The following is a 115,433-nucleotide window of genomic DNA, read 5'->3' as shown; positions in this document are numbered from 1 at the left end:
TTTGGTTCTAATGAACTTCAAATGGCAAATTGTTACGCAGAATCTGAATGAAGAAGTAGTATTTAGAGGAAACGAGGGAATCCTTTCACTTGGGAAGTCAAAGTCTTCCCTCCGTGGAAAATGTACACTACTCATTTTCATTACTCTTTCAAATATCTTCGTGAACACGGGGTGTTTGTGGGGCTGGAAGATATGGTGGTGCTTCATTCTTACTAATCTTGGTCCGAGGTAGGGTCGGATTCCATTTAAATCCTATCACATCAGAACTAATGAGACACAGAAGATTAATTACAAGCAATTCCGTCAACATCCAACGTTGGAAAAAATGCTGTTCGTTAGCAAGGATGGCTTTTCCATATGATGATCCGGGGGCACACATCATATGTTTCTTCACACGTGCAATCATTGAAACGCCCTTTCCCTACAATTGGAACATGATAAGAGGCCTTAATATTCTCAGCTATACTTGGTTAGAGAAATGGGAATCCGTAGGCATAATAAAGCAGCTAGCAAGCTTTACAGTCATAACATTTCTCCAGCAAGCCTTAACAACTCCTATTCCAAACTGGAATGTGTGTGATATTATACATTGTTTTTAGATCTGCCAAGCGAATACAATTTAGATCAAAGTAACAGCATTTTAACAAATCAATCTGCATCTTCGGCAGTAAAATCAGGCTCCGGAGGCTTTTGTAGTTTCACCAACTCCTTTGCACTCTTAGCATTCCGATTCCGATGGATACCACGAAGTGCATTTGCTGCAAACTTGGAAGCTAAGAAAGTGGCACCGAGGCTGTATGAACCTCCACCACTGTTATTGCGGGTTCCATCCATCCCTTCTGCTTCTTCTTCTTCCTTCCTACGAAGCTCCACATTCTTCCTCTTGGAATAACGCCGCCAAGCGGCTTGGATAAAGCAAGCTGCCCAGGTCCTCCACTGCTGTGAGTGAAAACGGAAGGTATGTTGCACCTGTCTACTGTGGAGACGCCTGAATTGACTGGCAACAAACTTCAACTCCTCAGCTATTAGGGCAAAAGCCTCAACCTCAGTCAAAGCCTTCACTGTTCTAGTAGATGATGGAAGGTTAGCACCAGATTTGGGATCCAATGCCCAAGTTAAAAGTTCCTCTCCACAGAAATCTCCTTCTTTCAGCAAACTGCGGTTGAAAAACCCACTCCTCCCACCATCTGTTGTTACACTCTCAAGCCGGCCACGAATGATGAAAAGCATCTCATCGACTGGATCCCCCTCTCGAACTATGTAAGTGCTCTCAGTAAACAAGCATGGTTTAAGCCGTTCACAAATGGCATCAAGCAACCTCTCATCCATACTCTCGAATAGAGGAACCTACAAGACGAAGCAAAGCAGTTATCAAGCAGCATGGTACCATAACTATACAATATTAAGGCCAGTTGGAAAGGACCAATCCTGCTGGAAGCAAGGGTCATCCCAAAAAAATAACGGGAGGAAAGGAAAAGGCAATTGAAGATAAAGAACAGCTTTATACGCAAATAAAGAACCGAATCGAGATCATCATATAAGAGCAGAAAAACTTCTGAGACAACCAATCAGAAAATTCACCAAACAAAAATTACTACAGACTACTAATCATTTATATATAATGCAAAATTTAGAATTATGTTTTGAGGAAAAGATATACTCTACATGCTTTCAAACAAGAATAGAAAAAACCAAGGGAAAGATGATTGTCAAGGTAACCCATTATACGAACAATCCAGAACTTGTATTTCTCAGGACTGCCAATAAGGAAGACACCAAAAACCAAAGACAAAAGAAGAAAATGAATACGGGAAAGATATGAATAGGAGAAGAGGACAAGAACTTACCCTTCTAACCAAAGCCAGACAGAGGTGTCTCTTAATATCTCTCCTCAGATCCTTTGGAAGGCTCTGAACCAAGTTTTCTTCATCAACACCACGTGTTTCCAACCACTTATATTGGTCGTAACGTCTTACCCGTTCCCTAAGGTCCTGGGGAAGCATACGGTGATGCATCCACTGTTCTGAGTCACGCCTTTTGATCCTCATTTCTTCTAGCCGAATAGTGAGAGACTGAAGATAGGTCTGTTTACAAGATTGAAAACAACCACAATGTCAGAACACCATTGGATCAGTCAACAGAGTGCTTCGACAGTATCAACTTAGTAATTAAATGACAATGCATGGGATGAAGTCCAAAATTCACCTGCATGTTTCCAATCAGAAGCGCAAAGAGGATGAGTCCAAAAATTGCAAGTGCTATGGAGAATATAACCTCTCCAGGATAGGTGCTGGTTTGAAGCCCCTGGCCAAGGGTACTGCAGAGAGATTAAAGAAAATACAGAAGAATATTAGTAATCAGCAATGTTAAAACGGATAGTTTAATTTTACACAAAAAAACATCAAACAAATATATGCATTAATTACATATTTAATTCATGTTGGCAAGATATATAAGATACAATTTTAAAGGACAGTTAATACAAATGCCTTAATGTCAAACAGCACATTTTCTGCTTTCTTGAATTAATATGTCCTTTAGAAAATTGCATAAGCATGCAAGATTAGCACAAGAAAATAATTTATATGTGTAGATATCTGAGAATGTCTAACCATCAAGACTACAGACAAGATGCATTAAGTTTTTAAACAAGGAGTTTAACATCCAAGTCCCTGTTAATAAATAATAGATAAACTGAAAACATAACCTAGAGTGCATCTATTTCATATCCATTCCCCAAGAAGGTATGAAAACTTTCCACAGTAGTGCCTTCCAATTCTCTTTCAGGAAAATAGTTTTGTAAAGATTATTCAATGCAGTACTACCAATAAACTTTGTCACCTGCAATCATGGTAAATATATAATTATCAATGTCTCATATGAATGCAACTATCTGTTTCAGCATAACCCGACACACACTACAAATTATCATATCACTGAATCCACCACTATTTTTCTTTTCTTATTTTATATATCTCAATCAGCACTTAAAAGGAATGTGTTTTCCCACCTCAAGTTCTGTAGACCCCACCATAAACAGTAGCAGTACTTTGAAAAAAAATTTGTTGATGAGACAATGCCAGATGACAAAGCGTTAGTGAAGATTCCAAAATCAAAAGGAGGATTATCATTATTGTCATCTGCAGGGCACTTATCACTAAGAACAGAGCTTCTGATGCCAGCCCATGTGCTATAACCTTCCATCTGCTGATTCCCACAGTACAAGAAATCTTTATTGCATTTATCACTACCACTATCCCTACAAGCCCGCCGCCAGCATGTGTCATTTCGTTCTACAGCTAACAAGTACCAGAATGCCCCTACTATCTGAAACATTCATCCAACAGAAACACAGATCAAAAAGTAATTACTTGAGTAACCATATTTGCATAACAGGGCTAGAACAGGTTATTAGGTGAAAATTGAGCCCCAGAGATCAAAATTAGCAAGAAAGACCTGCTCAGCTAGCATCAAAACAAACAGGGTGGAGAACAATTAACAGCAGGTTTCATTAGTGAAATAAAGACAATTTAATTAGGCACTTACATGACTACAAAGCATATATAATAGCAAATAATATGCAGCTCCAGCCCAAGCGGTTTCAGCAAAGACACCAGTTGTCCTTTTCATTTCTGATGTTAAGGGTACAACTCTAAGAAATCTAGGGATGTACTGAAGCAAGACAACAAAAAACAAGGCCTGTTTTGTTGCAAGTACATCTGAACCATTTGAACTATGAAGAAATCTCCAAACAATAATCTGCATATATGAACAAAAATAATGAGAAAGCTATAGATGCTTTTGACCAGCCAAGTTGCAACTAGGACGCCATGCCACAATGACAGCTCATTGACATTATTCCTTAAGTATAGGAAACCATCCCTCCCTAATATAATAATGGACATATAATCTAGCCTGAACATTCATAATCAACATATTAAGCAGTTAGAGGACAACACTTTTCTGCCAGTTTTTCACAGAAAAATCCTATGCAGGTTATACCCATTCTGTATTAGGAACTTAAGAATATTTAAATTGGCCTTGTACTAAAGTGCGCAAGGGCTTACTTCAAAAGATGTGAATTAACACCATCACTTATTTCCTTCAGCAAGCCAGAAATTCAAAAGACAGACAAGATGGCAGGCCATAGATCCACCAGTATTGAACATTGCCACTAACTCCTATTGTACTTGATGATATCATTACTAACTCTATGAATCTTAAAGACTTTATAACAATACTTTTACTAGTTGATATAGTTGAATACATAAACACTCATCACGCATACATAAATATTTATGGAAGAAATACTAGATGTTCTCCAAAATGCAAAATTGATAGGCAGAAGGAAAAAAATGTAATGAAAAAAATATTATCCCAGAGCACATATCTGCCATGCAAAATAAAACATCAACCTGCTCATGTGTTTCCCACTTTAAGTGATAGAATACATGCAGTAAAGAGTGTGTCAATATAACAGAAAGCAGCATGTATAGAAAAAAAGTTAATTCTCATAAAGAACAAATAACAGGCAAAACAAGAATAAAGAATGAACAACACTACGACATCAGATGGATTTAACTCCCACAGAAATCATAATAAAATATGCTTGTCGCTCACAAAGAAGAAAATAAAGAAAGAAGGATATAATGCAAGAAACACAGAGCTACATGCATTAGAACAGGGAAAATATGCAGCCTTCAGGTTTTAAATACTAAGGGAAACAACTTTTAAGACCTGTGGTAACGGAAGCACAGCTAGAAAATCAATGATGAAATATCGCTGCAAGTATCGCTTGGCTATTTGTGCAGGATCTATCACAAGTTCACCTCGTCCAAAAACCCGAGATGATGGAGCAATATAAGCAGTACGGAACTGGAGAGCCATGCGCATAAGATAGAAAGCATCAATAATTGTCCGCAGAGTTGTTGCCGTGACTGCTAATTTTTTATCCATCATGAGACAATTTTCTGAATTATTAATAACTGGAAGATAAAAAAATAGAGGGTCCACCGATACAGCCAGAATACATGATACGAAAAATAATTTATTGCAAAGCAAGAGGAATTTATCCTGAGGATCAAAAATCCTCTTCTCTGATGCTTTAAGATCCTCTGGAAATACTGCTCGAGAAACCCCAAATCCAAGAGAGCGACCAATTGACTTAAGTCCTTCAGATCCCTTTCTGATCCCTCTCTTGAAAGACCTAGATGTTGTACTGTTTGCATGGCCAGAACGATTGAATCCCTCAATGTTAAATCCACATTTTTTCAATCCTGCATCAGAGGGTGATGACAATCTAGAGTCCAAGTCATCCAACCTAGAGAAAATAGAAAGTAAAACATAAAGATTATAAGCCTTCACCTTTAAAAACGTATCCCTGTGACCACATGAGAGAGAGAGAGAGAGAGAGAGAAGTGCATAAAAGAATATTTAGAATAGTGCTTTCAATACCTGACAAACTTCTCCCTCTGACCACTCATGTACTGAGCTTTATAACCACAATCAAACATTTTTTTGCAATTAAGCACATAAATACATCCTGCAATCCAAACAAAGAGAAATCAATCAAGAGCTAACCAATTAGCACCAGTTGCTCGGATACCAGTCTAAGATCAGCAGTTAAGCAGCTAAAATGCCAGAAAATGCAAGGCCATTAGTCACAATTTCAATGCATGAATAGAATAGGGAGTCAATTAATGAACTAGTTGATGTTTCTCAACAGCACAAATTATCATCTTTTTCTTTGAATTTCAACAAACCAAATGCCTCTAATCTCACTCTTTAGAAGACAAACCTAACTTTAACTAACACACGTCTCTTCTCCAGTTACCAAAAAGCCACTAATATTATCTTTTCATCTATTAATCAAGCAACAACCTTAGTTTCAATAAAAATTTCCCACTTTCCTAATTCTTCTATCTTTAGTAACTTAAATTGCTAGAAATTGATTAAAGTCTCCATCTATATAACCCGATCCCTAAAAACTGGCTCTAAAACTTGACTCATTGATTCACTTTTCTTTTCTAGTATTCTCAACATTTCCAGTCTTTTAAAGAATCAAATTATCTCCCCGTAGTTGACCACTTAATCGAATGTAACATGCACTAAAACGCAGTAAAACAACTAATTAGAGAAGCAAAGTGAACTCCTAGATTGGAAGTTCTCAGTTCAAGCTTCAATTCATCAGAATCAAACTATAAAAAAAAAATGCATAATTTTTACATTAAACCTAAGAAAAAAATCCAGAAAACATTCAAGCTAGAAAACAAAATTAAGAATGCACAAAAAAGAAAAAGAAATAATATTAAATAAAAATAAATTGAGAAGAGAGAAAGCAAATACTTACAGAAATCCTTGAAGCTTTTACTTCAAAAATTGAATTTAAAAACTTACAGATAAAATTAAAAACAAGAAATAAAGATAGATTTACAATTAGGCGCCACTGAAGAAGAGGAGAGAAGAAGCAGACGAAGAAGAAGAAGAAAGTGGGAAAAAGAAAGATGAAGATGAAAATATCATTTACCAAGAAAGGCCAAGAAGAAGAAAGCGAGTCAAATTTACGAAATGACTTATTTGACCCTCTGCTGTCAGTTTTATTGGCTGTCGCTTTTGACGTCCCCAAATCGAAACCCGTTACCCGTGCCTTTACCTCTTTTTTTTGTTTTTTAATTTTATTTTTCTTTATCTGCGTTAGTTTTACATATATATATATATATATATATATATATATATATATTTACATATATCTTATTTATTAAGTAAAGAAAAATCGATATTTCTTACTTGCTGCACTGACTCTTATCTATAAAAGAAAAATACCCATTTTAATTTAAATCTATTTTGAGCATAGTATTTCTCATGAAAGTCTCACATTAATAAAAAATTTGATAAATTTTAATATATATCAATTGACATTTTAGAAATTAATGATAGTACATACATATTTCACGTTATATAAACCTATTTTACTATTGAATTTATATATTTCGAGCGGCTAAAAATTATGAAAATTAAAAAAGATTTTAATATATATATATATATATATATATGAATATAAGGTTTGATAAAATTTTTGATTGGCAGAAATCTTCTGCATTTGATTAATCAGATTGAGACTATTACAGATTCTTGCTTTCTTTATTTCCTTTGACGGAATTTATTTGCTTTCTTTATTTCTTTTGATGGAATTTTCTTAAAATGATATAAACAAAGGATTAGATGAATCAAAATCTGGTGTAGAGATCAACGTGGTCAAAGGTATTAAGCCAACTCAGGTAGAGTTGGCACAGCCTTGCAGGACTCCCACTTCGGCCTCCAACCCCCTTGACCTTGTCTCCGTGTACAGCTTCAGCTATAAGTTTCAGGTCCAGAGTTTGTACAAAGCCAGCCGCCATTGCATTTATATAAACAAGAAGGAATGAAAGAAAAGTGACATGAGAATGACCTCTTCAGAATAGTTTTATCTTTTAATTTTGCAGCACCCAGATGCAGGTAGTTTTTGACAAAATAATACACAACCAAGTTCTATCCCGGTACAGCAAAATTCCTTTTCAGACTCTTATTCCAGAATGGCCACAAACCGCAGGACGTCAACATAGAAGAAAATTTTGATGCCAACTTAAGCCGGTAGATTGGCCGTCTTGTTAGTTGTTACTGCCAGTCGGAAACATAGGATGTAATGGTCCCAGATACAATCTCGAAGAGCCTAAACTGTTAGGTGCAAAGTGAAAGTGATTAAAAGCCAGCGGCTGATCATGTATAACTAAATGGTGCTATTTTCAGAATTGTAAACCCTGCAGAAAAAGGGTTCAGCATGAGCAAGTTTTGTTCAGAGCATAGAACAGAGCATAATTGAAGAAAAAACACAACATCCTGATGTCAATAATATTTTATCAATCCCATCCCTAAGAGCTTTATAATGGAGTGCTTATTAGCGTCCAGCTTCATAAAGAGAAGTCCAAAATCGGAGAGATGGGTCAAAAGATGGCACAAATCACATTTTATTTGCCAAAAAAAAATAAAACACACAGTTCCAATAAAGTTAAGGGCAAATTTTGTACCTTTCAATCATGTTCCTTAAATCAGCACCAAAGGAGTAAGTTTGAGCCATAAAATCAGAGGTCATAGCAGCTAGTTTCTCAGCATTGATGCTTAAGCGTATCTGCTATTGTGTTTCTAGCTTCATTGCATAATATTTCTGGATCACTTCCTTTGATCGGCTTGTGAATAACAACTTTTACGGATCCTGAATTTATGACACCCTCCAGTCCTAAAGGCATGATTTTGCCTGTGCCAATTAGGGTCATAGGAACGACAGGCACTCCAGTTTTTGCTGCAACACTAAATGCACCTTTCTGCACATTAAAATCAAGACAAACATGAGCTTTCGAATAAGCAGTGGCATTCTAAAATCTTCCAAATTTTCTATAATCCAAACCTATCATCAATATGGGAGAGAGTACTTTTTATTAGATAGGGGCTCGGAAGTATTCCAGTGTGCATTCATTTAATGGCTTGAGTACAAGACAATTGCATTCGTTATAAATCTAAAATAATGCATGTGATCCCACTGGGTGTAAAGAAGATGGCCAAGGCAAGTATCAACCTTTTCATCAATGGTACTTGAGCACAAACCAAAGACATATAAGTTTCAATTGATAGTTTACTTAGCAACTCAATAAGAATGCCAGCATGATCTTACCTTGAAAGCACCTAGCTTCCCATCCTTACTCCGTGTGCCTTCTGGGAAGAAAAAGACAGAGGCACCGTTCCTGATGAGATCCATACATCTCTTAAGACAGTCCTACATGCACAACAGTAACAGAAAATCAAATTTATAATTCAGAAAAAGTAAAAGAAAACCTGCCTATCTAAAAGATATTACTACAACAGATTCCTATATTGCCATCCAACATAGGCATGCTAAGCAGAAACAACTGCAACAACGAAAACAAAAAAAGAAGAAGAGGGAATACCAACTGGCTTCTGCTGTCCATGCGCTTTAATGGAATTAGACCCATCATAGACATGGCCCACCCAATAATGGGATAAAGAAATATCCCCGTCTTGCTGATGAACTTGAAGCTTCTTCCAAGAGTTAGAAGTGTATAGATGTCTAAAAAACTCTGGTGGTTGGAAACATATACGGCAGGAACATCCTGTGGAGGCAGATTCTCCAATCCTTCAAACTCAATTTTAAAAAAAGGAGCAACTGTTGCCATAGCCCAAAGTTTGGCAATAAAATGCTGAGCTTTTCTTCTGTAGCGATCAAACAAGAGCACAAAGGGATGCAAAACCAGCATAAACCAAATAAGTAAAATGGCTGCTATTGCTGTAACAGCATAAAAGCATACTCCTCTAACTTTTGAACCCGGTTTAATTTCTGCATGTTGAAATTTGACGAATCGATAAAATTGTTAGGGTGCAAGATTTTAATTTCATATATATATAAAACAAAATAGGTCAGTGACTGAACAGATTTTCAGGAAAACCTGATAAAGAATAGGCAGCATCAGGGGTCCCAGTCCCAGCAAATTCAGATCTCGCAACTATGTATCTGGACAATTTGTTCTCGTTATGTAATTTACTATTGTAATACGATCTATTTAAACCTTCCTTTTGATTAAAATAACACCAAGATACACCATCATGCGTCCTTGAAATACGCAAAAAGTTATTTTGAGCAGCTGCAAAGAAAGGAGAAAAGCTAATTTGTAAACCTCTTTGAAGTAAAGGTACTTATCTATACATATATGAAGTAACAAACCCTCACTTGGTATCCACCACCAAATAACCCATGTATACTAAATTACAAGAACAATTTAAACCCAATAATATATACCAAAAAGATATCCTAAATGGAAAAAAAAATCATTTTGCAGCAATTTTACAGTGCATCCGCACTTTACAGCATTAAATCAAACATAAAGAACATAGGTTTAGTAAAAATTCACTTACAGTTACATGAATTTCTCAAAGTTGCCCGTTTACACAGAGAATAGCCAAAGTAAGCTCCTTTACGATTCGAAAACTGCATAAACAATACATTAAGAACACTCCCATAAAGCAAATTACAGAGAATATAAAAAAAAAAAAAAACAAATGTTCTTCTCGAATTCCTAACACGTCCTCCAATCATAGAATCCACTTGAAACACTGTCTAAACTCTATAGACCAAACAGGCATATGTTCTGTAAAGATGGAAAGATATCAAAGCATTTCAAATTGAAAAACATCAAGCAAATTAATAATAGGTTAAAACTTTGCTTAAGTTTTTTTCCTCTATTGAAAAACCGTGAAGTTCACTCAACTTCAATGGTTCCAGCTAACCTTTCCCTCTACTTTCTATGCAACCAAACAGATAGCCACTAAAAAAAATTAAAATTACAGGCAAGAAAGGCAACGTAGCAGAACTCCTGGGCTTTGGGTGACCTGAAAAAAGGGAAAAGCAGAACCAATAAATGCAAAAAGATGAACACGAATACAATTATGGGAAGTATAGATATACGTATCTTACATAGCGAGAAAGAAGAAACGGAAGGGAGGGAAGAGAGCTCCATATATTGGACTGGGTTAATGCGAAGGCGTGTCTAAAACTGTAAAGTATATATGTTGAGTTCGTTAGATTTCCATTTCATACATTTTGTGATGGGAAGGAAAGTTGGAGGAGCAAGTGGCGATAGATTTGCCAATTTCAAGGCCAATACCCAGTTTTTATATTATTCTTCTTGCCTTACTGATTCTTTGTGGCGGAATTGTATGGAAAATGTGGTAAAAACTTTGCGGGAAATGGATTTGGGATGATGTTGCGGGAAAAAAAAATGCAGGAGCTGCTTTGTTTTCTCCGGTGGATGTTAATTGGAAAAACTGATACCTTTCTGCCTCTCCAGGGTCCCTTGGGTCCCATCACGTGGAATCGTTTGAGGCCCAATTCTAACCCAACCCACCCTTGAATCTTCAAACTAATGTTGGAGCCCGAGTTAGGTTCCTACTGGGCTCCATTGTCTGCAAAGTTCAGTTTCATAGTCCAGTGTTCTTGTTCATGGTGCTTTGTTACGACGTGAAGAGATGATCTGGTCCCGTGGCTTGACCAAATGTATGCAGATTTTCCTTTCTTTTCTTTTTTTCAGATTTTCTTCCATTGATTTATTGTCGAATAATAAGAATAGAACGATTTAAGTAAGAAGGTGGTAATCCTTGTAGTTGAACGAAAGATAAATGTAATCAAACTTAGTTGGATGATTTGCTATGTAAAAAGTTAATAATAATGAATAGAAACGAAGAGAAAGGAACATCCTATGCCATCTGTCTGGAACAGCATAATTCGTTTACAAATGCTAGTTTGTTCTCAATCATAATGGGATTACAACAAACCATTTGAACGATGAGAACAAGTAAAGAAATTTGAAAGTATCAAAGAAGAATCTGATGCATTGAAGAAGATGATGAACTTGGTATGTCAACTAGCGTGGATGGGTGTTCTCAGGCTTGGCAACACCGGTAGTGACTTTTGCCACGTCGAGGGCAGAGGCTTCAGGTTTCTTTTTGGACCACAAGACGAAGTAACCGATGGTGGCAGCCATGGCAAAACCACCGACGGCCATTTTCACAGGACATGGTCCTTTTCTAGTCTGGTGAAGTACTTCTGTTGAATGTTGCGCTGCTTGATGGGGTCCTGCCATATTGCATCATACAACTTTTCTCTCTATCTGCGTTTTGTCTTGTTTTTATGATGCTTCTCTTTCTCTGCTTCTGCTATTGGGGGAGGTTTAAAGGGGAAACATGAGGGTGGCAAGAAAACTAGGAGGTAGTTAATGGATGATTGACACGAGGAGAATCCACATTGAGAAGTTATGGTTTAATGACACGTGGAAGTTGACTGGCTGAAGTAGTTCCAGAAGTTATGGAGGCACAAGACTCCTTTGGATTATCAGAAATTCTTGCAAAGATGCATGTGTGGATTACCCTGTATTCTGTTCTAGCCCTAAAATCTCTGTATGAAGATTTCTTAAATTGATTGAATTGATCATTCAAGGAATTATAAAACAAACACATCAAATATTTCTTTCAAGTTCTTTTTCCTAAGTTTTTTTTTTTTAATTACTAAGCACAAACAGAGGAGGAGAAACCAAGCATGCCACCAAGTCAGGTTGTGCAGCTATCAACTTATCAAGAGAAAAAAATCATAAAAAGCATTCCATCTTATAGAAAGAACCTTGCATTTCACTTCATTTTTGATGCTAATATTCAATTATAATTTACATTTTTATATGGAAATTAAGAATACAGAATAAAGGATGAAGATCCTCAAAGGTTCAAACTACCATTTCAGCTTCTCTAAGGCTGGTGGGGATCCCAATATCCAACCTCATGGTTGGTTTATATTGATCAGGCACAGCAGCACCAGCCTGCACGCAAATTTCCACCACAGCAGGGGCTTGGCCATAGAAAGACCTGAGCTCCCGCTGCAATGGCAGTCCTTTCACATCAGGGACATGCCAGACATACCTTGGAGGTATCAAGTCATCTAGCACTGCCGCTTGCCAACCATGTTGCCCATTTCGTTGCTGGTGCTTGTGGGCCCCACAGTTCTGTGCTTTGTGTCCAGAAGGACCTACATGCACCTCCGGGCAATATCCGCAAACCCTCACAGGATACATCCTCATTAGCTTCTTGGCTCCTCTCCTCATCTGTTCCCATGCTTGGAGTGTTTCCTCAGCAAGCAAGATTGTTTCCTCTTCATCACAAGGAGCTACTACTTCTGGATCCGGTATTTCAGTCAATATTGCTTTCAAGGGAACTTCTGGGACAGGATCTGGTAGTTCACTTTCATCAGCATCAATGAATTCCCTTTTCCCAATGCGAATGATTGTCTTTCTTCTCCTCTTTGTCGGAAATTCAGGAAGATTGACACCAGCTTGGATGCAGAGCTCAACTACTGCTGGAATCCGAGGAATCGAGAACCTCTCATCGTGACGAATGCGCTTTCCAAGGCGATCATATAGATGGTAGGCATCAACTGGCAACAATACATCTTCAACAGTTGCGTATGTCCATTCATGGAGGCCCTTACGGAAGGAAGCATGTTGACCCCTACATGACTTGAATGGATGCCCAACAGGACCAACATGAATTTCATTACAATAACTGCAAATGTGGAGATTAAACAATCAATACAAATTCTTCCTATACGCACTCAAGGCTAAAAATTAATTTTGATAAACTAATGAACTCTGATTATGACCAGAAAGAAATTAAGTCTAATTACATAACAAACATAGTGTGGAATCATTCAAGAATAGCCAAGCAGTTGGATCATTCACATTTCACGCATCTAATGACACTGGACGCTGATAAATTTTAAGCCCCTTGTCTTTATGATTAAATTTTTGCCACTCCAAGTTTTCAATCAATTTGAATGATGAGAGTTTTCTTTCTCTCAGTGCTTTACAAGCATGTAGATGTGCAGACGAGAACTTGGCTAAAATAACTACTAAAGCGTCAAGAATTGGCCAATCACTTACCAAGTTACTAGACTTGGCTAAAATAACTTGTGCAGTGTTAAATGCATCCCATACAAAAGGGCACACTACATAAATCATAAGCCACTTATCTAAAATTAACAAGGAAAAGCAGGTGGTAACAGTAATCAGCCATGGTATATTACAAGGATACTAATGAATCTCAGTGAGAACATTAAATTTTAGTGCTAGCACCTATATGACAACCAAGTGACATATATGGTACTTGTCAACCTTATTCTAAAAATTGGTGCTAGATGGATCAAAAATAAAATGAAAAATTGGTAGTAAGAAATTTCATGATGCTAAATGTAAACATTATTTCATAGGCTCATACTGTTACATTATAGTAAAAGAGGTTGGTTTTTCCCTAAAAACATCATGCTTTTGTGAATAATAACTGGGTGCAAGGCTGTCTCTGTCCTACATCAGGGATGTTCCTGGGGAAATAAGCACAAAAGAAGAAGAAAATTACCCGCAAGCATGAACTTTCACCACCTTCAAAAGTTTCTTGAGATTGTTAATTAATGTAACCCTTGCATTCAGCACATCATAGGCAAGGGGTACCAGGCTTTTAACAATTAAGCCATTCTTTGGAGGTGGAACTGGTTTTTTAGGTTGGCCTTTGCTCTTCTTGGCCCTCTCCCTAGCAGCTCGCCTCAGCTCCAGTACAGGTACAGGGAAGGGCTTTTTCTCTTTCCTTGAATAGTAACGAGGAAAGTCTGCATTTTGAGGGTGATCACATCTAACAACCAATGCACATGGTCGATGAAACTTTCTTGATGGTGCTCTAGGCTCTGACTGAAGTTTTAGTTTACTACTACGGTGCTGCAGAAACCACCAATCCCAAAAATATCAATCTGTTAGAATTTTTGTGAAACTAATAATTACCTCGTAAACTGCTCGCTTCTAATAAACATGCTAAGCATCGGAGCCTGTCAGTTCTGCCACATTTACAATTAGATTATTTTGAATGATTTATTAACTAATTTGATTGGTCAGTTGGTCTTGTCATTTGGAAAAATGATGTATGATTAACCAAATCAAGTTGAAACAAAAATGAAAACTCTGTAAGAAAAAGTCCTAAGATTCGCCCTGATTTTAAGCCAAAAGTTAAATCTATAGTCTATTGCTATGTGTTACATAAGGATAAACATTTACCAACTGGTATAAGTTTTTAATAGACTATTCTACTGTTAGTTTCTTAATCAACTATTCTATTGTTCACGAATGAGGCTTCATCCACATTCTCTCAATAAGTACCTACATTATTTAACAACTGCAACTTCAACAGTAAGTCAATTAGCCAAATATGGAGTACAGGGAAGTAAAGTCAATTAGCCAAATATGGAGTACAGGGAAGTAAAGTCAATTAGCCAAATATGGAGTATAGGGAAGTAAAGTCAATTAGCCAAATATGGAGTACAGGGAAGTAAAACATAAAGCCAAATGCAGCACACCTCCAAAGAAGAAAGCAAACTAAGGCCTGGATAGAGGTTAAGCTTCAGAAAATCCGCTCTCGAGTGGTATGAAAGCATCGATGGCCCAATTCTGGGAGGCAAAGGCACCAATTTAACATGAGACAGATGATTCGTGGAACCACAATCCACCCCTGAAACCAGAATTACATATACTTAAAAAACTCTGAAGAACCAAACTGTAAAAATCGTATTCTGACAGACAAACGACTAGAGACAAAAAAAAAGAGCAAAGCTTTCATTAATCTCCAAAAACCCTTTTCCCGCTTAATGACAATAAACGTAAATTTTCCAAAAACCCAGAAAAAAAATCATAAATTGATAAGCCAAAGATAGTGAAGAAGCAAATGAGGAGTTTATGTTTTTGAGAGAGGACAGAAAGCTTACAGCAGCGAAATGAAGCGAAAGCTGACATTTGTTAGATTGACAACAACAGTACCATCAGCTTCATTAACAAAGAGGGAAGATAACAGGCTTTGTTTTGTAACTTTTGTGTTATCTGAATTCTCACCCTCTCAACTGAGAATCAGAGATTCTGCTTGGTCCAGTGAAGAACAGAAGCAGCCATTGCAGGATATTTTTTAGTGTATTTTAATTTTAACATTAAATTTAGGCGGATCCCAATCCGGCCCATAAAAAGTTCTACGGCTCCCGTGGCCTGACCCAACATCTTCTTTTTTGGTTTAAATAATAAAAAACCCATATGTAATACCCAATTTATCAATTGAGTCCTTCACCTTTTATTGTAACTAAACGACCTGTCAAATTTTGATTTTTACTCAAACAAATTCTCAATCCTACCAAAACTAACCATAGTCAAATTTAAAATTAACTAATATTACGTAACATATGACTTGATAAATTGATGTGGCACATGACAATTGACATAATTGATTAATCATGTTAATTATCACATTTGTTACGTGAATAAAAAATATCAATAAACATTAAATCTGACGATAATTTATTTTTCCTACTTATATTTATGTTTTTCATAAGAAACAAAAGGTTCTCAAAAAAAGTACTAATTAGATTTTTTTTATTAAGTATTGAAATCATAAAATCAAATTAAATTTTTGTGATAACTTAGTAAATGGAATTTTTTTTTAAATTAGAAAAAAAAGAATTCGAATTTTGTTTTTTAAGCAAGAGATCAATCAATGAAAATCTTTTTTAATTTCTTAATTTTTTTTTTCACATATCAAAATCAAATCGTTAATCATGCACAGTTAATTTCAATCAGATAAGGAAAATTAAATTGTTTTGTTAATCAAATTAATATCAAAATTTATTGCCTCCCCCATGATAATAGCTCTCTCACAAGTAAACTAAAACCATGCAAAAGTAGATAAAAGGAGAATCAAAGATCATGAAATTCAAATTAAATCATAATCAATCACAGAATCAATTTGTAATCAAACAAGGATCGGAGATAAAGAGACATAAATTAACCATGCTTTTTGTTACTTCGAATCACAAACCAAATCAAACATGAATTCTCAGCCTGCAAATCCTACTAGACAGATCATATCTCTCTCTCTCTCTCTCTCTCTCTCAAAAGAAAGCAAAAGCAACCCCAAAAGAGGCCAGACCCAAGAACAGGAAGCCATCCCTGAGTGGCTTGATGAGGCTGGCGCTGTTTTTAGCGGGTGCCGGAGCAGGTGCAGTTGGAGTAGGGGAATCAGGATGGTCCCAATTGTTTTCAGACATGACAACGATTACAAGCTTCTGTCCTTTCTGACAGTGACCATCGGCTCCACTGATGAAGTAGAACGGGCCTGATTTGTCCAGCTCCACCTTGGTGTCACCGTCTTTGTATTCCTTGATCGGCTTGGATGTGTTACAGCTTTCATAGTCCTCCTTGGTCACTTGAAGCACTGAATCAACCTTGCCGTCGTACTTCCAAACTACATACAAGAAAAATGATCAGAGAAGATCAGGGTTTTCAACAATTTAATCAAGTTTATGCTTGGTTAGTGAAAACCCAGACGGATTTTCATGGAAAATTTGATCTAAAATAATAATAAAAAAAAAGAACAATGAACAAAAATTGAGGATATCAGATGAAGAATGTGAGATGAGATAATTACTGAGAAAATCGCCAACTTTGAAACGGGTTTTCCCAGCCCACTGATTCAGAGAATCCGATGAGTTAACTGGGATCTTCCATGCATCTTCACTCCCCCCAACAAGACGTTCCTTGGCTTCACAGAAGCTAAACAACACCAAACCTATGGCCAAAAGTCGGACCAAAGTTCTCAAAGAAGCCATTGCTTAGAGCAGAAAACTACAATATGGAAATCACTTTACAGATGTTTCCCAGTAGGGCTTGGCGACTTAAATAGTCGTCAGGTTCAAGGTTTGGGAGATACCCGAAGCTCCTCATGGATGACACGTGTTAAACCCACTGTAGTTGCAGAGTCTTTTCATTGGAAAAATAATCTGGTTTAATTCTCAGGGGGTGTCAAAATGTTCCAAGGAAAGGAACCCTCCTTTGAGGATATCGTGATCTTTGAGATACGCTTGATTCTTAGAAGTTTCTACAAACAAGGGAAGTTTTGGAAAGCAGTTTTGAGGAATCAAAGCTTGTACAAGGAGGATAGCATTGATTTCCTATGCAAAAGATGGCAAGTTTGAAGCAACAGTAGCAGGTCCTTTATTTAGGACTTCGATTTTATTTCCTTGCTGTCAATACCAAGCTGCACATGCATATGTTTTCCTCTTGTATGAACTTTAATTCAAAACGGGATTAGGTATGTGATTTCATTGATGAAATATGCTGATGCCAACGCTGTCATCCATTAAAACTATTTTGAGTGAAAGGGTTTATAATTGGGAGAATGTGAAAACCCACACGATTTAATCTCGTCGATAAGGAAAGGAATCTTTTTTTCTTGTTAATTAAGGTTTGATCTTTGTAAAGAACACTTTGAAAGTAAAATTGTTAATGCATCAAGTTAATAAAAGAGTATCATATGTCACGAATCTCACATTAATAAAAAAGTGAGTTGGGTTTTTGGTATATATAAATATGAACCTTCTACCACCTCTCACATATATCTTTTGAGTTGTGAACATGGATCCATGACAAGCGTTACAATTAGATAGAGTAACCAAATATCTATTGATCTTAAGCCAAATATCTATTGATCTAAAAACAAAAAAATATATATGATATAAAATCTTACTACAATCCAAGGAAGGGAAAGCAAGCAAAAAGAGAAAACTCTTCTAGTAAGCCAAGCAAATATCTATTGATCTAAAAGCAAAAAAATATATATTTGAGAAAACTCCTCTAGTAAGCCCCAAATATGCGTGAGGTGACATATAAAATCCTAGTGAGCAAATATGGAATACGAAAGGGAGAACAAGCAAAATGAAGGAGTTTTAGAATAAACTTATTTGCATAAAACATGCCACTTTCCAAATCAATTCCAGGATTTGATAAGTGCATTTTAAAGAGGCAATTATACATCTTTAGAAATGCCAAAATTATACTCAAAGTGCCTTAAAAACTTGGTTCAAAGTTGCCCAAACAAACTCCTCAAAACAGGATAAAAGTACCCTAAGTGGTGCAATTTTCATTACAAGAATCGATCTATCCTTGATGGGTGGTCGATCTTTTAAAACACAAAACACTTTTTATGTGTTTTGCTCTGCCAAGATCGACCTCTCCTTGCTAAGGGGTCGATCCTTTAAAACATAGAACATTTTATGTGTGATCTGCTGGTCGAGGATCGATCTTTTGGTTTTTAGGGATCGATCCCAACACTTCCAGATTCAAAATTTGGCCCTTAAACCTTTTAATTTCACTTCATTTACCTTGCCATCAATTCCCCTTTCTAATTTATCAAATCTAAGGTTCCAAAACATCAATAGTTTTATATTTGATGAACTAAACAAATTCCTACCAAGAAATTTAATCCAATCAATTACACAATCAAATCCTCCAACATACATTATAACCATGTAACTCAAACATGATAATGGGTGCATTTCAAAATAGGCATATAAGCAAGCATAATATATAAGTAAAATGATTCACATTTTTTTTTTTTGAAAAGTGATTTTATTAACCTCATCACCAACATGCCATTTCAAGTCTTGAGCTTAGCTTGCAAAAGGCTCTCATGGCATAAACAATTAATGAGCTTAGCTTGCAAAATGATTCACATATAATTATGCATCAATCTAACATCCAAATGTAATAAGGCACATGTTACTTCATGTTAAGGCTCATGGCCAAAATCCTAAGGTGTTATGACACCTAACAAAATCCAAAGGTGCTAAGGCACTTAACAAATTCAAAAGTGCTAAGACACCTAGCAATCCAAAGGTGCTAAAGTATCTAACAAAGTCCAATTATCAATTCTCAATCTTTGTGAAAAGCTAAACTATTTTCATTTCATTTTCCAAGTCATTTTGAAACGAAATTTTTCAATCATTTGAAAAGCTTATTCCCCATGAAAACATATATACATATATTCATATTTACATACATATTTACATTTAAAACATTTTCCTTCAAAACCTTTATCATCAAAGATATCCAATCAATCATCCAAAATTCTCATGCTTTCATAAACCTCTAAAACATGGTTAGCTATATATCCAAAATAACTTTAAAAGGCATATTTACTTACAATACTTTCAAGCGTTTCCATTTAATTGAACCTCACTTAACACGAAAAGTTGGAACCTTCAACGTCACCTAATTTAACAAGTAATCATTAATATCACCATAAATACTTCTTGAAATTAATAATAACTAAATACTCATTTTCCAACTTAACTCATCTTCACTTATTTCCAATAATTTTCATCAATCCTTCTTCCAAACCTCATACACATTAAATAAAGTACTTAACTTATACCTTGCTTTACCTTGGTGAGCTTTCTAAACAAAAGATCTAGCAAACTTGGAAAACGTAAAAAAAGTTTTCGATTTTTAAAGAGAAGAGATTAAAATCAGCAAAACCATTATTTTGGGAATGGAAATCCTTACCTTTAGCACTTTGAATCCAAAGTTTGATAATGGAACCTTGAGGGTCTTGACAGGAGGAGATTTTGAGAGAAAATGAGAAAAAAAACGAAGAAAAGAGAATAAATGAAAGGTGGCTCGAGTTTGAGGGTTTTAGGTTTTATTTTTTTAGTTGGATGCCCTAGTATCGACTTTTTAAAGGGTGGGGTTCAATCCTGGTCTAAAACATAATGCATTATTTGTCCTGGGGGCTTAAGGATCGACCCCTGGAAGCGTGGGGTTGATCTTAGCACTTCCAGAATGCATTTTGCCCTATTTTGCTTCCTAGGATCAACCTTTTTAGTTTAAACTTGTGAAAATTGTCCTTTTTTAAGCCTAATTCCATTCCAACTTCCTCCACTAACCTTCAAGTTCTAAATTTATGGATTCTTAAGATTAGAAATTTAGATTATTGAGTTAACAAAGATGTTTCCTAAGCTCACCAAGTCAACTACTCGTTTCAACCTTGTATTTAAAGCTTAAAGTAAAACTCACAAGTTCGAATATTAATATACAGTATGCCAACCAATGGCCAAATATAAACATTTATCAAAAATATGTTTAACCAAAACAAAGAATGACTCGAACTCAGTGGAGGGACTTAACAAAAAGTGGGTAACCTCTACAAGATGCCTTGACATCCACCTACCAAGTGTTAGTAAATGAAAAACTCCCTTAATAAGCCAGCTAAAGATCTACTTATCTGAAACAAAAACATATTTTTTTTTAGGTAAGATATATAATCTCAATGAGCAAATACGAAAGGAGAATAAGCCAAATAGTGCAGTATTCAAATAAACATATTTGCATAAAACATGCCATTTTCCAAATCAAATTCAAGATCTAACCAAATGCATTTAAAAAAGGGAATTATAAATATTTTGAAATACCAATATTATACTCAAAGCCCTTTAGAAACTTGATTTAAGGTTACCTAAACAAACTCCTCAAAACAGGATCAAAATACCAAAAGGAATACAATTTTCACTATAAAGATTGACCTTTCCTTGATAGGGGGTTGATCTTTTAAAACACAAAACACTTCTTGTGTGTTCTGCTTTGTTGGGATCGACCTCTTCTTGCTAGGGATCGATCTTTTAAAACACAAAACACTCTTTGTGTGTTCTGCTGGCCGGGGATCGACCCTTTGGTCCTCAAGAAATGATCCCAACACTTCCATATTCAAAATTTAGCCATAAAACCTTCCAATTTCACTTCATTTACCTTGCCATCAATTCCCTTTTTCCAATCTATCAGATCTAAGGTTCCAAAACATCAATGTTTCTACAATTGATGAACCAAACAGATTCCTATCAAGACATTTAATCCAATCAATTCCATAGCCAAATTCTCAAAGATACATTATAACCATGTGGCTTAACCATGATAATGGGTGCATTTCAAAATAGGCTTGTAAGCAAGCATAATATATGAATAAAATGATTCACATATGATTATGCATTAATCCAACATCCAAGTGTAATAAAGCACATATTCATTCATGGTAAGGCTCATGGCCAAAATCCAAAGGTGCTACGATACCTAACCAAATCTAAAGGTGTTATGGCACCTAACCATTCCAAAGATGCTAAGGCACCTAACAATATCCAAAGGTGTTAAGGCACCGAACGACTGAAGATGTTAAGGCACTTAACAATTTCGAAGGTATTAAGGCACCTAACAAAGTCCAATTATCAATGCACAATTATTGCGAAAAGCTAAACTATGTTCATTTCATTTTCCAAGTCATGTTGAAACAAAAGTTTTCAATCATTTGAGATGCTTGTTCCCCATGAAAACATACATACATATATTCATATTTACATTCATATATACATTCAAAACATTTTCTTTCAGAACCTTTGGCATCAAACATATCCAATCAATCATCCAAAATTCTCATGCTTTCATAAACCTCGAAAACATGTTAAGCTATATCCAAAATAATTTAAAATGCATATATCTACTTACAATACTTTCCAAGCGCTTGCAACCAATTGAATCTTGCTTAACACGACAAGTTGAAACCTTCAACAGCACCTAATTTAGCAAGCAATCATTAATATCACCATAAATACTTCTTGAAATTCGTAATAAATAAATTCCTATTTTCCAACTTAACTCATCTTCACTTATTTTCAATAATTTTTATCAATACTTTTTCCAAACCTCACACCCATTAAATAAACAACTTCACTTGTATCTTACTTTACCTTGGTGAGCTTTCTAGATAGGAGATCTAGCAAAACCTTGAAAACTTAAAAAAAAGTTTTTTGTTTTTAAAGAGAGAAGATTAAAATCAGAAAAACCATTATTTTTAGAGTGGAAATCCTTATCTTTAGTACTTAGAATCTAAGGTTTGATAATAAAACCTTGAGGGTCTTGAGAAGAGGAGGAATTTTGAAAGAAAATGAGAGGGAAAACAAAGAAAAGAGAATAAATGAAAAGTGGCTTGAGTTTTAAGGGTTTTAGGTTTTATTTTCTGTTTGGGTGCCTTAAGATCAATCCTTCTAAGACTGACTGTTTAAAAGGTGGGGGTCGATCTTGGTCTAAAATAAAATGCATTTTCTATCTTGAGGGTTTAAGGATCAACCCTTGGAAGGGTAGGGATTGATCCTAGCACTTCCATAATGCATTTTTTCCCCCATTCTACCTTTTAGGATCACCCTTTAAAGGATGGGAGTCGATCCTGGTCTAAAACAGAATGCATTTTCTATCCTGGAGGCTTAAAGATCAACCCTTGGAAGCGTGGGGTCAATCCTAGTACTTCCAAAATGCATTTTGGCCCATTTTGCTTCCTAGGATCAACCCTTCTAGTTCAAACTTGTGAAAATATCTTTTTAAGCCTAATACCATTTCAACTTCCTCCACTAACGGAAACGATTCCTAAACTCACCAAATCAATTACTCCTTTCAACCTTGTATTTTAAGCTTGGGGTCGAGGAAAGGGATGAGATCCATTAATTAAGCAATTATCTTTGTAAGGTAATCAAATCTCCAAGTTACAAACTATATAGTAGTAATCAAGTTTAAATGATCCTTATGTATGTACATATAAACACTGAAACCTGAATTGCATAATCCCAGAAATCTTTAGAATGAAAAGAACAATGTGTGTAACAAATTTACTTTTTGATTTTGTTTCTCTCAATCTCATTGTTAGTGCATTTCCAGAGAAGTTTCAATCAAAAGTTAAAACCTCCCCACCCCGACTGTTTTCCAGATAAGTAAATCAGTTTTTCTTTGTGGGGTAAGCAGAGAAGTTGGGCTCATTGGCAGAATTGAATGGACTTGGAAACACTTATCAAAGCCTACAAGCAATGGCTGTCCATCCTCCCACCATGTGAAGGACCCAAAGATTGCTCAAAATTCTGGGTTATTAGTCTACTACTCATTTTATTGACATTTGAAATTAGTCACACTGAGAATCATGAAATGTGGCAAGCAGGAATCCGTCTTGAGAAATGGGCTGGCAGCTCAAGCAATTCCAACGGCAAAATGACAGAGTAGGCCACAATGAAACTGCTCAATTTTTGACAATTCCCAAAGCAATAACTAATAATAGTCTCCCTCTAGTCTCTTTACTCTTTTGAACCTGATGCAACCACAACGGCTCTTTTTCTCTCTGGGTTCGCATTTGCCCACTATAAATTGCTTCCATGTTCCTCACTTTTCCCACATCCTCCTCTCCATCTGCCTCACATACACACTCTTCAAAACTATTTTCGAAAAGCATATATAAACAAACATGGCCGCAAGCAGAGGTTTGTTGTTGTCTGCAGTGCTGCTTGTTTCTGTCTTCTTAACCTTAACAGAAGCAGGGGAACACTTAGTTGGAGGCAAAGCCAACGCTTGGAAAATCCCTTCATCTGAATCCGACTCTCTTAACAAATGGGCTGGAGCTTCTCGTTTCCAGATTGGAGACTCTTTAGGTACAAGAATAACCACTCATTATCAAACTTTTCTTTCATTTTCTCATCTGGATCTTTTCTTTTACTCATCCGATCTTGTTTCTTGTTTTTGCAGTTTGGAGTTATGATCCCAGCAAGGACTCGGTGCTCCAGGTGAGTAAAAAAGACTATGAAACATGCAACACATCGAGCCCTATAGCTGCACACAAGGATGGCAACACTAAGGTGAAGCTTGAGAGGTCTGGGGCATACTATTTTATCAGTGGAGCTGAGGGACACTGCCAAAAGGGACAGAAACTGATCGTCGTGGTTATGTCTGCAAGAAGCCAGTTCATGGGAGTCTCACCGGCACCTTCTCCGATGGAGTTTGAGGGCCCTGCGGTGGCTCCAACGAGCAGTTGCGTTAGCTTGAAAAGTGGCTTGGTGGTTATGTTGGGGGTTCTAACGGCGCTGTCTCTGTTTTGAAAAACTAGACGTCGGCTTTGTTATGAGAGAGAGAGAGATTCAATCAATTGCTGCTGCTTGAGGAATCATTCAAATGATTATAGAAGGAAATTTTTGTATTCTTACATTAGATTATTCTTTCCAGAGATTGGAGTGGAAGCATATATGAATTATTTATTCTTTTCCTGCTTAAATCGACCCTTTATTTATTCCTACATTTCACTTAATCGAGTTGTTCTCATTATATCTAATCATTCGACTATTTGGACATCAAGGCCAGGTTCACAACCACTGACCAAATATTGAAGAAAAGGCTTTCAATCCTTGACAGGGTGTGGTGGGCAGAAGGGGCACATTCACAAACAGTCCTCACTGTAATACTAATCTTTCAGCAGACATGAGAAGAAGAGATAGATAAGGCTACCAAACTCGGATAAATTCAAGATCTACAAATAAATGAACAGCCGTAAGGGACTGATGCACCTCCATTAAAGTAACACAAAGTCACAGCCAAAGAAACAGTATTTGAAGTTCGAGCATTGCAATGAAATTGAGGATTTTCATCAAGCAGTCACTCATTTCAGCAGGGTCTTGACTATTGATTTGACATTGAGTTTCTTCAGGTCTGTATATGACTGGCCACAGCCAACAAACATAACCGGCGCTCCTGAGACGTAGACCATCGACAATGCTGCCCCAACCTACGTCAATTTCAGTTATACGCCAAAAGTAAGATAAATGGCAGTGTGAGATTCCCATAGCAACCAAAATATAAAAAACCTTCTCGGATTCAAACTCATTTTACCTTGTCATCAATAGTGTCAAACTTAGTGAGCAAAATCCCATCTATCAATCTTGGAGTAGGAGAAGTAGAGAGGTCAGCCAATTTCTGCAAGAAGAGCAAGACTCACTGCTTTATAACATAGATTTAGTAACATAGGTACAACCAATAGATTTGAAATTTTGAATACGACAGACAAAATGTTTAAACGTGAAAGCAAACCTGGTTGAATTTTGACAACTGGTCAACAGCATCATTCCCAACTAGTGCCTCTCCAACAAATAAGACAAGATCCGGATTGTTGAGGTATATAAGCTTCGAGAGAGCTCTCATTAATGGTTCATTATCCTGATAAGCATAACATGGATATTAATAACATAACAGTGGTAACAAAGAAAAGCAATATAGCTAGGATTGCATTTAAATATCCTTCAAAGCAAAATAGCTCAATTGGTCGTCTCACTGCCTATAGCAAAACCAATATAACTGGTCCTTCTCTAGTTCTTGAAAGCAAACCTGTTTTGAATGGGTTATCTAGACATCTTCTAGTTTGTTCCATTCAATTTCAGAGTAAATAATGTATTGAATGCAATTGGTTGCCATTGCAAAAGTTATACCACTATCTTGACCCTTAATCAGAACCATCATACTTTTTATTTTCAGGATTCTGAAAGCAATAGAAAGTATGAATGAAGCACCCACCAAGCACTACCCAAAGTATAAAAGTCCACAGAAATGAATTGACTGATTAGAAGATACCTGCATCCGCCCAGCTGTATCAACAAGAACAACATCTGAACCATTACGAGTGGCCTCCTGAATTGCTTCCTTTGCTACAATTGCAGGATCTTTCTCGTACCCTTTCTCAAATATAGGAATCTAGCAGGCAGCAAGTAACAAGTCAGATATAAAAGAGTAGCTATACCAATGATACTTGTCATTACACAAAGCAAACCACCTTGGAGCAAGATGAGGCCCAATATGCTGAAAATATAACATTTACGATTAATGTAATACCTGAAGTCTACGTGCATGAGTTCGCAGCTGCTCAACAGCTCCAGACCGGAATGTATCACAAGCAGCCATCATAACACTAACATTGTGCTGCAGAAGCCAGTAAGCGACCTGCACAGTAACACTTGAGGTTAGCCAGCCTGACCAGAAGGCATGTCCCTGGGGACATATCTACATATAGTGCACTTAAATCAGCTAAACCTTGGCTAGATTTGTTGATTTCCCAACTCCATTAACACCAACAAAGACAACAACATATGGCTTCCTCTGTTCCTTGGCAGCATGCACATCCCTCAGTATGTCAATGGAGCGTCTAGGAGTTAAAATACGAATAAGAGCTTCTTCCATTGCAGCCTGCAGTCACAATTACCATTCTCCATTAAATTTATAGGCAATCAAAAAGCAGGAAAAAAAAAGGAAACAAAATTGAGTCCAATTGTAAAAGATGAAAAAATTGTAGACCTGCACTGTTGAAGAGATCCTTGTGAATGAGGCCAGCTTTTTTCCTTCAAGACTTGCAGCTACTGATTCACAAAGCTTCTCTGCTATCTCCTCAGCCTGTGAATGCCACATATACGTAAGCAATCCTATAAACATTGAAAGGTACCAATCCATTGGAAATCAAGAGTGTTATATTAGAAGAAGACATACCACATTCTTTGTCATAAGCCTATCTTTGAGAGCCTTCAAAGCTGGTTCTAGGTCTGCCTTCTCCAAATTTGCCTTTCCCGCAATACTGAGCCCAAGGAAGTAGAAAATGAATAAGTGATGCAATTGCATCATAAATTCAACAATTTACAACGAAATTGGATGGTGATGATAAAAGCTTACGGTAGAGGTGGTGCAAAGCCCAAGTGAAACACAATAAGGTGGCGCTTGGTACTTTACAATGCAATGTGATTGTAAGTAATGTGATTACAAGCAATGTGATTGCAGGAAAAATAACATTGTAGTGTTTGGTATGCAAGCAAAATAATGATTAAAATGTAGAGAGGATAACATTACAGCGTTTGGTTTACAAGTACTTTGCTAGGAATGTAATGTTAATTTTCAAAATTACCCCTATTTATTAAAATGCAAGTTTAATATACTTGTATTTTTTATTATTAGTTTTTATATAATATCATCTCTTAAATATATTTTTAATGTCATATGTTTTATTTTTATTTCTTATTATAATCTTATATATTTTATTTTCATTTTTTAATACAATTTTTAATATTATATATTTTATTTTAATTTAATTTTTTATTTTTATATTATATATTTTATTTTAATATTGTTATTTTAATTATAACGTTATAAAATGTTTTTAACAAGATAATAAAGTAGAAAGGTAAAAGTGTCTTTAAGAATATTACAGAGTGCAATGTAATGTGATTGTATTGGTTTTGGTCTGCAATCACATTACATCTCTTGGTTGTAATGTGATTGCATTGCAATCTTACATTGTTGTGATCTGTTGCAAAACAAACACTGCAATGTAATTTAATTGAGCACTTTGAAGGGAATGTGCTCCCACTTCCCTCATACCAAACTCTACCTAAGAGTTCACCATACGATGGGAAACAAAAAGGAGTGTATAACTCTTTGGGACTGGAATATATAACATGATACAAGCAAATGATGTCTAAAAATCTTTCATTCTTTAAGTGGTGATGCCTAGCAGAAGAAATATCATACATTGACTACTAATGCCATCTTTTGCAATGTAAATTATATAAGCACATAATGGCAATATCAAAAAGATCAACTCTATAAAAGAAACATTTCCAACTCAAGTTGTAAGGTTCTATGAAAATAAATAAAACTAGTCGGGACATGCTTTATGACGAGTATCTGAACATGATAAAACAAAAGCCATGAAGGCTTTACCCAAAAAAAAGGAGCTCCAATTTCACTCTTCATGAAGACAGAACAAATATATCCTAGAATAGAAATTATGAGCTAAAAGAAGAAACTACATCAAAGGGAGGATAAAGTACAACAAATACCTCTGGAACATGGAGGAAAACCAACCCTTTTTCTTTGCTTCAGGCTTGCTATCCTTCCCCACATTGTCATCTTCTTCACTTTCACTATCACTGCTGATAATCTCTTCAATGTCCATCATACTTTCACCTTGATCAGCTGCAACAACCTCTATATTCTCATTTCCATTTCCATCCAGTGGATCAGTAAAGTCCAATTTCGTCTCTGGAGGTGCATCGTCCCAAACTCTATTCTTCTTTGCTACTTTTTTCTTAGGGTCCACCTTGGAACCCTTGTTAACAACAGTATCAGTTTTCTTTCCACCTTTAGTTCTTTTCTGAAGCTTACTTACATCGAAAGCACTAATATTGGAACTAGTATTTTCTTTACCGTTAACAACACCTATCATCCTAGGTTCTTCAATCTCAACATGATTACCATTGGAGTGTCCATTCTCCAATTTACGGCCTTTCACTTTATCACCATCCCCACCATCAGCAGCCAAGCCACCCTCACTCTTCTTACTTCCTTTATCAAAACCAGCTTTTTGCACCTGCCCTTGCTTCTTATTGTTATTCACAGGTTTAACCATCTGTTTTGATTTCTTAAACTCCTCAGCCCTAGCTTCTGCCTCCCTCCTAAGCTGCCTAAAAGTTTCATCAAAATCATTATACAGTGTCCTCTTAGGATCATAAATCTTCGAAAACTCACGCCTCACCAATGCAAGAAGATCGTCCACATACAAAAGATGGAGAATACGCTGATAGACAGCAACAAAAACAAGGCCAAGCTCATTATGGAAGGTCCATTTGAGGGTGTAAGAAGCACCAGGGGCATCATAGTTATATGATGCAGCACCAGAGCGCTCCTCCAACAGACAGGACCGGATCAGGGTGTCAATTGGTGACCCTTTAAGAGCATTCCCAAGCTCTTTACATGTCCAGAGGATTAACCCTCCCCTGGTAAATATCAGCAACTGCTCTAACATCTTTTGATTTCAGCAAATCTCCTGCAATATAGTCAAATAAAACTCAAAATTCAGATACCCAAACAATTTAAAAAGCATAAATTTCCAAGAAAGAAACTTTTTCAGCTACAAATTTTTAAATTCATTTGCCTTTTCCCTCTCCTTTGGAAATAATCGCAGATTAAATAAAAACACCCCCAAAAATATTTCAGAAATTAAACCAAGAAAGCATGGATTTTGACAATTATTCATTCCAATAAGCAAATTATAAAAAAAGGGTCTTTAAAAGAGCGGATCTTTTTCTCATTGGAACAGGAACAATAATAAAAAAAAAAAGAAAAAGAAAACTCATGATCCGCAATTGAAAATCCAACCTACAATCTGCAATTTTTCAGATACAAAACAAAATGATACCAAGATTCGAATTTGAGACCCTGACTAATAGATCAATCAATCAGAATTAAATCGAAACCTCAAAGGCAAACAAAATCAAAGACCAAACCTATAAAAAAATTCGAAAACAAACCAAATTCTCGTAAACACCCAACAGATAATAAGAAGGAAAAATACCTGAACTCTTCCTTGGAAATCTTACGAATCCTACAAATAAGAAGGTGTAATTTGAAAGAGAAAAAATCTAAAAAAAAAAGGAAAATTCAAATTGAGGAAGTTTTTGCTTTGGGCTATATATAGGTCTTTATTATTATTTTTTATTATCAGGAGTTAATTAACAAATAAATAAATAAAGAGTTTTTGGAAGTGTAGTAAAAATTGAATCTGGGTCTGACCAGATTCGTCGGGCGTTTTAAGCATTGGCGCACGCCACTGTAAAAAAACACATAAAAAAAAAAAAAAACTGTCTCCGACCACCAACGTTTTACGTGGCGGTTAAAATATCTATTTAAACAGCGTTTTCCCTGGAGTTACTCTGTGCGCCACGTGTCGGGAAGTTTCCACTGTATCGCAACGCTGCGTTCTGGAGCGCACGATGACAAGGCAGAAGATAAGAGTTTGCGGTCTGACGAGGATTCCAATTCTGAATGGGACCGTGGGGTATTAGGTTGCGACCTACACTCTTACTTATAGCTAATTCGGTGGATTTGGATTTTAAATTTTAATATTATTAAATTAAATTATAATTCATATTAGATTCACTGACAAAGTATTATACCACAAATGATGTAGTATTATTAAAAATTATTTTTTATAAATAAAAAATTCATCATAATTTTCAATATTAACAAATTTATTAATATTTTATCGATAAAATTCATAATTTTATAATGCTTAAGATACGTGAAATTTTAAGATTCGAATCTTTTTTTTTTTTTAAGATTTTTCATATATATCGTGAATTTAGTATAATGATGACATTAAAATTTTGATTAATAGAAATCCATATAATCTAAATCTTTGATATAATTTTATTATTATTATTTTCATAACTGCATTTAAAGCATAATGTTATGGACAAATCAATCAGCCCCCAATCAGGTTGTTACTTGTTAGAACTCACACAGCAATATTTCCAAGCCAAAAGAGCAATGGGACCTGAGCAACAGCTACTAGAAGTAGAAGATAATGGCGTTTGCTTGAATGGTTCTCAGACCTTCTCACCTCCGCAATCAGAATTCTCTTCATGATCTTCACAAGCAGCATTCCCATACAGAAACATTCCCACAATGTAACTACATAGAAGCAGTGACTCCATAGGATCCTGCAGAGTAGAACAACCGAAACTACAGCAAAACTGTACCCTCCATAAGCAATGATGTCGAGCAATGGCACGTCTCCGTCTCCAAGTGTATGCAGTGTTGCTTCGAGTAGAAGGACTTGGAATAACCAGCAAAGCAGTCCATTCGTAGCTTGCAGGCCTACAGCTTCAGGACTAAATCTGGAAAACAAGGAAATTTGTTATATTTGCCAAATGGTTTAAACGAAACAAGAAGATTAAAAGGGAGGTTGGACTTGCTTTCCATTGATGCCTAGAAAGAAGCCCGCTAGAACCACATAAGTGCCAAATGCCATCTATGGGATGTACAGATCAGGTGCATTTATGTCATGAATTGGAGGCTTGTAAGAGAATTCACCCCCTACTGTTTCTGTTGCTCTCATCCAGTGTCCCTGGAGGAAAAAGAAAGAGTGTGTCAACTTCTGAGATGGAAACAGAAGGTAATATTTACTTGCTATTGCATATACCTTATGCAGGAATGGGAACAGAATTAACTTCAATTTGTTCATCACATACTGATCACTCACTTGAAAGTAATACTGGGGATTGGAGAAGTATCTGCTGATCTGCAATATGTTTCACAAGCAAGACTAAGAATCATCATTCAAGGAAAACCATCTGCTTAGAACTTATAAATCTTACATTGCCCGGCACATAGGCTGAGCCTGATCTAAAGAGCTTCTCCCCGTAGGCACCCAATTCGGTTTTGATCAAATCAGTCCCAGCTCCATATAGAGCATCACCAAATGGATTCATTTGCTCCTTTCCTGCTGGTTGAACAATGATTTGCACACATCCTTCTGAAATACATAATGATGTTATATATACAATAACTGATGGATAGTAGGTGATGTGCTATCTATTGAAACTTGGCAGTTCTGATTCAGCTTACCATCTATATTTGCCAAAAGGGAAATATTCCATTCTGTGGTTATTGCTGTAACTAAAGTTTACCATTTCAGGAAGGGGGCACATAAAAAACCAAGCCATTTTTTTCCATGGTACAATAAAAAACAGTGGGCAAAGACCAGAAAATGACAAGTCGCTTTTGGCCCAGATACACAGAGAAGCAAGCCATGCTTACACAGTTACACTCGACCCAAAAACAGAAGAAAGTTGTCCTAGAACCGAAGGCAGGATTTTGCTCTTCTAATTGACATTTAATCAAACTTTAAAACTAGCTTAACTATGCAAGTAAACAGTCAAATAATGTCTACAATGAACTGAAACAGCTTATTCTATTGACAAGAACGCTGAGGTTCGGATTGAACTATTGCTGTAACAGGAAATCTAAAAGGTACCATATATGCTAATTAACCCACAATGGGTAGTTAATTAATTAGTAAATTTCTTCAATTATTCATATATTTTCCGGGACATATTTCGTCCATGGGCTTTGATAACAGTACAAAGACACTCACTCACCTTCTCCCTGTGTGTTGAAAATTGCCATTGGTATCCCCAAATTTGGCCAACCTCACCCAATTCCCTTAGAATAAAAATTTTCATGCTTTGAAACGGTGATTTGGCATTCTGACGGGTCCGCTTCCGAATGTTACAGTGCTAACTGTGACATGTTCCTTCCCTAATCTATTTTTCCAAGTTTAGGCAATAGATACAGTATCCAGACTGATACACACACTATCTAGTTGGGCCTGGATGGACTTTTTGTCCACTAGGATGCAAGTTTAAAGGCATTGCTACTGTTGTTGGGTCCTAATGTCCTCCTTCCAAAATCCTATTTCCCAATGTCGAAACAGACGTATCAAATATTTCTGCCACATTATACCGGGCTACGACCTGGTTTCATTGACCCTGTTGCCTTTGGGCCTTTGTCTTTCTTTTTAACAGCTTCCTCCTCATGGACCCAGAATGCATGATTACACTTGCAGATCCACACGCACATAGCATTGTGCAGTACAAATAATTAATGTTTTATTAGCCATGGTTAATTATCAGTATATGAAATGTGCTTGATTCCAACCGACGTGATTCCTGATCACGATCCAAAAGAAAAGGAGAGCAAAAATGGTTGACATAAAAGGCTACGGTCATTGGCTCTATCTCACGACGCCCGTTAAGTAATAAGTCACATCAAACTTTGTCTACATTCCAACCGAGTTGTGACCAATGACCATTAGCAAACTAATACTGTTATCCTTTTTCCCCTTTTTGTTGTTTTAGAAGTTATCAATCTACATGCATAACCTAATAATCGTCTACCCAAAAAGGAGATTCCATATCTCACCTATCATCTTTTCATATCACTATCAAGAAACAGAAGGTTCACAACATATTTTGGGCAAATACCCAAATCCCAAAACAACATTTTCGAAATGAAAGGCAGCCCAAGGAGTCTGCATCGATCTGAATGATTGGTTTGGTTTACATGGAATTAATGAGAGAGCTCATTCAATGGCCATAAACTGGTTACTCCAAAACTGAATATGGTCAGTCTTTCAATGCAAGTTGTTCTACTTTGTCCTGGAGTTAAGGGGTGTCCCATTATCCTTAATCACGTCTATCGAATCAATCTTGTTTGATTGCTACCTTATATCCACCCATTTACCTAAGTTGACATTCGGAAGCTATATATATATGGCGACAAATTTTAGAATCCTGCAGGAGTGGACAATGCCAGCCCGAAAGGCCTCGAGAGTCCTAGAGACATGAGCGCAGTTTAAACTTTAAAGCGAAACCAATGCCGACATAACTGCCCAACTACTCATATTGAAGACAAGCCACTTCCATCTCCCCATACCAACTCCTCCTTTCCCTCTTCCCCAATCTTTTATTCTCTTGTTTGTCTTTAATGTGATCTGATTGTATTATCTGCTGGCTTCATGAATGCGGACGACCAAGAAATTACATCCATGAATGATTTTATTAAGGCGACAAAATGGGGTCAAAACTGCGGTGCCGTGGCTGTTGGGACATCTCTGTATATAATGATCCGTTCATACATGGCTGGATCGCTTAGGTCACGCTCGGCATATTGATCTTTCCTGCATATTTTTCAACCAAATACATGCAAGGCCCAAAGATTCTGTGTATATATTCTTTTTATTTTGACTGATAGAAGTAGATAATGCTATAGATCAAACTTGATCTTGTAATGAAAGGAATTTAAAATGTAATATATCATCTTAGGGTATTTTATATCTTTTATAAAATATGAGAAAGAAACCCGTAAGATAAGGACTTTACAAAATGTAGAATAACATTTTTGATTTCGTCATTCCATTAGTCATTGAGTTTGCTTCTCTAAAGATGTGATTGAATGAAAGTTTGTTACTAACGTACTCTTATTGGTAGTTTCTAAACTCGAATCTAGATTTTCAAGCTTCAAGACAACTAGATAAGTCATTGATTTACTTTGACATGAGCTATGCATGACAAGGATCCAAAAGAATAAATACAGAGAAGTGTTTTTAAATTAATACCCAAATTTCCTTGGTGCAATTATAAATTATGATGAAACTTTGACCAGATAGAGATGAAAGACAAGTAATATTAAAATGTCCAGTTGAGGATGCCAAGCATGCATGTATATATCTTAATACATATTCTTCAGAATTGAATACATTTAAGGAATTAAATCTAGGGATGAGAAGGTTCCAGGGCAGATATAGCAAAGCATATGCATTGATAGTGATGAAGCAAAGTAGAGAAATTGTGGGATGTGGAGATGTTAATTCTGCATGCTTGCATGCATATGGGGATCCGTGCTGTACACATGGAAACGATTGGAAAAAGAATACTGTAAAAGAGACTGTGGAAACAACATCTCGGAAATCATGGGCCAGATCTCATGTTAAAGAGTTTACAAAAGCAAGCAAAAGTTATAATTAGGTCTCTGACTGACTTTGGGGTGTAGAATTCGTTAGCTAGCTGTTCCAGCGTTGAAAAGAACCCTCCATTTGCAGTCCCTGCATGTGGGGTTGAGACTGGTCTCCAAACATATATATATATATATATATATATATATATATATATATATACACACACACATACTAATACTAATAATCATAATCATCAGAATGGACGGCAATGGACAAGTTCTTTTGTTCTTATTATGTGAGTTTCAAGCTCAGGGGATTTTCATCCTGCAATTTAGCCGATTATTTGACATTTAGTAAGAGGACAGGGCATTAATGTTCATGCACATGCAGGCGGCGGTGGACGCGTATACCTCGATCTCTATTCCTTGCTGCTGAAGAATTTCATATATTTGCCAGCTTAATCTCACAGAAAAGGATGCATGCATGCATGCATGCATGTATATCCAGTTCATTAATTTCTTCAAGGAAAGAGGAAAGAAGAGGTAGGAATTAATAGTATAGTTCAACATGTGAAAATTTTGTCTGTCAACTACCTTTGGTAAATCCTGAACAGTTACCCTACTTAATAAGGATTAAAGAATTGTAAATTAGGCACGTTTGCTGCCTTTGGGAAAGAATTTGGTAAAAGGGGTTTGAACAACTTCCATTGACAAATTTTAATGGGGATGTTAAGGAGGATGCAACAATAATTGGAAAGTTGACCAAACCCTGTCACACTACTCCAATTTTTAATCAAGAACACATCTAATCGAATAATCTAGTTTAATTTAACCACCTTGGCCTTTTTGCAGGCTTTGAGACCACGAGAAAACTTCATGCAAATTAGAAAAAGAAACAAAAGGGTGGTCATGCATGATTCCTATTGAGAAAGAGATCTGATAACGACTGCTCGTTGGGACTATGAGCATCTCTTTCTTCAGGCTTACTGCCTCCCAATTGTTGCAGTTGTACCCCATTCAAAAGTATCAAGGCTACAGGCCTTTAGGAAAGGTCACAAGAGTCACAACCCCACATCCATTAATCTTTATTACCCGCCTTTCTATCTTTGTTTTTTGGACCACAAAGGCTGTGGGAGAGAGAGAGAGAGTATTCCTCTGCTTAGATTCTATGGTTAAAATAATGTTTTAGTATAAGCTAGGCAGCTCAAGCTTGGCTTAAACCTTATTATTCTAAGTGACCACTTTCAGTCCAAGCTCAAATGATAACTTTGTTTATTTTTTTAAATAAACATAAAATTAACACCTTACAGGGTCAATTTGCTACTAGTATATACCAGAACTATTGTTTTAATGATTATATTATTACTTTATATATTGCTGATAACATACAAAAACTAATTCAACGGCAATTTTACCTGTCTGTCACTCTCCATCAGTACTGTTAAAGTTAACAAGTTCAAGATTGCTGATCTATATCCATGAAGATTACAGATTAAGAGAGTAAATACTTTCATTGGACCCTAATTTCTTGGTCATTGGTATTTTTACAGTATGGCAAGAGAGAAAAAGAATCTTGTGATGCATTTATGATGTTGCTTCTGGGTTTTTAACCAAATTTGGATCCAGCTTTCAAATTGCCTCTTGTAGGACCGGCTACTCTCTCTCATCTGAATCTTGAGAGAGAGAGAGAGAGAGGTCCACATAGCTGCCTAACCCTGCAATAGTGTAGTAATGCAGCAACATCAGACTTGATAATTCACCATATAAATCTACAATTCAGGCTTGCATATCTTCTCTGATCAGTTCCTATACATGTATCAATATCTCTGAGTGAGCCGTAGCATAGCTGTTTTACATTACAGCAGAGAGAGAAAGAGTGAGAGCAGTACCCTTCATTTTTCAAAACGAGGGTGCAAATGGCAGCAACGGGTCAAAGCAAAGCCTTTGTCATCTCAATATCTTACCTGTTCTTCTCTTCACTCATCGGCATTATTCTTGCTGCTGTGCCAAAACAACAAGAACTCGATCGAATTTCATCTCTTCCAGGACAACCGCCAGTGACATTTTCTCAGTTTTCAGGCTACGTTACTGTCAATGAGAAACATGGTCGAGCTCTCTTCTACTGGCTGACGGAAGCCATTACAGTTCCAGAGAAAAAACCTCTAGTTCTTTGGCTCAATGGAGGTCAGTCTTTCTAGCTTTCTAGCTAGCTACTCCCTCTATTTTCTTCACTGTTGCTACATTTTACCATAGTCCAACAAGTAAGACTGTCCTGATAGAGAAATATCCATTTTCTCATGTTCTTTTTCAAGTCATTAAGAATGGTCTAGCTAATTTTGCCATACATGTTCAAATCAAAGAACTTGAATAATCCATATCCATGGTAATTTCTTTTTCCTTAAAAAGGAAAAGAACCAAAATAAAACTGAAGAACATTGACTAATTAAGAACCCATAAACAGTTCTCCATGGAAAAACAATCCCCCACACCCGAATCACAATGCTGTAGACTGATGAACACATCATTTTCCATGCAATTAATGTCTTGTTTCTTTGTTGGTTCTGTGCTTTAAAAAATGGCATTGATACCAAAATGATGAGCCAAAAAATATCTCTGCCTCTCAATAAATGGAGCATTGCGCACTGCACGTCCCAGCTCATGTCCCAATCCATTGCCGATGCCCACCCTATCCACAATTCCATATAGACTGCGCCCATCAACTCCAAGAGCAAACTAGCGAAGACCCCTTAACCCAAGCTAAAATGCACCTTCAGGCTCAAGCGGAAAGAAGTGTATAGTAAAAACGACTGTGTTTACGTGGTACCCAAAAAGGAAAAACCAAAAATAAACCCGCATGGGACCTCGTGATCTCTCTCTGTCTGTATCTTTTTAGGGTTTTATTCCTTCTACAACTGACGTTTATTCCCTGTTTTGAATAAACCCGTTGCCTCAAAAAAAGCCTTTGCAGCTCTCTGTGTAATTTCTTTGTCACTTTGTTTTCAACTTTCTTTGCATTTGCTAGTTGTTCTTTTTTTTTTCCAGAAGGAAAACCTAAAAGCTACCACAAAGTGAACCAACTTTTTCCAGTAGAACTGTCCAAAAATTGTTCATGTTGCTGCAAACAAAAGATGCACGCCGCTCCCCCCCCCCCCCCACCCCTCCTTCTCTGTCTCTCCTTTTCTTCTCGTCTTCTTTGTTTCTTTGAGTTGACTTGAGATAGAGAAGGCAGCAAAAAAGGGAAGAAAAGAAGTTTGCCACCAACTCCCACTGTTCCTTTGTTTCTTTGAAGCACGCGCATTTCAGTAGGAGAAGGTGATGGTGATGATGATGTGGGGTTGCTCGAGCTGCTATGACCCAGAAATGGGGGAGGAATTGAAATATTTTTTTGTAATTAATCACTTAAAAGTTCATTAAACTAAACCACGGGAAATATAAAAATGTGGGTCACTATCTAGCGAATTAATAACAGAAGCTGACATCTCATCAGAAGGAAATTAAACTGTTTCCTTAGTGTTATAAATATAGAATATGGGTCACTATCTAGCGAATTAATAACAGAAGCTGACATCTCAGAAGGAAATTAAACTGTTTCCTCAGTGTTATGTATATATATATATATATATATATATATTTTTTTTTTTTTTTTGTGAAGAGCAAAGGGGGTAGGTGTTCCTTCTCAGATCGCTTCAGTGACTCCATTAAATGTTTTTCCTAACAGGATGAAAATGGCAATCTTACCTAATGGTTTAGAGTAGATAAATTGACTGAACTGCTATAGATTTGATTGTTGAATACTATCACTTTGACAATCTTGTTCAAATATATCATTAAATTTTGAGTAGTTTTAAGGAAGCAACACTCTCTTCCCCTTGCATTAATTTGAAGATTGGGATAACATTTTCTCGCTCGTACAAAATCTGGGAAGATGCGATATGGGAAAAAAAAAGGTGCTTAATTAGCTAAATTACTTCACCAATAACTACTGTGGGCAACGGTCATTTCCATTGATCTTGACAGGCCCAACTTCTCCTGTTTCTGCTCCACTATGTACACAGGGTTGACCCTACTCCAAGTGGTTAGCTGAGCTAGACCGGAATAGAAGCATCACATGGTGGAACTGAAACTGGGCCACTCTTCGATTGTTGTCACACCCCCACTTTACTCTATTTCTTCTTGCTTGAAATCATGCAATTTTTGATTGCATGTGTTTATTGTGGTTGGGAAAAATTCTTGCTTCAAATCACTACTATCTTTGAACTATGAACCTCTCATTCAAGGGTCACATCTGTTCTTGCTTCAAAAAAAGAAAATTCAAACTTTGTCCTCCTTTTGCAATTATGAATTGACTCCACCCTTATTCAAAAATTATTTCCTCCCCTGTATCTGTATTTTTTTTATCTAGATTAATTAGAGGATTGCATTGATACAAAGATTGTAGAGACTGCTCAAGTCTCTATTCAAGATATAGTACTATTGCAGTTGCAGTACTAATAAAGCTTGTTTATTCGCGTCATGTTACTTAACATTCAACCATATTTGAAGTTCAGAATGATGATCTAGGTTTATCAAGAAAAAACAACCATCAAGTGATTTCTTCTCATTATTTAAATATTTCAGTCTCTGAGTTGGCTTGGTAAATAAACTTGTCAGAGCTTAATTAGTTAAAACCAAAGTACATGGTGGTATATGAATTCAGTGATTGTCAGGTTGTTCTAATTAAATAAGCCAATTGACCTTAAAGGGTTTGAGTTTCTAGTTAATTTGTCACTGATTGACTGTGCAGGGCCAGGTTGCTCATCAGTGGCATATGGAGCATCAGAGGAAATTGGACCATTTCGGATTAATAAAACTGGTTCCTCCGTTTATCTCAACCAGTATTCATGGAATAAAGGTAACAATCAAACACCTAATCTGTATGTATTGAATTTGGTTTCCAAATGGCAAAATCACATGAAGTAAGTAGAACAAATTTTTAGTAATGTTTGCAGGTTCTCATCTTTTTTTCAGCACTCTTTCCCTTATAAAACTTACAGTATTTGGTTTTGTTTATGTTTACAGAAGCAAATATTCTGTTCCTTGAGTCACCTGCTGGAGTTGGATTCTCTTACACAAATATAAGCTCCAATCTTGAAGACTCCGGAGACAGTCGGACAGGTGCTTATATTAGCAGCTAACCATCGCTTTTTTACTGCTCTCATTTGAAGCATCATTCTTTAATCCTGATGGTAGTTTGTTTGTGAGTTGACACAGCTCAGGATGCTCTAATGTTTCTCATCAGATGGATGTCAAGATTTCCACAATACAAACACAGAGAATTTTACATTGCTGGAGAAAGTTATGCAGGTAACTGAACCTGCAACAACTGGTTATAACTCAATTTGTTGCTAAATAAGCTTTAAGAAAAATATTCTGAACTGACAAAATTGTAAATGTTTACATAGGACATTATGTTCCCCAGTTGGCCAAGAAAATCCATGACTACAACAAAGCCTATTCGCACCCAATCATCAATCTTAAAGGATTTATTGTAAGTAAGCCAAGCGTGGTTTTCACTTTTATCAGATATTAAGATATCAGAAACAATCACCAGAAACTCTAGATAAAGTTCATGGACTTGAGAGATTTTGAATGAAACTCATACAGGTTGGAAACGCTGTTACAGACAATTACTATGACAGCATTGGGACTGTTGCATTTTGGTGGAGCCACTCCATGATATCAGATAGAACCTACAAAGCCATCATGAAACATTGCAATTTCACAGCAGAGAAAAGTTCCCAAAAATGTGATGATGCTGTCAGTTATGCCATGAACCACGAGTTCGGAGACATCGATCAATACAGCATTTATACCCCATCTTGCTTGGCGTTAACAAATAACTCAGCCAGGCATATAAGGCTCAAAAATACTCTTTTGCATAGACGGGTTTCGGGGTATGATCCGTGTACTGAAAACTATGCTGAGAAATACTATAATCGGCCCGACGTGCAAAAGGCTATGCATGCAAATACAACTGGGATTCCTTATAAATGGACTGCTTGCAGGTTTCTCCGTACTTTATCATTAAGTTGAATTCTTTCTGAAAAGGGTGGTTTTGGTGATTGAGAAATGATTCTCTTTTTTGCCATTGGACAGTGATGTTCTCATCAAAAACTGGAAGGATTCAGAAAACTCTGTCCTACCAATATACAAAGAGCTGATTGCAGCTGGTCTAAGAATATGGGTTTTCAGGTGAGTTCTAAACTTCACTGACCTCATACAAAATCTCTAAAGTTCTGCTCCTGAGTTAGAAAAAATAAGTAGGGGACACAAACGAACCAGGCTGCAATTTTTACACAAGAAAAAGACCATGGGATACTACAAAAGGAAATACTAAAATACTCAAAAAGTAAGATACTTCGTATTTTCAGATACTGGCAGTGGCTTTTTCCTGTAGTCACAGTAAAAGAAGGGGCAGTGAGACAGGCTGACAATCACCGTTTTCTAGCTGCAAGCTTATATCAAGATGTGTCCAAATCATATGAATAACAATAGGCATTTGTTACTGCTAGGAAATTAGGCTTCAGAGGTTGAGTGTTTGACTGTCCTTGATCAGATTCATACAGGATTGTGTCGCTGCATGATTTTAGTCTACACACTGCACTTGGACCTGATTTCATTTTCCGAAGAACTAAATGTACCATAAATGACTTCCGTTGAATGCAGCGGTGACACAGATTCAGTTGTACCTGTGACTGCCACCAGGTTTTCCCTCAGCCACCTCAACCTCCACATCAAAACTCCTTGGTATCCGTGGTACTCTGGCAACCAGGTATTTCACATACTCACACCATATCTGATTTCCGAAATGGTTTTATTAGTGGTACATCCTAGTCTTTCCTTCTGTTTTTTTTTTCTTTTCCAAATATAAAATCAGTTTGAATCAATATATGATTGAGTAGGTTGGAGGATGGACAGAAGTTTATCAAGGACTAACTTTTGCTACAGTCAGAGGAGCTGGCCATGAAGTTCCTCTATTCCAACCCAAGAGAGCTTTCATTCTTTACAAATCGTTTTTGGCAGGGAAAGAATTGCCAAAGTCTTAATGAACTTTCTCTACTTAAGAAGACGGGGAAAGATCAATTGTTTCAGCTTTTAAGTTTGTTGAGCAAATGCAAATCTACCAGTTAGAGCAAGATCCCCATATAATTTAATATATGGGCGTTTTATAGTTAGGAATGATTCATTGAAATTAGGATTTCTTATTATTTACTCCAAAGACTTAGTTCTCCATTTCACAGTTCGGGCAAAGCCCAAATGATGGAAACTGAACTAGAATTGTTAATTGAAAGAACTTGAGGAAACGGAGCATTAATCCATTTTGCATGTCGAGTTTTCACCTTGAAAACAAATGGGAAAATTGCCCTCTGCACTGTTTGCTTGCCAGGAAAACAAGATTGTAACAAGGCAATTTCACCTAAAAGAAATGATACTGTAACATGTTAGCCAAAAGCTTGTTGTCAGGACATAAACGGTTGATATGTGCAGTACTAATTGCCAACTATAATCATTAGGAGCAGGACTAAAGGTTCCTACCTTCCGTTATCTAACTATCTAATGGTCAACTGGTCCTGCCAGAAACAACCCAGAGCAGCCCGGTAGAGCGTGCACGCAATTGCACTTGACTAGAAGTTCGAGGCTCTAAGACTGAATAGAGAAATGGATTCAGTTCCATCAGACCATCACAAAACGAAAATCTAAAATCTTCCAAACAGTCTTGCTCTACCCAGTTCAAATATTAAGCTGAATGGCTTTGCAAATTCATAGTAATAAGTGTAAAACGAGTGTTTCTGCATTGGTTTGTATACAAAATTGAAACTAGCTCATCCAGGTGCCAGTCAAGAGATCATTACTGCTTTAATCCACTCACTAAGGTCATCTAGGTACCAGTTGAGAGATCATCATTGCTTTAATCCCTCACCGAGACCTTGTGGCATTCCTAAGCTTTGCGCAAGATCACTCATCCTTTCCTTCATGGCCTGAGAAAATCGAAAAATAAAATATCAGTAAAAGTGATTCTAGAAAAGGTTCTGCATCTTGTAATTACAAAAAATTAGGAGATTATCACCTGGACACTTTTTTGGTGTGCATCCTTGTATGCTTCATTAACTAACTCAGACAACTTCTACACATATTAAGTTTGGGAAAATAGATTAGGAGCTTGATATGGGCACCAAGCAAACAAGTTACAACTTTTAAATTCTTCTCAATGCCTTATAATCAGCAGCCCAACATGAGTCATTATTGGGGCCTAACTTAACCAAGTGGAAGTATCAAAACTGTTTCTTCCCTGTACCATTTCTTAAAAGGATTTTGTAAATAAGAAGCACCTAATATGTGACTAGAATCAAGGTGTCATCTCAAATAATCTGGCAGAAAAATATTTGAATAAACGGATACTCACTTCTGGACCCAATTCCATTGCTGCCTCAGTAATCTCTATGCGTACAGGTTGCTGGTTTCCAGATAATGTGGCCTGAAAAAGAACATTATCAGTCAGAATATCTGTAAAATTCAATAGAAATATACAATAACAGTCTGCTTAAGATATAAAGCAGCAACAGTTCATTGGAAAACATGAAAACTGAAATGGAACCATTCTTCATCCAAGGCATATTATATAGTCCTATGTATCTCTTATATTCAAGATCATGAACAGAAATTATAACCATAATAGTAATTGACAAAAAGTTTCTAAACACAAGAATTTAGTTTAAAACAGAAGTCTTTCTATAATGACTCCACCCAAAAGGACTGGACAATCCAACTGAAACATATAAGTGGAAACTTATTCAGTGGAACAGTAATTGGTAAAGGAACCTGGGATCTAAAAACTAGAAGTATAAACTGACCTAGCTTGATCTATGTTCATTAGCTAATGTTAATGTAGCTAACCGTGTGAAGCAGTTGATGACATTTCTAGAGCAAGAGAGAGAGAGAGAGAGAACTATAATAACCTACCTTTATCAGCTCACCTTCACAGTAGCCATCAAACTCTGCTCTGCAATACAGATAAAAACCAAATGGAACTCACACATAGAGAGAAATTAAAAGTTCAGACATCAATAGGTGTAAGATAAAATCCATACGCGGCAAGTTCTTTTTGCACACGCACAGCCTCAACCTGGACAACCATTTGTGCTTTCTTCACTGTCTCATAGAGGTTTTGCATGTTTCCAAGAATTCCTGCCTAAGACCAATTAGCAGGACAGCAGCGTTAGTTTCAAAGGAGGAGAGAAAGTCAACCATGGTGCTGTATTCTAACTATCATGTGCAATTGTGAAAGATGATGAAGCTTGTGTAGCAGTCAAGTGAACCATAATGCCTGGTCACATGACTCAAGCAGTAATCAATTTTGGCACTTTTAAATGGACCAGTGGTTATGAAACAGAGTGCAAATCTAATGAGAAGATAGAGGACTAGAGCCATCCATGCATAGTGGCTGCCTATAATCTCTCTCTCTCCATGCATATGTATATGTCTGACAAAGTGAAAACACAAGATGAACCTTGATGACATATAATTGACTTAGACTACCATCAAAATGGATTAAACTGGGCTTTCCTTGTTTTCTAGCCCAATTACTCTCAGTAGTTTAGTAAAAACATCCTTCACACAGATTGGATCACATGACTTCATACAGGCTACTTGCTTCCTTAGTCTTGCACACAGCCTCACTAGATTTGTTCCGCTCTTGGAATTTGGGTTACTCATGGATTGATACATAGTGGCCTATGTGTATACAGAAGCTCTTTTGTTTATCATTATCTTTAACATAGAGAAAGAACAAGAGCATCTGACAAAACATGCATCCAAAGAATGGCATGGTGTGCAAATATAGCTTATCTTGACATGGGGCATTTAATATGACAAAACAAAGACCACGTACAGGGCTCAAACTGACCTACTAAACTACCAACATCAAATGCAACCAATAAATATTTCACAGAAATTACTAGCAGTAACACGAAATACATGTATAACAATAAAAAAGACACTGAAACTGAGACATGACAACACCTAAGGCAGAATTTAAAGCATCATTTTCAGTTATACAACTAGTATTCGCTACTAGTCCAAACAATGGGGCATTGACTATAATCAAAAGGTCACAACAATATTAGAGCATGGATCAGACTATAACACCGCTAAATAGGCTATTATCCCCATAACATGGAAGGCATGCTACTCAATATCAGAGGTCAATGCAGCCATTTCTAAAGAATAGTTTAAGTTAAAATGCAGTGTACACCAGAAGCAAAGGCTAACATAACTGACCTTGGAAGGTGCATCATCACCCTTCTCACCATTTTCCTTTTTTCCACCAAACAGACCATATACACGTAGAGATTTATAGCTACGCCCAGATTTTCGACGACCTGACGATGATAAAAACTGCTTACCAGCTAGATTTGTACTGAAATTAAGATTACCTGAAAGCCATCAGGAGAAACACAAATTCGAAAATTAGAAGACACTCTTTAAGATCATAAATTGGGAGGAAAAATTGAAGTGCATATAAACACTCAACTGCAAACTAGACACTAGATTAGCACATAACATTTTAGGTCCCCTGAAATTTAGCATTGGAGTTCTGAAAAGATTGAATTTCCTAATGACTAGATTCACTATTTTCTATAATTAGAAATAAAAAATTAAGAATAAAATGTAAAACACACAGAAAAGCAAAAATCTGAGCAAATTTCTACTTAATAAAAAAAGTGAGAAGATTAATTGAAGGTTCATACCTTCATCTTTCAATAAAAAAAACTACTAAATTAGACCCAATATAACTATTTAGCTATGGTGATAGCTCATTTCAACTCAAAACAAGCACTAGAGCAAACCCAGAAAACAAAATCAAAACTTTTTTGCATATTCTATTCTGATCCTCCATTTTTTCAGCAACCAAACACAGAGAGAGAGAGAGAGTTACCAAGGGCGAGAGAAGACGGGATGGGCTTCTTCCAGTCAGTGGCTTCATGCAGATTTAATATTTGAGCAGTCACGGCACTTGTCGAAGCCATTGGTTTTGCAGGTTCTCTTCACCAACAAAATTTTCAGATATTTCTATAGACTGCAGACGGACAAGAAGGAGATTTCACAAGATAAAGTTGGTTCTTTTTTTGGGTTTCCGGTGCTTGGGATTTTCTGTTCTTGGAGTGTGTACTTGTTTCCATGTGGTCCAATCAAAGAAAGACACGTTACCATGTCTGGATAGTTTTTACTTTCTTTTTCAGTCAAAAAACGTGGGAGCAGGAAATGCAAGGAAAAGAAAAGTATTGAAATTGTCAAACCCAATCCTACTGCTTGGGCCTCTGACATTGTTTCTACTTACAGGGTTTCACATTGTTCCAACCCAACTTGCAGAAGGCCCAAACTGATTCGATTGTTGTCTTGTTTATGGCTCTTGCATACCTGGAATCGTCAGAAGCATCGAAAGGGGTTGATGGTTTTGGTTTGGTGACAAAGGGGTCTGATATTTAAGTCTTATATTCTGTAATCTGAGTTTGCTTTGACTGCAGACATTCAATCATTAGCTATGAATTAGCTTTAATCCCTTTGAAGAAGTGCTTACAGACATGTCTTAAGTATCTGTTCCCATGTTTATAAATGAAGAATTGGTACATGTGTTTATGTAGTAAGTTTTGGTCAATACCATAGCTGCTCCCTTTTTTGTGGTTTTTTTGCTTTGGTTCCTTGTTTCATTGAGCTTTTCAAAGGGACTGCAAATATTGATTGTAGAAATCTGAGAAAAGATGCAATTGATGAGAATTTCAACAAAAGCAGGCTACTTCCTGGAGTTGTTCCAAACCCTGGAACTATTTCAAACCAAGGAGTCATGGTCGTGTTGAAAGGCTGCTTAAGCCCCAGAAGTATTCTATTCACTTTTTATGGTCAACCATGTACACAGGCAACTTTCAGCATTTCTCTTCTAAGTTCTCACTGTCATTTCTTTCACTTTTCCATCAGCACCCAAAGTGAAGAAGAACCAATTAGTGATTTGTAAACAGTAATGATAAGCACTACAAGTCATCAATGGTGAAAGTGGCCACTTTGCTTCTGTTTCTGTCATTTACTGGTCCACTGGCTTAACTCATAAGCAAAGATACTGGCACTTGATTTTTAGCCAAAAGAGAAAAAAAAGGGTTGAGAAAGTGCATGCTTGCTACTTGCTAGCCTAGTGCCTTACAACAGTTTAACAGAAGAAAGCACAAATCTGATTAAACAGTTAGACAACTAGAGGAAACATAAAGTACATTTTTTCATCCTTTTTGGTTACCCACCTCTTAACTTTTGACATATTGCCAAAACTCATATCACATGCTCTTAGAGCCCCAAGTGACTGTTTCACATGGGACATTTGTTTCTCTGGAACTGCAGAATAAAGGCATACAACTCAAAGTCCCAAACTGAATAAAGCATCAGAACTCAACTTTAAAGAAATTAGGTTGCTTGACAGTGATATGATGATGGTGATGATGATGGATTGTCCATGCCATAAGCTGATATATTTATATCCTAGAAGGGTATCAATCATCATCTTCATGGGAAATTCTTTGCCAGAAAGAAAAAAATTATCTGGGAAAATATTCAAATTCACTATCACATGTCCATTTCAGATAACATCCCACAAGGAATTAATTATTAATGGAAACAAAATGGAAAGACGAAGGGATAGGCTAGAAAGCTAGAGTTTTCTGCTCTCTTTCTGCAAAACTGATTGTAATACAGCCAAGCCATCCCCCTCTCTTATTGCATTCATATGCATCCTACATGTGCTTGTATCTCTTTTGAATCAGTTTCAAGTTTTAAATGAATAAACAGTAAGAACCAGGCCACCGACAGTGCTGTCACAGAAGGGAAACAAATTTCAAGAGAGGCCGAGCAGCTTTTTTTCCCTCTCTTTTTCACCATCCTTCAGCTTTCTTAAGCTATCAAAGGTCTGTTGCTGGCTTTCACCATGCTGGTTATCCATTATTCATTGTGGTACTGTACCGTATTTTACCAAGATACCCCCTCCCACTTAAATGAAAATAGGGAATTTAAATGATGATCCCGGATTGGTATTCATCACTGTCAACTTGGCTACCTTGTAGTTAAAAGAGGGTACAGTGTACAGAAAATATGGCAATAGGGTCGGGATTCGAAGTCATGGACTTTGTTGGTTTCCACTTTCCAGCATTTACAGAGGACATGAAAGTTCTGCTTGTTGTGATGGCTAGGAAGGTAGGATGGTGTCCGGATTCCAGGGTTAGGTGGGTAGATCTGTAGATATGAATGGGGATATTACTAGTTTTATTCAAAAGAATAGTTGCAAGATATTACTAGTTTAACCCTCATGGGAGGAATTTAATAGAAGGGAAACTACTCAGGCGGCCTGCAAATCTGATTTGATCCTATCTGTTTCACAACAGGTTGACTGGCAAAGGGTCTCTGGCTTGAAGCCAAATTGGGGTTTATTCCCATCTTTTTAACAGATGGGAAGGTGCGTGGGACGTAAAAAAAAAACTCAAAGGAGAGAGAGGGGCAAGCAAAGCAAATGCATCCTTGAGAACAAAGGAAAGTGATGGGCATGTTAGGAAATTCAGAGGCAATGGGCCTGGACTATAATAATGTGAAATGAAAAGCATCTCTTTCTCATTGAAATTTATCATCAGTGAACACGCCACAGGCCAAAGCCTAAAAATAAGGTACCTCCAACAGCTGCAAAACCAGCACCAGCAACAACAACAACAACAACAACACATCAGAAAACAGCATCATCCTATTTTATCCTCCTGCTTTTTTCAGCCCACCCTTCTCGTATCAAAGACCATCTCTCTCTAAGAGGGAGGAAATAACTTTCTTTCCTTTCTCTCTCTACACAGGGGAAAAACACACCAAATACAAAGAAAAGAAGAAACATGGAAACTCCACGCACCCTCTTCAAAAACAAAGAAGAGTCCACACACCACCCAACTCTCTCTCTCTCTCTCTTTCTTCAATGGCCCAGCTGGACCAAAATTTATGTAGAAGAAAAACAAAAAAGAAAGGAAAGATAGAGAGAGAACGGAAAGAAAGAGAAGATAGATGTCTTCAAATGTCCTCCAACCAAACCCACCTCACAAAAAACTCCCTCTCTCTTTCTCACTCCGTCACAAAACCAATTAAAAACATGTTTACCAGAAATACCCTTCTGCAACCCCCCAAAAAATCCCATCTTCATCACTGTCTCAACTTTCAAAAGAAACATTTTTTTCACCGAGTTATGTGGGCTTCTTTGGGTTTTCTTTGTCTCGGTCAGAGTTTTCACAGAGAAAACAGGAAAGCGAGAACCTTCCTGTCTCTCTCTCTCTTTCTCTCTCTCTTTTCTTGTTTATCTTTCTCTTATCTCTCTCTCTACACTTATTCTTTCCTTTTATTATTTCTTGCCCATATCTCTTTCTTTCTTCCTTCTCATCAAATACTCTTCTTTCTTCCCTTTTCTCTTTCTCTTGTCCATATTTCCTTATTTTGGCCTTCTGAGTTCTTCTCTTAACCTCACCCCTGTGATCTGAAACATGAAGAAGCTGAAAGGGGTTGCTGCTGCTGTTGCTGCTATGGAGTATTCTCCATATGCTACGTATGAGGACCAAAGGACCAGGTTCAAGCACCAGAGCCTTATGCAAGACTTTGAAGACTTGCACAAGGTAATAACTTTTTTGCGGATTGTTTAGATTTGGAGTTACTTCTTTCAGATTTCATTAGATCCGGTGTTTATAGTCCTCTGGGTTTTCTTAATTTATGTTCTTGTCTTTAGTATTTTGGTTGAGAATAAGAAGAGGAAATGATTGTTTGGATCTTATGATTTGGTCTCAAGTTGATGGAGATCTTCCCTCATCCCTGCTAGGAAATTATGTTTCTTTTATATGCGTCTCTTATGTGGTATTGTCAGACTTTTGCGTTTTAGTTTTGTGCCTGTAGTTCTTTTGAGGAGGAAATGACTTTTTGATTCATGTTCTATGTTAATATCCCCTACCTACAATGAAATTTACCCTTTTTGTACTTGAATTTTCTAAATTTTCTTTGCTGTCAGCTGTGAAACCTGAAAAAGAAATTGAAATAGCTCCTCTAGTAGTCTTTTGATCCAACAAGCTTTCATAGGTTGGATTGATCAAGGTGATTATATGTAATTTTTTGGTTGTTTTCTGCAAGGTTTGATGATAAAATTATTGAATGTTTCCACCTAAATCCTTAAGTTCTTATCATTGCTTGCTTCACACTAACTACAAAGGGCTATACCTTTAAACCCTCCTTCCTCCAAAAGGAAAATTGAAGGCTCTGTTGCTTTTATCAACTTTGACATCTTTTGATGATTTCCATTACTATTACTTTGCTTGAACACTTGCCTTAAGGCCAGAGTATAAACTAAATTTTTATGTGCTTTGTGTTTTTCAGGAAACAGAGGCCATGAGAAAGAAGTTGCAGATGATGAAAGAGCAAAAATTGACCCTGTTGGCTGAAGTCCGGTATGATTTTGTTCCTCCATGAGTTTGTAGGATTTTGCAGGACTTTAGAATCACAATTATGAGTTAATATTGTGAGTTTTGACCCTATTTTTGTTCTTAGGTTTTTGAAACGGAGGCACAAGTTCTTGATGCAAAACCAATCTTCAAACACACCAGCCCAAAAAAACATTGTGCAACCACAGAATTTGGTGATTAGAAGTAAATCAAATATGAAGGAAAAGAAATCTACCGGAAAGGAACGAACTATGCAACGCCTAGCTACAGGTTTTGATCTGAACCAAAAGGGAAAGACTTACAGTGAAAAGGAAACCACTTTCACTCATCCTTCTCTGATGTTTGACTTAAACCAGAACCAGCAGAAAATTTTGAACGGAAAGGAAGTTACTTTGCTGCGAAGTTCTTTTCCAGTTCTTGACTTAAACCAGAGGGAAAGGGTTTACAGTGGAAAGGAGGCCACTGCTCGAAGCATGACACCGATTTTTGACTTAAACCAGATTTCGGTAATCAATTTGTAACTATTACAAGTCGTCGTCAGTAAAATTGAGATGCGATAATCTTTTATCATGAGCTAATGCCTCCTAAATTTTGTTTCATTGCAGAGAGAGGAGGAAGAACTACAGGCTAGTGATAATTCAATGAGAATAGAGGAATTCAAGAAAAGTTCAATGAGAATCGGAGCTGATGAGCAGCACAATGATATTAAAATATCAGCCTGCAGGAACACTGGAAACGGGCCAAACCGAGTTGCAAAAAGAAAGATCACATGGCAAGATCCGGTGGCATTGAGGGTTTAAGTCTCTTACTGTACTTGTAATAGAGGTGCTTATTTTGGAGGGGTTGGGACTTGGTGAGTTTAGCTTGCCTCCTGCCCGATTCTTAATAGCTCTGATGCTCTTTCTTCTCTTCTGTAAAGAAAATATAGTTGCATCTGTTAAATTTCTATAGATAAATATATATAATATAAAAAAAATATGATGCTTTGGGAATCAGATATGTTCTCAACGAAAGTGCTGTTTACTTGTATCATGAATGCGGGTCTTGTTTGGTGGGAGTAATCGAGAAGCAAATTGGTGATTGGTGGTGTGAAAGTTTGTTGAGAGATTCCCAAGTTTTGTTCCTTAGCCGCCTAGTTTTACATTTGCTGAGCAATCCAAGGTGCCGGCTGCTCCCTTTTTGTACATGAATTGGGTAAAAATTTGGAGTAGCCTGCAAGTTTGTTGTCACTTTCGATCAGAATATGCAAACGAAAATCCACCGTGGGTGGGTCCTCACCGAGGCCATGAAGCAAATGCAGACACAGATTGATGCCGAAGCGCTCGGTGAAGTTAGTTCAGATGTCACAAAGGATGGGAGTTTAAATGTTAGGTTAAGGCTCACTTCATGCACCCTCCAGAATCGGATTGTGATACCACAATGAAACCCGATGTTTAGGCCTTGGACAGGGATGTTAATAGCCATCCTTTGTTTAAGGTAATTAAGGGTTGCCGTCGCCCCTTCTGTCACTACTCTCTATCAATAGGATTAAGGACCTTGTAACTGTCTGTAGAAATACACACTGTTATGAGAAATTTCCAACCAAATTTCTTGGAGATTAACCAGTTGCACACCTGCCGGAAAAGCATTGGTCCTATCCAGCTTCAGCTAAATTCAGAGACCTGGTTATCTGCACTCTGAGAGGTGCAGCAGGGTCAAATTAATGGTATTTTTACTGCAAATCCTTGGTCACCTCGTTAAATTTTGGATTTCAGATAAAAACCCAACATCTAATTAAAAGTCCCAGATAGTACAAAGGTGCAGAGAGCAATTTTCACAGCTCCCAAACCAAGTCTGGAGAGTTGGTTTTGTCTACACTTCTGCCAATCAATTTACAACAGGAGAATAATTACAAAAATCTGTCTCAGAAACATTCATTTGCTTATCCTTTGCTTCGTTGGCTACCACATCAGTGTCATTTGGCATCTGAGTAAAATCAGGGGATGCCTGCTCAGTGACTGTATTGGTGGTGGTGGTGGTAGCAGGCGCGGCTGCATTGTTTTCGTCATGTTCCTGGACTCGAGCAATGTGCCTCTTCCCCTTTTTATGAGTTTCCATTACCACCTCAGAATATGCACCAACCAAACACATTTCACACCAAAACTTAAATCTCTTCTTTTTTCTAAATTCTGGTGTCCTCTCCACCTTATCCACTGCCATTAGTCCATGTTTCTTCATAAGGCTATTTGCATTCCCATTTTTCTTCCTAAACCTTTCTGCCTCCTTTTTCTGAACCGGCAGCTCATCCTCTTTATTCTTTAACTTTTCTCTTTCCTCCAGTTTCTGGTCTGAACCATCCACATTTTTATTAAGTTGAGTTAATTTCTTATCTGTCTCTGTCTCTGCAACCTTGGGACGCTTTCTGGGTTTTTTTGGTAATCTTGTGGTATTGGTTTTAGAGTTCTTCTCCATCCTCTCAGCCCTAAGCCTTGCTTCCTTAGCCTTGTGCTTCCTACCTTGAAGGTGTTCAGTCAAACCTTTCTCACTTGTGGCGCTGACCTGACAAACAGCACAACTCCATTCCTCGTCCGGTTTCTTCTTTAAATTAATTAAAGGCAGAGGCAGCTCACCAGCAAGAGGTGGTGTTTTCCGCTTTGCTCCAACAACACGATTAGGATCAGGCTTAGCCTGCAATGGGATACTCAGTGAAGGATATATAACCAAAAAGGTGTGATGCTAATCAATTAACAAGGGAAAAAATTTATAAATATTTCCAAATCACTCCACCCTCTTCCTCTTCAACTAAGGACAAATTTAACTTGATACTACCTTACTTTTAACTGAATCAGTCTGAAAATGCAGCATAAGACCTCAGAGATGGTAAGTCATCAATCATGTAAGCTGATTTACATTTTTTCTTTGGCACAAGTGGAACCAACAATAACTGATAAGAGCTTAATACCAAGATTCAAAGCACCAGAGGTTGCTGAAAGTTCCATGCAAAATCTATTGCGCTTCTAAACATTTTTATATGATCCATGTAGAAATTTAGGGGCGAACATATATACATATGTACCATATTACTTGACACAAGGGAAGCATAAAGGTTTTCTACAAAAACACTAGGTAGCCTTCTCGAAGGAATAACATCACATCTAATAAACACATAAACCACTTCTGTCACAACCATGGTGGACAATGAGCCCCACATTGTTGTAAGCTGGATGCTATACGTAAACAGGAAGTGAAACAACTGTGCCTAAGGGACAGCAAAGCCATCATCAATCTATAATATTCTCCAACAAGTCGCTGTAACATGATGTCACAATGAGCAACAGCAGCTACAGAAATCTAGGAAATACACCTTCATGATCAATGACTGCAATGCCACATTAGGACTAACTTCTGAATTTTCAGTCCACAAGTGAAAGGATTACCCAATGCGGTGATACCATGTCATATGCCAATAGCAAACATCATCAAAGGCAAAACAACAAAAGCAACAGAAACAAATGACCTAACCAACATAGGCAAAAGGGTGATTCAGGGATGGAGAAGACTTTGCCATGTTTATGGACATTTTGCTTTAGATTCTTTCATGACAAACTAAGTGACGATGAAGTCATTGTATGAAGTTTGTTTAAGCTTATGGCTTTAAACTTTCAAGAAAAATTTATCTTTTATCTGATGATGAAACATGATGTTGAATTTACTAATTCCAAGGCTTACCAGTATAATCAATTTATTCTTGTTTCCCTCCGAAGTAGCCTTCATCTGAGTGTCCAAAACCTCTGTCACCCGTGAAGGCAACATCGGCGGCGGAGGCGGCGGAAGCGGTGGCAACAAATCCAAACGCTCCTCACTCCGCCAGCGGTGGTGGTTAGAGAAATGATGCACGAAAGGACGCCTAGGGTCGAGCCGCATCGTGAGCCTGTGTTCGAAAGATAAGCCCGTCTCCCTCGCCATGTGCATGGCCGCCATCTCTCTCTCCGCCATCATCTCCCTTCTCACTTCGGCTTCTAAGGCTCTCCGACGTGCGATTTCCGACGCGATTATCTCTTCCCTAATTTGTGCCTTCTCTAATTCCCGCTGGACCTGGTCGGGTCGGCTTCGGTTGAAGTCGAACCTGGGATTGGGTCGAAATGCTTGACCCGACAAGTAATTGAAGCTTGAAGAAGAATACGAAAAGCAATTCGGCGGTCGCTTATCGACCGCTCTGAATTTGAACTCCATTTCTAAGATTCGAGGTTTCTCAGTTGAAAGAGTTCTTAGTTCAGTCAGGGAGAATCATTGCAAATTAAAAAATGTTATTTAAAGAGACCAAACGCCGTTCGTTATAGACGCTGACGATGAGCGTGGGCGAAATGTTTACAAAGCCCCTGGGCGGGCAGTATTAGAAGTGACGCGAGGAGCTTCGGGCAGACTGTTCGCACGGGAAAGTTTCATGTTCGGGTAGGTGACGAGCACAGGGGCAAAGGGGATGAATCTAATAGCGAATCAAAATGTGCCACGTTTCAAAATGACTTATTTTAATATTTGTTTATCCTGCACAAATTACAAATTAATATATGTGGATGCTTTTCACTTTTAAAAAAGGATAACAAAATCCTTTTAAAACTTAAAAGTGTACAAATGGTAAAAGTAGATTCATTGCCATATTGGCCTTTTTTTTTTCTTTTTGTTTAAAATGTAATTCAAAGTGCACTAATTTAGGAAAAGATAGTTTTCCTACAAATTTTTTTTTAAAAATTAAACATAATATAAAAATTTTAAATTATCTAATAAATTATTATTTTATTATATTTAATTAAATTTTAATTATTATTTATAAAAAACAACATTTACTATTTTATGTTATATGTAATTAACGTAATATGTTAACATGATCATATGATATTTTTTATATTTCACATTAGTGTTTTATTAGTTTAAAATAATAAGTGATATTTTAAATAATAATAATTAATTAATAATTAATTATAAAATATATTTAATTTAAAAATAAAAATAAAAAAATTTAATTGAACGTAACTTAAAAATAATGTTTTATTTAAATTTTTTAAATAATTTTTTAAAAAATTTCAAGTATTATATCTATTATTTATAATCTCTTAATTTATCGATAATCTTGTTTGATATATTTCTTTTTTAAATATGATGAAAAAAACCAATCATTTATCACAAGTATTTAGTTTACAAAAGGTTGTTTTTTAAAATAATGAAAACAAATAAACTAAATTTACTAGTCTTATTAAATTTGAAACTATACAATAAAACATATGAGTCATATGAGAACACAAAATTACTTCACAAGCATTAGAAAAAAAAACAAACACATACACATATAATTGTTTATTGTATTTATATTATCTTAATAGCCAACTACATTATTTGTTATAGTAATAATTTATTTTTTTCCTTAAACAAATTAATTTAATTGCTTTAATTTTTTTAATATAAAAATCAGTTGCTTTCATAGGTTTTAGGGGTAATTATTTTTGGTCCATTAGAAGTATTTAATTTGGTTTATAATTTGTAAGCAAAATCCAGACTATTTCTCAATCAAACGAGCACGTGACACGTTTTGAAGTAATCATGACCGAATGTTAATCTGTAATCCCCAAAAAAGAAAAAATGGACGGTCAATAATTATAGAAGTTGGAATCGAGTGTTGGGGGACAGCAGCATCCAACGAAATCTCTTTTGTTTTCTTCTCCATTAAGGTCTTAACTTCGTTGCTTTCGACATCCAATCTGAAAAGCCACAAGATCAAAAGTGTTTAGATAAAGCCCCTTTTTCGTACCTGTTGCTTGATCTTTCACATAACCCAACATGCCTTCTCGCTGCGAAATTTGCTGTGAGCTCCTGATCGCGGTTTTGCTCCCTCCCCTGGGGGTTTGCTTAAGGCATGGTTGTTGCAGCGTCAGTAGTTTTCTCTCTCGCCCATCTTTTTGGATTGTCCTGTTTGAGGTTTCGATTTGATTTGGTGAGTTTTGGGTTTGATGGTTTTTGCAGGTGGAGTTCTGCATTTGTCTGCTGTTGACGATTCTGGGATACGTACCTGGGATAATCTATGCTCTCTACGCCATTGTTTTTGTGGATCGGGATGAGTACTTTGATGAGTACAGGCGTCCACTCTATTATTCCAGTGCCTAGCCTGGCCTTTCTTTAATGATCTCTCTATGCTGTAATATGATGATGTTTAAACTCCTTACTTTTGTGTTTTGACTTGATATTGATGTGTTGCAACTCTTTAGTTGATCTTCATGTTTTTGCTATTATGATGGTCCTTTGGTCTTGGTTGGATTCACCAGTGTTTTGATTAATTACTTGATTTTAACTTAATGCAATCCACCTTTAGTGATCTTGTTTTTATCGTATGTCAAATGCTGTATATCGAAACATGAGAATAGATGATCTGCTTCATACCCAGAAGTAGAATTGCTGCTAGGTATTGTTGTTAGGACGAGGATACATGAGAGATTAGGATCTCATACTCAATCCCTGTCTGAACGTAGTATTTTGTTCTGCTTTGGTATATCAGTTAGACAGTACAAACTTTGTATTTTGTCATACTGAAATATGGGACTGTGTTTCTTTGGAATTGAGTCAGATGACAGAGATGAGATGTGTATGAATGTCTTCTTAACTCTTAAGGGCATGTCTTAACTTTCTGTATAAGCAATAATTGGTTGGAAACTTGGCGGAACCTGGAAAATGGAAGGTTTCAATCTGTTTCTTCCCCAGATCATGTGCTAGACAAGTAGTAAAACTTTGGAGTTTTAGTTTCCTTGTTATTGCAAATTCCTCCAAATTTCACTTTAAGCATTGAGTATCCTTGTGTTCCTAAAACTTACTCTGGATGTCTAAATGTCTGCAGTTAATAATCAATCTTTTAGATACTCTGTGACCAGAATTTTTGCAGTTAATTGAAAAAAACTAGGGGTTAAGTTGATATCAAATGACTAGAAGAAGAATGGAAGACTCTTTTTATTGTTCTTTTTGTTCCAATAAGTTGATTTTACATGTAAGATAGAAGTTTCCTATTAAGTTTCTGCCATCTACTTCCTCAATTACCATCCTCGATACAATTTCCATCCTCGTTGTAGGTTTAGATTTAATCTTCTAATCTTCTTATTTTGTGAGTTAGCTACAGCCTGTTCCTTTCATAGCCTATACCTTATAGACCAACTTGTCTGCTTAGTCTTATTCTCTCTCAGCGCTTTGTCAAACACTGTGCTGTCTACCTTACTGCACATAGACATGGTAGCTCTACATCTTTGCTTCACAATTAGCCTGTTTGCGTTGTCTCTTTCCTGCATAATAACCATTTCTGGTTTTCTGAAGTCTGAACTCTTGTTCATTGCAGTTAGTCACTATTTGATGCAAAAATCCTGTTCAACAGTTACTCAACAGTAGATTGTAATTGATATCAAATGGTGATGGGAACTACTAGACAAAATCTTTGCTTCTTTGCTGGTATACTATCTTGATACTTGTAAATTTATACAATATGCGGGAGGATAACAGATGTTTGTAGAATGTTCTGATACTTAATGTGGGTTTAAAGCCTCTAGTGAGGTGCTACTCAGCTATTTCATGTTCCTTAAGCTGAAGCCTTTTTGAACCCCATGTAGTCAACAAAGGTCTAAGTAAGGGTAAGTAGGAAGTGAATCATCTTTAAATATGATCCAATGTGGGGTTCATTCTGAGTCATTGTGACTGAACAAAGTATGGTTTTTATATGATGATTGGTATTTGTGACAGTGGGGTCAGCCTTGAGCAATCCAAAGAGGCCATGGATGTAGGGAAGGAAAGTAGTTTATCCACTATATTGGTGAGAACATGTCAAGTGAGAAACTTTAATCAAATGGCTGATGATTTCTATGGGCAACGATGGATAATGATAGGGTAGATTTTCCTTTTAGAAATCCTATCTTCTCCAAGAGGACCAGAACCCCCCTTTGGGCAAATTGCAATATGATTGCATAGCTTTCTTGTATTCAAACCGATCTCTATGCTTGATTGACAAATCAATGAAGTTGAAACTTCAATTCAAAATTTTGGGATTTTCTTGCCTCAATTTATATCTTTTAAATATTTTTTTCTCAATTGGTACCACGCAGATTATAAAAAGTTAAAGTCCCTGTACCTTCGGGTTTAAGGTCATCGTGTGACTATAAAATAAAAAATAATATTTTTATTGATAATTAATTAATTATTAATTATAAGAGTTTTTTTTATTTCAAAATTAAAGTATGGAGACTTTGATTGAATGCAATTAATGGAATAAAGATTTTTTTGAATAGTTATAAAATTTTTAAATATTATATTTTACATATTTTACTTAATAAAATTATAAAATAATTTTTAAATATAAATAAATAAGATAATTTTAAATTAAAAATATTTTGATAATTTTAATGATACAAATAATGATTTAATTTTTTATAAAGATTGAAATTATTCATAACTTACTAATTAAGAAAAATTTTTACATCATACTAATTAAAAAAAAGCATACAAAAATTTAAATTATAAAAGATACAAGCCAAGCTTATTAAATAAAAAAAAAAACCAAAAGCAAAAGTTGCTAAAGATTTCAGAAAAAAGAATAAGCGAACACGTGTACTGCCAAGCGGTAACCAATAACTAGATAGGGCGCCTTTCCTTGTAAAATTACCGTATTATTCAACTTGTTATCCACACAACCTATCGTTTAACAAGAGAAAAAACTGCTTGGGGCTTCCCAAAGTGGTCTCCTGAACATGGAGGGTAAAGAAGGAACAGGGGAAACAGACACCGAGTCTGGACTCATCTCCGACTGGGCCGAGTTAACCCACGAGTGCCTCGTCAACATCCTTTCACGACTCACTTTCGAGCACCGATGGACGGGCCCTATGCTTGTCTGCAAACCATGGCTCAACGCCTGCAAGGATCCCACTCTAAACTCCGTGTTCGATCTCGAAACTCGGTTCGATTCCTCCGCCGAGTCACCCCGCTGGTGGACCCCCGAGTTCGAAAGAAAAATCGACTCCATGCTCCGATCCGTTATATCATGGAGCAACGGCAATCTAACCAAGATCCTTACCCGTCACTGCTCCGATCTTTCTCTCAACTTCGCCGCTCAAAGGTATCTCATCTACGACTTCGTTTATTGTTTTCCATTTTTTCCTAAATTTCCATCTTTGATTTTTCAATTTTTATGCCAGGTGTCCAAATCTCCAAGTTCTTTCTATAAAAAGCTGTCCTCACGTGACCGATGCCTCGATTGCTCAAGTAGCGTATCATTGTCGGAACCTTAAACAACTCGACATCAGTTACTGCTACGAAATATCGCACGAATCTCTGGTGTTAATTGGTCGGAACTGTCCCAATCTAACGGTCCTCAAACGGAACCTGATGAATTGGTTAGACCCGTCGCAACACGTGGGAATTGTTCCCAATGATTATCTAAATGCGTGTCCACAAGATGGGGATACAGAAGCAGCTGCAATCGGGAAATTCATGCCTCAACTGGAACATCTTGAAATCAGATTCTCGAAATTATCCGCTAAAGGTCTTGGTTCGATCTGTGAAGGGTGTTTGAAACTTGAGTTTTTGGATTTGTTTGGATGTGCTAACTTGACTAGTCGGGATATTGTCAATGCGACATCGAGTTTGAAAGATTTGAAAGAAGTAAAGAAGCCGCATTTATATATACCCAGGTCAGTTTTTCATACTGAGCGGTATGGACATTGGAGATTGTATGATGAGAGGTTCCAAACTGATGTTTTCCGAATCTAGGGAAGGAACATGATTTCAATTTCTTAGCTTTGTATTTGTGTATTACTGTATTCTGAATCAACTTTTCTGGGATACATTCCTGGGATAATCTATGCTCTCAATGCCATTGTTTTTGTGGATCGTGATGAGTACTTTGACGAGTACATGCGTCCACTTTATTATTCCAGTGCCTAGGATTCTTTAATTATCTGTCTATGCTGTAAATATGATGAGCTAAAACTCCTTTTTTTTTGTGTTTAAGTTGATATTGAGGTGTTGCTCCTCTTTAATTAATCTTGATGTTGTGCTGTTGTAATGGTTTCTTTGGTCTTTGTTGGAATCACATTTGGTGGTGTTTTAATTATATGTCAAATGCTTTATATGGAAACATGATGGAATAGATTGGTCTGCTTCAAACCAAGAACTAGAATTATTACTTGATATTGTTGTTAGGACGAGGATATGGCAGAGATTAGGATCTCATAATCAATTTCTGTCCAAACATTTTTGTTGTTCTAATTTATCAGTTACGAGTGTTAGACAGTGGGGTACTTTGTATTTTGTGTCATAAGCTGCCATTAGAATGTGGGACTGTTTTTCCTTGGACTTGAGTCGCATGATAGAGATATCTTTGGATGTCTAAACGGCATGTTTGGAGTTTTTGTTTTCCTTGGACATCCATAGATGCAAGAATCGGGTGGGAACTTTGCGGAGCCTGGACAATGGAAGTTGTCAATCTGTTTCTTCCCCATATCACGTGCTAGACAAGTAAACCTTTGAGTTTTAGTTCCTTGTTATTGGAAATCCTCCAAATTTCCCTTCAGAGCATTGAGTTTTCAGTGTTCCTAAAACTTACTCATAATGTCTAAAGTACAGTTACAATCAATCTTAAGATGACCAAAATCACTGCAGCTATGTGAGAAAATTAGGCTCAAGTAGATACGAAATGATTAGAGCAAGGATGCAAGACTCATATTCGTTCTTCTTCTTGTTCCAACAATTTGATTTCACAGTTAAGATATAAGTTTTGTATTAAGGTTAGCTACTCGCCTCTTTCTCAATGATCATCCTGAATATAATCTCTATCTTCATTGTAGGTTTAGTTTTAATCTTCTACTCTTCTTATTTGTTGACATAGCTAGAGTCGGTTCTTATAATAGCTATGCTCTATACACCAAATACAAATAAATACGATTCAAACAAAAAGAGTTAGTTCATGAAAAAAAAGAAGAAACATCTTTATATGTTGCATACTGATAGAGAGAACAAACAACTAATATCGAGCTTTTATTTTGTCAAATGACATTAAGCCTTCGTAAAGATGTTTCTGAAAAGGTTTCATGTGAGAGGTTTCTAGGCATGCTACCAATGACAGGCTCCCATCATCAGTTGGACTTGGCAGTATATATATTTTTCCTTAATGGACGACATATGCCGGGCCCATGTATATCGGTCGACCCCACCCAAAATTTGCATCATGTAGAGGGAATCGCATCCAATCGTTGATCCTTAGATTTGGGCACTGGAAAGTGTGTACTTCTCTCCAGGCAGCAGTTATATCTGGCACTTTTTCTAGGTAGTCAAGAGCTGATCTTAGATATTCATTGTCCATCCTTTTCAATGCTCCATGAATTCGCTCTATGGTGTTCATAAATGGTTCTGATTAGAGATTTCCAGACAGAGCAATAGATGAAGCCGTAAATATCACATTGCCCAGGTAGGCTGATGGGTGGGGAGGATGTAGTCTGGGGCGTCCATTTGTTGGCATGTATAACTTGGTTGGTTGATCATCCAAGAGGCCTCGAGCTTTACAGGCACAACGCCATATATATGCAGCTAGTATAGTGTAGGTGCTGTACTTAGTTGAATTTTCATTCTTGAATGACATGGCTTTTAGGGTATTAAGTTGATTGAGTGTGATCTTAAAAACAGATACAGATAAGGGTTTAGGATTAGCGTGAGATTTGAAGATTGACATTGAGGTGTTTAAGGGAGGAGGTGGATCATATTCAGCATGATGAAATTTAGGGGTTGGTGGCACTCGTGCTCGGAGAAGGGTTCTGTCAATAAGTGGCGCCCTGCTGATTAGGGGCAAGCCTCTTGCTATCTCGGACCAACTGTTGATGAGGTGAAGGGAAGTTGTGCCATCTACAAAATTGTGGTGAATTCGTATTCCAAGAGAGACTCCACCGCATTTGAAAACAGTTACCTAGCAAAAACATACAATCAAGCTTTCCAGTTTCCATTGCCTATCCTTAATGTATCTTATTCTGTAATTTTTTTTGCCTATCCTACGTTTGAACTTTAAGGATTAGTAGTTATGAATTGTTCAATCGGAGTACATCTTGAAGCAAGATTTTAATCATGAGGTGATTCTATGAGTTCTGCAAACTAAAATAAAACTAAACCAGACATAAACATAAAACAAATATACTAAATGAAGGCTTGTCCATGATCTCCTTGTAACTCTTATTTGTTAGAGTTAAAGCATGCATTGACTTTGACATGTTGACTTACTATGTATTTACTGATGAATGAAGTAACTTGTTCTTCTTCACAGCAACTTCCCTCCCCCTTTTTTCTCTGTTTTTTTCTTTCCTCAGAGTAGTTCATATTATCCTACTGCTATCATCATCTTTTTTCGGTTTACTGACATTATTTATCTAGTAATTGAATACTTAATTGTCAAAGAAAAAAAATCTAGTAATTAAATACTTACAGTGTGTCAGTTTCTCATTCTTGTTTGGTGAATACTTACCTGGGCCATAAACAGCGGGTGAGAGAAGGTATCTTTCGAGTAATCAACTGTTGGAACTAGTTGCCGGAGTTTTAAGCTAGGAGCAAAATTTCCCAAGTCATCCACAGCACAAGTAGTTTCAGCTTCTACCCATAGAACTCCCTCTGCGTTGCATATTATCTCGGACCTACCATTTTCATCACTTCCCAACCTCCCAGCCATGGGGTAAAATGGCACAAGAGTCTTGCTTAAAGCCTCCTTAAGCACTTGCCCTTTAAAGAAATCTGAAGAACCATTTGGTTTGTAGAAGTACACCTGGGTGGCATAATATGGTGCCATCACCATGTCCAGATTTGAGACCTTGTGGCTCTCTTTGGGCGTTTCTTTAGCAGGGCGTACTAGGCTTGATCCCTTTACGGTAATCTCCATCTCTTCAGTGACTGCAGTGGTGACAGAAACCCCAAAATCTCCTCTGCAATATGCCTTCCGATCTTACCCGCCTATGGTCGCCATTGTTTCAGAAACTAGTTCTTAGGGGAAGGTAAGCGCTCATACCTTGTATACCAGAAGCAAAGGCGCTCAAAATCTTCTTAGTTGGTATATGGTAATGTCGGTGGGCAGAGGCGAGGAAAATGCATGTGCGCCTACTCTTGAGTTTTTGGCTTTATCTTCTCGTTGTCCCACCTGCTCAATTAGTCAGAATCTTAATTGTGCCGTAACGTGTTCGGCTGCTCCTGATAAGGACGTGTATGGTTCAGATTAAAGAATATTTTACAACTAACAAAGCTATAGGTAATCGGTGGCAGAGAGAAGAGGGAAATGGATAGGTACAAACAATATTAAACACTTGTATATCTTGATGATCTCTTCTTAGACAATGATTGTCCTTTCTCTACGGAAATAAAGCATTAGAATCGTGAATCGTTCGCTCCATGATTTCTTTTAAGCAAGATAGATTTGGGTTCAGCATATCAGCCCCACGTTTCTTCTCATAAACAGGCTGCTTTTGGATTTAATACAAAATTAATTAGAATAATGGTATGTCGTCTTGCTTTTGTAGTAGGTAGGTGGTTGTATGCATGGCATGATCATGTCATTTTAAACCTTAATCATAGAAGCCATTATTGACTCTTTAATTTTCCAAGTCAAATTCAATAAGCAGCGATGCATCAATGACACAGACACAGCTTATCTTTGCCCAAAGCTTAAAGAAGTTGATATTCCAGCTAGAAAACATCTCATGCAAAATGATGTTAGGGAGGAGGAATTGTCCCAATCTGTCCTATAATGATCTAATGGAAAATTGGTTGGAATCGTCCCTGATGATTGTCCCAAATGCTTGTCCTCCTCAAGATAGGAACAAAGAAACAGGAGTATAGGGCTATCTCCCTGTGTTTTCCTTACTAACATCAGAGCTTCTACTTGTGTATTTCTTTAACTAGGATTGAAGCAAAAGAAACAGATTTAATTATGTTCCAGGTTGATAGAGAGAACAACAACTAATAACGAGCCTTTATTTTGTCAATTGACATCAACTCTTCATAAAAAAGCTTCTGGAAACTGTTCCACACCAGCTGTCGATGAAGTAAAATGTGGATGTCCCGTCTGACATAACATCAAGAACTCTAACTCCAGTACAGATTCCTCAACAGTTAAAAGTAGTGACCTAGCGAAAATGTACGGAACAGTAAAAAACTCCACTGTTTATGCTTAGTAAGTGTATATGTTTTGAACAAAAAAGAATCAAAAAGACATTCTGAGTGCAGATATCTTGTGTGTGTAGCAGTGTTGGAGTCTGCTATTTTTGATTAAAGCTAATACTAATACAGAAATCATATAAAGGAGCTTCTCAAAGTTACATAATACTAGGGAAAACAAATTAACAACGAGCATTTATTTTTGCAAATGGCAGTAAGAAATCAGAAAGACACTTCTCAAACTGTTTCATATGGGATGTCTCCAAGCGTACCACCAACGAGGATATGGCAGAGATTAGTACCTCATAATCAATTTCTGTCTGAACATTTTTGTTGTTCTAATTTATCAGTTCAGAGTGTTAGATAGTGGGGTATTTTGTATGTGTCATAAGCTGCCATTAGAAATGTGGGACTGTTTTTCCTTGGACTTGAGTCGCATGATAGAGTTATCTTTGGATGTCTTAAGGGCATGTTTGGAGTTTTTGTTTTCCTTGGACTTCCATAGATGCAAGAGTCGGGTGGGAACTTTGCAGAGCCTGGAAAATGGAAGTTGTCAATATGCTTCTTCTCCATATCACGTGCTAGACAGGTAAACCTCTGAGTTTTAGTTCCTTGTTCTTGGAAATTCTCCAAATTTCCCTTCAGAGCATTGAGTTTTCACAGTGTTCTCAAAACTTACTCATAGTGTCTAAAATGCAGTTACAATCAATCTTAAGATGACCAAAGTTGCTGCTGCTATGTGAGAAAATTAGGCTCAAGTAGATACGAAATGACTAGAGCAAGAATGCAAGACTCATATCCACTGTTCTTCTTGTTCCAGCAATTTGATTTCACAGGTAAGATAGAAGTTTCGTATTAAGGCTTAGCTACTCGCCTCTTTCTTGATGATTATCCAGAATATAATCTCTATCTTCATTCTAGGTTTAGTTTAATCTTCTACTCTTCTTATTTGTTGACATAGCTAGAGTCGGTTCTTATAATAGCCTATGCCCTATGCACCGAATTCGAATAAATAGGATTCAAACAAAAAAAGTTAGTTCACGAAAAAAAGAAAGAAACATCTTTATATGTTGCATACTGATAGAGAGAACAAACAACTAATATCGAGCCCTTATTTTGTCAAATGACATTAAGCCTTCGTAAAGATGCTTCTGAAAAGGTTTCATATGAGAGGTTTCTAGGCATGCTACCAATGACAGGCTCCCATCATCAGTTGGACTTGGCAGTAGGTATATTTTTCCTTCATGGACGACATTTGCCGGGCCCATGTATATGGGCCGACCCCACCCAAAATTTGCATCATGTACAGGGAGTCGCATCCAATTGATGATACTTAGATTTGGGCACTGGGCAGTGTGTGCTTCTCTCCTGGCAGTAGTTACATCTGGCAGTTTTTCTAGGTAGTCAAGAGCTGATCTTAGATATTCATTGTCCACCCTTTTCAATGTTCCATGAATTCGCTCTATGGTGTTCATAAATGGTTCTGATTGGAGATTTCCAGACACAGAAATTGATGAAGCCATAAATGTCACATTGCCCAGGTAGGCTGATGGGAGGGGAGGATGTAGTCTGGGGCGTCCATTTGTTGGCACGTATAACTTGGTTGGTTGATCATCCAAGAGGCCTCGAGCTTTACAGGCACAACGCCATATATGTGCAGCTAGGATAGTGTAGGTGCTGTACTTAGTTGAATTTTCATTCTTGAATGACATGGCTTTTAGGGTATTAAGTTGATTGAGTGTGATCTTAAAAACAGATACAGATGAGGGTTTAGGCTTAGGGTGAGAATTGAAGATTGACATTGAGGTGTTTAAGGGAGGAGGTGGATCATATTCAGCATGATGAAATCTAGGGGTTGGTGGCACTCGTGCTCGGAGAAGGGTTCTGTCAATAAGTGGCGCCACCCTGATTAGGGGCAAGCCTCTTGCTATCTCGGACCAACTGTTGAAGAAGTGAAGGAAAGCTGTGCCATCCACCAAAGTGTGGTGAATTCCGATTCCAAGAGAGACTGCACCGCATTTGAAAGCAGTTACCTAGCAAAAACATACAATCAAGCTTTCCAGTTTCCATTGCCTATCCTTAATGTATCTTATTCTGTAATTTTTTTTGCCTATCCTACTTTTGAACTTGAAGGATTAGTAGTTATGAATTGTTCGATCGGAGTACATCTTGAAGCAAGATTTTAATCATGAGGTGATTCTATGAGTTCTGCAAACTAAAATAAAACCAAACAAGACATAAACATAAAACAAATACACTAAATCAAGGCTTGTCCATGATCTCCTTGTAACTCTTATTTGTTAGAGTTAAAGCATGCATTGACTTTGACATGTTGACTTACCATGCGTTTACTGATGAATGAAGTAACTTGTTCTTCTTCACAGCAACTTCCCTCCACCTTTTTTCTCTGTTTTTTTCTTTCCTCAGAGCAGTTCATATTATCCTACTGCTACCATCATCTTTTTTCAGTTTACTGACATTATTTATCTAGTAATTAAACACTTAATTTTCAAAGAAAAAAATCTAGTAATTAAATACTTACAGTGTGTCAGTTTCTCATTCTTGTTTGGTGAATACTTACCTGGGCCATAAACAGCGGGTGAGAGAAGGTATCTTTCGAGTAATCAACTGTTGGAACTAGTTGCCGGAGTTTTAAGCTAGGAGCAAAATTTCCCAAGTCATCCACAGCACAAGTAGTTTCAGCTTCTACCCATAGAACTCCCTCTGCGTTGCATATTATCTCGAACCTACCATTTTCATCGCTTCCCAACCTCCCAGCCATGGGGTAAAATGGCACAAGAGTCTTGCTTAAAGCCTCCTTAAGCACTTGCCCTTTAAAGAAATCTGAAGAACCATTTGGTTTGTAGAAGTACACCAGGGGGACATAATATGGTGTCGCCACCATGTCCAGATTTGAGACCCAGTGGCTCTCTTTGGGCGTTTCTTTAGCAGGGCGTACTAGGCTTGATCCCTTTACGGTAATCTCCATCTCTTCAAAGCGACTGCAGTGGTCACAGAAACCACAAAATCTCCTCTCAAATATGCTTTCCGATCTTACCCGCCTATGGTCGCCATAGTTTTAGAAACTAGTTCTTAGGGGAAGGTAAGCGCCCATACCTTGTATACCAGAAGCAAAGGTGCTCAAAATCTTCTTAGTTGGTATATGGTAACGTCGGTGAGCAGAGTTGAGGAAAATGCATATGCGCCCAAGCAGGTGAGCTTCAACGCCTCTTTACTCTTGAGTTTTTGGCTTTATCTTCTGGTTGTCCTGCTTGCTCATTTAGGCAGAATCTTGACTGTGCCGTAACATGTTCGCCTGTTCCTCGTAAGGGCGAACACGGTTCAGATTAAATAATGTTTTACAACTAATAAAGCTATGGGCAATCGGTGGCAGAGAGAAGAGGTAAATGGATAGGTACAAACAATATTTAACACTTGTATATCTTGATGATCTCTCCTTAGACAATGATTGTCCTTTCTCTAAGGAAATGAAGCTTAGAACAGTGAATCATTCGCTCCATGATTTCTTTTAAGCAAGATAGGTTCTGGGATCAGCATATTGGCCCACGTTTCTTCTCATAAGCAGGATGCTTTTGGATTTAATACCAAATTAATTAAAATAATGGTTTGTCGTCTTGCTTTTGTAGTAGGTATACAAGAGGGTGATTGTATGCATGACATGATCATATTATAATTAATTATGATATGTTAATATGTCATATAATTATTAAATGTTATATGTTAATAAGTGTCAAATGATATGTAGTGATAAATAATATTTTAATTAAATTAATTATTAATTATAAATGTTTATTTGATTAAAAATAAAAATATAAAATTTTTTTTAAATTTTTTTAAATGATTTAAATACTTTTTTAAATATTATGTATAAAAGAAATATAACCTATTTTGAAGTGCCACCAATAATTAGCTCTACAGGCTAATTAAGCAACGAACAAGTCTTATTATTTTTTAATGATAATCAAAACTTTTAATTACATATTTAATATCTAAATTATAATTCGATTTTGGATTTAATACTTGAAGAAGAAAACTGGTAATTAAATATTCAAGTTTTTGTTTCCGTTAAAAAAGTACACATATCGTAAGAAATGGCACAAGAATGTTGCTTGAAGCATCCTTGAGCAATCGGGATTCAAAGAAATTGGAGGAACCATTTGATTTGTAGAAATACACCAAGGGAACATGAGGCTTAATTATCCTTGCCAGGTCCAGATTTGACATCCATAGTTGCGTTTTTGGTGTGTCTAGTGCTGGTTGCACCCATCGTTTGTCTCGTCACATTAATCTCCATATTCTCTCACCACCTACAGGCTACAGTTAATGATCACAAAAACCTTTGCAAATTACATTCAACACTGAGCACTCTCTCTAAAGGAAAACTCAAAAGATCCAGGGTCTGGTCTTCCAAAATGAAATTAAATCATAAAACTATATGAACTCAAGAAAATAAAGAAGTGCAATGCAAAACTAGGGGAAGGCAAGTTTGCATACCCTGTAACAATGAAGGCAAAGGTTTTCCAAGATCTCTTTAGTAGATAACCAAAGGGGAGGGGTTTTGCGGTGGTGGGTGATGAATTTGGTGTTTTCTTGTCCTTTCTTTAAGACCAAACATTAAGTAAACTACGCAGCAAACAGGACATGGTGATGGATTGCTTGGTGATCTGAGAGTTGAGGTTTGGTACGTCCAGCACACTACTCGTAAAGGTACTGTTGCCTTTTGCACATCAACGAATATATGCTTGCTTTCGCCCTGTGATGGCCTGCTGTAAATGACAGAAAGGAACTGCTAGATGAAAGAGTTGAGTGTGTTTTCCCCCCTTGGCCAAAGAAAAGGAAAAGACAAAAGAGAGAAAACGGAGTAGGCGGAACTTTCATGATGTGATTAAGTCACAAAGATCATTAGTCTAGGATTTACAACACCCAAATTACTCTTCTTGACAAAATCTTTCTGATCATTTTTTAATCCCCATTAACAAAGATTTGTAAGTTAATTTACCCTGTAAAGTATAAACCTGTGTAATTTGCGGTTATTTCTGTCATGGGGCTTGCTTTTTCGACTCTCATAGATGTTTGGCCAATCAGTGAAAGGAAATCTCTATTGCAGAAGCATGGATTTAACAGAAATACAGAAATCATATAAAGGAGCTTCTCAAAGTTACAGTATACTAGGGAAAACAAATTAATAACGAGCATTTAGTTTTGCAAATGGCAGTAAGAAATCATAAAGACACTTCTCAAACTGTTTCATATGGGATGTCTCCAAGCATACCACCAACGACAAGCTCCCATCATCAACCGGGCTTGGTACTATACATATCTTTCCTTCGTGGATTACATTTGCCAACCCCACGTGCATGGGGCGACCCCATCCGAAATCTGCAGCATATAACGGAAGCCGCATCCAGCTATTGATAGAAAGGTTCGGGGACTGAAAAGTATGTGCTCCTCGCATAAGAGTTTTCATATCAGGTACACTTTCTATGTAGTCAAGAGCTGATCTCATATACTTGTCGTCCATCCGTTTTACCATTCTGTTGATTCTTTGTATTGTATCCGCAAATGGTTCGGATTGGAGGTCACCTGATAGAGCAGTCGTTGCAGCTATGAAGATCACGTTGCCAAGGTAGCCTGGTGGGAGAGGTGGATGTAGTTTGGACCGTCCATCGATTGGAATGTACAACTTGGTTGCTTGATCATCCGAGAGGCCCCTAGCTTTGCACACGCAACGCCATACGTGTGCAGTCAGGATATCGTATGTGGTACGATTTGTTTTTGTCGTGTTGCCATTCATGGTTGCCTTGGATTTTAAGGTTTTCAGCTGATCGGCAGTGATTTTGAAAATAGAAGTAGATGAAGGTTTAGGACCAACTTGAGAATTCAGAGCTGAAATAGATGTGTTCAAGGGAGGAGATTGATCGTATTCGACATGGTGAAATGCAGGAGCTGATGGCACCCGGGCTCGGAGAAGGGTGCGGTCAATGGATGGGGTAACAGTAATGGATAAGCCTCGGGTTGTGTTAGACCAACTGTTCATGAAATAACAGACTGATGACCCATCCACCAAAGTATGTTGAAATGCAGCACCAAGACTAACCCCTCCATGTTTGAAGCTTGTCACCTAGCAAAATATACTTGAATACTGTTGTAGGGACAATAATTGAAGACTCTAATTGAAAAAGAAAAGAAAACCCATAAAAGATATTGAATTAACCAAAGACCAGTAATAGTCTGTCACTAGGTGATAGCCATACTTCAATTATTGTTAGGTGAAGACTTGTACCTGTAACAAAACGAGTGGAAAAGAAGAGATATCTCCAGAATAGTCGACTGTTGGAACCAGCTGCCGAAGTTTCGAACTCGGTGCAAAATCGCCCAAGTCATCTAAGGTAGCAGCAGTTTCAGACTCTATGAATAATACTCCCTCAGCGTTGCAGACTATCTCGAGTCTTCCATTTTCATCATATCCCAATCTCCCAGCCATGGGATAGAACGGGACGAGAAGGTTACTCAGAGACTCCTTAAGCAATTGGGTGTCAAAGAAATTGGAAGAACCATCGGATTTGTAGAAGAAGTACACCAAGGCAACATGATACCTGGATATTACCAGGTCCAAATTCGAGTTCCACAGGCGTCGATTTGGCGTGTCTCGAGCTGGGCGTACCATGGTTGATCCATTGATGGTAATCTTCATCTCCTCTTCCTGCAATGATTTCTAAGTTCAGTCTCTATAATCTCTCGTAGAAGGGAAGATAAGTGGCCTACCTTTGTACAGTTGTACTTAACAGGACACCCAAATCTCAAAATCTTGAAAAGTTTCCTTGTTGAATGGATTACAGTTTCAATTCAAGATCTATGAGATGCATGAAAGTGACTTGGAACTTGGAAACAGCTTCTTGCTTTTTGACCTTTTCTCTCCTTCATCCACACGAGGAAGGAGGAGTATTGAAATCAAGAAAAGATAATCAGTGTCTGTAGGAAAATTGTACGCACTCACAACAATTATTTGTGGAGCCACTAAAGATTATAAAATAAAGGCATTATACTTCAAATTAAAAGAAATTTAACCTATTTTTAAGTGCCGCCGATAGTTAGTTCCACCATCCTTTATGACGGACTAGTTAAACATCAAACAAATCTTAGTATTTTTTAATGATAATCAAAATTTTTAATTACATAGTTAATATCCGAATTATAATTCAATTATCGATTTAATACTTGAAGAAGAAAACTTGCAATTAATTTGTACATTTGATTAACAAAGAGTAATGTGTCCAAAAATATCCAGTCACATTATGTTGATATTTTTCCCACAAAACAAGGTAAAAATCGTCAGGGTGCTGCCATATTTTCTTTTTCAAAGAGTTCAATGTCCAAGTTTTGTCAGCAATGGCAGGCTAGCATTAGTTTTAAATTATATTTTTGACATGTGGACATAATCTGATACTCAAAATAAAAATAATTAGTCATCGTTGTTTTCTTGGTAATAAATAATATTTTAATTAATAATAAATTAATTAAATTATTAATTATAAAATTTTATTTATTATTTACACCAGTCAAATTTGATACCACTGACAAAAACGTCGTAATCATATTGTCAGAAATACCAAAGTTGTAAGCAAATAAACTAAATTGCTATCAACCACCGCTATTATAAAAAAATATTAAAAATTTAAATAAAAAATTAAATTATTTGATAGTTAATTTTTTAATTGCTTTATGAAATTAAAAGATTACATTGAAAACTATTTATGATAACCAATTAAATTTAAATCTATTTGATAAATAACAAATAAAAAAATATTTTAATTTTTAAATTTTTTAAAATTTAAAATATAAAAAAAATAAAAAAAATTACATAATAAATTTTTAAAAAAAATATTCTCTCTTGATTTAACAATATTTGAATAACAACAATATTACACATCAAGATCACAAATCATAGATAGAGAGACTTAGATCGAGTTGGATCAAGTTAAATCTTTGCATAAACAGACCGTCGATTCAATGATCTCACAATGCTAACTGCAGGCTTGTTCGAGGGTTCAATCGTCGGTAGTCTAGGTGAGCCCTTCGGCAAAGCCTCAGTAGTCAATATCTGCAACGGTCATGTCAAAAAATCATTAGAAAAAGAATAAAATCCTAATTATTAAAAGTAAAAAAATAAAAAATAATTTTGATATAAATTTGACGTAATATTTAAATAATTTCTAAATTATTTAAAAATATTTACATAAATTTTTATTTTTTTATTGAGTTTAATAAAATTTTATACTTTTATTTACGTCAAATAAACTCTTATAATTAATAATTAATTAATTATAATTAGTAAATTTTTATTTTTTGATTGAGTTTAATTAGGTCTCGTATTTGTATTTGAGTCAAATAAATTTTTATAATCAATGATTGATTAATTATAATTAATAAAAATATCACTTGTGATTTTACATTCATATGATATTGACATGACATTAATATAACAAGTAAAAAATATCACATGATTATATTATCATTCTAAATTAATATATCATGTAATAATTAATTATAATATTTTAATATACCATATTAATATCACGCGACATAAAATAACAAATAATATTTTGATCAAATCAATAATTAATCATAAATATTAATTTAATTTAAAATAAAATATAAAAATTTAATTTAAGGTAATAAAATATAAAAATTTATTTAAATTTTTACAAAATAGTTTAAGGTTTTTTTATATTTGGCTAAAAATTTAGAAAAAAAATGTGAAAGAGAAAAAAAAAATAGAAGCATCCTTATGATTTGTTGCTTATTCCAGCATCAATTTTTTCCTTCTATTGATCTGTTTCTGTTAGGTCGTTACCTTTACGATCGACATCCATTGATCTTGTTACAACCTCGTCGGTACTTCTCCGCCGGCGGGGCACTGGTCAGGCAATTTTCTGGCTTTTGAGGACTACAGGGAATGCGGCTGCCGTTGTGATCCTTGTTGAAGGCCTGATAATTGAGTGGCGATGCTCTTGGGGAGCCCTGACAGATTTCTAGCAATGATAGCAGAGCACGAAAGAGCACAAAGCTGTGGAGAACCCCAGGTTTCTTTGGAGTACCCATTCCCAATGTAAAAGCAGTGAAGAGCAGCAGTCTCCATACACCTTAGTGAAAAGGTCATTAGGACATCCTTACATCCCAATTATCAAAATTTATAAAATTCATATAATGTCAGCCAGACAATAAAAAGAAAAATAAAAGACAAACACGAAACATTTGATTTGATTAATTGATTATTACACAATCTCTTAAAGTCGATGTCTTTAAGAAAAATATGTATGATGAATGTTTTCATGCATGCACCTGCCCTTCTATGACTAACCTGACCTTTTTCCTTTTTATTTCTTCCTCGCTATATATATCATCATGCTTCTTGTTACAATGAAGATAAGGAGAGAGAAAGAGATGTGAAGAAAATATTCTCTCCAGCTAGCTTTCTTTCTGGTGTTTTCCTCTGGGTTTCAAGCCAAAACTGAACAAGCTCTTCAACCATACCCAAAAGAAGATATCGTTTCCTCAAGAGTTAGAATAAGTTCCAAAAAAAAAAATTCAATCTTGCTTTTGTTTTTAAATTTAAAAAACAAAAACAAGGAGATTTAAATTCAGAGAAGCATGTGTGATGCTAATTTTGTAAAGATCACGACTATCGGAGAAACATTTATACTGTTCACTGAATTTATAAGATAATCACAATTAAATTTATGAATTGAAAGTAACTTAAAGAATACAGTAATTTAATTAAATAATCTTTCAAAAATACCATGAAGGTTTAGACTGTGCATGGTACAAATTAATTGTCTTCAGAAATTGATTAATCGTCGACAGCTAATTCATACCATGAGAGCTGCTAATGGTGATGCTGATTTACTTGCTAAAGATGGAGTTGATAGGCAAGAGGAACTAGTTCAATTGTTTGGTTTAATTATCTGAAATTTTAATTGGACAGCCGTTTGTGTTTGTAAAGGATCCCTCCAGCTGTCCATGTTGCCAGGGAGGATTTAGGTTTCCTGATTGTACGCTGCTTGTGGAGTTTGGATTTGAATTGTATTCAGCGCGTTAGGACTTTGATTAAAGTTGGGTCCTAGCGGTTTATTTGACCGGCAGTTTGAATTGAGGGATATCTGGGTGGGGTAGAGTTTTGACTTGGACTCTATCTCGTCTGGATACAAATTCAATCTTTTTAGTGGGTCTGGTTTCCAGCTGAAGTCTCTGCTTGGACGTTGCTGGGCGAGAATATTGGACTTGGACACGTGCGTTTGCGGACAGCATCATTGGACGCGATGATATGTAATTCTTCATCTGGACGTGATTAGCGATTATGGTTCAGACAGGAATTACGTGCTGAGCTGGTTTTCTCGCCGTTGGTCATGTGTGAATTCGGACAGGTTTCTTTGTCTTGACGCCAGGGACGGGTTTTAATTTTGCAGTTGACGCTGGGGATGACATTCAATTTTTAAATAGCGGCCTTGGTTCAGTCCAATGTATGGAGTTAGCCAAAATCAAACGCAAAATGACATTAACAAAAGTAGGAAAGACACAACCAAACATATATGGAGTTTTCTCAAGATAGTGTTGTTGCCTTTTGCACATCAACAAATAATTGCGTGCTTCCGAATTCATTTACTTACTTAAGTGATTAATCTCTAAACTTCGTCCTGTGATGATGGACTGTTGAAGATGAAAAAGTGAGAAAGGGAAAAGAAAACTAGGTGACAACTTTCATGATGCGATTAGGTTTCAAACATCATCAGTCCATGATTTACCACAAGCAAATTACCCGTCTTGACCAAATCTTCTTGAAAGGAAAGCCTCTGCTTTCCAAAGGTACATAATGATAGGGAGAACAAACTAATAGCGAGAATTGATTTTCTCAAATGGCAATAAGAAATCGTAAAGAGACTTCTTAAAGTGTTTCATGTGGGATGTCTCCAAGCAAACCACCAATGACAAGCTCCCATCATCAACCGGGCTTGGTATGATATATATTTGTCCTTCGTCGATGACATTTGCCAAGCCCACGTGCATGGGCCGACCCCATCCGAAATCTGCAGCATATACCGGAAGTCGCATCCAGCCATTGATGTTGAGGTTCGGGGACTGAAAAGTATGTGCTCCTCGCACAAGAGTTTCCATATCAGGCACACTTTCTATGTATTCAAGAGCTGATCTCATATACTTGTCGTCCATCCGTTTTACCGTTCTGTTGATTCTTTGTATTGTATCCGCAAATGGTTCGGATTGGAGAACACCTGATAGAGCAGTTGTTGCAGCTATGAAGATAACATTGCCAAGGTAGCCTGGTGGAATAGGTGGATGTAATTTGGACCGTCCATCGATTGGAATGTATAACTTGGTCACTTGATCATCCGAGAGGCCCCTCGCTTTGCACACGCAACGCCATATATGTGCAGTCAGGACGTGGTATGTGCTACGATTTGCTTTTGTTGTGTTGCAATTCATGGTTGCCTTGGATTCTAAGGTCTTCAGCTGATCAGCAGTGATTTTGAAAATAGATGTAGATGAAGGTTTGGGACCAGCTTGACAATTCTGAGTTGAAATAGATGTGTTCAAGGGAGGAGATGGATCGTATTCAACATGGTGAAATGCAGGAGCTGGTGGCAACCGGCCTCGGAGAAGGGTGCGGTCAATGAATGGGGTAACATTAATGGGTAGGCCTCGGGTTATGTTAGACCAACTTTTCATGAAACAAATGACAGATCGCGCATCCACCAAAGTATGTTGAAATGCAGCACCAAGACAAACCCCTCCATGTTTGAAGCTTGTCACCTAGCAAAATATACACATGAGATTTCTTATTGTTTATCTTGAATAGTGTTGCAACGACAAAATTTGCAGACTCTACTTGAAAAAGAAAGGATGACCTATAAAAGATATTGAAACTAGAAATAATCTGTCACTAAGTGAAGATTTGTACCTGTAACAGAACGAGTGGAAAAGAAGAGATATCTCCAGAATAGTCGACTGTTGGAACCAGCTGCCCAAGTTTCGAGCGTGGTGCAAAATCGCCCAAGTCATCTATGGTAGTAGCGGTTTCAGCCTCAATGAATAATACTCCCTCCGCGTTGCAGACGATCTCGAGTCTTCCGTTTTCATCATATCCCAATCTCCCAGCCATGGGATAGAACGGGACGAGAATGTTACTCAAAGACTCCTTAAGCAATTGGGTGTCAAAGAAATTGGAAGAAGCATAGGATTTGTAGAAACACACCGAGGTAACATGATACCTTGATATCACCAGGTCCAGATTCGAGTTCCACAGACGTCGATTTGGCGTGTCTCGAGCTGGGCGTACCATGGTTGATCCATTAATGGTAGTCTTCATCTCCTCACGATTCCTGCAATGATAAATAAGTTCACTCTTAATACTATCTCGTAGAAGGGTCTACCTTTGTAAGTTGTATTTAAAAGGAAACCCAAAGCTCAAAATCTTGAAAAGTCTCTCCTTGTTGAAAACCACCAGGAAAGGGAAGCAGAGGTGTTAGTTACGGTGGTGTGGTGAAATTTGGTCGTTTGATGGCTTTAGTTTTGACCCAAAGCTGAGGAAATAAGCACAAGACAACATATGAAATGAAAAGATATATATAAATATTGAATGAGGCCACAAGCTCAGGGAAAGGAAGCCAAATTAAAAAAGGAGAGGGATTTTATTCGGAGACGGAGGCAGAAAAGGAGGACTGGGAGAGAGAAAAGGGAGAAAACAAGAGCGAGAAACCGAGAAAATGGAGATTATGTGGGGGGAAGGTAGAAGGGAAATTGATGAGAAATAGGGGGACCAAACTCGAGAAATTCAAGAAAAAAAGGAGGAAAACTAAAAGGGGAAAGAACTAGAAAAGGAATGAGGCAGTGGTGAATGAGTTCCTAACGAACGGGGATTTCGAAAATAGAAATGAAGTAATTAGGGATGAGGCGGAAATTACATGGTCAATTGGCAAACAAGTAGGCTTCATATGTGGAGAAGAGGATCAGCTGCTGATGGAGATTGCTAAGGAGGCAGCAGCTAGAGCCAAGGTTAAAAAAAGTTGGTATTGGAACTTATTTGCGGAGATCCATAGGTTGGAAGAGATTATCCAGGGAGTTTGCTTCAAACACGTTTTTAGAGAAGCAAATAGCTTTGCTGATGCTCTGGCAAAGATGGGGGTGAAAAAGAAGTTCATTACAAGGACATAAACAGAAGACATTAAATAAGGGTTGTTTCTTCATATACCTTTCAAAAGCTTTTTCGGACAATGTGGATTTGGCATCCCCATGGACTTTCAATAATTTCGTTCTCTTCTTATTGAAGAAAAGCTACTCTTCTTTTCCACAACTATCCACGTCTAGCCCAATACAGGTCGAAATCCTGCATTTAGGCCACAAGGGTGCTGGCATCCTTCAACATTTTGTTAGAATTCATACAGAAGTTTTGCGAAGAGTTCAATGTGAGAAGCTTCCAAGCATGTCGCCAGAAACAGGCTCCCATCACCCGTTGGACTTGGTAGTATGCAAATTTTTCCTTCTTGGCTGATCTTGGCCGGCCTCATGTATATGGGACGACCCCAACCGAAATCTGCTTCATATACAGGCAACCACATCCAACTAACAATATCGATGTTTGGACATGCAAAAGCATGTGTTTTGACATCAGACACCTTTTCTATGTAATCAAGTGCTGATCTCACGTACTCATCATCGACCTGTATTACTGATTAATTCATGGATTCTCTTTACAGTGTCTATTAATGGTTCTAATTGGAGATCACCAGCCAGAACAATCGGTGTAGCAAGTAAGATTGCATTGCCGAAATAGCCTGGTGGGAGAGGAGGATGCAATCTTGATCGTCCGTTAACTGGTATCGATATCTTGGTTTCTTGATCATCTGAAAGTCCTCTTACTTTGCTTGCACAACGCCATAAATGTGCAGGTAGGATTTTGTAAGTACTATATTTTGTGGAGTCTCCATTTTCATTTGGTTTGGCTTTTAGGGTGTTTAGCTGATCGACCGTGAGTTTAAATATAGATACGGCTGATGGCTTAAGGTGTGATTGATATTCTGAAGTGGAAGCTGAATTGTTCAAATATGGAGGAGGGTCGTACTCGACATGGTGAAATGTAGGAGTTGGGGGCACCCGAGCCTGCAGAAGAGTTCGATCATTGTGTGGCGTAATGCTAGGAGTCAAGCCTCGTGTTGTGTCAGCCCAACTATTGATGAAATGAAGAGCAGATAAACCATCCCCTAAGGTATGTTGAAATCCAACTCCAAGACAGACTCCTCCGCATTTGAATTGAGCTACCTAGTAAAATTAATGTTACATCAATGCCATACATGCTGATGCATGCAGCCAACATGTGGCATTCCATAGTTGTCTCACTAACAGTAAATAACTTTGACACAATTTAACTATTTTTTTTTTTTTTGAAAAGCAGAATTCATTCATAAAGAAACAAAGCTACAGCCAAAACCAAAAACACTTACACAACCAATATTCATACTCAGAATCAGCAAAAGAAAAGAATCTCCCCTGTACACCTGGAAATATAGATAGGGGTGACAAAATCAAATTTAGTCTTATAGGATTAAGTAATTTGTACACTCAAAAAAGCTATAGGTAATAGAATAAGGATTAGAATAATTCAACAAAACTTGGAAACCGAGATTTTGTTTGATGATTGCTCTTACCTGCAACAAGAGAAGTGGATAAGAAGATATTCCTCCTGGATAATCGACTATAGGAACTAGCTGCGATACCTCTGAAGAATCCCCGAAATCTTGAATCAAGTCATCCATAACAGAAGCAGTTTCAGCTTCCATGAATAATACTCCCTCTTCATTGCATGTAATTTCAAGCCTTCCATTTTCATCGCAGTTGCGCCTGAAAGAAATTAGAAGAACCATTTGGCTTGTAGAAGTATACAGTACGAATATGGACTCTTATATTCACCAGGTCCAAAGTTAGATATCCATAGGCTTCGTTTGCGAGTGTCTTGAGCAGGTCGTACCATGGTTGACCCTTTTATCATAATCTCCATCTTTACACCTATAATGAATCAACTTAGAGAAACTTCAATGAATCTGTATAAATTAAAAAAAGGACATGGACGTCAAGCAGAAGATTACTATCCTTACCTTGTAATATGGTAGAGGGCAACAGTGTTCACCGGGCACTTAGTCAAGGTTTTCCGGATCGGTGGTGAACACACAAGTACCTTCATAAAACATAAATAAATAACAATTACGATAAGAACAAGATTATTAAATTAATAAAGCAGCCCAATGCAGTGCTAGGGGAATGATTAAATAAAGTTAAATGATTTAATTTATTAAATTTCAAATAAAAAAACAAACACTGAAGATAATGGTTGAGCCCTAGTTGGAATTCAAATATTCCCTCAACAAACCCAGTAGAAGCAAGTCCACTAACACGTTATCCAACTTCTTCACTGAGCCCATTTGCATCAAGTAAGGGATTGGTTTTTTGATGTACCCTTCGAAAGCTTTTTCATACAATGTGGTTTAGCCATGAGCCATCCCATGGCCATAGCAATGAATTGTACGTATATAGTATATGAATAAGTATACAAAACTACTGACAAGAAAAAGACCAAGACTTGTTAAATCGTTCATCAGAGTTTTCTTCCGTCTCCATTGCCTTTTTTTTCCTCAATAGCACGTGGACAAAAGCTAGTCGAAGGGCCTTTTGGTTTTTTCTGAAAAGTTTCTGTCCACAATTATTATGGGTCTGACATGATAGATAAATATGACCAATGTGAAACAAGAAACCTACCTCCCACCCCTTATCATCTAAATCAAAACTATTGTCACAAAATCTCCACAAGTAAAGTCTCCCTTCCCTCTTTCCAAACAGGCCCAAACCCAATGCCCTTCCTCACTTCTTTTTTTTTTAAAGGTATTCAGAACGTATTCATTAAGGAGGGGAATAAATTCTTCTCCTTAGAAAATTACATCCCAAAACAGCAGACGCTCAACAAAGTAATCTGAAGGTAAACCTGCAACGTTAATTCTTTGACAGGCATTCCCTACGCAACTCAGTCTACCATCCTAAATATGCACCAGATCAAGAAGAAAAACACTACAATAGAGCCTACCCAGAAAACCCCCGAAAAAGCCTCTTTCCTGCTTACAGCAAAAAACATGCAGGATAAACAAAACAACAGACCCAAAAAATATATATATACAAAACATACCACCCAAGATCCCAAGCCTAAGGCTTGCAAAAAAAAAAGGCTCTGAGAACACAAAAAGCTTCACACTTCCGGCAGCCTGTACACCAATGAGCTATATACCAACACAAAACCCAAAACAAGAAACAACATTGTGCATACCACAATCATGTAAGATAAGACAACCCTGTATCAACATGACATTCAATCTCCACTCCTTGCTTCTTTCCGGGGTAATTGGGTACAAATTTAGTCCTCAGAGTTTTGTTGTTATTCTGATAAGTAATTGATGGTATGTTGGTCTTATTGGTAGCACAAGCTAAAGTTGGGGAAGAAGAAACAATTGTAAAGAATCTTTACATGCACAAGTGCAAGAGGTTTGAAGGAAATAAACTACAAAGCAGAAGAAATATGCTCTCAGTTCGGTTCTCTTTCTCTCTCTCTCTCTCATTGGATACTTTAATGATTCATCACATGCAAACACAACAGTGCAGGGGGAAAATGTTGTATCAGTTCAGGCCTCAAAATTTCGTCAACCACTTCTCCCAACATCCCACCATTTCATTGGTGTCTCTGATGAGAACGGATCTCTGTCTGACTGTCTTTCTCTCTTTCTCTCCACCTTAACGCTTCCACCAAACTTGAACGTTTCCCGACGTGACATTAATTGGGAGGCAATGAGGGCTAACACGCGCTGCATGTTAATACAAATTGCAGCCAGTTAATAAGCATGGGGTTAATTCTCTAAATTACTTACCTACTCCTTTCGTTTACAGGTACGATTCAATGAGTACAGGCAGAAGAAACACGTCTCTTACTCATTGATTTCCGAAAGGCAAAAGGCTCTACGAGATCAGTTTCGTAAGATTCAGGAGATGATCCGCACATCCACAGCCTCACATTCCAACCATCAAAACTCCTCTACGAGAATGCTATTTGCCCACTTGTCTGAAGTGTGGAAAGCAGAAAAGGATGGCAAGTGTTTAGGGGCCCATGCCTTAATTTATGACAAACATCACAAACGAGAACCTTCGGGGTTAAATAATCAATGCATGCCTCTATGACAAACTCACCCGTTCACTGCAAAAAGTAGACAAACGAATTTTCAACTCTTTTATCGCATGACATAAATTATAAAAAAAAATCATAAAATGTCTTTAATCAAGTGATAGTAATTGATTTTAACTTTATATATATCAATAAAAGGCAGTTGGCTTCTATAATTAATGCAAATCTATTTGTTGAAATTTGATTAGATGGATATTTTGATGAAACAAAAGTCTTGCACTGCTGATGTAGGCTCCATCACATCAATTGGTGTACATAAAATCTTGTTACATTTTTTTTTTATAGATCTTGTTTTGATTCTTTACATTAAAAAACTCAATGCCATAGAAGACCAAAAACAGTTAACATTTTCAAGGTAAAAATTTGTCAAAAATTATCAATTAAAAATAAATGAATTAATTTCATACTCAACAATTGATTATAGATCGTATTTGTATTGTAAGCCCCTTGCATGCGAATCATGAATGTATTCACTTATATCGATGTTGAAATAATTATGAGGAATTAATTTTAAATTAATTAAAAACATCTAATTATGTATTTGATACTTTTAATTGTTAAATATGTTTTGAAAAAATAATATTAGAACCATATTAGATTGATTCGAAATTTTACGGACGTAATGAGAATAAATAAATTCTTAAATTCAACAATTGATTTATTAAAATATTAATTATAAATAACATTAATTAATTTTATACCGATATAGCATGGTCCATCCTCTTAGACGAAAAGGGACAACAAACCTGTCTAAAAGATTAAAAAGTATTAAAAACCAATCCAAGACAGCATAGGAAAACAAACCAATGACGAGGTTATTTATGTTGCCAAAATCAAACACAAAACCACATTAACAAAAGAAGCAAAATCGTACATATTAGATTTCGTCTAGGGCTGCTTTCGTTCTATGGAAATTTTCCTCTTATTTTTTGCCTGTTGGACTGAACATAGGGTTCTTAGATTTCATAAAGAAGCTGCCCGAACTTTTTCATGTGAGCGGTGTCTAAGCATGTGGCCAGTGACAAGCTCCCATCCTTAACAGGGCTTGGTAGAACGTATGTCTTTCCGTCTTGGGAGCCTTTGGCTGGACCTAGCCAAATGGGACAACCCCATCCGAAATCTGCTTCATAGATAGGCAACCGCACCCAACTGTTGATGCACAGATTTGGGCATTGGAAGCCTCGGGCTCCTAGCACCGGAGCCCTTACGTTCGGCACTGTTTCCATGTGGTCGATAGCCGACCTTAGGTATTCATCGTCCATTCGCTTCAATATTGTCTGGATTCTCTTTGCGGTATCCGGAAATGACTCTGATTGGATATCACCGTTTGGAACAATCGTTGCAGCCATGAAGATAACGTTTCCGAGATAGCCGGGTGGGAGAGGTGGACGCAATCTGGACCGCCCGTCAATTGGAATGTATAGCTTGGTCGGTTGATCATCCGCAAGGCATCGTGCTTTACTCACGCAACGCCATATATGCGCCGCCAGGCTGTTATAAGTGCTGTAGTTGCCAGCATTTCCGTCTTTGTTTGCCTTGTCTTTCAAGGTGTTGAGCTGGTCTCGTGTGAGTTTGAAGATGGACACGGTTGTTTCAGGATCTGATTGGGGTTCTTGATCAGTGTTCATGGAAAGAGGTGGGTCGTACTCCACATGGTGAAATGTGGGAGTTGGCGGGTCTCGAGCTCGAAGGAGAGACCTATCAATGTGAGGTTCGGCACTAAGGGGAAGACCTCGTGCCGATTCAGCCCAACTGTTGATGAAATGAATCCCAGCTGGACCGTCTGCCAACGTGTGTTGTAATCCGATCCCAAGACAAACTCCTCCACACTTGAATTTTGTCACCTACGAAAATTTACAACATTCAAACCATTGAACTTTTTAGTATTTGAAGCAGTCAAAGCTTAAGACTAATTTTCGAAAAGTGTGTACCTGTAACAAAGTGAGTGGATACGAGGAAATATCTGCTGCATAGTCGACCGTGGGAACTAATCGCCAAAGCTCTGAACTGCGAATGGTATCCCCAATCAAGTCATCTATCACAACATCAGTTTCAGCCTCGACGAATAAAGCTCCCTCCGCGTTGCAATTTATCTCAACTCTTCCCTTTTCATCCCTTGCCAACCTCCCAGCCATGGGGTAGAATGGAACGAGAACCTTGCTTAAAGCCTCCATAAGCACTTGAGCATTAAAGAAATTGGAAGAACCGTTTGGTCTGAAGAAGTACACCGTAGGGACATGATGCAGTGTCATCAGTAGTTCTAAGTTTGAGCTCCATAGCCGATGTTTCTGTGTCTCTTCAGCAGGATACACCATGGTCGATTTCTTTGTAGTAATCTCCATTTCTAGTCCCTACCTCAAAGTAACAAACATAATAGCTTTGCTAATCAATTAGATTGAAGACTAAGAAATAAAAAAGCCTCAATTTTAATCAAACCAAACTCAATTTTGTAATCTCTATTTCATATCATAAACTTTTTCTATTTACAGAAAGTAGTTAGACATTCATATATGTACGATAGGAGAAGAAAAGTGCCCATACCTCAAGCTAGTACGAGGAGAATATGACAATTCTAAAAGATAAACAGGATAGTCCTGCGAAGTAAGGACTTCGAGAACAAGGCAAGATTAAGGAGTTTTGAACTTACAAGTAGTCAGAAGTCTACGTCTCTTTATAGACTCACAAGGAGGGATTAAGGTACATGTGGTTGGGAGGACAGTTTAGACGTAGACTTACATTATTGATTTAATCAGAGTAAGTCCCAGAAATTTACTGTGAAGATATTTTTGGTCTTGGTCATCCACGTTCTGAAACTGATAAGATTGATTAATTATCCAAAATTAAGGTCTAGTTGAGAGTGATGATGGGTTAAAGAAAGGTATTAGGGGCTTAAAATTAACAAGTCAATGATCAAAGTAATCGACTTGATGGAGGAAGGAACAAGGAAACACACAATTTCACCTGGTTGTACATTATGTGTTCCAAATTTCGAAAGCAAAGCCTCAACACTGGCATTTGGGGGTCTTAAGCCATGCATGAGTTGGAACTCAAAGCCACCAGATGTCCCAACTACCATTACTTTTCTTTTCCATTTTTTTTTTATATAAATACAACAATTGACAGAAGATTGGAAAAGAAAAGGATAAATGAAGGCAATCAATTAAGGAACAGAAGTTCAGACTAGAAACGGAAAAAGTAATTAAATATCAGCCAAAACAACATAAACCAAGCATTGCAGAGGCCATATTTAAAGATAATTAAGCAACTATTTCTATATTTAGGGAGGCCAAAAAAAAAAAAATCCAAGGTGCATTAAATGTAGGTAGGACCTGATGGCTATGGGAGCGATATTCACCTTTGATTGCTTCTGTGGAGAGCATGGAGACAAGTAGGCCTAAAAATTAACAAGTCAATGATTAATGTTAGTTAATATTTATTGTTCAAATAACATATGACATGACTTAACTATTAAATAACGTGATATTTGTCGTGATTATATGATAGCTGGTGTAGTTACATGTAGACACCTAAAAAAAAATAATAATAATAAAAATATATATATCCCGTCCCCCATCCACTACGCGTGATGGGGGTTCTGACCACCAACTCCAAGGGGTGCCAGAACCCCATCACCGGGTTGTCCAAATTTTTGGACAACCCGGCTCTTTAAAGGTTACCTGCAAAGAACAAAAAAAAATAAAAATGAAGCAAACAAAAAAAAAATCCTAGATCTACCAGCAACTACCTAACCACAAAAAGAAAAAATCAAGAAAATCAAAAAGAAAAAATTCGATCGAGGGTTTCAACCGGAGATTTGTTTCGGTTTGAGGGAGAGAGATCGGTGAGTGGTGAAGGGAAAGGGATATGTGGAGTGCCGGTCACCGGCGGGAGAAAGCCTGAACTTGTTTGGGTCATCGCCAACCGAAGGCAAAAGGGGTGTCCGATCCGTCGATCGGAAGGGAAGAGGTGCGTTCAAGAGAGGGTCCGAGGAAGCCGGCGAGAGATTTGGGGAAGAGAAGACGGGACGCCGACGCCGGCAAAGAAGGGAGACTTTTTCTAGAGAGAAGGGAGAGGATGCGGCTAGAGAAAGAAACTGAAGTCTGAAAATGAGAGGAAATGACGAAAACGGGATTTATATACTCGAGTTTAGGGCCTAAAACGACGTCGTTTCAACAGAGGGAAAAATTCAAAAGGTCGACGCCAAAACGACGTCGTTTGAGGGAGTCCCTAGAGCCTCAAAACGGTGCGTTTAGGAGAGGGCCAGGCGGACCAAGGAAGCAGGCTAGGGAGACCTCAATGCAGCCCACACAACTTGGGCCATCTTTCTAGCCCAAGCAAGGTGAGGCCTTACCCATTGCTTGTGAATGTGGCTTATTGCTTTGGGCTTATCTAGTTTATCTTAATTGTTTGCTTAGCTTTAATAAAAATATGTAAATAATAACAAAAAATATTAATATTATAAATATATTTGGAGGTTTGCAAAAAATAATAATAATAATAATAATAATGCATGATGCAAATGTATATATATATGTATATATTATATTATATTTTTTAAAAAAAATAAAAAAAATAATAAAAGATAAAAAATAAAATAATAAAATAATAAATAATAATAATAATAAGTGAAAAATAAATAAATAATAATAAATAATAAATAATATAATTGGAACAAATATTTGAGTATTACCACCAAAAAGGGGCAAAGAGTTGCCTCTTTCGGGTGGATGTTTTTCGGGTGCGAAGTTCGAGACGAATTTTCACCGAAGTATCGGGATAAATCTGAACTCTAAATTTCAAAACCCATTAAGTCAAATAGTCATTGTTAGAAAACAATATATCTAGGAAAATTTTGTTACATTCGAATTAATATTACTAAATAAAGTTAATCCAATCGTTTAAAAATTAATTAATTATTTATTAGATAAGCTTTGTAATCAGGTAAAAAAATTGACCAACAACAAATATGGATTTAAATAGAAAACAAAAAATAAAGTATATATATAAACAAAAAATAAATAATAAATAACCAATTTTTTTAAAACAATCAATAAACGCGTGCATATAGATATCATCATTGTATACTGTCATTGCATGCCACTCTTATTTTGCAAATGGCGCGGGAATCCCGATGATGGGATTTCCCCGAGGAGCTTGTAGAGACGAGTTCTTCCGGGGATATCTCTAGGTGAGGAGGATTTCGAGACTTCACCAAAGCGTTGGGATGGTCTTCGAATAATTTTTTAATAAAAGATTACCGACTCCATCATTTAAAATAAACAAGTCACGACATCATTCTACGCTTGCATCATATGCATATGTAAAACCAAGTGAAAAACTCAGTTTGGCAATTCAATAAAAATTTAATTAATAAAATAGGGATTAAACTAAGAAAAGGCTATATTAAGATAACTTAAGATTAAATGGTACCGTTCGTAGAACGGGCGTCACGGAGGTGCTAACCCTTCTCCGTGCGTAACCGCACTCCCGAACCCATCTCTAAAAAAAAACGTGGACCAGTTCTCGTTCTTTCGACGGACTTAAAATTAACTTAGGACTCCGTCGATTAAGAATCGGGTTAATAAGTGATCAATCACACTTTAGATAAAAAAGATTGATGGCGACTCCTAACCAGATTTTAATTTTCGTCCGCGTCTGGCAGGCGGGTTCCCGGACCCGCACGTCACGACATTACATAGTACTTGAAATGGTATCCAACATGGTTACACATTGCATAAGCTGTGCCTCATTGCACAAATGCCTTGATATATCATGACAGCCCTTTGGTATAGTCGAGTTCAAATTTAATGTTGATGGTTCTACCAAGATAAGTATCACGCCCCAAGAGTTCAAAAGTCTCAACACGAGATACAAGCATGAGCTTATAGAATATGGGGGGTCTACACGACTTTGATAGGTATATTATTGGTGTAAATTTGGGACCCTAGGCATTCAGGACTCCTATTATGCAGAGACCACGACGATCAGACATGCCCTGTAGCTATTCTCTTTTGTCCCCATTTGTAGGCACTAAGAAACTTATCATTGAGTCCGACTCCTTGGTAGCTTTTTCATTGGTGTATAATGTCGATACGAGGTCTTGGAACAAATGGACTATTTTCAATGAAATCGATGCACTAATTCAATCCGTTGGGGATGTATTTATTGTGCACAAGATGAGGGAGAGGGAAACACATTTGCAGATAGCTGCTGTCTTCTTATATCATTTAGGTTGTAGCTCGGTCATGAGTGAATACTTGCGCTGTAGTTTCTTGGTGCACTCTAATGTACTATATTGCCTACTCGGCAATGTACGCAGACGTAATGAGAGGCTTTGCTGCCTACCTAGTTGATGGGTCCCATTGCATCTTCACTGTTTTAACAGTAATATATAATATATAAATTTGGATTGAGTGAAAAAAATTATCATATGATGACTTAGATAAAAAATATCGATTAACATTAAGTATGATTAAGATTAATTTTTCATTAAAGAGTTTAAAGTTTGTGTAAATACAAAGATTAGAAGTCTCCTGGACAATAAAATATAATAATTTAAGAGATTTTTTTATATTATTTAAATCAAAATATTTTCACTTAATACATTAAAAGTTTATCACATTTAACTGTCTGCTATTTACTATAAACAACATTTCATTAACATTTGTCATTAAAAATCAAAGCCAAACTTAACACTTAAGACCCTATTTGGGAGAAGTAAGCATCACTGCATCACCACCAAACTATCAGTACAAGAACATAGAAGAGAGCAACCCAAGTGTCCCATATCTAAGCACAACTGAGAGGAGGGAAGAGGGTTTTAGTAGAAAAGAGTTTGCTCCACTCCTCTTGCTACGAGGACGAAGAAGATCTCCACCGCCATAAGTTCCCTTCCCTTTCTTGTTGTGATCAATAACTTCCTTTTCTTCCCGAACGTCCCTCAAGTAAAGTGCTTCATGTAAATCCTTAAACGTTCTTTGACTCCTATATACATCTGCCAAAAATATGGATTAATTAATTAACAATATTTATGATAATATGTATATATATTAATGTCGAAAGCTTACTCTTGGGTTGTTTTTCCTTCATCAATGGCGGCTTGATACCATCATGAGCTGCAGCGTCTGGTGAGGTGAAAGCACTACTTTCACAAAAGGAGTGTAAGAGGGCGTTGCAACAAGTGATGAAGAAGAGCCATTGAACAACTCTTCTCTTCATTCCAGATGACAGGAGAACGAATCAGGGAGATCTTCTGGCTCTCCAATTTTAGGCTCCCTTTGAATTGTTACCTTACATTTGGGTGATTATTTATAAAGAATCGTGAAGGGAAATGAATACTTTCTTGACCACAAGAAAAAGGAAAAAGGGTTATGCTTAATATTAATGTTTGATTTAATTAGGGGGTAAAGGTACCTTAAAGCAACTTTTAATTATCAAGCATGTGATAGGATACTAATTCCAAAAGGAATCCCAAGGCAATCGAAGACATTAAAAAGCCATTGTCGGGTAATTACATTGGTATATTTGTAATTTGATATAATTTAAATAAATTTTTATTTTTTTATTATATTTAATCAAATTTTTATATTTTAATTTTGAAATAAATAAATTTTTATAATTGATTATTATTAATTAAAATGATTTTTGTTATTTTTACATTAAGGTGATATTAATGTAAAAAATAAACTATTAAGTGATCACATCATCATGTCACATTACTATTCACTATAACATAACAACATACCACGTCAGCATCACGTGTTATAAAATGAACTGTATCATTTGAATTAATGATTATGTTTTTTCAATTTTAAAAATCTTCAATTTCCCCGTTCTTTTTCTTTTCATAAAAAATGGCGGAAAGAGAAAGGATATATATATGCCCTAACTGGGGCGGTGGTCCTGTAAGCATATGCTTTTGACGAATGCCAGAAGGAAAAAGGTAGAAATAGAAGAATAAAGGAGGCCCTTTTTTGTTTTCCATTTCAAAGAATCCAATAATTCACCTTTATTGAGATTGTTTAATCGCACTTTTTCCTTAATAAGATGAAGATCAGAGGGAATCGGGTGCCTATCTAATTTTGTTCCTACACTTAGAAAAAAGCAATTTCTTTTAATTATTCTAGTTCGAAAAATATTAGTATTATTGTTCAATCGTCTATACATCACATAGTGCAAATTTTCAAAGCCAATCTTTAGTATATAGAATAATGTGGTTGAAAGGTCTTCCCCTTAGCATAGAAATTTATTTATTAGATAAGCTTTGATGTTTTGGGTTTTTGTCAAAATTACCGCCCACACCATCTGAGCTAGTGCAAGGAGACTTAGGCTTTGATGCTTCAGGGTTCTATACTTTGCTTTCCCTTTCTGCTGCCTGTTTCATGGGATAAAAATTCTAACTTCACTGGTTGAAAATGGATGGTTAGGTAATTAGTCAATACATGAATGGTCACTTTGCTTGACATTCGATTTGTTATGAAGATGAAGAACACCATGAAAATAACATGAAGGAGCATCCCTTTTTTGACAATTCCATGTGTGATCAAGAAAATATTGTACTGCGCACCCCGGTCACATCTCCCTTCCTGTATTTGTGAATAAGATATTTTTATAACCTTTTCACTCTTTCCTTCGGTCTTTATTACCAAACAGGACCTTGGAGCTGATCATGCTTGGCCATATCTGTACATGTAATCGTGTACCAAAGTTGGCTATGAAATGAGTGAACTAGAAAACAACACCTGTTGCTACCTTGTAACTTAGTAATCTTGGGGTTATCTTAAGTAGAGTTAGTGGCAGAATAGTTATCTGATAAGCAAAGATCGAACAAGAATCAATTTTCTATTGAGGCCGGTAGAAAGAATCCATTATTTTTTCCAGGAATGCAAGTAGCCGAAGTGAGTAAAGTGACATGTATCCAGATCAGGTTTCAATTCCCATGCGCAATAAAAAACTCTTCATATCATTGAATAGCAGACCACTATTCTAGATCGTGGCTTCTCATCATTTAACTTGCACAAGCTTTTTGATTGCTTTGTGGTCGTATCACTAGAGGAGGATGATGATTTGGTATCAAATAAACATAGGAGAGAATGCAAAGTTGGGCAGTTTGAAAGGCAATTGCTGAACAAAGAAACGAGGAAATAACAAAGGGTTGACTGCTTTTTAGATGTAGATAATGCAGGTTCGTGTGTCTCACCTTCTGGTTTTATCACTTCTAAAACCAAATTCAGCATGTGAAACTCTTCAAAGAAAGCAACATCCAATATCTTTTTATCTGTTCAAATAATTATAGTTCCAGTGGCACTTGATGTGCTAGAATCCAACTTTAGCAGCCGTAAGCTTCCAAAACCTACTGTCCTACCAGGATACTCATGATCTGATGCACCATATAATGGAAAACCAGCAATGAAACAGGAAATGAGGACCGTGTATTTATCAGAAAAGAAAAGAACTTTCAAAGTGATAGCACTCGTGATGTTAATCTATGTGCCACAGCCACGCAACTACCCACATAAAAAAAGAGTCAAATTAGAGTAAAACACTACGTCAACTGCAACAATCACAATTCAGGCATGCTTCAATGCGAAGTATAAATAGAGGGTTGCGAGAGGGAATTTTTCCCATGACAAAGAAAGCGAGTCAAAAGAGATACAGACATAGTAGAGCCAAAGCTAGAAAGAAATGAGGTCAACAATGCTGCTGCAAACTTTGTTGTTGTATTGCATAGTTTTTTATGTAATTTGTGTTTTAGGGGATGTTGGGACGGCCAAGGCGTATGATCCTCCATACTTGCGTAAGTAGAAACACTACCCTTTTTCGTTTTGCATCTTATATTCACTGCTCTTGGCCATGCATTTGAAGCATTGATTCCAAAAGGACTAAAGGGTACGTGATATAGTATCCAAGGCTTCCTCAAACTTAACCAATCATTAGGTTAAGTTAAGTAATTTCTTTAATCATGTTTGGCAGGTTAGTTTTTGCACGCAAATAATGTAAACTATGTCTTTTAAAAGGTGCCTTTTCCCCTTTCTGTGGCATGTTCGAAAGTGCAAATCATCATTTTTCCTGCTTATATTCGTCATCTTGGAATCGTAATATTCTTTGTTTCCTTTATGAATTGATCTGTCTTAAATCAATGAAGCAACCAAATGCAATGGCTACAACGAGGATCAGTTCCCTCCGGGTGGGCTCTTTGCTGCGGTGAGTGATGGGTTATGGGATAATGGAGCATCATGTGGTAGGAAGTACAGGATACGGTGCATCAGCGGCCCAAAGAGGCCATGCAAGGCTAGATCCATAGTTGTGGAGGTTGTTGATCGTTGTACGGAGGATCCTTGCCCCGCAACTATGCAGCTGTCAAACAAAGCCTTCGTAGCCATCTCGAAATTTGATGCCAGAATTAATGTTGAATATGCACAGTAATGAATTACGATCCTTCAAATTTTTTGATGAATTATACTCTCAAGCATCAAAATAACACATGAAATGAATATATGATTCTCTTTTTTGCCTTTCTGTTTTGCAGGATTTGAAGGAACTTTGCTAGAGTTGAAGAGCATCTACCTTAGGATCCCTTGCAGCCATGAACACAAAAAAAATTGAAGATTATCACTCTGTATTACTCGAATAAAGTGAACTATCAGGTGTTGTTGGTTCTGTATTTCAGAGCCATTGCCAAGATTAATAAGAATATATCACCATTCAAATAAAGCCTTGTTTTTTTTGTAGGCTACGTTCCTGATGATCTCGGAAAGGGGTAGCAGAGAGATAAATCTCAATCTCCAACAAGTTTTAAGGAACAAGATAAAAAAAGAAACTATTAAATCAATTTCAATTTCCAAGTTTGAAACAAAGTTGTGTTATCAAGAACCAAAAGCAGAACATTGTCAAGCTGATAATTTTGAGAAAACTAGTAAGCCAGATTAATCCAAACCCTGCAAAATGATAGCAGAAAGAGATGAACTCTGCGCTCTCAGCATGGAATTCTGTTTAACTGTATGTCATGATTATACTCAAAGAAGAAAAGCCGCTGGTAACAATAAACATGCTATTAACATAATCTTATTCCATACTTTCAGTAATTCTCTTGAAGAGAATTAATAAATGAATTCAAGTCCAACAGAAGATCTGAAAAATTTTACACATTATTATCACAAATACGAAAATTATAGGTAGCGGGCATCAAGTACTATAAACCTACTGCTCATGAGGATGCCTGGTGTTGAACGGTGCTTGCATCATAATTTCTGAAATTTCGGAGCTCCCTCTGGAAGTAAGGATGAAGGAAACGAACACCTTCAAGGTATAAAGGTGTCTGCATTTCGATCAAGCGAGATACCTACAAAGATAGATGTATATCTATTGTAATTCTGCTAACCTAGTAACTATCTTCTCTGTTCTCTTTTCTGCTTCCCCACAAAAGGAGGAGGGAGGAGGGAAGAGAGAGAGAGAGAGAGAGAGACAAAAAATGTGGATATACATTTGACAGAAACATGCAGAGGAACACTTACGGCTCGGCGGAAGGCAAACATCTCTTCTTGACCAGATAGCATTGATGTTATACCCGCTGGTGCACCTCCTGAACTCACACTTCCTTCTGCCAAAACATCCCGGCGAAGTTTTGCACCTTCTGTCTCTGTTTCGAACTGGAAACTGGAAACAAGCAGGTTAACATGTTCAACTAGTTGCAAGCAGATCTTTTTGACCAGATCACCGGATGACCAACAATGAAAGAGTTTATTCCTTTTCATGAATGCTTTATATACATTCAGCAATTGCAATTGTCAAATTAAAGTACTAAGTGCATGTTTCAAGCATGCTGCTTGTTTATATTGCTTGGCTATTTGGATGAGCTAAATGCTCTTTAAAGAATTAGCACCGACTCTGTGCATTCAACAAGGCTGCTTTGGAATTTCGTGCCAATACTTGAAATAATGGCACATAATGAATGGGAACAGGGAAGAGTAAATTAGCTTCACATGTCAAAACCTCTTCTTTTTTATTATTTTTTCTTTTACATATGTATCTTTCAAGGATGATCATAAAGCAAATATAAGGCTTACCATTCCAGATCAAAAAGAGTACCCTCTTCGGTTCCTTGAAATAAGTCATCAATAGAAGAAGCAGCTGAACAAAATAGACGGCAATGATGGTTGTATAGCTCATCAATGAGGGTAATAAACCTACGTGCCTGAGAAGTGGAAACATACAGTCACTTATGATAGGATAAAGAAGTGCAGGCAAAAGCTATTAGTAATTCTATTCCCTTTCTCTTACACATTATTTGCTATTTGTAGAGAATGGTACCTTGTCACGGATTCGCATACTCATAACAGGAATATCAGAGATGAAGACTGTATGATGGTTTTTTGCAGCTGCAATATAATCTGCAGCACCTACCTGCAGATAATTGAAAGTGATAAATTAGCAGAAAAGAACCAATCAAAAAGAAGTGCAGGTTTTTATAGATGTTGTTTTTGCCAATTTTATAAAATGTTGAAACCTTATGTTGTTAATTCAAGAAGAGGGACATGAGCTGTTCAGAACTAAAACAACTCACACAAACAGCATGGAAAGCATCGTTTGATCACTTTGATCAGTAAGCTTTCTACTAATGGGAATCATGATGAAAGGAAACTGCCTTTCTTTCAGCCAAGAGTGTTTGTGTCTCAATTTCTAGGGAACCTCTTTTCGCTGCTTTCCAACTTTGAGGTACTTAGACCACTCATATCTTGCCATCTTTGTGGTACACACAGATTAATCTTACTACTACCAGTTATTCGCATCTTATTCTGACCTAAATATTATTTTCTTGCTCTCTTCTTTTGCTTTTACATATCATGTTTTACAATATTCAGCTCTGGGTAGTGAAGGCACCCTATAAATCAGATCAGTCAACAGTGAATGAGATGAAAAAGTCATATGCTATTAATAAGTCTCACAAGAAGATTGGGAAAGCACATATACAGAGAATCAAGAAGAGAGAGAAAATGGGAAGAATAAGTTATGGAACTCATAATAAGCCAAGTATGATACCGGCCGACCACATAGATAGTCAAATGTGAACCGTGCTACTCCATTACAGCTCTCAGGAACCTCCAATTTCCTGATGTAAAGAAAAATACACATGTTTAAAATGGATAGATAAAGAAAACCAATGCCATTAGATTAACAAGTACCTTCCAAACATCACTGGAACAATATTAGATGTGACTGTTCCTCCAGCCTGGTTTATAACCTGACACCATATTTTCTCAAATTCCTTCGAAGCGGTACCATCTAGAGGCCAAAAATAATGAACCTGCATGTACACGGTTCTTATTTTAACCTCTAAATAGATTTTCAAGTTTTCTTAAATTAGGAAAAGAAATTATTATCTACAATTAGGAATAAAGAAAGAAAAACATTTGTCTATGTCAAGGAAAGCAAGGAAAAAAAATCAGTATCCACATAGAGAAGCATGAAACATCACCCTGTCTATAGACCTCTGTGCTATTAGTCGGCGATAATCAATCTCGCCTCCAATCAAAATGATCTCACAATGTTCTTCCAACTTATCTACAAAGTTTAGGAAGATCTCTCGCTGCATGCCATCCTGCATGAGCAAAATAAAAAGAGAGAAAAAGGGAGAATGTGATAGCTCATCAATTGTTAACCAGGTACAATTGAAGTCATACGAATCTATAGGCTGAAAAGAAATTGAAGTTTTCCAAAACACCTGATTTAATTCCTTTGGTGCCCGATTACTGGTGGCAACAAGAACAGTTCCAGTACTAAGTAATCTGCTTAGAATTCCAGATAAGGCCACAATAGCAAATACATCAACAGTCTGTAATAGATAGCAAAAAAGTTCAAGTCATATCATGAGTTATGCATTCAGAAAACTGGTTTTGGTTTGACCAACATTCTGTAGCATATGGTGAAGAACAGTCATCAAGGCTCCTATAGGAATGGAACTTAGAGGCATTGCTATATACAATAAAAAAAATAGAAGGTTCTCATTCTCTTGGCAGAGACCAAAACTGGCAGTTTCTACTCTTTGTATATTGAATAATTTAAAAAGAAACTGTCAAACTGTGATTGCCAAAGATTTAACCAATGGTCATGCCAACCAGCATCAAGGGTTCACAAATTTTGCTTAAAATGTCAATGAAACACACTACCTGTATCTCATCAAAGCAAAGAATGCTAGCTCCTCTTTCTCCTGCTTGCCTGTCAACAAGAAACTTATCTGCTACTGCAAGAAGGATGTTTTTCATCTGAACCTCTTGTTTATATCTTTCTTCAGCAGCTAGCCACTCCTTGGCTTTCATATCAAAGGGAAGATTCATAATCCAAGAAGATATGCTTGACTGCAAAGACTTTTCCTCAACTTGATTTTTCCACAACTTATGCATATCTTCATTTATTTTAAGCATTGCCTGCCAATGTGAAAGGCAATTGTAATTACCATGTTTTTTTTTAAAGAAAAAGAGTACAAACTACTTAACATGTGTCCCCTATCAACACATGCTTATTTTGAGAAACTAGCAACCATAACAACTTATGCCATAGCACATTGCACAAGAAAAGCCTACTCTTTGGGGCAGGGAGGACCGCAGATTAGAAAGATAGGCACTAAAATACCAGGTACCAATGCTCCCTTTGTGTCTCTGCAACAGTAAAATAGCTTTCTTCTATAGGATTATTACAGATTCAAATATGAGAATACTCAAGACATAAGTAAACTACAAGAAATGGCTCACCTCATGAAAATGGAACCTTCGACGATGTTTAACTATTCCATCAGTGGCACTATAAAACATATCCATAAGCATTGTCTTCCCTACAGAAAATGAGCTTAAGTTAATAAATTTCTACCATCAGTCTGTTCACATTGGAAGAATTATGGAAACAACATACAGGGAGATAAACCCCATTAAAATGAGAAACAAAATATCCAATTTTTTCTGGTCTGATTATCAGTTCACAATTCACATTTACTTCATCAATGAAATTTGGCAACATACCACTTCCAACATTCCCATATATATACAGTCCTTTTGGGGCTGCAGGAGCAGTAGGACGACGACCAACAAGTGAATCCAACTTCTTCTCACGATTGAGGTATGAAACCCACTTACCCACTCCAGGTTCAACATCTTCAGATTTTCTCCTGAGTCAGATGAAACTTCACAATATCAAAAAGAACTAAACAATGAACAGATTTGGATTTCCATCCAAATGTTCCATTTGTAGTTTGTTAATAAAAACAGAAGCAGCATCCCTCACCGGAATGCCCATCTTTCTAAAAGTTTACTCCTACGACTTTTAACTGATGTCCAAAGATCCCCGCGCTGCTTGAGTTCAGCTTCCTCCATCAAAAGCCTCCGCCGCTCATTCTCCCTGTGTTTCTCCCACTCAGCTAGCTTAATCTACAATAGGAAGTTTAAAAGCCATATTTTACAAACAAAATGTCATGGTAACAGAGTAATCACTACAAAAATGAATGGTACATCACTAAATTAGAGTTCAAAATATACATGATATTCCTCCATATCTTTTTCATACTGTTCCAACCTCCCAAGCAAATTTTCCAATGCCATAGCAACCCTTTCTTGGTAAGGATCATGCTGCAGCCTCCCTTGCTCCACCAAGTTGCGGAAATGCGATAGAGGCCCTGAAGCAGAACATGAAAGCATAAAATGGAGGTTTATTAAGCATTGTCTGGCTTAGTTTATCCAGTCCAATATAGAAAAATGTTTCTACTTGTAAGAGTTAATAATCCAAAGTTTTTCTTTCCCCACATGTCTAACCTTTTCATAAAAAACCAAAAAAGGTTAAATCCTTTTTTATTTGATTTTCTATCTCCTCTTTCCTAGAAACAAACAAACTAGACCAATCATACCCAACAAAGGCGCCTCACTTCAAAATCCAAAATTTGTAGCTAAGTTGACAAAAAATTCCAATTTTCGGAAATACCCTGTTCAAGTTATTAACCACATATAGCATGAAGAAGATAATGAAATAAATATTAAAATAAAATCAAGCATAAGAACCTGGAGGTTTTGGGGAAGAAAGATCCTCTGAATATGGACGAATTGCATGGATGAGATACTTATTTGAAACTCTTCGTTGGACAATCCCCTGATTCAGAAGCGAAGATATTGATAAAATTCTTCTCATTTTGTGCCCTTTTCTTTTTCCTGATCGTGGTATTGTCTTCCAAATTGGTGGGAAGTTGAGAGAAATTTCTGTCCCTCTATGGTTGAGCAGGGAGGGAAGAACAAGAAAAGGTGACGTGGCAGTCGATGAACCAGCCACGTGGGATAAAAAGCAATACAGACGTGGAATGGTAATTTACTGTTGGAGTATGGGAACTGGGGTTTTTCCTCTTTTATGTCTCTGCTTATTTTCGAGAAATATACAAGTGTAACTAATTGATGTGATTCATTGTTATTGATTGATGGACTGCAAAAGCTAGCAATGAATTTGCTTCCAACGTCTATTCATGCAATCTTCTACCCCAAAAACCAAGCTTTTAATCCTCCTCCGTTCACTCACAACATCAGCCACCAGCAGCTACTACCAAAGAGCTGCGGCGGAACACGGCTGCCTCACTCTCCTCCAATCATGCAACACCTTCACAAACCTCCTCCAAATCCAAACCCAAATTCTCAAATTGGGTTTCCAAAATAACCCTTTAATTCTCACCAATTTTGCATCCAAATCCTCTGACCTCAACTCCATTGACTACGCCCACTGCTTCCTCTTTTCACCCCACTCAAACACCCTTTACTATGATGCTTTCCTTTTTAACACTGTCATCAAAGCTTATGCTCAAACTGGGAACTTAAAGGCCAAAGCTTTATGGGTTTTCAATTTCATGCTTGAATGTGAAGTCTTACCTAATAATTTCACGTACCCGTTTGTTTTAAAGGCCTGTGCTGGCATTGGGGACTTGAATTTAGGCATGTCCGTGCATGGGTCGTTGTTAAAATTTGGTTTTGATGTGAATAATCATGTTCTAAACACATTGGTTCACATGTATGGTAGTTGCAAAGGAGGGATTCAATTTGGTCGGAAAGTGTTTGACGAAATGACGAAAAAGGACTCTGTTCCTTGGAGCGCTATGATTGGCGGGTATGCTCGTTTGGGGCGGTCAACGGATGCGGTTGACTTGTTTGGGCAGATGCAGATAGAAGGCATTTGCCCTGATGAGATTACCATGGTTGCTGTTTTGTGTGCATGTACTGATCTAGGTGCACTTGAACTTGGGAGGTGGGTTGAGTCTTTTATTGAGAAGAAAGGACTGAATAAATCCGTGGAGCTTAATAATGCTATTATTGATATGTTTGCAAAGTGTGGTGATGTTGATAAAGCTTTGAAATTGTTTAGGACCATGAGTGAGAGAAGTATTGTTTCTTGGACTTCTGTCATTGTTGGTTTAGCAATGCATGGGCGTGGATTGCAGGCTGTTTCTTTGTTTCATGAGATGATAAGAGCTGGAATGGTGCCAGATGATGTTGTTTTTATTGGATTGCTCTCTGCTTGTAGTCATTCTGGATTAGTTGACAAAGGAAAGGAATTCTTTGATTTGATGAGGAAGGAGTTTGGTATTTTGCCTAAAATTGAACACTATGGATGCATGGTGGATATGCTATGTAGGGCTGGACTCGTTAGAGAGGCAGTGGAGTTTGTTCAAAAAATGCCTAATGAGCCAAATTCTATCATCTGGCGAACCCTGATAAATGCTTGCCGTACACATGGTGAACTCAAGCTAGGAGAGAGCATTGCCAGACAACTAATTGAAAATGAGCCAATGCGTGAGGCCAATTATGTTCTACTGTCCAATATTTATGCAAAAATGTTTCACTGGGAGAAGAAAACCAAGATTAGGGAGGTGATGGACAAAAAGGGGATGAAAAAGATCCCAGGCAGCACTATGATTGAGCTAAATAATAAAATTTATAAATTTGTTGCTGGAGATATGTCACATAATCAGTACAAGGAAATATTTGAGAAGGTAGATGAGATGGGGAGACAAATGAAGAGGGCTGGATATGTTCCATCTACGTCAGAGGTTATGCTTGATATTGATGAAGAAGACAAGGAAGATAATCTGAATAGGCATAGTGAAAAGCTAGCTATTGCTTTTGCTCTTATAAATACACCACCAGGAACTCCTATTAGGATTGTGAAAAATCTGCGAGTTTGTAATGATTGTCATTCTGCTACTAAGCTTATCTCTAAGATATATAATCGAGAAATTATAGCGAGGGACCGGAATCGCTTTCACCATTTCAAGGATGGTTTATGCTCTTGTAAGGATTTCTGGTAACGAAGTAATGACAGTTTCATCATGTTGGCTTGGTAGATAGAATCGTGACGATTATGGAGTTAATCATGCTCTGTGGAAGTTAGTTCCAGGACAAAGTTTTGAGCACAGATATGATGACCGTGCATGTTTTTCGACTGAAGTATGATCTGCTTAGATGGTCAGAGATAACTTCTGTTGATCCTCCGGGAGAATATCCCTTAGAAATATATGCTGTATGCAATTTTTCAGTGTTTGTGGCCACTAAGATTCTTCATCTGAATATTACTGTTATGTTTCCTCTTGATTTATTCGTGGATCTCCGGCTTGAAGAACTAATTTTCTGGTATGTATCACAGAAGGCTACAATGATCCTGAAGCCTTGATTTAAAGTGGAGTCAGCAATTAACCAAAGAAAGAAAATGGAGTCAGCAGCTTTATTGGACAGGATTGCCCTTACTAACTGTGATTCTATGTAGTCTTGACAAACCTATAAATCAAAAATTGCAATGAGGGTGTGGATTTGAGTTATTGGAGCTCATAATTCTTGTAGAATTCGCAGCCAACAAATATGAATTATTTTCAACTTGCAATGACTGACTTTATGAATTGTGTGAATTTGTATTTAAGTGCTTTTGTATGTAGATTGTGGGATATAATCCTGGCCCAATGTATAGTAGTATGGCGGTTGAGAGATGAACTGTTTTTGTTGTTGATAACTGAAGAATTGTAGCCGTCTGGTGGGGCAAAATCTGCACTAAATCCTAATTCAGAGCAAACCCCAGTCAGAGCATGTGAAATCCTATCGAGTTGGTTGAGGAGCTAAGCTGGAAAGTTGTGCTATCATCGGCCAATATTTTCTTTGGAAGATCAGTTGAGATTATGTGACTGAAAATCGCTTCTTTTGAGCTGCAGGCTCCCCTAAAGAAGGCGCTAGTTGGAAGGCTGTAGCAGGTGCGAGTCTAGTGAATCTTGGAGGTCAAGTTTACCTGGACTTTCGCTCTTAACAATTTTTTTGCCCCAATTAAAAGGGTATCTGCATGGTTTTTAGCACTGTCATAAGATTGGTAGTTTCGTCATTTTTTCTTTTTCTTCTTTATTGGTCCAACCTCTCTGCACTGCTTCTTTGACATCTTACAAGCTGTAACTCAGTTGTCCACGAAATGGAATACAGAGAGCATGCAATAATCATTCTGTGAGAGAATAGAATATAAGAGGAATAATTATTTTATAGTTTGATTCATAAAATGGAATAGAGACGGAATATTATTAGGATACTTGGTCAGTGAAAAGCATGTAAAAGAGTATGTAAGTTTCATCGCTGAATACCATCAGTGATGCACAGCAATTACCATTTTCATATTCTCTCATGTCACACTGAACTTCTGGAATATTTGCAGATACCACCCTACCAATGAACTAATGCTGATGGTGTCTACTATCAATATCTTAACAAGATTTTATGTCTCCATGATAAGTTGTCTATTTGGCTTGGACGGTACAAACTGCATTATTATCATGTGGGGTATATTAAGAACAAGAAAGATGCTAACCAGGAAATTGCTGGAACATTCAGCTGTGTTTTTCTGCTTTTTTACAGTATAATCTACCCATACCACATGGTTGAAGATGATCCCAGAAATATCTTCCAGTTTCTATATGTGAAGTCTTCTTATATCTTACTGTATTTGACTCAAATAAATATAATGATTTTGATCAATTTAGGAAATATATTTACATGTTAATTTATAATTTAATCCTAGTTGTTTTAGTCCAATTTCTTTGAACAATTTTGGCGATTTTTTACACCTCGCATTACCCATACTAGTGTTTTCTCCTGTCTGAAGCTTAAAAGTAAGCATTCTATTCACCATCCATCTTCAAAGTAAGATGATTCCAAAACTTCCATGTGCCTTACCATCCATCCAGAGTATATGTCTGCATATTCCTGTTCATTTTCTTATCTGCAGCAGAGCAAGAAATTCAATTTACCTGACAGGACTGATTAAACTATTCATGTGGACCTTAATGATCATTGACAATACTTGATCCAAAACGATGTCTTGCCACCCCTTCACGTGAATTGTCACACAAAATCTCCCTTTTCCCTCAGGTTTTCCCCTTTTCACTTTTCTGAGTGATTGCTCCGAGAATTATTGTTGTCTTGGACTCTTTTGACACCATTAGACCACTTTCCCTATGGCAAACTTGTGGGAGAGTACAGCAAAACTGAACAACCATTTTGCACAAATTATAATCTCAGAATTAGGCAGCGTTACTGCAGACTGCAATTAACTTTTTTATTTGTCTCCATTAAATTTAGCACTACTGGTCTAAATCTCCCGATGACAGCAGTCAGTCATCCTCTAAGCTCCAGAAACAGGCTTGTATGTCTCAAGGACGAGTTGTAAGCTTGCTTAACAGATTAAACAAAATGCACCAGAGATCATTGGTGTGCACATACGTATGCTTTTCCCATTGGAGATCTTTATGTCGGTGACTTCGGGTACTGTAATGTTGGGAAAAGAGCACTCTATTTACTTGGAAAGGATCATGATCCTTTGTTCGGACAAGACACATTGATGTAAGCAGCCTTCTAATCACCTTTAGAACAACATTTTTCATTGCACTGATCTATGTTTCTTTTCTTTTTCTTTAAACACAGAACTCATTGGTGTCAATATTCTCTATTGCCTGCTGCCATACAACTTTCTTGCATTCACTTCTGTTTCCTCAGTCGGAACTATCATATTATGACACATTTCACATACAGAACAGGTGCAGGGGAAGAAAGTGATGAATATGGCAAAAAGATCATAACCCAATGGCTTTTCTGGTCAGAAAAAGGAGTGCAGGAGATTCATGGCTATGCTCGAAGTGGAGGCCGGTAGGGGACCCCAAGGGTTGTGGTTGCATTTATTGTCAACCTCAGTCTACACTTCACTTGTACTGTGTGGTGGAGCTTTTCTTCCCCCATTAAGATTGATGTTTACATTTATTTAATGTCATATTAAATCACTGCTTTAATGAAATTAATCACTCTAAGACCTCAATGAAGCACAAATACAATGTTTAAAAATAGAGGCCTTGGAGCATTATTATATTCAAGTAATTTGCCTTGTTGCTGCAGCTCCAGGATCCAAATATTGGGTTATTGAAAGTTGAATATGCTAACATAGAAAGGTATCAATCTGGCATAAGTCAAATAAATAGAAGGAACTTGGTTTTTCGTCCTTGTGAAAAAAAATGAAACAAGCTCCAACTCCAAGACAACAAAGATGGGAGAGGCACATCCTTTACTTGTGGGGCTGCAAAAGCACTTGGCATGATGACTGGCGTACATGGTTCACAGCTTCCACAGCAGACGAATCAACACTATCATAATTCAATTTTAGTGAACAAGGCATGCACAGTGCATGTCGAAGATTCTATTTATTTAGCCATATCCCCCATCGATTATTCAACACCTCCAATTTCTCTTCTCTGAAAATCATATCCCTGTCATTAGCACGAAAAAGTAGTGGGGGACACATTACAAACTGCTAGGATTTCCCGTAATGCTATGTGATAAACCATATCCCTTTGCAAACTGCCAAGAGAAAAGAAAACTGACAGACCTGTCATAAATGGTAGTGGTGGTCATTGTAACTTTGTATGGTTAACGATAATTGGTGCATTGCCTGCATAATTGTCTTCTTTGAATGCTTATAGTTGTTCCTTGAACATAGCACAGAGGAGGCTTCTTGGCTTGCCACCGCTCTTTCTATTTTACTTCATCTGTTCAAACTCTTATAAAACCATGGTTCGTTTCTTTAGCTTCTCAGCTACTTCCATTTTACTTTATTTGTGTCAAGTGAAAATGGAATGAAATCGGGGTTTATAGCATGAATTATCACTCTTTGTATAAAGATATTGTTAACGTTCAGTTTTACTTACAGGCAGAGAAGATGAGTTTGACTGTTGCCGATGCAATGGACTACAAGGGATTCCCTGCTGACAAGTCTAGAACTGGTGGCTGGGTACCTGCTGCTCTCAGCTTAGGTAGAGCAAGAATGCAACTCTTTCTTCTCCTTTGTAACCAACCATATGCTGCTGTTTGAGTCAAGCATCCCACCAAGTCATTAAATGAAATATTAAACAAAACCCAATCCTGCAGTTGCGCTGTGATTTATCTGTTAGAGCTCTTCCAGGCCTGCAGATAGTACTTGGGGACTTTTATGATCATTGCTTAGATAGAATAACTTAGACCACTAAGTTCCAAAGCTTAAGAAATTCATTTACTTGCATGCATTTTCATATTGACTACTATTTACAACAGTTTTGAAACTCTAATAAAAAGTATTGAACCTTTCCTTTGTGGTCCAGAATACTCCACCTCAAATCGCAGCTTGTGCTAGATATTTAGTTTTCTTAGATATTCAAAACTTTCAGACAAAAAATTCCAGTCTGCCAGCCGAACCTGTCTCAGATATTCATTTGTGAGCTAAATACTCATCGCTCATCTTCATATTGACTATAAGTACGGTCTCAAACCACTAGTAAACAGACAAGAAATCAAGCTTTTCTTTAACATGATTTGCTTTCTGTTAATAAAGCCTGTCCTAGGTTTGTTGATAACGTTTGTCTGTTTGTTTCTTTTCTTTTTTTGTTGTTTCTTCCAATGGAAAGTACTAGTTTGGATAAATGGCACTTTGTGTGAGGCAAACTTCTTTTTGTCCAGTTCTGCTTTGTGAGTGTGGGTGGGAAAAGAGAAAAAGAGCAGCACGTCTGTCATGAACTGCTATGTTCATTTATTCCAACACAGTATTTGATTAGTTAAATCTTAATGTTTCTCATCTTGGTAGAGGCCTAACATTTGCATCAAGGAGTTTTACATGATGAGTGTTGAGTCAAAATGGATTAGAGTAGATTCAGGTTACATGTTTACTCCAGGATTTCTCTTGTAAATAAGTGGGAGACATAAATCGTTTGGAATCTGAGAATTTCCTGAATAATGCCAGTAGCAGCAAGAAGAGTAGTTGAAGATAGATACAATTAGGGCCACTCTTGGTAGAGTGATTTTCCAACATATTGTGCGAGATGGGAACTCGTTTGCAGACATGCTTGCTAAACATGGTGTTGACTGTGAGTCTATGTTCACAGCATGGTGGTAGCTTTCATTAGCAAATTTCTTTTTGAATACTTCTAGTTCACAATGTTCTGATATTGTAAAGCTTACCTTAGAATTGTGGTACACTTCATATCAGGTATGTTTTGTTTGCTGGTGTTATGTATGCTCAAACCAGTTATACTCTGATTGTAGTATAAACAGTTTACTGTACCCTTACTATCTTGGGCAGATTATTAATGAAAATACTTATTAGCTGAGCAAAAAAAAACAGTAGTTGAAGATACAATACAGAACATTCATATTCATTCAACTAACACACACCAAACATGGATCAGAGAGTAGCCTACTAGGAATTGATAAAATTGAGTTCAGTTATGATTAAACAATTGAAGTTCTTTTTCAGGCATTGAAATATGTGAGAGGCTGTCAACAATGGGAATAGCAGTGAACCTTGTGACATACTTGGGTGGAACTATGCACCTTCCTAGTGCTACTTCTGCCAATGTTGTAACAGACTTCATGGGTACCTCATTTCTGCTGTGTTTACTTGGTGGCTTCCTTGCTGATTCCTACTTAGGTAGATACAGAACAATTGCAATATTTGCCATAATTCAGACCCTTGTAAGTACAAAAGTCACTCAATTTTCTTCTTACATAGCCATATTAAGAGTTAGGCTTTAACTGAAACGTTTAAATTTTCCAGTCAGTTTCTATACGCCTAATGACATGATATTGGTGATTCAGGGGACTTGCATGTTAGCAGTATCTACAAGACTCCCAGAGCTGCGGCCACCTCCTTGCCAGTCTACTGAAGTCGCTCAATGCAAACAGGCTAATAACTTTCAAATGGGAATTCTGTATCTTTCCCTGTATCTAATAGCATTAGGGACTGGTGGCTTAAAATCCAGTGTCTCAGGATTTGGAACGGACCAGTTTGATGAGAAAGATGAAAAGGAGAAGGCCCAGATGGCTTATTTTTTCAACAGGTTTTTCTTTGTTATTAGCATAGGGACATTATTGGCTGTCACAGTGCTTGTTTACATCCAAGATGAAGTAGGTCGAAGTTGGGGTTATGGAATTTGCTCTGCTTCAATGTTTGTTGCAATCCTGATATTCTTATCGGGAACTAAAAGATACAGATACAAGAAATGCGTGGGAAGCCCCGTAGTTCATATTTGCCAAGTTTTTGCTGCTGCCATTGGGAAGAAGAATGTCAAAGTACCATCTGACATTGCGTTATTGTATGAAGATCTCCCTGAGGCTTTACGCAGCCATCACACAGATCAGTTCTGGTGAGCTATCTACCTCTAAATGAGTATGTAGACAAACAGGAAGAACATAATTGTCTCATCTCAGTCCATAACTGCTACCTTGTATTCTTTTCATTCTTAGTTTCCTGGACAAGGCCTCTGTTGTGATAGAAGATGATTATGGAGACGACGGTTCCTTCACTGTGAACCCTTGGAAGCTTTGTCCAGTTACAAGGGTAGAGGAGGTGAAGAAGATGATCAGGCTGCTTCCAATATGGGCAACAACAATTATATTTTGGACAACATATGCGCAGATGATCACTTTCTCAGTGGAACAAGCAACCACCATGGAGAGAACAATAGGACATTTCCAAATTCCGGCTGGTTCACTTACCGTCTTCTTCGTGGGAGCCATATTGATCACTTTAGCTGTATATGATCGTTTGGTTATGCCACTCTGGAAAAAATGGAAAGGAAAACCAGGTAAGAGATATAGCTTTTTGGAACTTTTGATCTTTTCTGTCATGTATCTTGTCATTGTCAAATTTTGAACAAAATAGCATTGAATTATTCACACGAGTGAGGTGAAATATGGCATCCACCAGTATGATTTAAGATTTTCAAGTAATGGTTTGATCAATATCTTCCACAGGATTCACCAATCTGCAAAGGATAGCCATAGGCCTCTTTCTATCGGCAGTGGGAATGGCAGCTGCAGCGGTAGCAGAGGTGAAACGGTTGTCAGTGGCAAAACAATCCAGTGAAACTACCACCCTACCAATAACCGTTTTCCTTCTGATTCCCCAATTCTTCTTGGTGGGTTCAGGAGAAGCATTTATATACACTGGTCAGCTGGACTTCTTCATCACTCAATCCCCAAAAGGAATGAAAACCATGAGCACTGGCCTCTTCCTGACAACTCTTGCACTTGGCTTCTTTTTAAGTAGCTTGCTAGTTTCCATTGTGAAGACCGTGACTGGAAGCAGCGGTAAACAAGGATGGGTGGGAGAGAACATAAACGAAGGAAGACTCGATTGCTTCTATGGACTTCTAGCAGCATTAAGCTTCATCAACTTCGCATTATTCCTTGTTTGTGCAGCATGGTACAGGAAGAAAACAGTTAAACGTGATCCTGAACTGGAGATCATAGCCAAAGAATCCACAATCGAAGAGAAATGCTAGTGTTTTATGCTTGACTTCTTTAATCACCAAAGTATACACAAAGTAGTCCGTAGTTGGCTAATTTTCTCCATTAGAATGGAGGGTTGAAGTTCTTGTACGCAACATGGTTTCCAGAATTATTAATGCATGCAGCTATTTTCCACGGAATCAAAGATTTCAAACCAAAAATTAAAGTCATTAGTCCCAAAAGCCGGTCTAAAATCAGCCTACTAAGTACTTGGAAAGTGAATGCTGACCCAAATTTTCGGGGGTAAAGTTAAGGTAATAGCAGTTAAAAAACTTTTTTTTTTTTTTTAAATTAAAGTTCACTCGTAAAGAAATGATGTCCATGTACAAACAGAAGAGGTTCAAAACTAGAAAGAACACAGTCTTAACCCTCTGATCACATGCTGGTAGGCAAAAAATACCAGCACCCAACCTTGCCCTTAAACCATCCACCTAAAATTAAGTTAAAAAACATTTAAAGGCTAGAAATGCTGCCCACAAATTTATTGGGCCATCACCTAAATTTGCTCAAGACATAGGCATGGCAATGGGAAAAGAAAGACGACAGGGTCCCCCATTCAAGCGCGGTCATCAAACAGATAAATAGATTGATGGCGACGACAAAAAAGGAACCTGTTTGCAGCATGAGATTCTGCACTTTCAAACACCTGCCCATCAACTGGTAGATATGTGAGCATGAGCTTGTTAAAGTGCTTAAATAGTTAGTAGGTCACTGAACCAACCCACCAACTCAAATGCTGATTTTGGCAAAATATTTACCTACCCTCTCTCTTGCCATTTGAGATAAAATTCAGAGACTTGTTTCCCTCAATTTGTAGCAGGGTGCAGAACAGATATTTCTTGCATGGCTAGTGCCTTTACCATAAGGGACATAAGTTTCAGATTGGACCAAATCAGAGTGACCGCAATCCATGTTCGAAATCACACGCAACTAGGAATCTCTTCGCGGGAAAAGAATCCAAGCAGCCGATGCAAACAAATACAGGGAATTCTTGGAGTCTTCTTCCTTTTAAGTGGAAAACGAACCAGCTTAAGGACACTTTTCTTTGATTTGGAGTATGAACACGGAGCATAACTAGTTTCTGCAATGGGTAAAATCGTTGTCATTTACCAACAACAAAGTTTATGCGGCACCAGCTCTAATGTCTTTTCCCTTTCCCCCTGAGTTAGTGATAATGGTAAGTGCACCACCAAGTCAATATCACGAGCAGGAACTGGGAAAAAAGAACCGGTTTGGCATAAAATCTTATCTAAGATGCCCACTAAAACTACCCAACCCCATCTTATCTAAAGAAAGAAGGTCCAATGCCTAACATCAGGGAAAGGAGGGGAAACTTTTTTAGTATCTAATGCCCCTTTTGACTTTTCTGAATCTGAGATTGGTTTCCTCAAGGACAAGGCCAAGCATTTCTAATGTGAGTACGCAAGCTTTACTGAGGTAAATAGATAAAACAGTAAAAAAAACCTTGGACTGAAAATTACAAAGGCAACCTGGAAAGCTACCAGAGGGAGAAAGTATTTATAGAGTAAAACAAACTTCCCAGAAAGCCAGATCTCATCAATCTGAACATAAAGCCTATAAGTCCTGAAAAATCCGAAATCCAAATACTATCTGCTCAAAAAAATTCAACCCAATAGGTTTCAACCATAGGCTGATTTTGGAAAAGATAATAAAGAGAGAGGAAGGGTGAAGAAGAACCAAGTACAAGAGAAATAAGATGATTGCTCCCCCTCTTAGCTTTCCAAACTGAAGGTTGAAGAGATAAAAGGGTTAAAATTTCAGACAACTAAAAGTCTTGACATAATTTATTATTATGGTAACATAGACCATTTGGAGGGGATTCACTGATATGAGAGGAGTTAAAAAGCATTGAATGGAAACAGCCAGACCAAGAAGAACCAGCGGTTTGCACAGAACAAACCTGGCTTTGGTTTCCAATATCATCCACTGGTTTAGAGGAAACAGAAAACCAGGAAGTTCACAATAGAATCCAAAATTCCAATATCCAACGAAATTATATTTGATTTTTCATTCCCCGACATTTGAAACTGTAAACTCATGTCTTCAGTGAACAACCTAAATCAAATTCTCCACACAAAGATCAAATTCTAGGAAGAAGCCAACCATACCAATGGGATACAAATAACAAACCGGTCCAAAAGTAGATGCGGCTTAAGTGTTTAAACTGAATCATTTACAATCATCGTCTGTTTAGTCCAAAATAGTTTAGCATAACTAGATCAACAAAGCAGTTGACCAGGCCTTTTTTTTTTTCTGCCACAAGAGGCCAGAGGGAGTATTTCATGTCAACTTTGGCTAGCGTGTAGGAACTATTACGCAAGCTCCCATCAGACACTAGAAACCCACAACTAATAGTGAAATAAACAACGTCAACCAAACTTCTTTCGAACCTTAAAGGTCAAATTATATCATACCATCAAGACAATGGTAAATAAGAAAACAGCACATAATAGCACTGATATGCATAAAACAGAGAGAATTCCAATGTCATTGACAAAACTTTCTCTTACTCCCTCATTTGTGCTTCGGAATCATTAGATCACTCATAAATCTCTCAAGAATCCTCTTCTAGCTACTAAAGTTCAAACTAGCAAAAGGACAAAGAGAGTCCACAACGAGACCCGAAGCATCATATAGCTGTAAGATGATCATGCCAAAATCACATTGCCATAAGCAAAGTGAAGAAACTGGATGAGAAGAAAGAAACATATATGAATAAATAAGTATTAAAACTCCATCAATGGAAGGAGTACGTACAGGAACATTAATAAACGTCCAAAAAGAAGAAGAAAAATAATATAATAAAAAACAACAAACAAAATACAGGGCATTTGAGATTCTTCTTCCTCTACTAACATACACGGATTGGCACAATAAGAAACAGATTTGGATCCCAAACCCCTAATATTACTAAGAAATGGCCATAATAACTAGCATATGGAATAGAGACCTTAAAACAACATACCAAAACCCAAATGCAGCCAAAAGAGCAAAAGAAATCTGATCACCGCATTGCCTTTTGCCCTTAAATCCAAACCTTTTCATCATCATCCAAACCTCTTTCCCTTCAGCCCTTATTTCCAATCTCTCTTTCCATATTTGACATCCTAAAATCAACCTCCGATCTGATCTAATTCTGGGATTCACTCTTCTTGCCAGTTCCCTCACCTTCCCTCTCCTCCAACAACCTCCCAGCTTCCTCATCAGCCTGTGCAGTCTTCTTCTGCGCTTCTTTCGCCTTCAAAGCCTGTAACTTGGAATGATTATAGTAAGCAACACCCAAAAACGCCAGTCCATATCCAAACAAGTTGATTGGTGTCACGGTATCCTTAATAACAGACCAAGAGAAGGCAATCAACAACCAATCCTTGACAACCCCAGCTACATTCATGGTCAAAGCAGAAGTCTTTCCAACAAGTAAGAACACAGCTAGATTCAGAGCAAAGGCACAGAAAGCATTGGTCCCGAAAATGACGAAATCGAAATGGAAACTCGATGTCTCTTTCAAAATTGGGAACTCAACAAAAATCCATGGCACCAACAAGAAAACCAAACAGCATGGCGCAACATAATACAAAGAAGTAATCGGATTCAAGGTAATCCCTTTAGAAGTAAGCAAGATTTGGATCATAACCAACCTGGTAGCCTCAAAAGCAACGGCTCCCAACTGCAAGATCACACCCCAGGAATCAAATCTAGCTTCCCCGTAAGCGGCAATGGCGACCCCGAAAGAGATCGACAACATGTTGAACATTGTATCACTCTTAAAGCTCTCTTTTTTAAAAAGAACCCCAATGGAATAAACAGCTACGGGCATGAGGGCTTTAAGCATCTGAATAAAAGAAACAGACAAGTAAATGTAAGCCGAATTGGAAAGCCAGAGACTGAGAGAGTAAAGAGCACCGATGGGGACAACGGAAGAGAGATAAAGCTCTCGAGACATGGAAACAGGTTCGACAACTTTGAAGACTTTGATGAGGAGGAAAGCCAGAGTGGCACAAAAGGACATGTGGATCATGGTCAGAGAGATCGGGAAAGGCCAATTGTACATCTTCTTGTCGAGGATGTACTTGTTGTAGACGATGACGGTGAAGCTGAGGAAGATCCAGATTGCCACATAAGTGTAAGAGAGAAGGATCTTCTTGATGACGCTGTCGCTCAAAGACCCGCCCTTGCCCATTGTTTCTTTTGGTTTTTGGGAGATACCCAGATGGAGAAATATGGAGATGGCGGTGGTGGTGGTGGTGGTGGTGGTGGTGGTGGTGGAGGAGGAGGAGGAGATGGGGAAGAAGGGGTCAGAGAGGATTATGCGGGAGGGGTTGATGTGGTAGTGACTTCGTGGGTGAAAGAGATTGGTCTTTAATGTAGGGAAACATGGAATGGGCCTCTTCTTGGGCCTTCTTTCCGTATGCTTTCTTCCTTCTTGAGACACTCCTTATGAGGACTTCCCTGAATTAAATCAATTATTGGGTGAAAATTTCCATAAAAAGAAATAGTGTCAGGATTGGAAATTAATATCCATTCCATACCTGATTAACTCATTAAAAGTTTTGACTCTATCCAATTCAATCTTCCATTTTAGCTTTCATATACCATTTTTAGTTCAAAATTATCAAAGCTTTATCTCCATTAATAAAATGGATTATCCAAAACGTTGAAAAATTCAAAAATAAAGAAAAAAGGGTTTCGATATTAATTTTTAGTATATTAAATTCATCATATAATTATCAAATTGTCACTCATTTAATCAATTATTTTTGAATCGTATTTAAAAATAAAGACTTAATGCCACATTTTTTTTAAGTATGAATCTAACTTGAATGAGCCAATACAAAGAAATTTCACATGCTTTTATTTATTTATTTTATTTTATTTTTTGGGGTTAGTAAATGGAAGTGAAGGTACAAGAAACGAGCTCGTGGGGTGGAGATAGCAAAACCCGCGCGTCCAGTGAGATTCGTCACGTGGCGCTGCACGCTCCTACGCTGCGCCTTGTTTGACTGTCTTCACCACGTGACTTACGCGTGTCTCATCTCTCTATCAGTTTGCTTTCGCTAACTTTCCGCCCCCCTTCCTTCGCCCAAACAAGACACACATTTTATTTTTATCTTCCATATATACCCCTCCTTTTTTTCTCACTTGTCTTAGGTTGGGCTGGGTCCACACTATTTTTTCTTTTTAAACAATAAATAATTAAACGAATTTGAGTTTAAACATGATAATTTGTCTCTTAAACAGGTAAATCTGTTATTTTAAATGATTATATACAAGTTAACTCATTTATATTATCATCTTATCGTATAAATATCTTAAATAGTTAAATTCGTTATTTAAACAGTTGAATCTGTTTAACCTGTTTATAACATGTTTAACTAATTTATATAATCATATTATTGTATAAATATCTTAAACGGTTAAATCCGTTATTTTAAACAATCAAATTCCTTTAACTTGTATATAGTATGTTTAACTCATTTATATTATCGTATCAATCATGTGTAAATAGATTTATTATGTCATATAAAATTTTATTCGGCATATTTAATTAACATATTAATGAAATCATGCATACCCTACCTAATCATGACAAGATCAAACACAATTAGACAAATGGTCAAGTCTCCATTAATTTACTCAACTTTCTAATTTTAAGATGAAATTTTCGATATTTCTAAATTTCTACATAAGGAATAAGTTTTGTGTTTTTTATGCAATACTAAATGTTATATGATAATACTGATATTTTAATCATAAAATTGTTCACGTTTTTCTTATTCTTTTTTTATTATTATTATTCTTTTGTTTTCCCTAACTATTAATGATTAGAGTGTGGATGCAAAAATGGTGCCCAAACCAATCACGGAAGGGCAGATGAGTAAGGTGAAAGCATTTAGACTTTAGACTTTATATATATATATAAGACTTTTTTACTGAGTAAAGAAGGGGATATGTAAGAGGAAATTTGCTCATTGTTTTCGAGAAAATTCATGTTCACATACTTGATTTTTAGGAATAAATATCGAATTTCCATGTAAAAATTCAATAATAATAATAATAATAATAATGAATTGGGCAGAAAGTGCATAGAATTTGCAGTCAAGATTAAGGGTAATAAAGGACAAGTTACGTAATGGGAAAATTCATCCTATTGGGTTAAACCTTTAGAAGTCAATGCAACTATTATTTTATTTGATTAATGAAATGGGAATTATTCCATGAATTGCATAATTGAGCTTGGAATATGCTGAAGCATTTTCTTGGAATATTACACAATACAAAGCTTTTCTAGTTAGGATTAGGAAGAAATATTTTTGCCTTTAATTTTTTAATTAAAAAGCCTTTTTTGGGTGACAAGATTGATTCTTTTTCTTAAAAAAAAAAAAGGAAAAAAGTGGGTAATGCTTTTGGCTTATTGAGAAATATATATATATATATATATTATTATAAATATGAAAAGATAATGGTTGGCATGTAAAAGAGTCCAATAATACCTAACCTTTTTCTTTTATATATATTTTGGGAATGCATTCATGAACTCTCCACCTTGAGTCCATTTTCTACGCAAATTTAGTCAATAATTTTTTGGGTCCATCTTTTGGTTTATATTTCACTTTCAATTTGACTTATTCTATACATATCTTTCAAGAAAGCAAAGTTTGAGTTGGACCATTTCTTGTTCATCGACCACGTCTCTTTTATTATTTATTAAATCCAAAACTCTTCTTTTTCTTATTCAAAGAGTGGAAATCCGAATTTAACATTGAATCGTTAATCTTTAAATAAAAATCAAGTAATTAAAATTAATTACTCGAATATATAAAAATGGTACATTTACTATCTTTATTACCCATTAAATAAAATCATTTTTTTCACAATTTTATCAACAATATGCTTATTTTTACATCCAAATACCCAAAAAAATAAATATAAAAATCAAATGAAACTAAAACCCTAAATAAAAAGAATAATGTGGAAAAACCCATAGTTGATCATCACCCCTTCATGCCATGTTTGTGAAACGCGGTTTCTCCCATTATTAAATTAGAGAATAATATGAAGAAGAGAGAAGAGAGCCAAGAGTATGCTAACCATGGCTCTCTTGATGATAATATAATATATGATTAATCAATAATTAATTAATCATAAGCATAATAGTTATGAACTAGTAGTAATATATATATTATACGCATGTTGCATGAGACATGATCATGGCATGATATCTTTTATTACAAATTGATTGCCAATATACTGATTTTTGTATATTTAAGGTGGTAAGGGAATTAGGGTTAAGCAGAAATTAATCAATGATCATAATTAGAGATTAAATGATTATTTAAACTTAGTTGCTTGTCTTTGATCTAAGAGTCTTTACGTCATCTTCATTATTTAGCTGTTAAGTACAATTAATAAATAAATATAATTAACCTGCTTTTATTTTATATCTTTAACTAATGAAAGTATAGGTTATAGGCTACTTGAAAAAGAAATTGTATCTCTCAAAATAATTTAAAAGGATTTATATTTGATACATCGTGAACTTATATTTATTGTCAGTTCGAAGTTTGTTAACTTTAGGTGAAAAGTCAATATTTTCAAAAGCAGATTATGCACTATCTGTAATCAAAGGCCAGAAGGAACCCACCCAAGAAGATGACAAGCTATCTTCTTTGGAAGACAAGTTCCAGAAATTTCTGATTTAGTTAATACAAATGACTTTATGATTGTTCATGAAGAAATAAACAAGTTGGTAACATGGGACCAGGAAAATTAAAGACATATGCCAAATGATTATTTTACTGTAAGATCAACTGAATCCAGACAAGGGTGTGATCGGTTTGGTTTTCCTTCTGGTCAGATCTACACAGTATCTCATTCAATCCCATTGAACACCAAGAAACGAAAATGGTGGTTTAAGGTAACTTGTTTTCCGAAA

At 36.9% G+C, this 115,433-nt stretch overlaps 24 protein-coding genes, 1 long non-coding RNA gene and 3 pseudogenes across 42 annotated transcripts in view; 9 read left to right on the top strand and 19 right to left on the bottom strand.

The window, feature by feature from the left end:
• The window catches only part of LOC18587835 (uncharacterized), a 5,542-nt gene extending 5,422 nt beyond the window's left edge, over positions 1–120 (bottom strand). For both annotated transcript variants that reach the window (XM_088809575.1, XM_088809576.1), the window contains exon 1: positions 1–120. This exon is cut by the window's left edge. The gene's annotated coding sequence lies outside the window, so the exon portion shown is untranslated.
• Positions 121–470: 350 nt separating this feature from the next.
• On the bottom strand, positions 471–6,506 carry LOC18587834 (putative cyclic nucleotide-gated ion channel 5). 2 transcript variants are annotated; one of them, XM_007011855.3, is made up of 8 exons: positions 6,350–6,506; positions 5,455–5,542; positions 4,738–5,320; positions 3,547–3,759; positions 3,011–3,327; positions 2,206–2,317; positions 1,848–2,084; positions 471–1,347 (listed from the first exon to the last, which is right to left on the bottom strand). In XM_007011855.3, the coding sequence occupies exons 2-8, from the start codon at positions 5,511–5,513 to the stop codon at positions 649–651; spliced, it is 2,220 nt and encodes a 739-aa protein (XP_007011917.3). In that variant the 5' UTR covers positions 5,514–5,542; positions 6,350–6,506; the 3' UTR covers positions 471–648. The 2 variants fall into 2 exon arrangements, with proteins under 2 accessions (XP_007011917.3, XP_088665705.1); XM_088809579.1 differs by having other exon boundaries at positions 6,434–6,488.
• A 937-nt stretch (positions 6,507–7,443) lies between these two features.
• On the bottom strand, positions 7,444–11,672 carry ATS2 (Phospholipid/glycerol acyltransferase family protein). Of its 4 annotated transcripts, XM_018127714.2 has the most exons (9): positions 10,710–10,861; positions 10,520–10,598; positions 10,391–10,434; positions 9,961–10,033; positions 9,495–9,689; positions 8,979–9,385; positions 8,705–8,806; positions 8,064–8,357; positions 7,444–7,796 (listed from the first exon to the last, which is right to left on the bottom strand). In XM_018127714.2, the coding sequence occupies exons 2-8, from the start codon at positions 10,560–10,562 to the stop codon at positions 8,142–8,144; spliced, it is 1,080 nt and encodes a 359-aa protein (XP_017983203.2). In that variant the 5' UTR covers positions 10,563–10,598; positions 10,710–10,861; the 3' UTR covers positions 7,444–7,796; positions 8,064–8,141. The 4 variants fall into 4 exon arrangements, with proteins under 4 accessions (XP_017983203.2, XP_088666499.1, XP_088666497.1 ...); XM_088810373.1 differs by lacking the exons at positions 10,520–10,598; positions 10,710–10,861 and adding an exon at positions 11,471–11,672; XM_088810371.1 differs by having other exon boundaries at positions 9,961–10,434; positions 10,520–10,862.
• A 532-nt stretch (positions 11,673–12,204) lies between these two features.
• On the bottom strand, positions 12,205–15,580 carry APO2 (APO RNA-binding protein (DUF794)). Its single transcript, XM_007011848.3, has 4 exons — positions 15,389–15,580; positions 14,984–15,135; positions 13,999–14,351; positions 12,205–13,149 (listed from the first exon to the last, which is right to left on the bottom strand). The coding sequence occupies exons 1-4, from the start codon at positions 15,414–15,416 to the stop codon at positions 12,318–12,320; spliced, it is 1,365 nt and encodes a 454-aa protein (XP_007011910.3). The 5' UTR covers positions 15,417–15,580; the 3' UTR covers positions 12,205–12,317.
• Positions 15,581–16,429: 849 nt separating this feature from the next.
• On the bottom strand, positions 16,430–17,309 carry LOC18587830 (early nodulin-like protein 12). The gene is made up of 2 exons (XM_007011847.3): positions 17,092–17,309; positions 16,430–16,908 (listed from the first exon to the last, which is right to left on the bottom strand). Exons 1-2 carry the CDS (start codon positions 17,270–17,272, stop codon positions 16,556–16,558), a joined length of 534 nt encoding a protein of 177 aa, XP_007011909.3. The 5' UTR covers positions 17,273–17,309; the 3' UTR covers positions 16,430–16,555.
• A 6,384-nt stretch (positions 17,310–23,693) lies between these two features.
• Positions 23,694–24,570, top strand: LOC18587829 (early nodulin-like protein 15). The gene is made up of 2 exons (XM_007011846.3): positions 23,694–23,953; positions 24,048–24,570. Exons 1-2 carry the CDS (start codon positions 23,770–23,772, stop codon positions 24,395–24,397), a joined length of 534 nt encoding a protein of 177 aa, XP_007011908.1. The 5' UTR covers positions 23,694–23,769; the 3' UTR covers positions 24,398–24,570.
• A 204-nt stretch (positions 24,571–24,774) lies between these two features.
• Positions 24,775–29,820, bottom strand: LOC18587828 (signal recognition particle receptor alpha subunit family protein). The gene is made up of 10 exons (XM_007011845.3): positions 29,680–29,820; positions 28,166–29,151; positions 26,823–26,907; positions 26,634–26,729; positions 26,373–26,525; positions 26,175–26,282; positions 25,917–26,036; positions 25,380–25,505; positions 25,182–25,265; positions 24,775–25,077 (listed from the first exon to the last, which is right to left on the bottom strand). Exons 2-10 carry the CDS (start codon positions 29,128–29,130, stop codon positions 24,952–24,954), a joined length of 1,863 nt encoding a protein of 620 aa, XP_007011907.3. The 5' UTR covers positions 29,131–29,151; positions 29,680–29,820; the 3' UTR covers positions 24,775–24,951.
• An 801-nt stretch (positions 29,821–30,621) lies between these two features.
• Positions 30,622–31,224, bottom strand: LOC148760612 (uncharacterized). The gene is made up of 2 exons (XM_088810321.1): positions 31,151–31,224; positions 30,622–31,003 (listed from the first exon to the last, which is right to left on the bottom strand). The coding sequence occupies exons 1-2, from the start codon at positions 31,222–31,224 to the stop codon at positions 30,622–30,624; spliced, it is 456 nt and encodes a 151-aa protein (XP_088666447.1).
• A 96-nt stretch (positions 31,225–31,320) lies between these two features.
• Positions 31,321–32,335, bottom strand: LOC18587827 (uncharacterized). Its single transcript, XR_016028477.1, has 3 exons — positions 32,267–32,335; positions 31,484–31,641; positions 31,321–31,407 (listed from the first exon to the last, which is right to left on the bottom strand). It is a non-coding gene; the product is annotated as an uncharacterized LOC18587827 (long non-coding RNA).
• A 3,977-nt stretch (positions 32,336–36,312) lies between these two features.
• Positions 36,313–41,987, top strand: BRS1 (alpha/beta-Hydrolases superfamily protein). Its single transcript, XM_018127930.2, has 9 exons — positions 36,313–36,806; positions 39,406–39,513; positions 39,681–39,776; positions 39,873–39,965; positions 40,064–40,149; positions 40,266–40,666; positions 40,758–40,853; positions 41,328–41,433; positions 41,564–41,987. Exons 1-9 carry the CDS (start codon positions 36,539–36,541, stop codon positions 41,705–41,707), a joined length of 1,398 nt encoding a protein of 465 aa, XP_017983419.2. The 5' UTR covers positions 36,313–36,538; the 3' UTR covers positions 41,708–41,987.
• Positions 41,988–42,282: 295 nt separating this feature from the next.
• Positions 42,283–45,807, bottom strand: LOC18587825 (Putative BCR, YbaB family COG0718). 2 transcript variants are annotated; one of them, XM_007011842.3, is made up of 7 exons: positions 45,598–45,805; positions 44,940–45,094; positions 43,751–43,851; positions 43,623–43,662; positions 43,066–43,137; positions 42,730–42,786; positions 42,400–42,640 (listed from the first exon to the last, which is right to left on the bottom strand). In XM_007011842.3, exons 1-7 carry the CDS (start codon positions 45,686–45,688, stop codon positions 42,563–42,565), a joined length of 594 nt encoding a protein of 197 aa, XP_007011904.3. In that variant the 5' UTR covers positions 45,689–45,805; the 3' UTR covers positions 42,400–42,562. The 2 variants fall into 2 exon arrangements, with proteins under 2 accessions (XP_088666034.1, XP_007011904.3); XM_088809908.1 differs by lacking the exon at positions 42,730–42,786 and having other exon boundaries at positions 42,283–42,640; positions 45,598–45,807.
• A 3,079-nt stretch (positions 45,808–48,886) lies between these two features.
• LOC18587824 (uncharacterized) lies at positions 48,887–51,141 on the top strand. The gene is made up of 4 exons (XM_007011840.3): positions 48,887–49,333; positions 50,082–50,152; positions 50,253–50,652; positions 50,752–51,141. The coding sequence occupies exons 1-4, from the start codon at positions 49,205–49,207 to the stop codon at positions 50,944–50,946; spliced, it is 795 nt and encodes a 264-aa protein (XP_007011902.2). The 5' UTR covers positions 48,887–49,204; the 3' UTR covers positions 50,947–51,141.
• Positions 51,142–51,894: 753 nt separating this feature from the next.
• Positions 51,895–54,490, bottom strand: LOC18587823 (uncharacterized). Its single transcript, XM_018127742.2, has 2 exons — positions 53,855–54,490; positions 51,895–52,813 (listed from the first exon to the last, which is right to left on the bottom strand). Exons 1-2 carry the CDS (start codon positions 54,356–54,358, stop codon positions 52,013–52,015), a joined length of 1,305 nt encoding a protein of 434 aa, XP_017983231.2. The 5' UTR covers positions 54,359–54,490; the 3' UTR covers positions 51,895–52,012.
• Positions 54,491–55,821: 1,331 nt separating this feature from the next.
• LOC18587822 (PMP3 family protein At4g30660-like) lies at positions 55,822–58,186 on the top strand. 3 transcript variants are annotated; one of them, XR_001929154.2, is made up of 4 exons: positions 55,822–56,047; positions 56,141–56,312; positions 57,495–57,783; positions 57,893–58,186. XR_001929154.2 is itself a non-coding variant. In XM_007011837.3 (3 exons), exons 1-2 carry the CDS (start codon positions 55,958–55,960, stop codon positions 56,279–56,281), a joined length of 231 nt encoding a protein of 76 aa, XP_007011899.1. In that variant the 5' UTR covers positions 55,822–55,957; the 3' UTR covers positions 56,282–56,312; positions 57,495–58,186. The 3 variants fall into 3 exon arrangements, 2 of the variants coding, with proteins under 2 accessions (XP_007011899.1, XP_007011900.1); XM_007011837.3 differs by having other exon boundaries at positions 57,495–58,186; XM_007011838.3 differs by lacking the exons at positions 57,495–57,783; positions 57,893–58,186 and having other exon boundaries at positions 55,827–56,047; positions 56,141–56,489.
• Positions 58,187–58,818: 632 nt separating this feature from the next.
• LOC18587821 (F-box protein SKIP1-like) lies at positions 58,819–60,077 on the top strand. The gene is made up of 2 exons (XM_007011836.3): positions 58,819–59,258; positions 59,338–60,077. The coding sequence occupies exons 1-2, from the start codon at positions 58,894–58,896 to the stop codon at positions 59,909–59,911; spliced, it is 939 nt and encodes a 312-aa protein (XP_007011898.3). The 5' UTR covers positions 58,819–58,893; the 3' UTR covers positions 59,912–60,077.
• LOC148760611 (PMP3 family protein At2g24040 pseudogene) lies at positions 59,942–60,211 on the top strand (annotated as a pseudogene).
• An 896-nt stretch (positions 60,212–61,107) lies between these two features.
• LOC108663442 (shikimate O-hydroxycinnamoyltransferase) lies at positions 61,108–63,297 on the bottom strand. The gene is given in 2 exon segments (XM_018127315.2): positions 61,108–62,099; positions 62,649–63,297. Coding segments are annotated over 2 exon segments (1,344 nt in total). The 5' UTR covers positions 63,057–63,297; the 3' UTR covers positions 61,108–61,163.
• A 2,021-nt stretch (positions 63,298–65,318) lies between these two features.
• LOC18587820 (shikimate O-hydroxycinnamoyltransferase-like) lies at positions 65,319–67,790 on the bottom strand. The gene is made up of 2 exons (XM_018127314.2): positions 66,906–67,790; positions 65,319–66,357 (listed from the first exon to the last, which is right to left on the bottom strand). Exons 1-2 carry the CDS (start codon positions 67,311–67,313, stop codon positions 65,422–65,424), a joined length of 1,344 nt encoding a protein of 447 aa, XP_017982803.1. The 5' UTR covers positions 67,314–67,790; the 3' UTR covers positions 65,319–65,421.
• Positions 67,791–69,415: 1,625 nt separating this feature from the next.
• On the bottom strand, positions 69,416–71,371 carry LOC18587819 (hydroxycinnamoyl CoA quinate transferase-like). Of its 2 annotated transcripts, XM_018128376.2 has the most exons (3): positions 71,111–71,371; positions 70,629–71,048; positions 69,416–70,466 (listed from the first exon to the last, which is right to left on the bottom strand). In XM_018128376.2, the coding sequence occupies exons 2-3, from the start codon at positions 71,037–71,039 to the stop codon at positions 69,528–69,530; spliced, it is 1,350 nt and encodes a 449-aa protein (XP_017983865.2). In that variant the 5' UTR covers positions 71,040–71,048; positions 71,111–71,371; the 3' UTR covers positions 69,416–69,527. The 2 variants fall into 2 exon arrangements, with proteins under 2 accessions (XP_017983865.2, XP_088665503.1); XM_088809377.1 differs by having other exon boundaries at positions 70,629–71,181.
• A 3,723-nt stretch (positions 71,372–75,094) lies between these two features.
• On the bottom strand, positions 75,095–77,750 carry LOC18587818 (hydroxycinnamoyl CoA quinate transferase-like). 4 transcript variants are annotated; one of them, XM_018128374.2, is made up of 4 exons: positions 77,323–77,538; positions 76,630–76,740; positions 76,320–76,509; positions 75,095–76,171 (listed from the first exon to the last, which is right to left on the bottom strand). In XM_018128374.2, coding segments are annotated over exons 1-4 (1,242 nt in total). In that variant the 5' UTR covers positions 77,325–77,538; the 3' UTR covers positions 75,095–75,232. The 4 variants fall into 4 exon arrangements, with proteins under 4 accessions (XP_017983863.2, XP_088666227.1, XP_017983862.2 ...); XM_088810101.1 differs by lacking the exon at positions 77,323–77,538 and adding an exon at positions 77,610–77,750 and having other exon boundaries at positions 76,320–76,740; XM_018128373.2 differs by having other exon boundaries at positions 76,320–76,740.
• Positions 77,751–77,787: 37 nt separating this feature from the next.
• On the bottom strand, positions 77,788–80,291 carry LOC18587817 (shikimate O-hydroxycinnamoyltransferase-like; annotated as a pseudogene). Its single transcript, XR_016028454.1, has 5 exons — positions 79,729–80,291; positions 79,510–79,589; positions 79,063–79,420; positions 78,859–78,912; positions 77,788–78,676 (listed from the first exon to the last, which is right to left on the bottom strand). The product of XR_016028454.1 is annotated as a shikimate O-hydroxycinnamoyltransferase-like (transcript).
• Positions 80,292–82,425: 2,134 nt separating this feature from the next.
• On the bottom strand, positions 82,426–84,327 carry LOC18587816 (shikimate O-hydroxycinnamoyltransferase-like). Of its 2 annotated transcripts, none has more exons than XM_018126617.2 (3): positions 84,174–84,327; positions 83,564–83,983; positions 82,426–83,476 (listed from the first exon to the last, which is right to left on the bottom strand). In XM_018126617.2, the coding sequence occupies exons 2-3, from the start codon at positions 83,972–83,974 to the stop codon at positions 82,589–82,591; spliced, it is 1,299 nt and encodes a 432-aa protein (XP_017982106.2). In that variant the 5' UTR covers positions 83,975–83,983; positions 84,174–84,327; the 3' UTR covers positions 82,426–82,588. The 2 variants fall into 2 exon arrangements, with proteins under 2 accessions (XP_017982106.2, XP_088666358.1); XM_088810232.1 differs by having other exon boundaries at positions 83,564–83,987; positions 84,174–84,305.
• A 3,941-nt stretch (positions 84,328–88,268) lies between these two features.
• On the bottom strand, positions 88,269–88,924 carry LOC18587815 (uncharacterized). The gene is made up of 2 exons (XM_007011829.3): positions 88,700–88,924; positions 88,269–88,626 (listed from the first exon to the last, which is right to left on the bottom strand). The coding sequence occupies exons 1-2, from the start codon at positions 88,848–88,850 to the stop codon at positions 88,379–88,381; spliced, it is 399 nt and encodes a 132-aa protein (XP_007011891.1). The 5' UTR covers positions 88,851–88,924; the 3' UTR covers positions 88,269–88,378.
• Positions 88,925–91,245: 2,321 nt separating this feature from the next.
• LOC18587814 (EG45-like domain containing protein) lies at positions 91,246–92,367 on the top strand. Its single transcript, XM_007011828.3, has 3 exons — positions 91,246–91,428; positions 91,777–92,053; positions 92,161–92,367. Exons 1-3 carry the CDS (start codon positions 91,317–91,319, stop codon positions 92,165–92,167), a joined length of 396 nt encoding a protein of 131 aa, XP_007011890.2. The 5' UTR covers positions 91,246–91,316; the 3' UTR covers positions 92,168–92,367.
• A 298-nt stretch (positions 92,368–92,665) lies between these two features.
• On the bottom strand, positions 92,666–97,808 carry LOC18587813 (AFG1-like ATPase family protein). The gene is made up of 14 exons (XM_007011827.3): positions 97,673–97,808; positions 97,157–97,293; positions 96,906–97,048; positions 96,644–96,789; positions 96,380–96,459; positions 95,798–96,055; positions 95,353–95,463; positions 95,107–95,229; positions 94,814–94,935; positions 94,671–94,740; positions 93,942–94,034; positions 93,698–93,825; positions 93,146–93,287; positions 92,666–92,973 (listed from the first exon to the last, which is right to left on the bottom strand). Exons 1-14 carry the CDS (start codon positions 97,797–97,799, stop codon positions 92,839–92,841), a joined length of 1,815 nt encoding a protein of 604 aa, XP_007011889.3. The 5' UTR covers positions 97,800–97,808; the 3' UTR covers positions 92,666–92,838.
• A 316-nt stretch (positions 97,809–98,124) lies between these two features.
• LOC18587812 (pentatricopeptide repeat-containing protein At4g21065 pseudogene) lies at positions 98,125–100,523 on the top strand (annotated as a pseudogene). The gene is made up of 2 exons (XR_016028400.1): positions 98,125–100,166; positions 100,290–100,523. The product of XR_016028400.1 is annotated as a pentatricopeptide repeat-containing protein At4g21065 pseudogene (transcript).
• A 2,908-nt stretch (positions 100,524–103,431) lies between these two features.
• LOC18587811 (protein NRT1/ PTR FAMILY 6.2-like) lies at positions 103,432–107,624 on the top strand. 3 transcript variants are annotated; one of them, XM_018127693.2, is made up of 6 exons: positions 103,432–103,559; positions 103,869–103,971; positions 105,444–105,661; positions 105,785–106,332; positions 106,433–106,773; positions 106,943–107,624. In XM_018127693.2, exons 1-6 carry the CDS (start codon positions 103,557–103,559, stop codon positions 107,470–107,472), a joined length of 1,743 nt encoding a protein of 580 aa, XP_017983182.2. In that variant the 5' UTR covers positions 103,432–103,556; the 3' UTR covers positions 107,473–107,624. The 3 variants fall into 3 exon arrangements, with proteins under 3 accessions (XP_017983182.2, XP_017983181.2, XP_088666102.1); XM_018127692.2 differs by lacking the exon at positions 103,432–103,559 and adding an exon at positions 103,585–103,732; XM_088809976.1 differs by lacking the exon at positions 103,432–103,559 and having other exon boundaries at positions 103,589–103,971.
• Positions 107,625–110,598: 2,974 nt separating this feature from the next.
• LOC18587810 (putative sugar phosphate/phosphate translocator At5g25400) lies at positions 110,599–111,827 on the bottom strand. The gene has a single exon (XM_018127694.2). The coding sequence runs from the start codon at positions 111,678–111,680 to the stop codon at positions 110,631–110,633; it is 1,050 nt and encodes a 349-aa protein (XP_017983183.2). The 5' UTR covers positions 111,681–111,827; the 3' UTR covers positions 110,599–110,630.
• Positions 111,828–115,433: the final 3,606 nt, after the last annotated feature.

Source organism: Theobroma cacao, chromosome 9, assembly GCF_053813885.1.
Source record: "Theobroma cacao isolate CCN51 chromosome 9, ASM5381388v1, whole genome shotgun sequence".
NCBI lineage: Eukaryota > Viridiplantae > Streptophyta > Magnoliopsida > Malvales > Malvaceae > Theobroma > Theobroma cacao.
Note: the sequence above shows the minus strand (reverse complement) of the source record. Positions and strands in the feature narration are given on the sequence as shown.

Coding starts and splice junctions, on each gene's coding strand:
- BRS1 (XM_018127930.2), top strand. CDS start 36,539: ATGGCAGCAACGGGTCAAAGCAAAGCCTTTGTCATCTCAATATCTTAC. Junction 36,807..39,405: donor AGTTCTTTGGCTCAATGGAG/GTCAGTCTTTCT, acceptor TTGACTGTGCAG/GGCCAGGTTGCTCATCAGTG. Junction 40,854..41,327: donor CTAAGAATATGGGTTTTCAG/GTGAGTTCTAAA, acceptor CGTTGAATGCAG/CGGTGACACAGATTCAGTTG.
- LOC18587819 (XM_018128376.2), bottom strand. CDS start 71,039: ATGAAGATTACCATCAATGGATCAACCATGGTACGCCCAGCTCGAGAC. Junction 70,467..70,628: donor TTCCACTCGTTTTGTTACAG/GTACAAGTCTTC, acceptor ATATTTTGCTAG/GTGACAAGCTTCAAACATGG.
- LOC18587830 (XM_007011847.3), bottom strand. CDS start 17,272: ATGGCTTCTTTGAGAACTTTGGTCCGACTTTTGGCCATAGGTTTGGTG. Junction 16,909..17,091: donor CAAAGTTGGCGATTTTCTCA/GTAATTATCTCA, acceptor TCTTGTATGTAG/TTTGGAAGTACGACGGCAAG.
- LOC18587829 (XM_007011846.3), top strand. CDS start 23,770: ATGGCCGCAAGCAGAGGTTTGTTGTTGTCTGCAGTGCTGCTTGTTTCT. Junction 23,954..24,047: donor CCAGATTGGAGACTCTTTAG/GTACAAGAATAA, acceptor TTGTTTTTGCAG/TTTGGAGTTATGATCCCAGC.
- LOC18587820 (XM_018127314.2), bottom strand. CDS start 67,313: ATGGAGATTACCGTAAAGGGATCAAGCCTAGTACGCCCTGCTAAAGAA. Junction 66,358..66,905: donor ACCCGCTGTTTATGGCCCAG/GTAAGTATTCAC, acceptor TGTTTTTGCTAG/GTAACTGCTTTCAAATGCGG.
- LOC148760612 (XM_088810321.1), bottom strand. CDS start 31,224: ATGAGAGCAACAGAAACAGTAGGGGGTGAATTCTCTTACAAGCCTCCA. Junction 31,004..31,150: donor GACATAAATGCACCTGATCT/GTACATCCCATA, acceptor CTTGTTTTCCAG/ATTTAGTCCTGAAGCTGTAG.
- LOC18587828 (XM_007011845.3), bottom strand. CDS start 29,130: ATGTTAGAGCAGTTGCTGATATTTACCAGGGGAGGGTTAATCCTCTGG. Junction 26,908..28,165: donor TTTTCCTCCATGTTCCAGAG/GTATTTGTTGTA, acceptor CCTTGGGCTCAG/TATTGCGGGAAAGGCAAATT. Junction 26,526..26,633: donor GGATCTCTTCAACAGTGCAG/GTCTACAATTTT, acceptor TTGTGACTGCAG/GCTGCAATGGAAGAAGCTCT.
- LOC18587816 (XM_018126617.2), bottom strand. CDS start 83,974: ATGGAGATTACTACAAAGAAATCGACCATGGTGTATCCTGCTGAAGAG. Junction 83,477..83,563: donor ATCCACTCACTTTGTTACAG/GTACACACTTTT, acceptor AAATTTTCGTAG/GTGACAAAATTCAAGTGTGG.
- LOC18587815 (XM_007011829.3), bottom strand. CDS start 88,850: ATGAAGAGAAGAGTTGTTCAATGGCTCTTCTTCATCACTTGTTGCAAC. Junction 88,627..88,699: donor GAAGGAAAAACAACCCAAGA/GTAAGCTTTCGA, acceptor TATTTTTGGCAG/ATGTATATAGGAGTCAAAGA.
- LOC18587822 (XM_007011837.3), top strand. CDS start 55,958: ATGCCTTCTCGCTGCGAAATTTGCTGTGAGCTCCTGATCGCGGTTTTG. Junction 56,048..56,140: donor TAAGGCATGGTTGTTGCAGC/GTCAGTAGTTTT, acceptor TGGTTTTTGCAG/GTGGAGTTCTGCATTTGTCT.
- LOC18587818 (XM_018128373.2), bottom strand. Junction 76,172..76,319: donor TTCCACTCGTTCTGTTACAG/GTACAAATCTTC, acceptor ATATTTTGCTAG/GTGACAAGCTTCAAACATGG.
- ATS2 (XM_088810373.1), bottom strand. CDS start 11,606: ATGGCCGTCGGTGGTTTTGCCATGGCTGCCACCATCGGTTACTTCGTC. Junction 10,034..10,390: donor CTACGTTGCCTTTCTTGCCT/GTAATTTTAATT, acceptor TTGTTTATGCAG/TTTTCGAATCGTAAAGGAGC. Junction 8,358..8,704: donor GGAAGCTAGGTGCTTTCAAG/GTAAGATCATGC, acceptor TTTAATGTGCAG/AAAGGTGCATTTAGTGTTGC.
- LOC18587824 (XM_007011840.3), top strand. CDS start 49,205: ATGAAGAAGCTGAAAGGGGTTGCTGCTGCTGTTGCTGCTATGGAGTAT. Junction 49,334..50,081: donor ACTTTGAAGACTTGCACAAG/GTAATAACTTTT, acceptor TGTGTTTTTCAG/GAAACAGAGGCCATGAGAAA. Junction 50,653..50,751: donor TTGACTTAAACCAGATTTCG/GTAATCAATTTG, acceptor GTTTCATTGCAG/AGAGAGGAGGAAGAACTACA.
- LOC18587813 (XM_007011827.3), bottom strand. CDS start 97,799: ATGAGAAGAATTTTATCAATATCTTCGCTTCTGAATCAGGGGATTGTC. Junction 97,049..97,156: donor AAGATATGGAGGAATATCAT/GTATATTTTGAA, acceptor TTCCTATTGTAG/ATTAAGCTAGCTGAGTGGGA. Junction 94,035..94,670: donor ACTATCTATGTGGTCGGCCG/GTATCATACTTG, acceptor AATTATCTGCAG/GTAGGTGCTGCAGATTATAT.
- LOC18587811 (XM_088809976.1), top strand. CDS start 103,815: ATGAATTATCACTCTTTGTATAAAGATATTGTTAACGTTCAGTTTTAC. Junction 103,972..105,443: donor ACCTGCTGCTCTCAGCTTAG/GTAGAGCAAGAA, acceptor GTTCTTTTTCAG/GCATTGAAATATGTGAGAGG. Junction 106,333..106,432: donor CATCACACAGATCAGTTCTG/GTGAGCTATCTA, acceptor TTTCATTCTTAG/TTTCCTGGACAAGGCCTCTG.
- LOC18587823 (XM_018127742.2), bottom strand. CDS start 54,358: ATGGAGTTCAAATTCAGAGCGGTCGATAAGCGACCGCCGAATTGCTTT. Junction 52,814..53,854: donor AGAATAAATTGATTATACTG/GTAAGCCTTGGA, acceptor ATCCCATTGCAG/GCTAAGCCTGATCCTAATCG.
- LOC18587834 (XM_007011855.3), bottom strand. CDS start 5,513: ATGTTTGATTGTGGTTATAAAGCTCAGTACATGAGTGGTCAGAGGGAG. Junction 2,085..2,205: donor TTCTGATTGGAAACATGCAG/GTGAATTTTGGA, acceptor TCTTGTAAACAG/ACCTATCTTCAGTCTCTCAC. Junction 1,348..1,847: donor GTCTGGCTTTGGTTAGAAGG/GTAAGTTCTTGT, acceptor TTCGTCTTGTAG/GTTCCTCTATTCGAGAGTAT.
- APO2 (XM_007011848.3), bottom strand. CDS start 15,416: ATGTCAGCTTTCGCTTCATTTCGCTGCT. Junction 15,136..15,388: donor TTTCGCTTCATTTCGCTGCT/GTAAGCTTTCTG, acceptor TTCTGGTTTCAG/GGGTGGATTGTGGTTCCACG. Junction 13,150..13,998: donor GTGAAAGTTCATGCTTGCGG/GTAATTTTCTTC, acceptor CCACATTTGCAG/TTATTGTAATGAAATTCATG.
- LOC18587821 (XM_007011836.3), top strand. CDS start 58,894: ATGGAGGGTAAAGAAGGAACAGGGGAAACAGACACCGAGTCTGGACTC. Junction 59,259..59,337: donor CTCAACTTCGCCGCTCAAAG/GTATCTCATCTA, acceptor TTTTTATGCCAG/GTGTCCAAATCTCCAAGTTC.
- LOC18587814 (XM_007011828.3), top strand. CDS start 91,317: ATGAGGTCAACAATGCTGCTGCAAACTTTGTTGTTGTATTGCATAGTT. Junction 91,429..91,776: donor GTATGATCCTCCATACTTGC/GTAAGTAGAAAC, acceptor AAATCAATGAAG/CAACCAAATGCAATGGCTAC.
- LOC18587810 (XM_018127694.2), bottom strand. CDS start 111,680: ATGGGCAAGGGCGGGTCTTTGAGCGACAGCGTCATCAAGAAGATCCTT.
- LOC18587825 (XM_007011842.3), bottom strand. CDS start 45,688: ATGGCTTCGACAAGTGCCGTGACTGCTCAAATATTAAATCTGCATGAA. Junction 45,095..45,597: donor CCCGTCTTCTCTCGCCCTTG/GTAACTCTCTCT, acceptor GATGGCTTTCAG/GTAATCTTAATTTCAGTACA. Junction 43,138..43,622: donor GTGAAGGTGAGCTGATAAAG/GTAGGTTATTAT, acceptor GTTCTTTTTCAG/GCCACATTATCTGGAAACCA.